Below are 108,911 nucleotides of genomic sequence, written 5' to 3'. Positions count from 1 at the left end.
TGATAAGGATATTTTTGTCTAATTCATGGGAAGTATTCCGCGGCCTGGACGGTTATATCAGCTGTTGTTGAGAGACTGAGTTCATGTCTGGGAATAGATCCGCTCGGCAACAAGGTTTCAATGACGAAGAGCTGTAACCTTTTATAAGATAACGTTGTTTTTTTACAACTCTGGTGAATCACTGACGTATGAAAACGTGCTAAAAAGACAAACAACATGAACAGATTTAAAAGGCTTTAAACACATTTTTGGAAAGAGAAAACAAAGTTGAGCATCAAAATTATCACGCAAAGTCTCCACTGCAAGTATCCAGCGAGGTCAAGCTAGCTGCACCGCTAGTGAGCTAATCTACCGGCACGATAATGGCTTATTATCACATTTCCATGTTTTCAGAACAAAACAGATGTCATATTTTGAGTTTGTAGTTTTGTTATTTCCTGTTTTATTTCTAAGACCTTGATTTCCTCCCATTTCCCGCCATTTTTTTTGTGTTCACCTGTGTCCTGATAGTCAATCAGCCCTGGTGTTTGCAGCCTGTGTGCTCCCGGCTGTGTTTGTCACTTTGTCTGTCGTTACGTTTCCCCAGAAGACAAAAACCCTGAAGAACAGCGATCGCAGGTCTGGAAACTAACAAGGCTCTGCACAAATCACAAAAGGGGTCAAAGCAAACTCGTCCCTCGGTGTCTAAAAGGTGGCGAGGGGAATAAAAAACCCACAGCAACCCACTGATTCAACAAAATGTATAGAAAACTGGAAAAAACAAAGAAATCTCAAACACTCTACAGGGCACAAAGATACTGAAATGGCCAACGCTGTGAAAATAACACCAAAGTTGTAATAAACTGGAATTATCCTTTAATATTACCACATACAAAAACAATTGGAACAGAGAGGGAGAAAGATGAACAATAATATTTATATAGATATATACAAATAATACTGTACAAGAGCACGAAGGAAGGAATACGTTCTGAATGTAGCAGTGTAATATGAGATGAATCAAAATACATAATCATAAACGCTGGAACGGCTGTTTGTTTTGAAAAGTGTACGTACATAAAAAACCTACAGAAAAGAGCTGGACTGAGTCTGGACTGTGCTCCTTACACACCGCTGCATTCAAACCACTCTCTCGCACACACACACACACACTGACACACACATTTGCAAAAACAGGCATAAACATTCACGTTCGGGGTAAAATCCCATTCACTCTGATTTCAACACAGGCACACCTGGACTGGCTAAGGTTTAACCACCTGTAGTGGCTTGTATGGCTTGTTCAGCGTCACTCTGGGTGCTCTGCAGCACATACACACACACACACACATACATACACACTGCTGCCTGTGTGTGTGTGTGTGTGTGTGGGTGTGTGTGTAGGGGAATGGACGTGCTCCATCCACAGCCCATGTCAGGCGGGTCATGTAGTGTGTGTGTGTTAAGTCTTCCTCTCTTTGTGTGTCCATATTCCCTCAGTCCATCTTAGGCTAAAGTGCTGCAGAGGAAGAGATTCTGTGTGTGTGTGTGTGTGTGTGTGTGCGTGTGTGTGTGTGAATGTACGTCAGTGGGTCCAGAGGGCATCACTCAGAATAGAAAAGCACTTGGCCACAGCGCTGAATTCCTCATTTCTTGCAGAAGAAATCCCACACAGGAGAATAAAATAACATCCCATGTGCTTTTTATCTGGCGGAGTCCGCCACAAATTCAGGGTTTTCTTTTTTTTCAGTCAGCTCAGTTCAGCCCCAAAAATCAGCTCCGAGGCGGCTGCGGATCAATATTCCACGACTGGAGGACAAGAAGACGCAAATCTACAGTCTCGTCTGTCCGTGTGTCCGTCTGTCCTCCAGCGCTCTGATGCTCCGTCTACCAGTTGCAGTCTTTCTTGAGTAGCGAGAGGACTTTGCGCCCCAAACTGGCTTTCCAGGGCTTGACGAAGCTCTTCATGTTGACCAGGAGGCGGCCCTGCTTACGGTCCGAGTGGCCCGCCACGATGTACTCCACCCCTGAGGAAGGACGGTAAAGGTGGGGGACGCTTAATGCTTCAACTGACAACATGATATCAATGTTTGAGGGTATTTATAATTCATTAGTCTGTAAAATTCTCCGTCCCTGACTGTATTGGAAGAGAAACTCATGGGAGAGTGTGAGTCTGACCTGGGTTGAGGATGGGGCAGGTGCAGCCCCGTGCGGTCCAGGACTCGGGGTAAAGCGTGACCCGACCCCGCTGTATCTTCACCTTTGTGTTCTGACTGAGCACCTTCTGAACTTTGACCTCCACCTCGGCGTGGGAGCCCTTATCGTGGGCCGACAGCACTTTCACTTTCAGCACTGCGTGACAGGCAGAGACAAAAGATGTAACAAGACTTTCAGTGTACATGTCTGTGTCTGGACATGTGGGATCAAGTGTTAGCAGACTTTTGTTGATGTTAAATTTTACAAATACAGTAAGCAGTAACCACTGTAGGCAGATTCTTTGTCACGGGTGGAGAAAGTCCCCAGACTCCCTTAGAAAAATGCTTAATTTAAGAGTTTCTGAGTCAGGAGAAACGTTAAAAGCTCCGTTAGACACTTTCAATGACACATTCTTAATTACTTGGAGTCTTTTTGTAAATTCGGCAATGAAATTTCACATGTTAGAGACCAAAAAGATCCTTTGATTGTCAAACAGGACAAATACAAACATCCAGCTGATGTGTATGTTTTCTTACCGTACGCATAATTCATGGTGCAGAAGAGTTTGCTGTTGGTCAGGGCTTGTTCTTTGCACTCACACTTCTCTGCAGGAGACACACACACACACACACACAGGCACAAATTAATATTTGTAACGTAACTGATGCTGTGTGTGTGTGTGTGTGTGTGTGTGTGTGTGTGTGTGTGTGTGCGTGTGGTCTGTGCATGGCGTCCTAAGAATGCAAGCACAGTGTGTGTGTGTCCAGTGAGGAATGTGCCTATGAAAGCTGCAGTTACATGGCGGTGGAGGTGGCGGCGGCGGTGGGGGGTCTCAAGAGAAAGGACACTTGGAAACTGTCCACCACACACACACACACACACACACACACACCACACACACACACACACACACACACACACACACACACACACACACACACACACACACCATCTTTGTTCCGTGTCCTTCTAAGGCCCTATCAAGACTTTCATTACTTAACCATTACTGCTTGGTCACTGGACTGTGGAAGAGGATGAATAACAGACACACACACACACACACACACGCACAAACACACACACACACACACACTGTCAGCCTCACCTGAGTAGTGGAGGGCGGAGAAGAGCTCGTCTGCTCTGAAGATCCTCACCGGCTCGCTGGAGTTTCCCTCCAAGTTGTACAGGTCCAGATCAGAGCTGCACACACACACACAAACACACACACACACACACACACACGGAAATGAAAAACTAGAATCTAATCTAATCAAATGTCAAATTGATCAGGTATTGGTAGTGGTACCCGGGCTGGAGAAGTGTTTGTACTCACCCAAACATGCAGTCTCCTGTAAAAGGATCGCAGTCTCCCGCGCAGTCACACGGACGGCAGCCGTATTCATGGAAGCCCCAGTATCCCACCATGCACCTGTCGCAGTGGGCTCCACCCACTCCAGGTTTACAGATGCAGTTCCCGTTGGAGGGGTCGCAGAGGGAGCCGTCAGCCAGGTGGAAGGGCATCGAGCCCAGAGGGTGGCAGCTGCACGCTAGGAGGGAAAGACGCAGAGAGTTTAGATGTAGTGTTAGCTACTGTTAACTCTGTGTTAGCGGAGCAGACGGAGGCACGGAGACTCTCAGCACAATCTCCTGAACCACAGCTATGATCTGACGTTCTGTGGAGGTGAGAGTGCAGGGAGAGTGGCCTCCGTATGTACAGTCAGTAGTTAAGAGTCATTTACTGCCAGTCGAGCTTCAAGCATCATTAAACAGCAGAGAAATGGCCCCAGACAACGCCCCCCCCGCTTTGTTCCCCTCTCCTCGTCTTCTGTCTCTCCCTTCACCACGAGCTCCCTCCCCGTCTGACCCCGAGATAGGGACAGATTTATGGGGGAGGCCTGACACCTCCTCCCGTAAGGCTCCCGGGTCTCAGCGGCGATAACGGCAGAGAGACGGCAGACAGTCGTTTTCTCAGACCGCCAGTGGAAACATGTGGGTGTGAGTGCGAGTATATTGTTTTTGGAGGTTGTTTAAAGAACACCCTATCAGCACACAATTAGAGGGGACGTGAGGGAGGGTGTGTGTGTGTGTGTGTGTGTGTGTGTGTGTGTGATAAGAAAAAGAGAGAAGCCTTTGTATTACAAACTCCTGCAACAATACCAGACAGACAAATGGAACAACTGATGAAGGATGACATACTTAAGTCTGGTAATAAATGAGACTTTACAGGTCGGTTTAAAAGACCTTTACACTGGATGGTCCGATGTGACTTTCTCTTAAATGGTTTGATTGTTTGTTTGTTTTTTTTTATCCCATACGAACTCTCACAAACACATTTTCTTTTAAAAGGTCACATATGTAGGCTCAGTTTTAGGGCCACGCTTTTATTTTGGGTGTTTAATAGAAAACATGTTATTTTCTCGTGCCGTCCGTTGCTGCAGCACCTCTATTCGCCCTCTGTCTGAACGATCCCGCCCCCTGGAAAGCAGCGTCTGCTCTGATTGGTCGGCTCTCACAAGCCTGAGCCAGCACCACCCAGCATCTGCTCTGCAGGTGTTTTTGCAACAGAGAACCGACGTTAATTTACGATCTTTACGACAAACATCAACTTTCAAATCTTAAAATGATGTAATTCAAGGCGCCGTAAAGAAAAACATTAATAGTTTGTTGCTACTCAAATATGAAGATTTGCTTCTTTTTGCTGTGTTATAACATGAATATCAAACATGAATGTTTTTAATAACAGATTAATCAACTGATTAAAATAAACACTGCAAAAAATGACAGTTAAAATTTTGTTAAAAAGACAATGACTACAAGTGTTTTCGCTTGTAGTCAGTCAAGAAATCGGCCTGAATTTCCGAAGATTTGCCTGTTAGGATTTATTGAAATAATATGAGATAAATGTGTCATTTGTTAGGTGAGTGTGTCTTATAGGGGCTTATAGGTTCCTCTGAAAAACTCTAAAAATATTTGAAAGAAGTGTTTCTTTGTGTGAATTTCGTCAGTAAAAAAGGGAGCAGGAATGACATTTCATGACGTTTCCGACATTCGACTTCTCAAACTGCGAATGATGCACATTCTTGTCCTCAGCCTGCGAGAACGACGCCTCAGAAAGACGTATCAACCGTCCTGAACTCAAAACCAGACGGTTTATTGGGTGAATCACCAGGTACAACAAAGATAAGATAAATCTTATCGCGAGACAAAACGGCGCAATATCAATAAAATAATAAAGATATCACATTTATAGGCTTTACAGATGCGAACATGAATGCGAGAAGACAAAAGAATCACACATACTTGACATATAAAACGGCTATTATGACACGAGACCTTGATACAGATGCGAAGAAGCATTGTGTGTATTGTGTGTGACTGTGTGTGTGTGTGTGTGTGTGTGTACACGCATCAACACTATTGTTTCGCGAGCAGCCTCCGCACGTTAATAATTAACGAGATTACAGCACCACCTCTGTTCCACGTAGAGCTGGAACATGTGTGACGATGTGTTTGGTGCGTGTGTGTGTGTGTTTACATATCTGCGTGAGAATTTATGAGCACTTGAAGGGGTCAACACACAAGGACTCCTGTGTGTAAATGTGTGTGTGTGTGTGTATCTAAGATAGCTGACAGCTGCAGCAGCGCAGACAATGAAAACTTCATGAGCTGAGACATGACAAGACACCTGCCCGAGCAACCTGTGCAGACAACAAACTACACACACACACACACACACACACACACACACACACACACACATACACACACACTGTAACTCCCCCCCCCCCCCCACGCTAAAGAGTTTAGTGTGTATGAGCTTGACAAGAGTGTTTTCTTTCCCGGGCCCCTCGGAGCTTGGTATGAAAAAAATGTTCCTCACGACGGAGGGAAATTCCTCCATTGTCAGCGAGGGCTACAGCGGGATTTCACAACCTGTACCTTCGTCTCAGGGGTTCTCCGAGCTTTCCATCGCTCCTTGTTTCTATCAATCAGCTGTCAGGGAGGATTCATTAGCCCTTCAGCCTCCACAGTTACCCAACAGGTGAGATTTTCACCTCGGGCGATCGCTGAAATCAGAGCCGCATAACGTCTGTTTTAAAAAAATCTGCTGCGTTGAATTTCTTTGCCCTTATCAGTGATGCCAGCACGCCTAAACCGTGAGGCATGTTGGCAAACCTTTGCTCCAAAAGAAGTCAAATTCATCATCGATGAGATCCTGATAAGATCGGTGCTGATGGAGCAGAATGGCTCGACTCCGAGAAAGTGATTTAGGCCTCTTACTGTCATAACAGTCTGGCGTACATGCTCAATGAGTGTGACAAGGTTATAGATTTATGGGGTAAAACAAGAACCCAAAGCAGAGGTCTTCTACATATTTCAGGCCAAGGACTCCTTAGCTGACAGAGAGACGGAGAAAGGACCACTGTTACAAATACTGTAGAGGAATTTCTGTCATAATTTTAAAAAACTGGGCCAACATGTGTAGGACAGGCCAGTGGTGCCATGTATAAACAAGTTGGCTAGTGTTAAGTGCGCTCGCCTCCTTCTGCATCTCAGTTTTCCTCTGAGGGGGTTTCTGAAGTGGAGGTGATGTCACGGTATCTTGCTCAATAACTCGCAAAACAATCAATTCATTGTGGCTCATGAGAACATCTGTGTGATATTAATACAGATAAGAGACCGATATGTTATGATACACAGAATGTGGAGCACAGTGTGTACAGTTGCGACCAAGCTAGTATTTCTTAGCTGTATGTTCAGCGGCTGTGCTTGTGGTTTTCTCGAGGGGGGATTTTTTTTTAAATCAGCCAGTGGTGGAGCTGATGCAGCTGTGGTTGCCCCAGTAAACACACCAACACAATGCAGTGTCTCTGGGCTCTTTAGGTAGAGCGGACAGGCTGGGTGGCAGCGCAGCGAGGAGGCAGCCTCTCGAAAAAATATTCAATCAACTGCCATGAAAATTGGTTCAAACATTCACTTCTTTCTGTTTCGTTTATGTCCAATATGTTGATTTATGACCGAGTAAAGGGAAAATACCTACACATCTAATCAGTCACAGCTGGACTTTGCTTAGTGCTTATTAGAAAATGTTAGCTAAGACGCTGAACTAAGATGATGGACATGGTAAATATAACACCTGCTAAACATTAGCATGTTAGCATGTTGTCACTGTGAGCACGTTAGCCTGCTGATGTTAGCATTTCGCTAATAGAACTGCCTCACAGAAACTGCTCGCATGGCTGTAGTAGTTTTATTCTTATTTATTTATTCTACCACTAGTTATTATAATGTTTGTATTGTCAATTCGTGTATGTTTTTGTTTCTTTATTTATCTAAAATTCTAGTTCTGCTGTAACAAATCTCTTAATATCATAATCAGATTACATTTCCAGGACACACTGAGCTATACAATTGGGCTGATAGCCAACACGTTCTCCCCTCCACATGTTTTTGAATGGTCTGGTACAATTTGACAGTTGTTTTGAATTCAATGCCTACGCGAACACAAACACACTCATACTGTAGGAATCATGTGCGAGTCCGACATACCTGCAGGACGGCGCTCACTGGGTCAAATCTGACAGATAATCTGAGGGAGAATGTAGCCACTGCTCTGCGGTTATGGATGACTATCGCGTGTTTACTTAAGACGCGTCTCAACGCCGGAGGGCAGAACGCTGCTTCTTAACCCACACACACACACAAACACACACATATAGAGGACCCTCACACATTTACAACAACTACCAATGATTACCCCGAAGCTACACGAGCTCTGAGTCACACGTGAAAAATGGCAAAACAAGCCGAGATGGACATGCAGGGGTTGTGTGTGGAGCTTTGAGTCAAGACGAAGGAATGTCCTCATCTGATGATTAACTATGGTGTAAACGGTGGATGTAGCGTCGGCCGTCTGCTGTCTCTCTCTCGCTCTCACACACACACACACACACAAAGCGAGCCAGGTGCCCATCAGAAATCAACGCTATCCAGCACGTCCCGGCTTGCGATCTCAGTCCTCAGCATTCCTCGAGGGAACGAGCGCGCCGTGCCAGTGTGGCGTGTGTGTGAGGTTAATGTTGTGATTCACGCCAGCAAGGTTTTGTCAACACTGGTATGATTAACGAGGCGTCATGTCATTTTACAATGTGTACTACATGTCGCGGTTGTGGGTTTTACTGGTGTCAGTTTGCCAAAAAAGTATACATGAAAAAGAAAAGCTTATATTTACAAGAGCGACGCCCGTTTCCTGAGGATATGTTATAGTGAAAATATCAGATATTAGTTGGAAGGTTTAACATACTCTTGTACGGGTACGACTACTAAACCTTTTTTCTCTATTCTAATACAAAAACAACGACATTCAAATATTTCTTGACATTAAATTATCACTGACAACGCTGGTGTATCATGAGGTGTTTTACTATGAAACAAAACCTTACTTGTTCACAGTCAGAATATGAAACAAAATAACTTTTGAAGTTTAAGGAGGACATGTTGTAAATTAGGTTGTTTGTTGTATTCACTCTTAAAATGTAAGAAAAAGACAGACTTCATGAGTAAAAAAGCCAGAAGTCTGCTTTTACATTATTCAACCTGGATTTAAGAGTTTTTTAAAGCTAAAACTATCACAAATTTCCAAAAAACTAACTTTTTTAATTAGCTTTTAGTAGTCTGGCACCTTTAAATTGACTCCTTATAACCAGATGATGCCAATAACAAACCATCACCACAGTTTACTAAGACATATTTGGTGTTTGTGAATCTTACGTTTGCAGGAGTCGGGGGCGGTCTGCGGTTGCTGAGGGTCTCTGTAGAAGCCGGCTTTACATTTCTGACACTGGCGTCCTTCGGTGTTGTGGAGACAGTCGCACACGCCTCCGCTGCGCTGGCCCGACTCGCGCCACGCCGTCCAATCAAAATGGCAGCTCTGAGCGTGTCCGTTACACTTGCACTCTGGAGCGAGAGGGAGGAAATGAACACATCAGCGACGAAGACGAGCAGAGTGGAGGAACTGTACAGATCATACTGGCATGACTTTAACTGAACTCTTTAAAGGAATATTCCACCAAACACTTTCTGAGTAGAGTCTGCCTGTGAGGTGGCTCTGAAGAGTTCACATTTCCACATTTTCTCCACAATATCTATAGGCTGTATTTTCACATCACATGATTCTTCACTCTCTTCTTCTTTCGGCCCTTCTGACACATTTTTATAGCTGCTGTCCTCCATGAAGTGACCACCTTTTTTTGGTTGAAAGATCTATGAAATGTTTATATCACACATGACCTGCGATACAAGTTTATTTAAGCCTCTTGTATATGTTTCAGGAACAACGTCATAAACAACTGACTGTTAGCTTTCTCTAACATCATAGCTGCTTTTTACAAACTTGACACAGGAAGTAGAAGCTTGTTGAGGGTCTGAGTCTTGTTACGACCTTATATTCTGTACTTAATCTTCCCATCTGCAGGTGTTTACCGTTTGTTGCACCCAAATTCTCCCCCAAATCCCCATCAGGGCTCAGATCTCATGATTTGTCCAACATGTGTTTTATAGCGGCTGTGTTTGCACTTGCAGTCATAAACAGTTGTTACTGTTTGGCTGTTTGTTCTCGTTGCTCTTGTTGCTATGTGACACGGCATCTGATTGACTTATCATCATCAACAGCACTGCTGGCACCACCTGAAACCATCTGGAACTTGATCCTGAGAAGGGCCAACATGTGTCTCAGGGAACTGTCGAGTGTTATGAAAGCAGGTCTGTACATTTCATTAACTGTTTAAGAGATAGTTCTTCTTTTTCTTTTTTAAAGTGTTGTAGTATTTGGTCTTGTCTCGATCTCAGACAAAGAGGACTCTGGAATGTGACTTGCACTCGTCTTTGTCTTGTCTCCATCTCGATACACTCTGGTCTAAGTCTTGACTGAGGTGGTTTTGACTACAACACTGGAGGTGGGGTTATAACATGTACCTGTCCATAGTCAGTGTGTTATTGACAGTAGGTGGTGGTCGGCACACCCCGAGCTTGGAGAAGAAGCCGGAGCGCTGTTGTAGGAAGCTAAGTAATAGAGCATCAAAACACATTAAAGCCACCGTCACCTAAAAAAGTAAATATTAGTTTAACTGTATGCTATATTTAGAATGTATTTGCCATTTATCGTGCAGTCAGGCAGCGTTTTCTGACTTGAAACTGAAGCTCCTAACTATTGCTCCTTCAAGCACCAGACTCCATTGACAGAAACAGTCATTTTGCCTCACAGAATTCTGGAGTTGCCGTTCTGCCTCTGACTGCTCGTTTAGTTTGTTTGCTTTATTGTCCGACTTTGGCGTTTTACAGAATTGGCTCAGATTCACCGAAGTCACACAAACGACACAAACAAACTAACCGATCGATGCAGCGGCAAACCAGCAACTCCTGCGTTGTGTTAAGTAAAATTTGTGGTTTTGTCAATGAAGTCTGATGGCTTTGGAGAAATGGCTGTTTGACATCAAGGTAAAGAAAGGGAAATATTCTAACTATAGCATACACTTAAACTGAGGTCGATCTTTAAGTTTTTTTTTGGTGTCATGATGGTGAATGATTATTCTGGCGTCTAGTGTGTCTGTCAGAATAAAACCAAACCATCCTTTGACAGAGAGAAACCTCATACAACCCCACCTCCAAAGGCCCAAACTTTCCCCTTCAGGCTCCTGTGGTGGAAAAAATGTGCGACTGCGTTTGTTCGACTCACTCCGACATTCGTGTGGAGCCCCCGTCAGTCCGTCAGCGGGCTGCCAGGGCCGGTCGTTGTACAGCGGAGCGCAGCGCTCGCAGTGATCACCTGCAGTGTTGTGTCTGCACACACACTTCCCATGAACCTGAGAGAGAGAGGAGGAGAGAAGGAGCTCATTAGCAACAAGAAGAGAAAGAGGTAGAGAAGGAAGGATGGGAGGAACAAAGAGGTCAGTGTGATGGAGAGGGAAGTTTCCACGTGAGGACGAGCCTGTTCTTTGGATTTATCTCCAGTTCTTCTTCTCTGGTTTCTTTCTTTCCTCCTCTGATATCCCAACTTCCTCTCACCCCATCACTCTCTCTCTCTCTCTCTCGTACTCCCTTGCCTGAAATTAGTGAATGGAGATTGATTGTTTGGCTTCATCACTGGAAACAAGAACGGGCCTCCGGTCTGAAAAGCCTGTGTGTGTGTGTGTGTGTGTGTGTGTGTTTACGGGTGTGTGTGTGTGTGAGAAGAGTGCAAGTATGCAGCGCTGAGAGCACAATAACAATCTCCTTGTCATTCCTGTGAGCTGGAATGCCATGCATGCTGGATAATGATTGAAGGAGGGGAGGGGAGGGGGGCAAGGCATCTGAGGAAGCTCTTTATTTGTTTGCGTTACACCGTGCAACTGTAATGTAGGACACACACACACACACACACACACACACACACACACACACACGATTATACAATGATTTCAGAGGTAGACACACACTGCCACAGAAACTGGAAAATACACACTCACTAATTCTTGCGTTTGTTTCCCACGGTGTCTGATGTGTCACTACCTCCCGATTGGCTCAGATTCTCACACGAACACACTGTACTGAGTTTACAGTTAAACACAGCCACATGCTATAGAATGGAGCCTGAAGCAACATGTTCCCCCCTGCCTGAACTGACCCCGGATCAGCCCGACAATGTGGAGGTGAACACACATGACTGATTTTACAGCAGCTCAATCACACTAATAAGGGGAGCAATTGCTTAAATGAGAGGTCCAGGCGAACAGGAGGCAGGAGACCTAATGACACATATCGAAAAATGAAGAAGAAGTTATTAATGAAGATGAGTGAGAGAGTGGAAACAGAGGACAGGCACAGGAAGAAAAGAAATGGACAGGAAGGAAGAAGAAGAAGAAGAAGATATAGTAGGAGAAGGAGAAGGAGAAAGAAGGAGAAATAGAAGGATTAGAAGAAGACTTTTTTTGACTTCCAAGTAACTTTATTTAGGAGAAGAAGAAGATGTAGTAGGAGCAAAAGCAGAGGAAGAAGAAGAAAGGGATATAGAAGAAGAAGATATAGTAGGAGAAGGAGAAGGAGAAGAAGAAGAGGATATAGAAGAAGAAGAAGATGAGGATATAGAAGAGGAAGAGGAAGAGGATATAGAAGAAGAAGAAGATGAGGATATAGAAGAGGAAGAGGAAGAGGATATAGAAGAAGAAGAAGTAGAAGAAGAAGAAGAAGAGGAAGAGGAAGAGGATATAGAAGAAGAAAGAAGAAGAAGAAGAAGAGGATATAGAAGAACGAGAAGAAGAGGATATAGAAGAACAAGAAGAAGAGGATATAGAAGAGGAAGAGGAAGAGGATATAGAAGAACAAGAAGAAGAGGATATAGAAGAACAAGAAGAAGAGGATATAGAAGAACAAGAAGAAGAGGATATAGAAGAGGAAGAGGAAGAGGATATAGAAGAAGAAGAAGGTGAAGAAGAGGAAGAGGATATAGAAGAAGAAGAAGAGGATATAGAAGAAGAAGAGGAACAGGAAGAGGATATAGAAGAGGAAGAGGATATAGAAGAACAAGAAGAAGAGGATATAGAAGAACAAGAAGAAGAGGATATAGAAGAACAAGAAGAAGAGGATATAGAAGAGGAAGAGGAAGAGGATATAGAAGAACAAGAAGAAGAGGATATAGAAGAACAAGAAGAAGAGGATATAGAAGAGGAAGAGGAAGAGGATATAGAAGAACAAGAAGAAGAAGAGGATATAGAAGAACAAAGAAGAAGAGGATATAGAAGAGGAAGAGGACGAGGATATAGAAGAAGAAGAAGGTGAAGAAGAGGAAGAGGATATAGAAGAAGAAGAAGAGGATATAGAAGAAGAAGAGGAACAGGAAGAGGATTTAGAAGAAGAAGAAGAAGAGGAAGAGGATAAAGAAGAAGAAGAAGAGGAACAGGAAGAGGATATAGAAGAAGAAGAAGAGGATATAGAAGAAGAAGAGGAAGAGGATATAGAAGAAGAAGAGGAAGAGGATATAGAAGAAGAAGAAGAAGAAGAAATGGCCAACAGCAGCAGCTGGCTCAGGTCCAGGCAGCTGGTATTTCATCCCATTTCACATGTTTACCATATCGTGATACGGGACAATTAACACATATACACACTGAGAGCTGCACACACGCAACCATGTAAGCTCAGCCATACAGAGGACACAGCAGAGGAGGACCGATACGCAACGCTGAGTGCTGATGGAAACACTTCTGGAAGCTGCCAACGGCTCTTTAAAAAGGAATGAAAATGCATATCTGTATCCATGGAGTTGCCAAGTTTTTGAGAGATGAGGCCGTAGAGATGTCTGCCTTTTATTCAGTGAAACAGAACTAGACGCCGCTCGGCTTGTGATGCTCAAAGCGCCAAAGAAATGTGTTTGAATAGCTCAACAGCAGCGTTTCTCCCAGAAACCATGAGCCGACTAACTAAGCTAACTAACCTATCGTTCATGAGTTTATGAATGCTTTCTTCTGCACACTGGTACAGGCTCAACGGACGCTGTGCGTAATCTGTAAGAGCTGAAACTATCCCGGTTCTTAGTTTTAGTTTTGGGATTTCCTGTTTTATGTTGAAAGCCTCTCTTTGTGTGTCATGTTTTACTTTTCACTTCCTGTCTTTGTCTCTTGTCTGCCCTTTTTCTGTGCACACCTGTGTTTCATTTCTTAGTGTCTTCAACCTGTATTCTTTCTAATGGTCAGCAGGGGGCAACTCCACTGGTTCCATAAAAAGTCAAATTGTATATAAGCTTATGAAAAAATTACCCTACATCTCACTTGATTGGTTACCTCAGTAAACAGTATCCTAACCAGTTTATGGCCTCAATCGCCAGTTTCAAGTCTTCTTCAACACGATGCCGTTATGCTAAATTTAATTTTCTTTTACAGAAAACCTCTTCCACATTGACCAACAAGTTACAGCAAATACCAATAATAAGGAGAGACAGCATGTTACACTATATGTACCATATCTTGTGACTGAAATAACGTAAAGATCTGATCACTCAAGTGTTGCACTATTGCACAAGAGACGGGTTTTTTCGAGAATCAATTCTTCTCAGACTCGAGAACGTTCTCCAGACCGCTCTAAAAACCTTACATAACAGTTTTAACACACAAAGTAGCATTTAGACTCCTCTTAACAGACATTTCTGTGTAAAATTGGAGGAGTGGCCCTTTAATTACTTAAATTCAAGTGAAAGAAATGAAAAGAAAGAGAGTAATAGAGCTACAGAATTATGGAAACGAGGCGCAAACCCAGACTGGACTAATTGCTGCTAACGCTCCAGTAGCTGTCACTGGATGTCATTATGTGAATGTGTGTGTGTGCGTGTGTGTGTGTTGGCTTTGTAGCTAACTAACAGACAGTGTAATCACCCTGAACCACAGAACCCTTATGTGGTTATGTGGGGGCAAAGGAGCACAAAACAACAACAACAACAAACAAACAAACTGGTCCTTGTCGTCTACACTCGGTGTCTGGGGTCAGTAATGACTTGACGTATCAGAACCACTTTCACCACCGACTACTGCCCACGCACACACACACACACACACACACATACCCACACACACACCCACACACACACACACACTTGAAGCAGACAAAACATTGCATGCTTAAGCACACACCCCTAACACACAGCAGACCAAACAAACAAGCCCCACTGTACTGAGAAGACAAAAATGCTACACTTTCTGTTGTTTTGGTGCAAAGGGTGGTCACACACATTTATGACGTAGCCCCAACATGCACACACACACACACACACGCAGAATGTAACTAAGTACATTTTCAAGTACTACATTTTTTTTTACATCTCTGAGGTAAATATTGTACTTTTTTCTCCACGACATCAGCCTGACAGCTTCAGTAACTTGTTTCTTTTCAGTTTTCTATGTTTCATGCCCTTTCTTTTCATTCAAAATCTCCAAGTTCGGTGACTTTGATTCTATTTTTCCTCAGATCAATCCGTGATTTCGTGGCTTCCTGAGATTTGGATTACATCAGACATGCTGTGTGGATTTATCTTTTTGGTTCATCCTTACTTTCTATCCGCATGGGAGTGAGCAGATCACGACTGAATACATTTTTTTTGGGTGAACTTATCCTTTAAGTACTGCTTTAAATGCATACCTCTACTTCTAGTGGAGTATTCCTACAGCGTGGCATTACTACTTTACCTTCCACCGCCGCACGCCCTTCCCTTCACGGAGTAATCTGTAATCTCTGCCCTCATCTTCCATGTTGAGCAGCCCTGCTTGTTTGGGTTTTGCCAGAAACAGAGGCTCTGGGTCGAAACAGACACCGAAAACAAACTGCTGATAGGAGGCAAAGGCACTTACATAACCTCCGTGTGTTTACCGAACGCTCCCGCATGGCACACACAGCAGAGCGACGCGCCTATGACCTGAGGTAATGTTGTGAGGACAGAAAGATTTACTGTTCAAACTTCAGGTCTTAGGACTCATATTTGCTGTGAGAAATGGACGTCAGCCGCACACGCGAGCATTAAAATGATCTATTATTATTATTACCCTGGCGTGCAGAGGAGGGTTTTACAGCTCTGTGATCTAAAGAGGCTTTTCGACCCTCATAATAAAGGAAATCCTGATGAAAACACTCGTCAGAGCTACTCGGAATTTCTTGGCATGAATATAATCAGATTTTAAGATTTAAAGACTGCGTCCAATAACTCGGCTATCAGCAGCTTCATTACAGAAAAGGCTGGTACCAGCAAAGAAAACACATGAACCGTTTTGTTCATCAATCACGCACCATACCAAACATTCTCTGCGTTTCATATCGCTGTAAAATGTGAGATTTTTTCAGCTGCTTGTCAGAAAGCAATTTTCATGGAGTGTTAAGTTACGTAGGCAACATGTCCTGTTATTGTTTCATACACTTTATGACTAACAGGACGTAAAATAGAGTAGAAAGTGAAAATATAGTTGTAGAAGTTAAAAAGATTTGACATATCAACACAGAGGCGCATTATTATGGATCCCAATTGTTTTCTTGCAAGACCCGCCCTACTCTACATCTTATTCTGCTTGTTTTTCTATGATGAAAGCCTTAAAATATTCATTGTCCTGGTACCCTGTGCTTAATACATCCATTTTTCGAGAGGAGAAGGTGAGGAAATGTGTCAGAGTTCCACTGATGGACGCCTTCTTTCGGTCAAAAAACAAGAAAAGAATCTGACAGAGATTTCTGTGGCCCTGGTGATCTGCAGGACAACATGAGGGACCCGAGGATCAGCTTTTGAGAAGAAAGAAGAAGAGCAGCAGCAGACCGGGACAGGGGGTTGGAAGAGGTTGGTGTGTTTACTGGGGCAACCTTAGCTCACGAATCACTGCATGAGGACTGCAGGAAAAATAGACAAAACCAGATGACAGCTACACTAAGAAATAAGAGTTTGATGAAAGCGTGGAGAACGCAACCGAAGACGGCAGCCAAGACCATCACCATCTTAGTTTAGCGTGTGAGCATGCAAACATTTGCAAACTAGCATGGCTTAAAGAAGTTTATTCCCCAAAATGTTAATCTGGAAAACAAAAGAATGCTATCACTATGTTGAGCCTACAAGCTTTCCAAATACTGTATATTCACATGTGTGTACTTCAAATATGATTTAGATATTAGAACCAAAACCGTTTAACAAAACCGTGGAACATTTTGTGACTGATACGAAACGTAACCTGTGACGGGCTTCGTTTCGTGTGTTCGATTCTTTAAAGGATCAAATAAACAAACAGGTATCCTGACTAAATATGCCAAATAAGGCCAATATTGTCCAATAGGACTGCAAAAGATATGTCTGCGGCATGCATATCATGGTAGAAAATCTTTAAAAACAAGAGATCCGTGTCAAAAACGCTTGTTTACGTAGATACACAAGTATCGGCTGAACACTTGCATCTGATTTTTCACTATCAGCCTCATCAGTCAAGCTTTACGACTGTATATATCGATGTAGCGCTATTGTTTATCTGTCTAAACGTCTTTGCTTGTATAAATCGTAAAGGAAACTCCGTGTTGACTCGCACTTTCCCTGCCGAGCCTCGCTGATTGCAGAACAGGCTTCAAAGTCAGCCAGCGTTTGTGTTTGTGGAGATGGCTGTGATAGGAGCCCGGCTCTGAAACGCTTACGGTTGATCTCCAGGAAAAACACTGAATCACACCTTCATCAACACACACACACGCACACACACACACACACACATCAACACCACCATTAACGCTCTGCTGAATCAATATCCACATCTCTGGGGTTTGTTATCAGCGGAAAGGCAGCTGTTTATCCGAGCAGACAGAAGAACGGAGGAAGCAGGAGAGAGAAAGGTGATCCCCCTCCACCCCTCCTTCAGTCTGTTATTAAGATGACTGCCAACACCAAGTGAACAAGTCATTTAGTCTGCAAGTATCAAGCCTTATAATCTTGATTTCCTCAGAACAAGTGTGCATGGGGAATGCAAAGACATGCCAGGATGTCAAAACAAGGCGGAGAGAGGAAGAGTGGTGCATGAGTGCCACGCCAAAGGACAAGGGTGAACTTTCATGTCAGAAAGAGTTCAAGAAAACGTGAAATACAATCTTTGATGCAGGACTCGTCTCTCACCACGTGGTTGGTCCGGTCTCTGATGGGCTGGTACCCCGGCGCAGGAACACACTGCTCGGCGTGTCCGTTACAGAAGCAGCTTCCCTTCACGATCAGGTCGTAGATGGCAAAGTGTCGGGTGGGAAGGTCTTCGTGTGCCGAGGCGAGGTCTTTGGCCTGGCACGGACACGCCTGGCGCTTCAGCAGCCGGATTCGGACGTTGGTCACCCTCAGCTGCTGCTGGCCCTCCGCCCCGAACGGATCCAGGGACTCCCATTTTGGGAGCGTACGGTAGATCACCTGTTAGTCAGAGAGGGAGATCTGCTGTCACACGTGTCGGCTACTTTCCAGGCAGCAAAAGACACAACAGTAACATGCAGTCTGATCAGAAAATCACATCAAGATTCAATTAAGTGGCCTAACAACAGACAGAAATACATTTTTGGGCCATACTTCAGTTTAAGTGAGTGGTGAGTGGTAAGTAGTCTTTACCTTTGACTTTCCAACTGAAAACTGTGTATGTTTCTTCCAAATAATCCCAGAAATTTAACCTACTAATCATTTCAAAGTAAGAAACTGGCAGAACAGTTGCAGAAACATGCTAGTTTAAAAGTAATCCATAAAGTTTGGGAGTTCTAAGAGGTAGCAAGTCCCCAGACTCGTCCACCTTGAAGCCGCGTAACACAAAAAAAAAGAAACAAATGATTTTTCTAGACAAATTAAATCTCTGGCCTCCAACTGAGTTTGTCTGTTCATTGGTTGGTTTGTCAGGAGATTACACAACTACAACTACAGAACAGATAGTAGTTAGTTTTTAGACATTTTTGTTAATATCTAAATGAAATGATGATGAAAAGTGGCTGGTGTATGAGTGTGTAAAATATGCTGCGGATCTAAAAAAGTAAATTAGCTTCCCTCCCATGTTTGTGGTGGTTCTATCCATTCGTAAACTAATTAATGTATCTGCGTTTAATATAACGACTATAAGATGCAAAACTGTGTGGGAACGAGGCGTAAGTATTGGATGCAGGTTTACTTTCATCCTTTTAAGGATGAACAAACAGCAAAAACTCATTAACTTGTTGGGCCCGGGTATTTATGGTTTCTCCCTCTTTGCTTTATGACTTTAATTACTGAAAAAGGTTAATAAAATTCTGAATGGTGCACGAGAAGACGCTGTTCTCTCTAGCGGCCCCCACTTCATGATTTAGAGGGATTAGACGGGTTTATTAAGTGACACAAGCCGTTTCATTGACGCCGCTCATGTCACCGCGTCTGTCATGTTAATGGGGGTTTGTTTTGGTTTTATCTGCGCTCCAAACTTTGACCTTGCGCTCCGCCGTCACCGACCACGTCCTCGCGTGACGACGAGGCTGCTGGGTGTCCTTAAATGAGTTCTCCCTCTGCCTCCCCCCCCCCAATCTCTCTCTCTCTCCCCTCTCTACTCTGTCTGGTCCCTGGACATCCTTCAAATCGAAGATCCCCTTTACGGGCTGCCATCGCCATGCCGACCGCTGCCACTGGCAACCAACACCGCTGCTGTTGCCGGGGTGAAAAAAGTTGCTGTCTGCTCCAACTCTCGCCGTGAAAGAAATGTGTGTGTTTGCAGTGTGTCCCTCCACAAAGTGTGTGTTGTTGTCACTGGCTGTCATTGATATCATGGGATGAGTAGTGTGTGTGTTTGTGTGTGCGAGTGTGTGTTTTCTTTAGCCGAAAGCTTTTGGTTGGAGACGCGAGTAAAAAGCCCCCATGCTGCTCCCTCATTGGCTGGATGGCTGGCCGAGAGTGCGATGGGAGGAGCACTATTAATTTCCCTGTTGTTGGAAAAGGTCGCGGGGTCACGGCATTGTGGTCCACAATTAAGAGAACACGACAAATAGGACGAGGGGGCGCCGGTCCGCGGGAGAGCACGGAGAGCAGGGCCAGACAAAGACGGGGACGGAGATGCAGCTTCACATAACTCAGGGCGGCACAAAGGGCCCGCGACAGCCCGGTGACACCACAGCAACACCGGCTCGCACACACAACCACGCTGGCATGCACACAAACATCAGCGTCGAGGGTTTCTTCACACAACATACATTCAGAAGGAGGCCATCTTGGAGCTTTTACAACACGGTCTTAGTTTCTCTTTTGGAAAAAAAGTTAGTATTCGCTGATATGCTGATGAGACCCACGTTTATGTTAATACGACGTAAGTAGCAGGTTTTAAAACACCAAGCAAATGAGTTTCGCTAAAAGAGGACACTGTCAGAGTTAATTTCTCATTTTGACATTAAAATAATACCTTTTAATTGTCTGTAAAACTTTTGTGGTTGGATGCAGCCTTACTTCAATTCTTCTGAGAACCTTAAATATACATTATGAAGGTATACATGCTAGTTAGTTAGTTAGTTCTGCCTTCAGAGAGTGTGAAGTTGTTTTATTGGGCTTGGATATTACTCCAATACTCTTGGATGCACCTGATGAAGTGCCCTCTCTTCACTATAAATATATAACCACTCTCTTTAAACTTTTGCTCCTCAAACATCCCGAGTCTGCTGCTGGTCGTAACCCAAACCAGAGCTGAAAACAAAGCAACATGTAAGCGGTGCTAAATCAGCATCCAGTCTGCTCAACCCACAGAGACTCTCCAACCGAAGTCTGACCGTCAATGTCGTGAGAACCAGCGGACAATAAGGACAGTGGTCTACCAAACTGTCCTCACCAGGAAATTTACTGCACAGCCTAGTTTCATTTATTGATTCATGGTTTTTATTTTACCCTGCAGAGTCTATTAAACGTGAAACGCTAAACCAGAAACCCCAAAGCGAAACAAAGGCCTTGATCAAACAAGCACAGGCATATAAACAAATGGAGATTTGTGTGACAACCGTTCGTGGAGATGCCAGAGAAAAAGTCACGTACGCCAGAACTGTTTTCTGTGTGCATTGTCCTTTAAAGGCACCCTGTGAAGTCGTTGACCACTAGCGGCGCTATGGAGCAACGTTTTGACAATCAACCCACGTTTACTTAAACATTACGAGCATTCAAATGGATGTGCGTGAGCTCGAACGAGCACGCGGCACATACTCCTGCGATTTTACACTTTTTAACGGACCTGCAACTTTTGGTGGCTGCACACAAAAAAACTTAAAAGAATACTTGCTGGACGGCAAACGATGACTCACGATCCCGGGTTTTAAAATATTGTTTTTTCAAAACACTTTGCAGATGTTTCATGAGACAGGAAATGCACTCATCGGGTCTGTTGGACCTCTGGGAGAAGACGAGAAGACGACACGCTGACTGTAAATGCTTACACCGATGTTTGTTTCCAGGAAAACTCAGCAGGGAACCTTTAACTGTACTCACAGTAGGAGAATGAAACACACCTGCTATTAGAAACCACCTCTGTTGGTTATTGAGGGGTCTTGGAGTGTACATACAGTAGATGAAAACGTTTTACACCTGCAGTCAATAACACGTAATGAATCACAGCCAGGTTTTTGTTTTGTCTCGGAGTCCTGTGGCAGTGGGTTCACTGTGGGCCATGAGTCCACTTCAGACTGCAAAATAAAGTAAGTCTGGCTTTAACAGGCAGTAATTCCATCAAAGCACAGTGGACTGTAATCTGGTAAACAGGCACAATGGGCATTGATGGAAGGAGAAAGACGGAGAGGGAAACAGAGAGGGGGGATGGGTGTCTAGCCAACGGTACCAACATCCATCAGAGCTACGGCACTTCCTTCCCAGCAGACAGACGGAGAGCCGACTGTATGAGTTTATCTGGAAGGGCACGGACAAGTGTGTGTGTGTGTGTGTGTGTGTGTGTGTGTGCGCGCTCGAGGAACAGTGGAAAAGAGAATGTGTGTGTGTGTGTGTGTGTGTAGGCCAGTCTGCCTCCCTCTCTTCCCTAAGGAGGTCAGTCTCTACAACAAACACTCACATTCTTCCAGCCCGGCTGACCTCATAAATAAGACAAGGAGCCCTGCATGCTCAACACACTCACACACACTCACACTCACACACACACACGCCACCTTTTCCCCACATTACAGGTGAACACCAAAAGCTTTCAGCGCATGAGACGACACGCTTTCATGTTAGCGGGGGGAAACAGGAGAGGCAGAAAGCTGAGAAGACCTGCTGTAATCGCTCCCAGCCACAGTTCAAGCCCCCGAAACCTTCAAATCTTTTTAACCGGAGCCAGCAGCGATCACACACGTGCACGCAGATAAACTTTAAGTCAAGTTATCGGTCAGGTGATACCTCTTATTTACCCTGCTTTAATACAGCAGTACATGTTGTCGCAGCAGTCGTGTTTTTGACTTACTCTGACGTAGTGGAAGGTAATACTTCTGAAGGCTTTAACGTAATTACTTCCTCCTGAGATTTTTTTATTCAGGATCCATGCATCATACTCTGAGGAAAAAAAACAAACTCCTTTATGTCAAACTTTTTATGTCATCCTGCTGACAAAACAACCAACACCAAAAGACACGGGTAAGAAAACATAACCTCCTCGGTGGATGTAATTAAAGCAACATTATGTAGAAACTGTGCGACACCACTGTCGCAAAAACAAACACCAGGTCTGCAACAATTTGTAAGGTGCTCACTACAGACAAACTCATTACATCATAACAATGTTCTGTGTTGAAAACTTGTACGTTAACCAACACTTATTGCGTTACCCAACTTTCTATTCATCCGCCATGACAGCTGAGCAAACTCCATCCATTGATGAACGCCACATGATGCGGGGAAGCGCCGGAAAGCAGCCAGTAATTAAACCTTTTGTCAGCAATGTTTGGTAAAAAAGATATTTCAAAAGGCACATAATCATTAAATTGACCTTGAAACTAAATTGCATGACAGATATACGTCTGGAGAACGTAATAATTGTTCCATTCTTTTCATATTTGTACAAGAAACAGAAGAAGCGAGACTCATCCGTACTGCACGGCTCAGCGCTTTGTTTTTATCACCTTGCAGCAGCCACAGGCACGCAACTGTCATTACAGGTGATGTGATACAATCATAACACAAACACACAGAGGCAGAAACGGTGTTAACAGCTGAGCGGCAGCAGCAGCTGGTCCGTCAGAGCGCTACTTGACCTCTTTTAACCTCCGGGTCAAACGGTTGAGGGGGTTAAAGGGCGAAGGTCGCGCTTCGAGCACAGGTGGCTGAGCTGCAGCGAGTACAGCACACGTTGAAGAGACACAGCGAGGAGAGGAATCATGGAATAAATCCACAAAGGGCCAATTTCTCAGCTTCTTTCTCGAAAACGCGAGCGTGCGAAGGAATCGCAGGAGCACATCCAGAAAGATTTACGATACGCGGAGGCAGAATCGGCTCGTAACACCTGGGAGGAGTACTCGGAGGGAGTCGTAGCAGTCAGTCAAAGAGGACGTAAACACACGTTACACATGAGAGTCACGCCAGGGGGTCCAGAAGCAGCACCACGCTCGGCATGCGCCTCCACACACACACACACATCTGCCGAGCAGCTCCCGACACACACTGCTTCAATTAAACATCAATGGACTTCAGGAAGCCCTCTCGTGCTACAGTCAAAGTACGCCTATTAAATCCTCACTCATGCACACACGCACACACACATTCTCAGAGCTTCCCCCCACCTGGCTCTTTCATTCTGCCCAGCGTGCTAACGACGCCATATGACTCTCGCATGTTGCGTGACTTCACAGCAGAGAGGGCTGAATTTGTTCCAGCAGGACGAGGGTGCGCTGTAGATAAACCGCTTGTTTGGAGCTGGATCTCACTGCGGCAGCGTCTACTTGTCATACATGATGTGTTTTATGTGGTATTGTTAGGAGTTCATTCACAGAGTAAGAAGAAGAAAAAAAAAAAAAGGCAGGAAACTTTCTGTCAGCCCCCCTCCGGCGTTTCACTGCAGGTGTGTGTCCGCCCTCGCTTCCACCTGCGTTAACCTGCTTTCTGACAGTGTTTGGACCGGGAGAAATGGTGGGAATTCAACCAAGACTTGATACAAATCTGATCGCCTCAGGCACTTCTGGCAAGAAGTCATGAATTGTAAAGAGTAAAAAAGGCAAAGTGATCCGAGCTCCGGGGGAGAGACAGTGATATGATTTCACCGTTTATGCCTGACAGTGAAACCCAAACTTACATTTCAGCCTCTTTTTTTTTCTTCTTTGCTGCTCCTGAGATTTCTCTAATTGTATTTTCCTGTTTGAATATATATTATTCAATTCAGATAGTTTGGCCTCTTGCACTTGAGGGCACCTGTGTGACCTTATAGTGGAAGAAGACGACTAAGATTTACTTCATACCAGCAAAAACACTTATCTATAACTATTACTTAAAGGGATATTCCGGTGTAAATTTAATCCATGGTCTAACACACTGTGAAACTGTGTTAGACTCCCTCTCGAGAGATCAAGTTAGCAGACCACTAATTTACGGAGTTTTATCAACCTCAGAAACGACCGCACGACAACAATACACTGCAGTAAATGGATCCAAATATAAACCGCCACCAAAAAGCCACAAATAATGCTCAAAACAGCACCAAACTTCAGCAACAGTACAAATAGGGTCTCAGCACATAGTCCGGGGCATCTACCCTCCGCTAGCTTAGCTGGATTTCTACTGAAAAGCTGACTAAATTTACCACTCTTCTGCAGCAGCTTCCTGTTGACGGGAAGTCCCGACGAGTCGATTACCGAGTGCAGTAGAGTTCCGCGGCTCATGGATGAAAATGTATGATTATGACTCCATGGAAAAGCAATCAAAGTTCATATGTGTCTTACCTGCCAGTTTATAACAGTTATTATCGAGAGCGGACAGTGAAAAGAACGGAATTGAGCATTTCTAACCGCACTCGGTAATCGTCGCGTCGGGACTTCCCCGACCCGGAAGCTGATGGAGGAGAGTTGAAATCTGTTTTTAGCTTCCCAATAGAAATCCAGCTAAGCTAGCGGAGGTTAGATGCCCAGGACTATGTGCTGAGATCCTATTTGTACTGCTGCTGAAGTTTGGTGCTGTTCTGAGCATTATTTGTGGCTTTTTGGTGGCGGTTTATATTTGGATCCATTTACTGCAGTGTATTGTTGTCGTGTGGTCGTTTCTGAGGTTGATAAAACTCCGTAAATTAGCAGTCTGCTAACTTGATCTCTCAAGAGGGAGTCTAACACAGTTTCACAGTGATTTAGACCATGGATTAAATTTACACCGGAATATCCCTTTAACATTTATCCATCTCATTAAGCTGGAGGCCATCAAGAGCAAGTTTGCGACAACCTGAACACAGAATCAGTACAGTCACATGTGTGAAATGGAAGAAAAATCAACTTGAAGCATAAAAATAGACTTAAAACACTAAATGCTCCCTCCTCACCTCTCCACGGTTGCAGGGATAAGCCCCCGAGTATTTGGAGGTGCAGGCGGCCCCGTCCCGCCCCGCTCCCGCCTTTCCCTCCTCCAGCCTGAAGGCGGCGCTGCAGTTGGAGGCGTAGTACTGCAACATCTTCCACGTTCTCCCGAAGTCCTGCGACCGCTCCAGCGTCATGGCGGCAGGCCTTGGCGAGCGGAACACCAAGATGAGATGCGTGAAGTAGAACTCGGCCTCGAGGTCCAGCTGCACCATCTCAGACTCCACCCCCTCGGCCGACTGCCACCAGGTGTTGGGGTGGCGGAAGGAGGAGTCGGACATGGCCCCGGCCAGGTGGGACAGGAGAGGGAGGCCGGCGTTGCATTTGGCGCACTTGGCGGCGCTGCAGGCCAGGTTGGCGTTGGGGTCCGAGTAGGAGCAGTAGAGCTCGGTGCCGTTGTTGCCGCAGACGGTCTGCGTCAGGACGCGGCGACCCAGGGCCAGGTTACCCATGCGAGGGTTGCAGGCTCGGCTCTCACAGCGAGGGGCCACACCTGCACGAAACACCTCCGCCGACACACCTGGTGCAGCACACAGGAGGAGAAGAACAGTTCACTGAGTCAATATGGTGACATAACAGCTTTCTAGAGAAAACTAGAAAAAAAGTGTGAAAGCATGTGTGTCAGGTGTGTGTGACAAGGTGTGGCACTCACTATACCTGAGATTAAAGGGTCAGTTCACCCAAACCACACTCCACTAGAGGCATCTGTCCACATTTGTTCAACTTAAACACAACATTGAACCATCTAAATAGCAAATTAAGCCATTTTCATTGTCGATTAATCGGTTGTTAATATTCTCGATTAATTATTTGGTTGATCTGTTTATAAAAAGGTCAGAATGCCTCAAAGAATTTCAATTAATGTGAGACGACATCCTCAAATGTCTTGTTTTGTTCACAACCCTAAAATATTCAGTTTAATGTCACACAGGAGGAAGGAAACCTAAAAAAAATTCACGCGCAAGAAGAATAACAGCCTCACCTGGACTATTTCTTTGGTAGGATGATGATGAAGAGGAATAAGCCTCAGTAAAAGGCAAAAACTGAACATTTTTTGTCAAAACAATCAACCTTTTTTTTTTAAAGTCCATATGCAAACAAAAAACACAACAGAAGAACACTACATAAAACTCTCCCCATCCAAACTGATCCTTTTGTAACATATGTCTAATAATTGACCATATAAAGCAATAAAAATGTCTTGTTAGTGACATAAAAAGCTAGACTTTGACCCTCGAAATAAAAAAAAATTGCTTCCTAAACACATTTGGAGGTTTTGTTGGGATTTTGCCCATTTTCCTGAATTCAGTGTTTTCCTGAGTGGGCGAGCTGAGATTTAGAGTGACTCAGTGTGAGTGAGTGTGTGTACACAAGTCAAGTGATTTACCTCGATCGGAAATGTTATGCAAAAAGGATAATAGAGGCATTGTGCACCTGCCTGCTGCAGACTGCAGCCAGCGTGGACTTATAGATAGATACATAGATAATGTTTGGCAGCTCGGGGAGGATGAGCAGCAGCTCAGACGCCTCCCAGACGCTCTGCAACCCTCCCGAGGGCCACAGTGTCATCTTCCAGGGTGGATTTATAATCTCAAACCTGGAACTTTCTGTTGTTTTTCCATGACAGACTGCACAGACAGACTCATATTAATCATTTAGATGCTGAGTTAATTAAGTTCAGCACTGGGGAACCTTTTCTGAAAGCACGTTTGGTGTTAGACTGGGGTTTATGTTGAATTACATAACTGCCTGTAGGTGGGAAGGTCAGACTTAAACCTTTAGATTGTATATTGTTCTCCCATGTTTCTGATTACTAGGATGTAAGATAAGAAATAATTGAGTAAATTATGTTAAATTGAACTATACTTGATTTTACAGGACCTTCAATAAACCTAATTATTAAACGTTTCATCTAAACGTAAATATAAGACAAAAATCTTCACTAGCATGTTTTCAATTCAAGACTTCCATCTAAATCTGCCTAATTTAACAACAATGGGGCTCAGACATGTCCCCTCCTGTTCTTTGTCTACCAGGGGTTAAAATGAATACAGTAGTTATATAATCTACTTTAAAAATCTGGATTAACTCCAAGCTTTTAATAAATGTGGGCTCATATGTCCGAAATCCACATCAGAATCGCTTTAAGACGAGAGATTAAATTGCCTAAAAATTAAGGCGAGTTCTGTATTGCTGCGCCTCCTCCCAGCACATTGTTGCCCCAGTGACAAGAACTCTGACAACAGGATGTTTCACGAATAAAAAACCAACACTAACCTGCATCTGACAGCACGGCCAGGCCGATGATCACAAGTAGAGCCAGCATATCTCCTTGTGGCAGGAATAATCCGAAATATATATGTGAGATGATGTTGATGATGATGATGAAGATGATGATGATGAAGAAAACGAAGCGTGCAGAGATCTCATCCACGGCGAGACAAGTGCGCAGGTTCAAATCCAGTGTGGACTTTCTCTTTCACTCAGCTGCGATCCAACAAGGCGATAATAACTCATGGAGAAACAACATGATCCCGGACGGTGCGTGATGTCCCGCTGAGAGAGGAGAGGAAGAGTAGAGGAGGTGGAGGAGGAGGAGGAGGAGGAGGGTCTGCTCAGCTCGTCTGCTCCTGCCGCTGCTGCTGCTCCTGCTGCTTCGGGACCCGCAGCGTGTTTCATTTCCCCGCACTGAGCCTGCTGCCCGCTCCGCTCTGCCCCGCACATCTATTTCTAAGGAGCCGGAGACACGGAGAGGTGGTGTAGTGACAGCAGCAGCTCCGCCTCTCCTCCACATTTTTCTCTGACTTAAAGGAACATTCCAGTTCAGTGCAGAGCTGCCAGGGAGGGAGGGAGACAAGTAACGAAGTACATTTACTCAGGCCCTGTGCTGAAGTACAGTTATGAGCTACTTTTTACTTTATTTGAGTCAATTCAGAGGAAGATTTTGTACTGTTTTGACAATATTACAAGTTACTTTGCAGATCAGATTATTGATGCAAAATATAAATCATGTGTTTTTATAGATTAAAATGTCCAGTTGTATGTAAAATCTAAAGTATTTCTGGTTTTAGCACTCAGTGTTGACCTTTGCTTGATTAAAAGTAAATATATGGTACTAAAATATTACTTTGCTACACATGAAAGTCCCCCACGCAAATAGTACTCGATAAAAAGTCTTAAAACATCTAAAGTAACAAGTAAAAAGTACATTATACATTTATCTACATCCAATATTTAAATTTTTCTCAAGGTAAAACTAATTGATTTAGGCAGAGTCGGATGCAAGGAGTATCAGCAAAATATATTCAAAGTATGAAAGTAAAAGAATGCATCAGTGTGTTCCCAGGATTTTAAAGGAACAGTTCACCCAAAACATGAAGATTCACTCGAGTGGAAGTCTGAAGGGAGAAAGCGAGTGTTCCCTTTTTTAGTTCCTCGTGTTCATTACTTGTGTAAATATTTCGGCACTTTCCACAGCTATGGTATTAAAACCATGACAGGACCGAGGTTAGGACCCCCTGAACGGACCACGTGGAGCCGGATGAAAAGCGGATATGGGGCGTAAACGAGCGCTCATATCCACATTTCTGACTAATTGGCTTTGGACGGAGAAAGTGACGGCGGACGAGCCGCTGACGCACTTCGGATTCGCGCCGATTGGCTGCTTGGCTGAAACCCGGCCGCGGCCTTTTGTTGACAACATTGTCGGTGTCCAAACAAAAACCGGTGAAATATGCGAGCCAATAAACTCCGAGCTTTTTGATTCCGCTGTGGCCGTCTACTCCAAACAATGGCCGCTTTAATAGACTATAAAAATAAAGGAGGGACGGGATGAAGGCGTTTATTTCTGAAAATGAACTCTTGGAAGAAGCAACTCCAGCTTGTGTGTTTCCAGCCTGCCTGATGCAGGGAGCGGTGATCAGGCTGCAGGCTGCCCCCCTGTGCTCACAAATGGTACAATACAAAAAAACAAAAAAAAAAGAACATTTGTGGAAACCGATGTTGGAAAACTGTTCTTTCCACTCCGGCCCATTTTGGGTCAAGCTCCAGTGAACACAGCATGGCTTTGGCTTCTCTGTCTGCTGTGTAATCGGACCATGACCTGCTTTCTGGGCGTCTGACCCGTGTCCAATAAGCACCGAGCCAAATGAGACTATCTCACCTGTTCACTTTGTTCTCTCTGTCCTGGATCAGTCACCGGTACCACCACTTGTGGAGATGAAAAAAAGTGCTGCCTTTCTCTGAGGTTTAAATGCTTTTGCGTCGATGTTTACAGTCCTAATGCTAAGCTAAGCTAACAGGCTGCCAACCAGAGCGGTCAGAGGTTATTACAATTCATCCCGAGGAGGGCCGAAGTTATTCTGATTCGTCCAATAGCTGTTGAGATGCTTCAGCCTGGAAAGATTTGGTGGATCAGTCTTTAAAACGATGTTAGAACCTCTTTCAGCTGTCAAACAGTGGACGCTTCCACACAGTCGGGGAGGTTTGATGAGTCTCATGCTTTACACTTCCTGCAGCTCATCCACTCCACAGGCTCATCCACTGTTAACTTAGCTGCACCAGGCGGCTCTCAGCTGCCTGCCGACTTCAAAGGGCCGTTTGGCATCAGACTGGAATGATCTGACTGGCCTCTTCAACAAAGCCGTCTTCCTCCGAATGATGATACCAACAAGTTAAAAGCTGCAGCAGACAGTTCTCAACCCGGGGATAGACAGACTCCTCTACAGATATTCTGTCTTTGTACGTCTCTTTGTAGTTATTTTACTGTCCCTTTGTGGTCATTTGCTATCTCTTTATGTGCGTTTGGCATCTATTTATAGTCCTTTTCTCTCTCTTTATGGGCGTTTGGCATCTAATTGTGTTCATTTTCTGTCTCTTGTGGTCATGTTTCATCCATTTGTAGTCGTTTAAGGCTTTGTTGAGATTATTTAGTCTCTCTTTGTGGTCCTTCTCCATCTTCGTCTGGAGTCTTTGTAGTCTTTTTCTGTTACTCTTTGTGCTGATTTCAGATCTTTTTATGGCCATTGTGTATATTTTTTTGCCTTTTTGTGGCAATGTTTGTCTCTCTTAAGTCAGCTTGCATCTCTTTCTGCTCATTTTGTGTGCATTTATAGTTTGTTTCTGCATTTTTGTGGTTGTTTTGCATCTCTGTGTTGTTGTTTGACGTCTCTTCATAGACATTTTGCATCTCTTTCTGGTCGTATTGAGTCTCTTTTTGGTCTTTTGACATATTTTTTGTAGTCACGTTGCTTCTTTTGCAGTAATTTCTGTCTCTTTGTGGTTGTTTGATGCCTCTTTGTTAGTCATTTTGCATCTCTTAGTGGTTGATTTGCACCTCTGTAGTCATTTGGCATCTCTTTGTGGTGTTTTTTGTGGTCAGTTTATGTCTCTTTGTAATTGGTTTGTTTCTCTTTAGGGTCATTTTTCCTCACATAGAGTTAATGTTTCATCTCTTTGTGGTCATCCTGTGTCTCTTCGTGATTATTTGACTGACTTTCCAGCAAGAAATGTTAACATATACACATATTGTCTTCTGGCGCGAGGGTCACCGGAGGTTCAGGTTCCAGGAGGGGCCAGCGCCACCCCTGGCCACCTCGCCGGCCCTGCCCTTGCTCCCGACATACACCGACACGCACACACCCACACTCACACATTGTTATCATGCCATTACTGACACTGTGACTGACTGACGGATTGGTTCATTACACGCAGGGCAGCTCAAAAGGAGAGGGAAGAAAAATAGGCTAAATGATGTAAGGACACGGGTATTTCAAACATGCAAATAGAGCGCTGCTGCAATTTCAGAGGTATTTTCTGACAGAACCCATCCCTTTACTGTAGGAAATCAGATGTTAGTTTTATTCAGAGTATCAGGTCTGAACTTGTCAGATGCTTTAGTAACAGTTGAACGCTTCAGCGCAGAGAAATGAGTGAAATATTCAGACTGTTTGTGCCTGGAGAGAAATAGCTGCCCAGACAGAGAGCCAGCACGACCCAGATATGACAGTCAGTTCGCTTCTTGCTCCAAAACAGGTCAAAGTTTTTAATTACTGAATAATTCTTTGGCAAGGGTCGCGTTAAAGTGAAATATTCTATGGAGAACAGTATAGTTCAAATCAGGGCACAGAGAGAGATTGACAGTGATGCTGGATAAACGTCAGAAGAAAAAATACGGGATTTATTTCGTCTTGGATGACAAATCTTGACAATATGTTCTTTCAAGCATGTTGTTATGCTGCAAGAGGGAACATTCAGGTCATAAAGTAATATGAGGTCACTTCAAACTCTCTGAGGATCACAGACTCTGTTGTTCTGCTAGAAACTAAATGATTTAATTACTTCACTTCAAAAGTAACGTCTAACTTTTACTCAACTACAATACAGCAGTAGGAATATTGTATCTTAACACCTTTAACTACTTTACAAATCAACAATTTGCATAAACTCATGATGCTTTTGCAGTATACATGCCGAGAGTTGAGTCGATTAAGTCAATTATTCGATCAGTTTATTGACAGAGAATTAATTGTTATCATTTAAGTTTTTTTTCTTTCTTCTTCAAGATTAGTTTGTGTCTCTTTATGGTCATTTTACATCTCTTTGTGCTATTCTATGTCTCTTATATCTATTAAGCAGTATACAGGCCTACAGTTGAGACGATTAAGTCAATTACTCAATCAGTTTATTGACAGAGAATTGACAAATTATTTTCTATAAGCATTAAAGTCATTTTTTATAAAGATTCCTGATTCCAGATTCCCGATTTTTGCTGCTTTTTCTTTAAATTATTGTAAAGTATTTTTCTGGGATTGGACTGGTTGAATTAAAAAAGCCTTGTGACTGTGTCGTTTTGGGCTCTGGTTGATATTTATGGTAATTCTCCCAATTTTCCTGATTTTTCTTATATAAAATCAACCAATCACTCTAATAATTAAGAAAATCAGCAGCTTGATCCACAATTAAAAAAGAGCTTTAGCTAATGTCCTGTATAGCCTAAATTATAATATGCAAACGACCAAATCCTTCTTTTATTTGAATGCATTAGTATCAATAATCTAATTTCACAGAGTCACAAGGGACATTTTTCTGCACTGAGCACTTTTAATGCTTTACTTACACTTTCCAGATTATATTACATGCTTTTAACTTTTGTGATGAAGTATTATATAAACACAATTGTCTGGAAATGAGGCACTTTCAGTAACTTCTCATTTTCAGTGACTTGCTTGCAGTACCCACGTCACGCCGTGAGGGGGCGCTGTGTGGAAACATGAAGACTCCTCTGAGGTCAAAGTGTTTCACTTCCTGCTCGGCGGTAAAGCGTGTGCTGCTGTGCGAAGTGCAAACGTTATTGTGACGAAAAGTTATCAAATTTCCTAATCCACAGGCAGGATTTAACAAAGCAGAGATGGTGAGTATACTTTGTTAATGTCTGCTGTCGACTCATCGGGTGTTTTGTCGGATTGTTTTCGTTATCACCGCGCCAAGATAGTAGCCGTTTATGCTAGTTAGCATTAGCTACGTTAGCTTTTCATTCATATGGTTTAGTGTAAGTAAATACATGAATCTCTCACATTTATGTCCACAGACAGAGTAATATGTGAAATGTATGTCCATGTTTGGTCATAAAGAGTGTTTAGCTTCCTCTTATTTATCGTTAAAATTATGCCCGATTAAGTTGCTCTTCGCCAAACTCCATTCAAAAATCCTCTAATTTAGCTACCTTAAGCTAATTGGTAATCAGCACGGTTTATACTCCACATAACTTGCTCATTAAAACCCCCTGGCTTCTTATCTCTACCTGAAAAGACATTTATTTGTTCTGACTGTCTGGTTTGTACACACGGAGTCTCATTGACCTAATTTTGCTGAAAACGATACAGTCAACAAAATAGTATTTAAAGGGTGTACAACTTCTAAAGAAGCATTACAGCTTGGGTAAGGGATGTTTTTAAATGCAGTTGACACCAAAAGCCACCTTTTAGCTGGGTATATATTCAATCACAACACTAAAGATAAAGAGAGACGTAAATATTGATTAAAAGTTGGTTTACTTAGGATTGCCTTAATGCACAGCCATCTGCTTGTTGGCATCATATATCAGAAAGGAAAACTAGAAACATGTTTTCATTTGATGGTTATTATTTTTTCAACTGGATTTTGGGATGCGCTTTGCACATGCAGTACAACATATGTTGTAGCTATTAGTAATCCCCTGGGATATGTTGGCAAATACTGTCACAATATGTGTAATTATCAAATGTTACCAAAGGTAAATATAGTCAAATGTGTATAATAACCTGCCTCATCTTTTCTCCACAGAGTTTACCTCTGAACCCGAAGCCCTTCCTGAATGGCCTGACAGGAAAGCCAGTGATGGTGAAGCTGAAGTGGGGTATGGAGTACAAGGGCTACCTGGTGTCTGTGGATGGGTACATGAATATGCAGGTGAGAATCACTTATTGTATTGTTTGCTATGTCCCAACATAAATGTCTAATATAAACCCCAACATTTGGTTTAAATATTGAAATATATATATATATTATACAGTATATTTAGCTTGAGAAAAGACAAAACATAGAAGAAAAGAGAAAACACTAATGGCTGTGTTAATAGCTGATGGCTAAAAACAACCACAGACACTATTTTTTTTTTCTTACTCTCCAGCATCTCTTGTTCTGCCTTGTAAAATGTGCAGAAAGCTTGTTTCTTTTTCACAATTTCCAATATTATCTATAATATTATCCCAACCTGAATCTCAAATATTTTTGACTTCAGTGCTAAACAGCCTTTATGTGTAGCCTCCTGACCTTTTATATTTTACATGTTTCCCCAACAGCTGGCAAACACAGAAGAGTATGTGGATGGAGCGTTGGCAGGTCATCTTGGTGAAGTGCTAATCAGGTATGTTGTGAACCTAAAACATCTCAACTAGTTCAGTAGAGACTTCTGTATATTATTATTTAGATGAGATTTACTGCTATTAAACAAGGTTAACTAAAATAAGATAATTATATATTTTTAGGGATTTTGCCAGGAAAGCATCACAGCACAATCTGCCTGAATGTGCAGAATCGGATTCATTTGAAGAAGACAAAGTTGAAAGATTCCTAACTACCTTAACTTACATGTGTTAATAATTAATGTCATTTTCAAAAGAAATCTGTGGGTGAAGCAGAGGAGCAGTGTGTGTTTTGTCTTTTCCCTGCAGCCAGTTGTGTCAGTAGTATCTGCTCTAACAGGTGTGTTTCCTACCCACAGGTGCAATAACGTTTTGTACATCAGAGGTGTAGAAGAAGAAGAAGAAGACGGCGAGATGAGGGAGTGATGTTGGTGAAGAGGGCCCGTCCTGTTGATCTGTCTGAGTGTGACTGTACCTCGTAGTTGAGTTGATGTGTGTTTGTGTTTTCACCATGTGAAACAAATGAACGCTTGAGGGTTTTTTTTTTGGTTATTTTTCAAGCTTTTTTTTTTTTTTACTGTATAAGACCATTTTTATGTTGTAACATTGTGATACAGACACAATAAATGATTATACCCTTTCTTAAACCTTCTTGTTGTTGTGTGTTTTTTGTTTTTTTTGCATCTAACAAAAGTAGCATAAATTCCTCTTAAATGACAGCAAAAGATTCACCAGTTAAATGTCCGTGACAGGAAGCACCGCCCCTCTCTGTGCACTTTAAACTCTGCTCTCCTGGTCAAATATTTGCCTTGTTTCCAAACTAGTTGGAAGCCAGTCAGTCAGAAGTGAGTGTCTCTGCTCTGGATGAATCAAAATGTCCAGTAATTACAGACTCCTGGTGAAGAATGCCAAACAGGTGGTTCTGATCTGCAGCAATGGAGAGAAGTACATGACCAAACATGCGATGCAAAACCTTTGTGTGATTGAAAATGGGAGCGTAGTGATTGGAAGGTAAGTGTTCAACGCCACAAATGAGTCTGAACATTAACAGTTACCAGTGATTACTTTATGATCAGGGTGACCAGCAGACCAGAGTCTTTAGACTGGTGAATAAATGTGACTCGTATCTTTAGCTCTGATGTATCTGCCTTTCACAACTGCAGCACTGTTCTGATCCTCTCATGTAAATGTACAGTGGTAACATCTACAGGCTGTAGTGGTGTATTACACCCTGCGGTACTGTAAAGGTACATCCAGTATTTCAAATTTGAGGTGTTTTCCATTTAATTCTACGTTATACTAACTATTCCATTAAACCTCAGAGGGAAATACTGCTCTTTTTACTCCACTACATCTGAAAACACTTTTCTAAATCCAGCGATGGGCTGATTAAAGCTGTGGGACCCGCTGAAACCATCCGAGCTCAGTATCCAGAAACATCCTTTGAGAAAGTGATTGATGCCACAGGAATGTGCGTCCTGCCTGGTGAGTATCAGCTGGAGTTTGTAATGTTTTTTTCCAAGTATGCGTTGATTTATCGGCCTGTAATTGCTTCATTGAATGCTGCCTTGTGTAACAGGCTGAAAAGGCATTTGAAGCAGATACTTTTCCAAAAATAAGAACAAGAAATAATAAAGTAAAATCCTTCCCTGGCACAAAAAGAGGGAATGAATAACAAAAACATTGGCTATCAACTGTTTTGTTTTTCAAAATGTATTTTACAATCAGTGTATCTCCAGTTTTTGCACATCAACTCAACAAAGGGCAACATGCAAACTGCACTTTTGGACTGTGTACACAGTAACACACTATCAGTGATTACCATCTCAAGAACCTTCGTGTTTCAGGGTTGGTTGATGCCCACACCCATCCAGTCTGGGCCGGTGACAGGGTGCATGAATTTGCAATGAAGGCAAGTATACTTTGATCCTCTCTTTCTTTTCCCTGCTTCTGCAACTGTAGCTAGATGTGCAATGAAATTTAAATTCTTTAGCTGGCAGGTGCCACCTACATGGACGTGCACCGGGCCGGCGGAGGGATCCACTTCACGGTGGAGCACACTCGAGCAGCCGGCTCCTCTGAGCTGCTGGCCTCCCTCAGCAGCAGGCTGACCCGGATGCAGCGAGCCGGTACCACCCTGGTGGAGTGTAAGAGCGGATACGGCCTGGAGCTGCAGACCGAGCTCAAGATGCTGGAGGTGATCGAGGAGGCCAGACGCAAGCTGCCCATCAACATCTCCTCCACCTACTGTGGAGCCCACGCAGTGCCCAAGTATGCACCATCCTCAGTGTGATCTTATCTCACATCACATCCTGAATATGAAACCTTACTGTCCTCCTCTGTCCTTTGTCCAGAGGGAAGACAGTTGCAGAGGCCACAAAGGACATCCTGCAGGTTCAGCTGCCCCGTCTGAAACAACAGATGTCTGCTGGGAGTCTGAGAGTCGACAACATCGACGTGTTCTGTGAGCAGGGAGTGTTTGACCTCAGCTCCACTCGCTCCATCCTGCAGGCCGGTAAAGACATGGGCCTCAACATCAACTTCCACGGAGACGAGCTTCATCCAATGAACTCTGCTCAGGTATCACTTCCTCCAGAGGCTGTGTTTACTGTTTTATGTCCACTTGGTGGAGCAGAGGAACTCCTTAATGAGCTGAAAAACAACTTCTGACATATTGTGTTTCTATTATGTTGTCCACTTTATTCATATGAGTGAGGGCAGACTACTACTGTTTTTGTTTTTGTCAGAAATGACGGAAAAATGACATTAACAATTATTTTTAATAACAGTTGATTTAGTTGATTAACGTATTAGTTGTTTCTCATATAAAGTGTCACAAACTATGAAAAAAAATCAGCACACTGAAGCAATTTTCAGTCCTTAATCATAATCTTGTTAACCCGTGTGTCAGTTGGGTGCAGAGCTCGGAGCTTTGGCCATCAGTCACCTGGAGGAGGTCACAGACGAGGGGATCGCTGCCATGGCAACAGCAAGAACGGCTGCCGTCCTTCTGCCAACCACAGCCTACATCCTACGGTACTGTAACACCAGTGGTGGAGTGTAACTAAGTACATTTACTTGTCGCTTATACTTCACTTGAGCAGTTTGTTTTCGTGCCACTTTATTCTTCTGCTTAAGTGAGATGGTGCATGCAGGACTTTTACTGTAATGGGGTATTTTCACACTGAGATATTATGCAAGTAAAGAGTCTGAATACTTCTTCCATGACTGTGCAACATACACATACATACTCATACACCCCTCACAGCTGCTAGCTGTCTGATAATGTGTGTGTGTGTTCAGGCTGCCGCAGCCTCGAGCCAGAGACATGTTGGATGCTGGGGTAATTGTTGCCCTCGGCAGCGACTTCAACCCCAACGCCTACTGCTGCTCCATGGTGAGTACAACACCAGACAGTTGACACAGAGGAGTGTTGCATGATGGTAACCACTCACCATGTCTCTGTGCTATCCACCTCCCTCAGCCTATCGTCATGCACCTGGCCTGTGTCAACATGAGGATGTCCATGCTGGAGGCTTTGGCCGCGGCCACCATCAACGCTGCCTACGCCCTCGGGCGCTCCCACACACACGGCTCCCTGGAGGTCAACAAACATGGAGACCTGCTCATTCTCAACACCACACGGTAAATCAGGACAGGAGCAGATGTTCAGATGTACACAGGGAAGAGAATATATCTGGATCTATAATTTCATATTTTTATTATGAGATGATCATTGATAAAAGTAAGCAGCACTTATCAATGTAAGATAAAGATGCAGTGAATGGAAAACGATACAAGGTTCAGCCACTGGTGACGTAATGTAACCAAGTACATTTACTTGGGTACAAGTCACTTGAGTACACTTTTTTGTACTTGTAGTTTTTTCCCCATTTTATGCTAATTTGGGCCTGTTATACATCAGGAAATGTTCAAAAAGAAAAGAGTTCATTCAAAAGTCAATATTGTACTGTTGACCTCTACATTTGGTCATTAGTTGCAGCTTTAAAAATGTTTACATGACTTTTAAACCCACATTCTTTCCATGAGTTTTGAGTAAGAGCACATTTTTAGTGATAGAAACAGTGAATTCCCCTGTTGACTCTGTCATGTTCGAGATACAACAGCATCATCTTATCTGGATGTTTTTTTTCTTTTCCCAAACTAGTATGATTCAAGCTTTAGTATTCATCTTGAGATAACCCTCTGTGTTTAAATAAATTACCTGTATGTTAAACAGACCCTCTCCTTCACCTTTGTACTGCAGGTGGGAGCACCTGATCTACCAGCTGGGAGGACATCAGGAGCTAATCCGCTACGTCGTCATAAAAGGAAACATCGTGTGTGATAATGAGAAAACTATGAATTTATAACCATAAAATAATTTCTTACCGATTCAGATTGGTCATGGTTATATTGACAAAACTGACAGCTAAAGCTTGTATTCAGATGAGAATTTATGCGTATATACATATACATTACTGGAAATTATTACAGTACCGGGACGATAGCTAACAGGTAGCTAGCATAGCCACAGACATTACGCTGGTTGCCTGGCAACCTGGAGTGTTCAACTAAGCTAAGCTAAACGGCTACTGCCTGTAGCTAATATTTTAATCATTAGCAACATTTTGAGACGCTTTATTGTCTTTCCATGAATGTCAAAATGTTTCTATACGTGAATATCAATTTGTAAATCTGCTGTTAAGTTGTAAATGACTCACTGTTTGTGCTGCTTGTTTAACTAAAATAAGCTAATGAAAAAAAAAATGCTTCAAGTTCATTTTATCAGGTAAAGCTAAGTACAGTTAAAGTACATTTCCCAAGTCTACTTTATGTAGTTAAGTACACTAATATAATTGTAGGTCTCTAGTAACGCTGGCATACTTTCAAGCATACTATTTAAATACTCATTGGGACTAAATTGGCCCACTTGTAGTTTATAAAACTATACTTCTGACTTAGAGTACAAAAATTGCCATCCCAGCTCAACACAAAAACCAACAAAGTTAACGATAAGTTTACTTTGGACTTTGTGTATGCTTGTCAGTATAATCCAAATGCACTTAAGTATAACTGATAGGAGTATAAAAATAAACTGAAAAGCATACTCTGTATTATCTGTAGTTTAAAAGAAGTATAGTTAAAGCACATCTGACTTTGTAAAAGGAATCTCAACAGTATCAACAACTCCTCTGTAAACCAGTGTTTTTAGATAAATGACACACCTGTTGATTAAATTCTGCCTATCTGTTTCTGTCACACAGCTCAAACATAACTACTCTTTTATCACTACGATTCAGTTAAAGTCAAGCTATCAGTCGTTGAGTGACTAGAGGCATTTCTTTATCACTTCTGAAAACAGGTTAAATACTTCACAACTCAAGTGATCAGTTCATTGATTTATCTGAGCCTCTGTTAAAGTTTGTAAAGACCTGCTGCTCACCCCGCTTTATCTATAGGCTATAACCAAAGAGCTGGTGTTTGACTGTCAGGGTGAAAAGACGTACAGAGGAGAGAGAACAAAAAGTAATGAGGTCAACGAGTTAGTAATTATCAGTACACCTAACATTTGTAAAGAGTGCTTTTATTGAACATGTTAGTACACAACGCTTGTTTTATCTAAATGTATCAATAGGTTTTTCCACAGGCATAGCTTTAGACGACTAAAACAACCCCATTCTCCTCCGCTCAGTCTTTGTTCTCAGTGCTGCTCGTCAGGCACCAATCCTCTACACACAATACTTAACAGGAAAACACACATTATAACGTGATTTTTTCAAAAGGTAACCATAAGAAAAACTAGTTCGAATACTATTCACAACAATAAATGGTTGTATAAATGAAGAAATGTGAGATAAAAGGCGGTAGTGGCACACAATAACTGTCTAGTTTGTCCTATAAACAAAAGGTGAGGGTAACAGATGTGACAGGCTGGAATTAACAGTATGACGTTGTTAATCCCTTCAGGCTTCATACTTCTTGCCTGCTCGGTGGATCTGTTGGTAAAGCGTCATCGAGAAGGCCATACCAAGGAGCTGGGAAAACAAAAACGTGTTAAAAGGAATTCAACTAATGCTACTTGAAACTCTGAATAAGTGTCTCACAGATAGCTGCTCACCTGTATGACCAGCACACACATGGCGATGGTTCCCAGAAGGTGTTTGTTGTCATCCAGCCACTCCTCCACCTTATCATAGCAACCCTGAAAACACACACCAACATTAGCTAGGAAGGGAGGAAAACAAGTAGTGCACAAACCCAGACTCCATGACTCTTGCTCCTGTTGTTTTGATGTCAAGTTAACCAAACAACAGACAAACATTTTCCTTGACGATGAGCTTGAGGTTTTTTGTTTTTCTGCCTTTGTTTAAAAAGGAAACATTTTGGGACTTATTGACTTTCTTTCGGGGTTGTAATGAGAGGGTTGATACCACTCTCATGTCTGCATAGTAAGTATTTACCTACAGCCAGCGGACAATTAGCTTAGCATAAAGACAGGAAACAGCTGCCCTAGCTTTGTCTTAAAGGAGAACTTCGGTCGATTTATACATGCAGCTTCATTGCTCAAGCTACCCTTGACTTGCCAGTACCGAAGACGCGAACAAATTTGGTCCAGCCATTACAGAGCTCCGTGAACGGAGACTTAGCATTGAACGCTAACAGCACGGGGTCAGAACTTTACACTGTGTTTTAAGCGTCTTAACATGCTCCACATCTCACACCAAAAGTTATGCAACATCAGCAGACACCTTAGCACACAGCACTGTAGCGTGTATGACTCAAAATGAATAAAAAAGTAGTTAAAATAGTCTGTTTGTGCAAGGAGCTACTTACCTGTTTGTTGACATCCGTGTGTTCCGGTAGCTAGACTAGTATATCCATCGAGTGTGCACTTAACAGGCTTAACAGGCTATTGTAAGGCTCATGGCTCATGACAGGCTGTAACATGGACATGTACATTATGAACATGAACACGAAAATGCTGGATTACGTTTCTGTCTCCGCCAGTGAGGGAGTAAGTGCACGCTCGACGGATTGACTAGTTTGGTCTAGCTACCGGAAGACACGGATATCAACAAACAGGCAAGTAGCTCCTTGCACAAACACACTGTTTTAACTACTTTTTTATTCAGTTTGAGTCATACACGCTACAGTGCTGTGTGCTAAGGTGTCTGCTGATGTTGCATAACTTTTGGTGTGAGATGTGGAGCATGTTAAGACGCTTAAAACACATTGTAAAGTTCTGACCCCATGCTGTTAGCGTTCAATGCCAAGTCTCCGTTCACAGAGCTCTGTAATGGTTGGACCAAATTTGTTCGCGTCTTCGGTACTGGCAAGTCAAGGGTAGCTTGAGCAATGAAGCTGCATGTTTAAATCGACCGAAGTTCTCCTTTAAGGTTTGTTTAACGCATTACTCTTGTTTACTTATTACAAAGTTTCAGTAGAAAGCTTTATTTGTTAATTTTTCCTTTGGACAGAATCTGGTTAGCTGTCCCTTTCCCTCTGCCTTCAGTTGTTATGCTAAGCTAGTCGGATGGCTGTAGCATCATAGAAAGTATAAAACATGTGAGTGGATTCACTCTTCTCATCCAACTCCTGGCAAGATGGCAATTAAGTGCATTTCCCAACATGCTGACATATTCAAGTTGACCTGCCATAAGATTCAATTTGGCCCACCAGGTGTTTCTAGGAGTGACGTTGAAATGTTTGATTTTTCTGAGCAAAGGTTTGAGAAGGAAGTCATTCATTTATGAGAACTTGGGATCCTTTTTGGACCAACATACATTTCCAGATTCAAGGGGAAAAGTTTGGGCACCCTTGCTTTAGATTTACAGTAATAGTGTACGTCACAGAGTACAACTTTCAAGACATCACACACACTGACCCGTGTCCAGAAGGTGTTGGAGGCGTTGCGACCACAGCCCTGGTAAAATTGCTGGCAGCAGCGGTCGGGAACCACGTTTTCATGCAGAGCAGCGTACCAGTCATTGTGACTCATCACTCCACAACAATGCCACTGGTGCACACAGACAGGAGAGAGTAACAATCATTTTATTTTTAAAAATGACACAACTTGCCTACAGCTGAGGTTACAGAGAGCATTGCAGGGTTGGAGCTGGATGAACAACAAAATCTCAAACAACAAAAGAAGAAGAATGGCTAGAAATATAGATTGTCAATGTGTTACGCTGTACTTTTAGAGGCCTAAATACAGTTTATTTTAATGTGAGATGTCTTTGTCTATGTGTGTGTGTGTGTGTGTGTAGTATTACCTCTCCCTGTATGGTGTTCCATGCATCGCTCAGACCTGCATTGTTATCTGTGTTGTACAGCACCAGCCCTTCCTTCAGGTCCCGTCTGGCATTTTCACTCACCTGGGAACAAAGAACAGAGCACAGAGGTGGATCATGGGACACTCACATACAGTAGGAGTAGGTGATTAAATATGAAAGATAATTATGACTTTTCCTGTGCGTGGTCTTACTTTGTCGGTGTAGACAAAGAACAGGATGAGGAGGATAAGTTCGGCCAAGAGGATGATCAACAGAACAATGAAAAACTGAAGAAAATCATACGAAAAAGACGATTAAGCATGAGCAGAGACATGAAGGATACTTAAATGTTGCATTTATGTAAATGAAAACATTGTTAATATGAGCTCCCGACTTAAAAATATGCTTAACTTTACCCATAAGATGTAAATTATGAAAAATTAACCGGGTTGTGGTCCTGACTTTTTCCATATTATGAGCACAATAATACATGTATTAAAGTTTAAATACGTAATGAAAAATATAAATGAAGTTTTAAACTTCACTATCAAGTTTCTCCATCATGTAAAATTCCAACACAACCTGAACACAACACTAAGCAGTACACTCTGGCTAAAACTGATATTTAAATGCACCAAGTGGTGGTGCATGATGGGTATTGTAGTACACTCACACTCAACAGCAGGCACTTGTTCTCCTTGATGGCACCCAGGCAACCCAGGAACCCCGTCACCATGACGACCGTGCCGAGGGTGATGATGAGGTTGGCGGCGGAGAGCGACGGGAAGGAGGGCGACAGGGTGGCGAAGCTGCCCTGAGACACCGACAACCACACGCCAACACCCAACAGTCCACACCCGCCCAGCTGAAACACACACAGGAAACTCAAACACTTCCTGCTGATTTGTTGATTATTGTTTTGCTGATTTCACAAATGTCAACATCTGAAGTTGTGTGAACTTTGTGTGTGTGGGACATTACCCAGAAGAGCAGGTTGAAGAGGAAGAGCATGTACTTGACGCAGCAGATGCAACCACGAGCCATGATTGAATCGACGGGCACTGCAAGAAATTAATTTTTTAAAAAAATTTAATAAAAGGTGTAGATTAACGATGCATTTAATTCATAGCTGATGATTCTCTTGTCAGACAAAGATAAGACGTGAATAAACAAACTTTTAGGACAAATGTGAACTTTAATGAACTGATTGGGGTTTTGCAGCATTTGTAATCTATTGTCGGCTGTTAGTTCACCAACCTCTCTGTTTCCTGTTACATCACACTAAGTGTAAACATTTCATTCTCTACGGAGTCATGCTGAAATCACATCACAACACGGAGGAGACAAACTCACCACTTCAGGAGGAGACGCAGGAGAACGGAGAAGGTCTAGTGGAGAACCTGTGACACAGAAGTGCACAGAAACTTTCAAACTTCACTGTATACTATATACAAGCAATAACTGAATATTTTGCAGGAAATCTAACCTAATGATTCATCAAAACAGTTCTCTGTTAGTGAGTTCATCGATGAATCAACTTGTGTTTTTGATCCCTTACTATTTTGTTGATGCTATTTTTCTAAAGAACTGTGGCTGAGATATGTAGTTGAAACATAAAGTTGTTAGCAGAGCTTGTCAGTACTTAAGATGCTGATACTGACATAAGTTAAATAGTCAAAACGACTGAAATAAAAACTTTTTTTTTTAATAATGATCCCTCAAATGTGGTTATTGAACACAAAGATGTGACAAAGATATGTAACAAGTAAGATATGTTACAGGTTTACAGTTAAAACTTAACTGATTTGTCCGATATTGGCTAATCACAGATGTATTGGTATCTGTGTATATGTTGTCCAATATGTGCTGATATTATTTTTTTTATTTTAATAAAGATAACATGTTCACTAATATGCATGTCTTTTAGTAAAAGTATTTTACCTTCAACATATTATTTTAAGGTGAACTATGTAGTTTTGTGGAAGAAATTTTAATCATAAGAGAAATATCTTGATTGACTTGATTTTTTTTTGTAACTAAATAAACAGAATAAACAAACTGACCTTAAATTAGACACAATTTCATACTGTTTTACTTTGTTTATAAGTGGCGGACCCTGCCATCTTTCTAGCTTCAAAGAGACTTTGCCCAAATTTAACAGTTCATTACATTTAGTCACGCAAAAAAATAAATAATAATAATAATAATAAAAAAATATATACAAACAAAAGAAAAATTCATTATTTTTCTAAGTATTACAATTCTTGGATTTCTTCTCCAAAACTACATATTGGCCCTTTAAAGTAAAGCTAACTGTTGTTTGATGTTAGCAGTTAGCTTAACTTCTTTCATGACGGTTGACTCATAAAGCCAACAGTTTAACTGTCTCACGTGGCCAGTCAAGGACTTCATTATAATTTACGTGTTTTATTCAAAACAGATTAACAGTCTAAATGAATTACATTGTTGTTAATGTCGCATAAACTCAATTTAAAACTGTATTTTTATCGTTTATCTGACTCAGAGCGAATCTTCTTTCTCGTCTCCACGTGACGTCACTGGACCAAACTTCAGTTTGCGGTTTGACGAAAGTTTGTGTTAAAAAACGGACAAAAGAAACGCGGGAGTCACTGCTAAAGACGCTAACTTTGTACTTTAGTGACAACAAAACATGTTGGTGTTTGCTACAGGCAGGTAAATCCCAACGCTGCGGGTCAGGCCGTGATTGTTTTCATGTCCATGCCCTCGGAAATGAGACGGGAACAAAAAAACAGAGGGATCGTTTCCTACCGTTGGCTACGAGCTGGAGCTCATGTTCCCGCTGACGTCTCGAGTTTGAGCCGCAGAGATCTTCACATACCGACTCCCGCTGCTTCACCTCACAGCAGCACTCGGTACGAAAACTAATCCGACGGCTGTTAACTGTAAAGTCGGCTCTGAAGTTTCGTCGATGGCTGGAGAGAAGAGGAGGAGGAGGATTCTCCAGAGAGGGCGGAGCACAGCGGAGGAAGGACCCGGGGTGGAGGCGTGACGGTCCCGGCTGGAGAGAGAAGGACCGTCCGGGCAAAGACCCTGCTGGCTGTGTGAGTATGACCGGCGGTAGGCACAGGCAGGGTAGGACAAAGTGCTCCTGTCATACTGGAGTAAAAGTTAAGATATCATGTTAAAATATTACTGTGGTAAAAGACAAAGTCACCCATACAAATAGTAAATAAATAAATAGTAAAAGTGTCTGATTAAATGTATTTCAGGTTCAAAAGTCCTTTTCTGGCAATAAATGTACTCACATGTCCAGACTACAAGTAAATATTTACATGTATCCAGCAAACAGGTAACCCTCAGGGAGCGTTCCCTAAAGGCTCTTTAAAGACATTCTTTTTGTAACCTAAAAAGAACCTTCGAGCAACATTATTTTAAGGTTTTTGTTTTCCTCACAAAATCATTTAGAGAACCATCAGATAATGTTCCCTAAAGGTTCTCTAAAGATGTTTTGTGTAACCCTCAGAGAACCATCAGAGAACATTCCTGGACCCCCAATGTGAGCGTTCCTTGATGATAAGTTTTTGTAATGTCTGAGCAGTACGGTGTTCTGCAAACTTTCCAAAATTAAGGTCTGGGAGAGAGTTCGCTGTGTGGGGGGGTCCATGGAACATTCCATAAAGGTTCTCAGAAGGTTACCTAAACATCCTTAAAGAACATTTAGGGAGCGCTCTCTGACGGTTCTCCGTAGAGATCATTCCATGAGAGTTACCTGTTTGCTGGTATATGTACATGTAAATATATACTGAAAATAATTCAATGTTCGGAGAATGTTCCTCAAAGGTTGCCTGAAGGGTAGGGGAACTTTTTTGCTTGGTATATCTATCCTATGAGTCAACTGATGATCTGATCTGATATTCAGCTCATTTATTTAGCAGTAGCATCGGTACTGTTTGTATGAAACCTGTTACAGAGACCCAACCAAGGACCCAGGTTCTGGGGGGGTCCAATAGTCCCTGGCTCACTCATTCAGATCCTTTTCTTGAGTAAAAATACTGATTCTACAGTGTCAAAATACTCCAGTATTGATAATTAGAGGCTACAGAGGTTAATGCTGAACACAGAGACTCATCTACTCACTACTCCGTCTTCACTTTAGTTTGAAACTATTTTAACTATTTTAATTTGACACCTTGATCAGTTAACAGAAAACGTGTATAGTGATTGTCGCTCACACCAGCAATGTCATTTCGATACAACAATAGCTGTAGTGTGCCCAAATTTCGTTTCATAAAATACAGTGTACTATCATGAGGCCGATAAAACTCAGGGTGTGTGAATTTATGAACTATAATTGCCTCACCTGAGCTTCTCTTTTAGGATAAGCCAATGGCAGGAGGAAATATTTTACTAGCTAACTGACATTAACTTATTGTAGACATTGTGTTCAGCGGACAGTTTTGACAGTAAAACATGAAAAAAACTGAAGACAGATCGAGACTTGTTAAATGTCACATAGGAGCAGCCTCCACCTCCAAACCGCCACACACACACACACACACACATACATCATTTTTATGAATCAGTCTTTGCTAATAAAGTGTTGGATTCATGCTTATTTAAATGTGTCTTTTCAAACATATTATAATTACGTCAAATAAATACTTTCAAAATATTTAACAACAATAATATGCTGTGTCAATAATATTGCCCCTGTTACTGTTATGTTATTATCAGATTATTATTACTCAAATCAATACACTTCAGGTGCTGTAGTTAACTATTTTGTATAGAACTGCAACATTTGATTATTTCTATTATGGATAAAGTACCAAAAGTAAAAGTACTACTCATAATGCCAACTGTTCAATTTCAGATTAAAATTTCAGATAAGAATATTATATTATTGGATTATTGTTATCAGTGCATTCATATGTAAAAGTCACTAATCAAAAGTGGAGCTTTTAATTACTTTATGTACTACCAGGTGGATTAAGCCATAACAATACACAATAATTGTCACACCGTGGTGAGGGTTGTCTCCTTCTGGGTTTTTGTCTTGTTACTTCCTGTTTTATTTTGAAAGGTAACTCTCCTCACGTTTCAGGTCACTTGCCCTTCTTCATGTGGCATCCGTCTGATCGCCTCCCCTGATTCCTGATTGTGTGCACCTGTTCCCCTTTACCCTCATGCGTCCTTTTTCTTGTGCCAGAGTGTTTCATTTCAGTTGTGTACCTAGTCTTGCAGTCCTCGTATTGTTCCAATCCACATTTGTATTTCTGAATCCTTTTTCCTCTTTGAAGAGTGATCTTTTGTTGGTAATTTTCTCAGCTCAGTTTTGTAGATGTGTTAAGGTTATAGCTATTCGGTTTGCCTCCGTTGGAGTGTTCTTTTGTTTCATCAATTTTGCAGCTCAGTCATGTAGCGTAGACTAAGTTTCTTGAGGTCTATTGCCTCCGTGTTTTTGTTTGTGAGTTTTGTTTCTTAGTAATCTCTTTGTATGTCTAGAATAGAAAGATATTTTCATAGCCTGTTTGTCACTCTGTTTAAGAGAAAAAGAGTTTTTCAGAATAAAAGCCTGCCTGAACTGCTCATACTCTGCATCTGAGTCCTCTTTAGAGCCCAGCCCTGACAATAATTTATTGGTTGGTTAAAATGTGTATTAAGAATCTGACTCTGCAAAGTAAGTAGTGTATAAGAATGAAGACAAAATAAATGTTCAGTAGTGGAGTAGAAGTACAAAGTAACATAAAACAGAAGTATTGGAGTAGAAATATGATGACCTGAAAATTATACATCAGCACAGTATTTAAGTAAATGTACTTTGATCTGACTCCCATAAAAGCATGATTTAGCTCAAGTAAAAGTCAAGCTTAAACAAATGAATGCAAAAGAAAATGTTATTTTTGTTATCTCTAATCATCTTGTGACCCTTTATTTAAAAACCACCGTGTCCTCCTCTCTTATCTTTCAGTGGAACAATGACTGACCTTCTTTGTGCCTTGTTTCTACTTTGTATATGCCTGAAAATTCACATGCATCTGTCTGTGTGTGTGCATACTGTTACTCATTAAACTTACCCCACCAGTAGAGAACAATACCTGAAATATTATGTGGAATTAGAAGTTGGTACAATTTCTTACAGTACATCAGTAACACCAATATAATACAAATAGTTCTGTGTTTCTTTTAAAGGACACAAAAAGATTCTTGTGTGCACCCTAGTCTACAAATACACTAAGATAGTGAGCTTTAATTGTCATTTGGATACAACATTTACACATTTACATTTAGGGAATTTAGCAGCTTTTGTCCAAAGCGACTTACAGTAATTCATACATTAATTTATATATTGATGGTAGTGGCTGCCATGCAAGGTGCCGACCAGCACATCAGGAGCAGTTTGGAGTTTAACAACAGTAGCCGTGTGCCAGAGTTTCGTTTATTAGAGTACACTGTACTATCATGAGGCCGATAAAAGGGTGTGTGACTTTTTGAATTATAATTGCCACACCTGAACTCCTCTTTTTGGATAAGCCAACGGTAAGAGGAAATATTTTACTAACTGACTGACATAAACTTATCGCAAACACTGTGTTTCATCTTTGGCCAACAGTTAGAGAGTAAAACATGAAAATACTCTGATCAACCAAGACAGAAAACACAGTGGAGCTTGACTTGGAGCTCCTTCTTTGGGCACAGAGAGACCACAGAGATCAACCCCCTCACAATATTTCAACACTGTAGACACCAAAAGATTAATTTCTTCCAAAGAAATTGATTATTTTGTGTTATTTACCCAAATTTAACAGCTTGAACATCCAGTCAAGCTTTGTTTATATAGTTGTGTTTACTTTCTAACAAGAAACTACATTTTTAATTTAATTAATTAAATTTTTACGAAGCAGATTCACAAAGGCCCATAAGCTTGAAATTATCGCTAAGATGGAAACATTTTCAATTCATTAGTGCCACTGTAGTCTGCTCTACATGCCAGAAACACAGTAGTGTCCCAGCACATGCAGCCGGTGTATTTTCTTTCCCTGCCCTTCTTTCAGCCTGAGTCTGGAAGGTTTTATTAAACGTAGCAGTTTGTCTTTGGAGGATGAGCCTGACAGGGCTCTGTTGATGTTTCTTGCATTGAACTGCTTGAAAATGCTACTTTTGTGAGCAACAATTTATGAACTTAAACAATATCTATGTACTTGAGTACATCATGATGTTGGCTTCATGCTTCTTCAATCTGTCTACTGAATAAAATGCAGCCAAGGTGACAAGTTTTTGTTCTATTTTTGTATTTTTACTGTTATCCTGTACATAAGACAGAAACACTCTTAGTGATCAGACATTTGCATAAGAGCAGACCTCTGCAGCCAATGAGGTTGTACTGATAAACCTTCGTGAGGTGATTGGTGGCTCGAGTGACAACTGGACAGTGTGAACATATTTAAAAAGTCGCCCCTGTTACACCAGGACAGCAGTCATCGAGAAAGATGGGTGGCATGACAGGAAGTCTTCTCCTTTTGCTGTGGGCCGGTGAGTTAACGATCCTTCTGCTGCTACTTTAACCCTTCAGTATGCCCTCAGATAGAATTATGTGTGTTTTTAAATGTGGTAGTTGGGATTATTCTAACTCTGATGGAGGCAGAAGTAATGTTTAACAGTGACAGACACTTCGGGCACATTGGCTGTCTTCTGTTTTACTAATTCCTAATTTAGTCGTCAGTTTCTTTTCTAGAGAAGACATTAAAGGTTTAAGTTTGTGGTATGATGCAGCTCTTAGTGACAAGCAGTTGTTTCAGGGGTTGAGACAACAGATAGTGGATGGCATTCAGGGTAGAGATGTCAGGTAAACTCAAGGTCTGGTAGTTTAGTCTGTTGGCACAAATACTGTCACTATTTACAATGTAGTATTTGTTTTTTTTCAAAGGCAAAGGAGAAAATGACACTAGCTAACTCTCATTTTAGAAAAGTATTAGAAGCCCCACAATGTCTAATCAGTGTATGGAAACACCATGAAGAAAAAATATGTAATACCAATTATAAAATAAAGTAGAAATAAAAAATGTACCAGGCTTCCATGAGGACCAACTTCTGTTGTTTTCTACAAAGAACACTGTTGTAACTTAAAGTCAACTCCACTTTCTCTTTCAGGTGTCTCGGTGAGCACCATGGTGGATCTGCAGAAGAGAATCATTGGTGGTCGTGACTGTGATAACGATGAGCGTCTGTACCATGTGCAATTGAACATGAGAACACAGACTGGTGGTAGACACTTCTGTGGTGGCTCTCTGATCAGTGGCTGGTGGATTCTGACTGCAGCTCACTGCTGGAAGCCTGACAGGTGAGATATTTTTATTTTGAAACTATTAACAATAGTCCTAAGTTCAAAAGTCCTAATGCACTCATAAGTAATTATTTGATTTAAAATTAAAGCATTTACCAAATAAAGATAACATTACTTAAAGTATGTTCATGTTCAGTACTGACATGCAATTGTAAAATATTATATATTACAGTGATGTTCCTCTTTGACCTCTTCTTAGTTTTACGGAAATCAAAGCAATTCTACGAGTGCATCCACGTGGTCAGGAAGTCCATGAGACAATCCAGAAGAATAACATTCTTCAGCACCCTACCGCTGACATCATGCTGCTGAAGCTGTCAAAACATAGACCTGGTTTTCCTCAAATAGCGCTTCCTGACTGTGCTAATCATCCTACTCCCAGGAAGTGAGTTGTGATCTTTCCCCTTCAATAAGTCTGGAAGCTCAAATCTTGAAAAACGCAAAATGAAAAACTTTGCTTTTTCTCCTTTTCATTGTGTTTCAGTGATATGGTTCAGATTGCAGGTCATGCAGCCATCAATGCAGGTCCTGGTGGAGCAAGAGGTGAGATTATTTTATTTATCTCATAATAACAGTTTATATATTTATTAAAGGAGAGACACTGTGTGAAACATAAGTAAAGCATGTCATAATTTGCTGGTCCTTTTTGAGACATCTTGAATTGCAAAGAGCACAAAGACAAAGACAATATATTAAATGTTTTACTTTTGTGAATATATGTTTATTCTGAGTTTGATGCCAGTTTCAAACGAGTTGGGAATGAAAGGGGCATCCTCGGAAGACTCAGTCGTTCACAAACAAGGACACACTTTGTGACACACAGAGTTGTTTAAAGATATTACTACATGACTCAACAACACTGTAAAACTGTGGTTGTTAAACACAGTTTGTTGCAATGATGTCTGTTTTTATTTCAGTTTTACACAGCGTCCACAACATGATCAGAATCATTTTGTGTTTGTTAACTTGTGAACATACATTGTCACTAAGTTTATTTTTTACTTTATCTTAAAAGTTTGTTTCTCATTAATTATGTTTATGTAAACACATTGTTAGATATACATCTGTCAGTACGCTTTGTTTTAAAGCTTAACTAAAGTGAATTGAGACTAATAATAAAGTAGATAAATAGCCTAATTTCAAGGTGCAGTTGGATTTTTAAAAAAATCTTCAAAGTTGTTTGAATGTAATAGTATAAGTATAAGTAAGTATTAATATTAAGATTCCAATGGTGAAATACGACAGTGTTCTTCATGTGTTGGTGAAATGTGTAAGTTAAAAAGATAATGTATTAAAAAACACCTTTTATATTCTCATCTAGATCCTACTGAAGTACGCCATCTCCAATGTGCAGACATCAGGGCTATTGATTGTCCGCCGGACCACCACATTAAAATTGACCAGATTTTTTGTGGTGCAACTACTGACATAAATAATCGAGTGGGTGCATGTTATGTGAGTATGAATGGCTTCTAACCTTATATATTTTCAACAGTCATTGCACAATTTAACTTTAGTATATAGTTAATAAGTATTAAAAAAGTCTGTAACAAACAATATAAATATGTCTTTCACAGGGCGACTCTGGTGGAGGAGTCGTGTACAATAACAGGATTTATGGTGTCATTAGTGGAGTTCATGAAACACACGTCTGCACTGGTCCAGATACATACATGGATGTCTGTGGATACATGGACTGGATCAAACTTAAAACAGCTATTAAACCACGAAATTAGCATTGCTGACAAACTAAAGGATTGTTTTGGATGTGGTTAATTGTGAACTATCACATCATTTAACAGAAATGTCACACTGTTGAGTTACTCTAAATATGAAGTTGATACTTTTACAGTTGATTGGTTTACATTAAATGTTCAACTATCATTAGTTGTGTCTGAGTTACAGAAGTTAAGTATTGAGATTCTTGCAGTTAAATTGTTGTTATGATTAAAACAAAACCAGATTCGCACAAACTTCCTGTAAGTAAATCAAATGGATTTGACCTGTTATTACACTCCTTAAATGGATAAACTACAAAGCTATAATAATGTCTGCTCTTCCTTTTGACCACACTGATAACAATGCTGAACACGACTGTCCTTACAGTGATGTCATGAGGTAATAATGATGTCAAATAAAGATGACTTGCAACCGTTATCTTGCTGATCATTGTCTCTATTCAGTGTCACATCTGCACATGAACCACATCTGATGTCTGTCAATTTAACAGATAATTTTCAAGTCAATAAAGTTATTATAAAGAGTCACAGCTCTGCCTCTGTCCTCTCCTCCAAAACATCCTGTGAATGCTGATTATTTTCTGTAATAATCGATTGATTGTTTGGTTTCTAAAACTGGTGATAAATATTGAAAAATACCTTCACAGTTACCCAGAGCGACACCTTCACAGTGCTTGTTTTATTGGACCAGCTGTTCAAATCTGAAAATGATTGAGTTTAAATGAAAACAATTGGAATGATTAAAAGAAAAAGCAGCAAATCGTCAAATTTCCAAAGTCAAATAATAAAGGTTCATCACTATGACATCAATATAAATACATGACTTTGAACAGAAAATACCAAATAAAAATACAAAACATACAAAAAACATTAAAGCAAGTTTTCTCTTTCTGTTAACTCTCTTCTTTCTCTCGGCTGGCGTCTGTTTATCCCAGCACCCATCGATCAGACTGGGAGGAGTTCAGCTGCACAGACTCGCTGCTGTCTCCATCCTCCTGCTGACAGAGACAGATATGAAACAAATCTGTTATCAAACTACAAAACTTACATGTTTGACAGTTGTGGTGCTGGAGAAATGAATCCTGATGACTCTGGTGATCTCCTGACTTTTCCTGTAGCGCCACCATGTGTGGTTTAGAGGGAATGTCTCAAAAACTTATCAGGATAAATTTAAGAACTTTATAACATATAGAGTTAAACTATAAACAATAACTGGTTGAGATAAAATGAAAAGGCTCAACTTGAGTTTTATCTTTTTCTTCTAACCCTAGTCTGATCGATGGGTCCTGGGATAAACAGACGCCAGCCGAGAGAAAGAAGAGAGTTAAATAAAGGAGGAGCAGTCAGTCAGTGACACTGTCTCTGCCCTCCTCCTCATGTGTCCTTTGCCTCCCTTCACTGTGGGGGCACCACTACAGATCCCAGTGTTAATTGGTTGCCACTCGGATGCTGGCAGAAACTGGACAATGGCTTTTACTCCTCGACTGTAGAACACACAGGAAACGCAGCGCTGCTTTAACGCCATGATGCTCCAGGGAGGCAACAGGAAGAGGAAACTTGCTTTTAATGTTTTTTGTATGTTTTGTATTTTTATTTGGTATTTCATTTTCAGAGTCGTGTATTTATATTGATGTTATAGTGATGAACCTTTATTAAAGTCCTATTTGACTTTGGAAATGTGACGATTTGCTGCTTTTTCTTTTAATCATTCTGATTATTTTAATTTATACTCAATCATTTTTAGATTTGAACAGTTGGTCCAATAAAACAAGCATTGTGAAGGTGTCGTTCTGGGTAACTGTGAAGGTATTTCTCAATATTTATCACCAGTTTTAGAAACCAAACAATCAATTATTAAAGAAAATAATCAGCATTCACAGGATGTTTTGGAGGAGAGGACAGAGACAGAGCTGTGACTCTTTATAATAACTCAACAAGATCATTGAAGCAACAGGACCTGCTGAACCTCTGCTAGTCAGCTGAGTTTAGAAATGGAGCTGATGACTTCTATATTTTAAACAAACTCCAGCTCAGTGCAGATCACACTGCTCTGCTGTCTGTAGGACTCACAGGTCACATGACTGCAGTTGTCAATATGAGCAGATTTATTGTGATTTTCATCTTCTTCAGCACCTTTTCTGTACCGAGCTGGCGACCATGTTGGTGTTGGTGATGTGTGCTGAGTGAGATGATGTAGTTCACCGAGAGGTTTAACACAAAACTAGATGATTCGTTACTATCTTTATGACAAACAGCGACTTTATTGAGTTGAAAAATGAGCTGTTAAACTGACAAACATCAGATGTGTTTCATGAGCACAGAGCAAGAGTTTCTGTGCAGATGTGACACTGAATAGAGACAATGATCAACAAGGTAACTGTTGCAAGTCATCTTTATTTGACATCATTATTACCTCATGACATCACTGTAAGGACAGTCGTGTTCAGCATTGTTATCAGTGTGGTTAAAAGGAAGAGCAGGCATTATTATAGCTTTGTAGTTTTTCCATGTAAGGAGTGTAATAACAGGTCAAATCCATTTGATTTACTTACAGAAAGTTTGTACAAGTCTGGTTTTGTTTTAATCATAACAACAGTTTAACAGCAAGAATCTCTATAATTAACTTCTGTAACTCAGACACGACTAATGATAGCTGAACATTTAATGTAAACCAATCAACTGTAAATACATCAACTTCATATTTAGAGTAACTCAACAGTGTGACATTTCTGATAATGATGTGATATTTCACAATTAACCACATCCAAAACAATCCCTTCCATAGTCAATTAAGCTTTTTGGTGGGACAATACCTGTGATATGTGTGATCCAGTCCAGACGTCCATGAATTCAACTTCTTCAGTACAGATTATTTCACCAGCAGTAACAATGACACCATAAATCTTGTCATTGTACACGACTCCTCCACCAGAGTCGCCCTGTGAAAGACATGTTTAAACACTTATTAACTCTACATTAAATTGTTAAAACTTGTAATGACTGTAGAAAAGATATAAGGTTGGAAGCCAGTCCTACTCACATAACATGCATCCACTGGCTTTTTACTGTCATCAGTTTTGCCACAGAACACATGTTGATATTGACCTGGGTTTTTGACCCACGGACAGTCCTCAACCTCGATGTCTGCACATTTGAGATGGTCTACTACAGTAGGATCTACATGAGAATATAAAAGGTGTTTTTTACTACAATCTCTATTTAACGTACACATTTTACAAACAAATGAAGAAAACTCTGCTGTGTCTGACAATTGGAGTCTTGATATTTATACTTACTTTTACTATTATAAAATACAATCAAACAGCTTGAAAGATTTTTTTTACAAATCAAACTATTGATCTACTTTATTAACAAAAAAGTCTCAGTTGTCTTTTGACTTTTGCAAAGTTAAGCTTAAAAAGAAAGTTTACTGACAGATTTATATTGAACAATGTACATAAATAAAATTAATGTGCAACAAACTTTTGAGATTAAATAAAAATGTACTTAATGAAAATATATGTTCGCAAGTTAACAAACACAAAATGATTCTGATCATGTTGTGGTCACTGTGTAAAACTGAAATAAAAACAGACATCACTTGCAAACAAACTGTGTTTACCAACCACAGTTTTACAGTGTTGTAAATCATGTAGTAATATCCTTTAAACAACTGTGAGTCGTCCTTGTTTGTGAACAACTGAGCCTTTCAAGGATTCCCCTTTCATACCCAACTTGTTTGAAACGTGTATCAAACTCAGAATAAGTTTCACACAAATCTATTGATAAATACTGGTAAAAGTTTAATAAAGTAAAACATTAAAAATATTGTCTTTGAGCTGTTTGCAGCTGAGAACACTCAGTGTGATAAACATATAAACTGTTATTTTAAAATGAACAAAATTAATCTCACTTCTTGTTCCATCAGAAGCTGCTTTGGTGGCTCCATGACCTGCAATCTGAACTTTGGTACCTCTGAAACACAGTGAAAAGAATAAAAAGGTCAATTTTTAATTTTGTGTTCCTCAAGATTTGAGCTTTCAGACTTATTGAAGAGGAAAGATCACAACTCACTTATTGGGAGTAGGATGATAAACACAGTAAGGAATCTTTATTTGATCAAAACCAGTTGCAGGTTTTTTTCAGCCTCAGCAGCATGATGTCATGTGTCCTGTCGTTGCCGATGATGTCTTTGTCTTTATAAGGTTCAAATCTGTCCAGCACGATTGTCTCAGAGTGACCTCCTTTATTATCACCTGGATGCTCACCTAAAATCGATTACCTTACCACTAAGAGGAGGTCAAAGAGGAGCATCACTGTAAAACATAATATTTTACAATTACATGTCAGTTCTGAACATGAACATACTTTAAGCAATGCTATCTTTATTTTGTGAATGCAATGACTTGAAAGCAGAAAATTACTTATGAGTGCATTTGGACTTTTAGATTGAATTTATAAGTGAGAAATATATTGTTGATAGTTTTAATATAAAAATGTCTCACCATCCCGGCTCCCAGCAGTGACCTGCAGTCAGAATCCACCAGTCACTGATCAGAGAGCCACCACAGAAGCCTGTACCAGTCTGTGTTTTTATGTACAATGCCACATGGTACAAACGCTCACTTTTGCGACAGTCCTGACCGTTAATGATTCTCTTCTGCAGATCCACCATGGTGCTCACCGAGAAACCTGAAACAGAAAGTGGAGCTGACTTTGAGTTACAACAGTGGTCTTTATAGAAAACAACAGAAGTTGGTCCTCATGGAAGCCTGGTGCATTTTCTATTTCTACCTTATTTTAAATTGGTATAACACATTTCTCTTTTCTGTGTTTCCACACTCAGCTTAGACATTGTGTGTCTCCTAGTAATTTTCTAATATGAGAGCTAGCTCGTCTCATTTTCTCCTCTGTCTTAGTAAAAAAACAAACACCACATTGTAAATAGTGACAGTATTTGTGGCAACAGACTAAACTACCAGACCTTGAGTTTGCCTAAAGGCCCTGACATCTCTACCCTGAATGCCATCCACTATCTGTTGTCTCAACCTCTGAAACAACTGCTTGTCACTCAGAGATGCATCATACCACATACTTAAACCTTTAATGTCTTCTCTAGAAAAGAACTGACGAGGAAATTAGGAATTAGTAAAAGAGAAGTATGGCAATGTGCCCGAAGTGTCTGTCAGTGTCAAACTTTACTTCTGCCTCTATCAGAGTCAGCATGTCAGAAGGATTCACTCAACATCAAACTACCAAGTTTAAAAACACACATAATTCTATCTGAAGACATATCGAAAGGTTAAAGTAGCAGCAGAAGGATCGTGAACTCACCGGCCCACAGCAAAAGGAGAAGACTTCCTGTCATGCCACCCATCTTTCTCGATGTCTGCTGTCCTGGTGCAACAGGGGCGACTTTTTAAATATGTTCACACTGTCCTGTTGGCTCTCGAGCCACCAATCACCTCATGAAGGTCTATCAGTTCAACCTCATTGGCTGCAGAGGTCTGCTCTTATGCATATTTCTGATCACTTATCAAGATCACATGCATATCACTTATGCATTAATCCAACTTCAGGGTATATTCAAGTACATGTTTTGATCAGGTTAATTAGGAAAATAATGTAAACATTGGCCTTACATTGACATTATGTGTGAAAGGAATTCATTTAAAGCAATAAACTAAAGTGTTACTTTAAGCCTACACTGAAATGTTGCTCACACAAACACCCCTTTAAAAAACATCTCCAGCTTTGTGCCAGAAACATCAACAGAGTCCTGTGAGGATCACTTTCCAACGTCAAGCCACTTCTTTTCACAACCCTCTAATCTACATAGAAGCTGACAGATATGCTGCACCCCAACAGTTCATCTGGAGTGCTGAAACATTAAACATTTGTTAATAAGTATTATAGTTAATAATTGGTTCAAGCTGGGCCTGGGTCTTTTAGAGATATTTTCTTCCTTTACAAAAAAAAGTTAAATATTCAATCACGAAAAACATTAGTTACTCACTTGGTATTATTTTTACTTAATCACTGAATAACAGAGCCGACTCGGGCTGACAGACAGGCAGGGGCAAATAAATTAAAACGACAAACACTGATGCAACGACTCATGAGCTGTGAATGTGTCAACTTGAGTGATGAATTAATCCTTGTCCTGCACATTTGTGAATCTGCTTCATATACACACAGTAGGTTCAAATTTACAAATTATAATATCAGCTCAAAATGAAAGATGTCCATGACAAAAAAAACAAGACTAAAACGAGGCTATAACATATTTCGATTTTACAAAAATGCCCACATAACTAAGAAGTCAACAGAAACACGCTTCACAAAGTTAAAAAGTTTCTCTCAACTCAACAACTCACAAAATTGAGAGATTTTCAGAGGGAGTCTGGGGAATTGTTCTCCCTCTTCCTCTCCTTGCTGTTGTTAACAGTAGTTGACAGTTTAGTTTGTCATCTGCTGTGTTGCAAAACATTCTCAAATAGTTCTAAAAGTTTGTTAATATCTATAAGTTACATTTTATTCTGGCGTTTCAAGGTTTGGAGGCTCTTCTCACAGCTCTCTGTGCCCAAAGTTTAGCTTACGTGCACAGAGTATTTTCATATCTGTCTAACTGTCCACTGACAGACAAAACAAAACGTTTTTGATAAGATTTTATCAGTTAGTTAGTAAAATATTTCCTCCTGCCATTGGCTTATCCTAAAAGAGGAGCTCAGGTGAGACGATAATAGTTCATAAATTCACACACTCTGAGTTTTATCGGCTTCATGATAGTACACTTTATTTTAATAAACGAAACTTGGACACGCTCCGGCTATTGTTGTATCCAAATGACATTGCTGGTGTGAGCGACAATCACTATGCATGTTTTCTATTAACTGATCAAGTTGTCAAATGAGAGTTAAAATAGTTTCAAACTAAAGTGAAGACGGACTAGTGAGTAGATGAGTCTCTGTGTTCAGCATTAACCTCTGTAGTCTGTAATTATCAATACTGGAGTATTTTGACACTGTGGAATTAGTATTTTTACTTGAGTAAAGGATCTGAACGAGTGAGCCAGGGACTATTGGACCCCCCAGAACCTGGTTACTAGGTCGGGTCTCTGTGATCCATGCAAACAGTACCGATGTTAAATAAATACGCTGAAAAAATCGATTCACATAAGAATCGTGATTCTAATCATCCACAATTCTGAATCGATTCATAAACATCAAAAATCATTTTTTTATTAACGTTCCCCCGTCTCTCTGTGCGCCCCCACAGGCTTCCGTACACAGCGCTGCAGCAAGCTTGGGGAAAGACAGACAATGAATTTGTCTTCAAAATAAGAGCTTTACATTGCACCCTATTGGAGTTTAGAACTGGGTTCTTAGCGGGGGGCTAAGTGGATGTTATGACCTGCACCTTATTTTTGTGCACTTCTGTTTGACATTGTGCCTGCAGTGCATGGCTGCCCTTGTTTGCATAGCAAGCTGCCAATTTGATCGTCCTTTTTACGGCTCGGTCCGCGGATTTAGACAGAAGCCGTTAAATTGGGGGTCTGTCCTGATCCGCCAATTTGCCACCTCGGAGGGTACACTTTTATCCAACTCCATTCCGATCTAAATCTGAGACGTCGTTATGCCATAAATTGCGTGAGATGGGAGGAGGTGTTAATGACCTGCACCGCTGTGCGACCCACAGCCGGGGAATTTTAAAACCAAGAAACAGCTGATCACAGCAGTCAGTCCATCACTTCATCCACGGACATTAAGATGAACAACTGGACAGCTGCTGAGATCCAGGAGATGCTGGCGTCTCCTCGGTCTCTGATGCTGTCTTCACTGTTAGCTTGTTGTTGTAGCAGCAAGCTAGGAAGGGTCGCTACTTTCAAATTAAAAGCCCCCCGCTAAAAACCCAGTTCTAAACTCCAATAGGGTGCAATGTAAAGCTCTTATTTTGAAGACAAATTCATTGTCTGTCTTTCCCCAAGCTTGCTGCAACGCTGTGTACGGAAGCCCGTGGGGGCGCACAGAGAGACGGGGGAACGTTAATAAAAAAATCGATTTTTGAAGTTTATGAATCGATTCAGAATTGTGGATGATTAGAATCACGATTCTTATGTGAATTGATTTTTTCCCCCACCCCTATTTTTTTGGTATATCCTGTGTCCTGTGGGTCAACTGCTGACTCATCTGATATTCAGCGTATTTATTTAACATCGGTACTGTTTGCATGGATCACAGAGACCCGACCTAGTACCCAGGTTCTGGGGGGTCCAATAGTCCCTGGCTCACTCGTTCAGATCCTTTACTCAAGTAAAAATACTAATTCTACAGTGTCAAAATACTCCAGTATTGATAATTACAGACTACAGAGGTTAATGCTGAACACAGAGACTCATCTACTCACTAGTCCGTCTTCACTTTAGTTTGAAACTATTCTAACTCTAATTTGACAGCTTGATCAGTTAACAGAAAACGTGTATAGTGATTGTTGCTCACACCAGCAATGTCATTTGGATACAACAATAGCTGTAGTGTGTCCAAGTTTGGTTTATTAAAATACAGTGTACTATCATGAAGCCGATAAAACTCAGTGTGTGAATTTATGAACTATAATCGTCTCACCTGAGCTCCTCTTTTAGGATAAGCCAACGGCAAGGGGAAATATTTTACTAACTAACTGAGATAAACTTATCTAAAACGTTTTGTTTTGTCTGTCAGTGGACAGTTAGACAGATATGAAAATACTCTGTGCACGCAAGCTAAACTTTTATCTTTGAGCCTCCAAACCTTGAATCGCCAGAATAAAATGTAAGTTATAGATATTAACAAACATTTAGAACTATTTGAGAATGTTTTGCAATACAGCAGATGGCAAACTAAACTGTCAACTAATGCCGACAACAGCAAGGAGAGGAAGAGGGAGAACAATTCCCCAGACTCCCTCTGAAAATCACTCAATTTTTGAGTTGTTGAGTTAAGAGAAACGGCTTGTTGGGGTGCAGCATATCTGTCAGCTACTATGTGGATTAGAAGGTTGTGAGAAGAAGCGGCTTGACTTTGGAAAGTGATCCTCACAGGACTCTGTTGATGTTTCTGGCACAAAGCTGGAGACATTTTAGTGTAGGCTTAAAGTAACACTTAAATGCCAACTTTAACATTATTTTCCTAATAAACTTGAACAAAACATGTACTTGAATATGCCCTGAAGCTGGATTCATGCATAAGTGATATGCATGTGATCTTGATAAGTGATCAGAAATTTGCATAAGAGCAAACCTCTGCAGCCAATGAGGTTGTACTGATAAACCTTCATGAGGTGATTGGTGGCTCGAGCGACAACAGGACAGTGTGAACATATTTAAAAGTCGCCCCTGTTGCACCAGGACAGCAGACATCGAGAAAGATGGGTGGCATGACAGGAAGTCTTCTCCTTTTGCTGTGGGCCGGTGAGTTAACGATCCTTCTGCTGCTACTTTAACCCTTCGATATGTCTTCAGATAGAATTATGTGTGTTTTTAAATGTGGTAGTTTGATGTTGAGTGAATCCATCAGACATTCTGACTCTGATAACAGAAGGCAGAAGTTATGTTTGACACTGACAGACACTTCAGGCACATTGGCTGTCTTCTGTTTTACTAATTCCTAATTTCCTAGTCAGTTCTTTTCTAGAGAAGACATTAAAAGTTTAAGTATGTGGTATGATGCAGCTCTCAGTGACAAGCAGTTGTTTCAGGGGTTGAGACAACAGATAGTGGATGGCATTCAGGGTAGAGATGTCAGGGCCTTTAGGCAAACTCAAGGTCTGGTAGTTTAGTCTGTTGCCACAAATACTGTCACTATTTACAATGTAGTATTTGATTTTTTGCAAAGGCAGAAGAGAAAATGGAATCACAGTAAAGAGAAATATGTAATATCAATTGTAAAATCAAGTGAACATAAAAAACGTATTAGGCTTCCATGAGGTCCAACTTCTGTTGTTTTCTACAAAAGACCACTGTTCTAACATAAAGTCAACTCCACTTTCTCTTTCAGGTGTCTCAGTGAGCACCATGGTGGATCTGCAGAAGAGAATCTTTAATGGTCAGAACTGTAAAGACTATGAGCGTCTGTACCATGCGAAAGTGCGTGCGCATAATACGACCCACTCTTCACGCTGTGGTGGCTCTCTGATCAGTGACCAGTGGATTCTGACTGCACGTCACTGCTGGAAACCTGAAAGGTGAGACATTTTTATTTAAAAAGTATTAACAATATATTTCTCACTTATAATTTCAATCTAAAAGTTCTAATGCACTCATAAGTAATTATCTGCTTTGAAATTATAGCATTCACGGGGCGCCGTTTAGCTCAGTTGGTAGAGCAGGCATCCCATAAACAGAGGCTTTGTCCTCACTGCTGCGGACCCGGGTTCAACTCCCTTTGCTGCGTGTCACTCCCCGTCTTTGTCATCCTGTTTCCTGTCACTTCTTCAGCTACTCTATCAATAAAGCCATAAAAAAGGCCCAAATTTTTTTGAAAAAGTATAGCATTCACAAACAAAAGATAGCATTGCTTAAAGTATTTTCATGTTCAGGACTGACATGTAATATTACAGTATTATGTATTCACAGTGATGTTCCTCTTTGAACTCTTGTTACTTGTAGGACAATCGAAGCAGAATTAGGTGCGCATCCAAGTGGTAATGGAATCACTGAGACAATCGAGGAGGAAAACATTCATAAGCACAATAGCGCTGACATCATGTTGCTGAAGCTGACTACACCTAGACCTGGTTTTCATCATATAGATCTTCCTGACTGTGTGAATCATCCTCTTCCCAAGAAGTGAGTTGTGATCTTTCCCCTTCAATAAATCTGAAAGCTCAAATCTTGAGCAACTCAAAATGAAAAACTGACCTTTGCTTTTTCTCCTTTTCACTGTGTTTTAGTGTGATGGTTCAGATTGCAGGTCATACATTCACCACTGCAGCTCCGGATAAAACAAGAAGTGAGATTAATTTATTTTATAATAACAGTTTATATGTTTATCACAGTGCAGGATGCTGGGAGGTTTTCCACTTTGTGACACACAGTTATATAAAGGATATAACTACATGCCTTTGCACCACTGTTTTTATTTCACTTTTACACAGCATGACCAGAAACATTTTGTGTTTGTTAACTTGTGAACATATATTGTCATTAAGCACATTTTTATTTTACCTTAAAAGTTTGTTTCTCATTAATTATATTTATGTTTACACATTAATAAATATTAATCTGTCACTCAGTACACTTTCTTTTCAAGCTTAACTTAGCAGAAATAAGTAAGTAATTAGTGCCTAATTAAGTTAAAATTGGCAGAATAAATCGGATGTGAGAATTCACTACGTATAAAAAAAACCTTCAAGAGTAGTGGCTGCTTCTTATCAAGACATGTCTTTCCCCAAGAAAGCAAAATCAGGGAGCCTTAAACAAAAGGAAAAGGCAGACAGGGAAAGAAAGCAAGGAGAGGGAAGACAACTCAAGCTAATGTCAGCAGTTCAGTAAAGAGTGAAGGCAGACATGAATCTAGCTCAGTTTCAGCATCAGCATGTTCCTAATCTTCATCTCATCCCTCATGAAAGTGAAACTCTCGCCGAAAAGCAACCAAGGCTTTATTTGTGATTGAATATGAATCAAACCTTCGTGTAAAAGCATAATTACGATGAAAGAGGCACTTTTGAGATTTACCGTAGATTTGTTTTCGGGCAAGCTAATGTTCAATGGGAGTGCTACGGGCACTTCTACAATAGCATCAAAATCTCTATTTTTAAAACAGTAAGAAGGCTCGACACAACATGAAACTTTGCTCGTAGTATCACCAGGGTCTCTACACATGAACACGAGCATTGAGAACATTGTTTGTGAACACAGAGTTTACTAAAAAGGTTTTTGGACAACTCATGTTAGCAGTAGCATCTCTGGCACGTCGCCGTCATGGCAGACAAAAAGTGTTGATCCCTGAGTGCGAACTAACATCCAGGAGAGTAATGGCGGACCACTCCTCAAGCATGCCTGTTAGGTCGCACTCGGTGATCAAGTAAACTCTGTGTACACAAACAATGTTCTCAATGCTCGTGTTCATGTGTAGAAACCCTGGTGATATTACGAGCAAAGTTTCATGTTGTGTCGAGCCTTCTTAGTGTTTTAAAAAATAGCCATTTTAATGCTAGCATAAGAGTGCCCCTGCACTCCATTGAAAATTAGCTTGCCCGAAAACGAAACTACGGAAAATCTTAAAAGTGCCTCTTTCGTCGTAATTATGCTTTTACAAGAAGGTTTGACTTATACACACCCACAAATAAAGCCTCGGTTACTTTTTGCCGAGAGTTTCACTAAGTGGTGACTAAAAGTTATTATTACAAGTAATCATTTCACATTGAGGCTGTGGACCTTGCGCTAAAAACAGTGAAAATTTGGAGTCATATTTAGCTCATTTCCGAGGCACGGATTTGCAAAATATCCATGTAGCAATGTTCCGCATGTAAAGCATGCACATTGAGTCTGGTGCGAAATGTTCGCATTCTTGTGCTCTAATTTCGTACCAAACGAAAAAAAGTTGCTGTTCATTATCTGACAGGAGTGCTCAAGCTCTTCAGCACCTACAGAGCGGGCTAATAACAATAGTAATTTGCTGGCTGGGTCCTTGATCAAGCATTTGTGTGTTGTTGTTTTTTTAATAACTGAAAATAATGACTGTATTTCAAGCTAGAAAACGTGCATCTCTCTCCTCCCTCCATTGTTGTGTGTGTTTGTGTCGCTGCGTGGTGTTACACGTGAGTTATCCTCATGCTGAAAACGTGACTTGTCGCAAACGTGACATCACTCCCCGAGACGCAAGAAGAAAGCGAAAATATATATAATTTTACTAAGGAAATTGACAAAAATGATAGTAACGCACAGGGACTTGAATAAGTAACTTTAATCTGTTTACTGGTTTGGAAATATTAACGAGTTAGATTATTCGTTTCTGCAAAAAGTGGTAAGATTAGAGTAACGCGTTACCGGCATCACTGATTGTGTAACTTAAGTGCAACATGGAGCTCGAAGATGTAAAGAAAAAAATAAAAACAGGAGAATTAACGTTGAGCAAGTTTGGAGGTAAGTCGGAGGTGTGGAACCATTTTAAACAAATCATGGGCAGTGATAATAACGTGTCGGCTTTGTCGAGTGCATTAAGTGCGGCACTTGTTGCATTATTAAAAAATAAATTGGACTCGGGCTCATAATTACAGTTAATGGGCCGGGCCGGGCTCGGACACAACGTGCACAGGCTCGGGTCGGGTCAGGCTTGATTTTTTGGGCCCAATCTAAGCTCTAGCTGGGACACCAGAATGATTAAACTTTCACTCATTTTATCAGATAAATCGTTTGCGTTGTATGATGTCACTTCCCGTCTACAAAGCAAGCGATTTCATTGGTCAAGCGTGTAGTTTCGCAGACGGAATTCCGCAGACGATAAAGTGATTCCGGATTTTTTTTTTGCCGCACGAAAGTTCCGCCCCGGTGTGCAAGCTCCCATTATAACCCATGAAATCATTATTTATAAAATTCGCACTTGGTGTGAAACGGCTTTAAGCTAGCATGACATGTTTGGTATCAGTGGATTCATTTCAATTTCAAGATTTCTATGATGCTTATGGCTCAAAAATCTTATAAACTGAGGCCGTGGCGGCCTTCAGAAGACAGTAATGTTAATGCCACATGATCCACCATAATTTTCAGAGGGTTAAAATAGGCCAAGACAGCCAAGAACTGAGGTGGAAAATAATTCCAACTTTAAGTTAAGTTAACTTTAACTCTCAATACAACCAGAGAAATGTTTATATTTTCTGGAAATCAGAAGATTAAATTGCAACGACCATATAGCCTCATATGTATTTTTTCACCCCAATTCCGATGCCACACCTGTGAGTCTACAGTTGTGGAGATAAATTAGACCTGCATGCTGGACTACAAGGGAGACAGTGAGCAGTGACCAAGTAACTGCCATGTTGTTCTTTTCACAAATATGGGAATGATAGTCAAAAATATCATTAAAATGCATAACATTTTTTCGCTGGCCTATACAAGGGCCCAATTAAATTTCTTTGCTTGGGGCCCAAAATCCCTGGCTGCACTCCTGGGTTAGATAAAGCAGAGTTTTCTTCATTTGTTGGTAACAATGTGTAAGTTATGTAGATAATGTGGAAAAAAAACACATTTTATATTCTCATGTAGGTCGTGTTAAAATACAGCATCTGCAATGTGCAGACATCAAGGCTATTGAATGTCTGCTGCGCAACCAAAATCAGTATGACGAGTTGTTCTGTGGCGAAACTACTGACATAAATAATCCAGTGGGTGCATGTAAGGTGAGTAGGAATGGCTTCTAACCTTATATCTTTTCAACAGTTATTACAATTTTTAACTTTAGTATAAAGTTAATAAGTGTTTCAAAAGTCTGTAACAAACAATATAAACATGTCTTTCACAGGGCGACTCTGGTGGAGGAGTCGTGTATGATGGCAAGATTTATGGTGTCATTAGTAGAGGTAATGGCACACACGTCTGTTCTGATCCAGATGAATTCGTTGGGGTCTGTGGACACATTGAGTGGATCATAAAGACCATTAACCCACCAAGCCTTTTTGACAAAATAAAGAGTTGTATTGGATGTGGTTAATTGTGAAATATCCCATAATTTAACAGAAATGTCATATTGTTGAGTTACTCTAAATATGAAGTTGATACATTTACAATTTAATGGTTGACATTAAATATTCAGCTATAATTAGTCGTGTCTGAGTCACAGAAGTTAATTATAGAGATTATTTCTGTTATGTTGTTATGATAAAAAGAAAACCATACTTGTACAAACTTCTTGTAAGTAAATCAAATGGATTTTGACAGTTATTGGTCCTTAAATGGAAAAACTACAAAGCTATAATAATGTCTGCTCTTCCTTTTAACCACACTGATAACAATGCTTAACACGACTGTCCTTACAGTGATGTCATGAGGTAATAATGATGCCAAATAAAGACAACTTGCAAACGTTATCTTACTGATCATTGTCTCTATTCACTGTCACATCTGCCCAGAAACTCTTGCTCTGTGCTCATTATCCAAACATCTGATGTTTGTCAATTTAACAGCTCATCTTTCGAGTCATTAAAGTCGCTGTTTGTCATAAAGAAAGTAGTAAATCATGTTTGTGTAATTTTGTATTAAACCGCTCAGAGAACTACAGCGTCTCACTCGACACACATCACCAGCACCAACATGGTCGCCAGCTCGGTACAGAAAATGTACTGAAGAAGATGAAAATCACAATAAATCTGCTCATATTGACAACTGCACACTGTAAAAAAAATTCTGTAGAATTTACGGTAAAATGCTGGCAGCTGTGGTTGCCAGAACTTTACCGTAGAAAATACGGTCACAATGTAACTGTAAATTTCATAGTAGAGAACTGTTATTTGTTTACGGTAATTTGCTGTAAAAATAACAGTTATCATATAAACCTGTTTACGGTAAATTCTTTTAAAAATAACATATATACTGTAAACCTAATTACAGTCCATCAGTGAAAAAACACGGTAAAACTGTAAGATATATTACGGTATTTTATTGCAAAGTTCAACTTTACGGTAAAATACTGGCAGCTGTGGTTGCCAGAATTTCACCGTAACAAATATGGTACAACACACATGGAATTACAGTTTGTTGGCGTAGATTTTACAGTCAGCAAATGCAAATGGTAAATTATAAAGGAAATAGCCAATTAAGCCCATTGTAAACCAAAGTACAGACTATAATTGATAAACTTAAAGAACCTCTCTTTGCATATACACATTCTCTTTGGAAAACATAACTTGTCCAGTATACTCACAAGGCAGTGTTGACATCTTCAAAAGACAGTGTGTGTCCATACATATGAAGGATAGTCCATGGTAGAAGAAATAAACGTCATGAAAAAAGGAGCCACTTGCCCTGTGTTGATCAACACTAATGAGTCACTGAGTCCAGACTTGGCTGAAGAGGGCTCTTAACATGGAGATGGTGTTCAAGAAACTGGAACTTAAAGCATTCAGCAGTCACCAGTTCTGCTTGAAGACTCATGTGTTGTCCATCTGGTGTCCACTGTAGACTGGCATGATCCTCTCTGCAGCCAGAAAAAAGAAACAAAGCAAAGGTTAGATTGATGCAGTGCCTGAGCATGATGCCTACAGAGATAAAGTCAGCCTTCTGCTGTTAAACTGAGCTCCAATGAGCTATACATAGAATGAAACCAGCACTCTGGAATATAGTTTTGCAGGTCATCAGGAGTATTTCATTTATTTTATTGTATTAGTGTGAAAAGTAGAAACAGTCACTTTTCAGGACTAAGTGATCATCAGTATTTGTTTCACCCTTGTCGAATTGCAGCCTAAATCCTGAATCCTGTCCATAATACTGATTTTTTTTTCTACTGTATGTTTGTATGAAGCTGTTGGCACCGTTCACTTGAGGGAGATCGATTGAGTGTAGTTTGAGTGCTTGCATCTACTCATTTGCTACACTGACATGAACCATAGCTTACCTCTAATTAGCCTTGACAAGACTGGTGTTTGAGTCATTGGGTCCAGACTTGACTGAAGACAGGTGGGACAGAGTCTCATACAGACATGTTACAATGTTAAGGAAACTGGAACTTTGTGCAGGTGTTGTCATCATTCCTGCTTGAAAATTCACCAGCAGTCTTCAATCAGGTGTTTACTGTGGACTGGCATGAATCTCACTGCAACCAGACAAAGAAAGACAACAAAGAAAACATTGTTAATGATAATAATGATAATTATTATTATATAGCACTTACACTGTTGCAAAGTGCTTCCCGCAACAACAACAACAAAAAACAAAACATTAATTAAAGAAGTTGGAACAGAAAAAAAATTAAATGGTGAATGAAGTGGTCCGTGGACGATATGAACATATGTTCTGTGGCAAAATTGATGACAGGAAAAAGCCAGTGGATGCATGTTTGGTGAGTAGGACTGGCTTCTAACCTTATATCATTTCAACAGTCATTACAAGTTTTTATACTTTATTAAACAGCTAATAATTATTTCAAAAGTCTGTAACAAACAATATAAACATGTCTTTCACAGGGCGACTCTGGTGGAGGAGTCGTTTACAAAGACAGGCTTTATGGTGTCATTGCTAGAGGTGGTAACTTAACCTGTACTGAAGAAGTTGAATTCATGGACGTCTGTGGATACATGCCGTGGATCACACGTATCACACATATTAAACCACCAAAAAGCACTGTTGACAAAATAAAGGATTGTTTTGAATGTGATTAATTGTGAGCTATCACATCATTTAACAGAAATGTCATACTGTTGAGTTACTCTAAATATGAAGTTGATGCATTTACAATTGATTGGTTTACATTAAATGTTCAACTATCATTAGTCGTGTCCGAGTCACAGAAGTTAATTACTGAGATTCTTGCTGTTAAAAAAAAGACTTGTACAAACGTCTTGTATGTAAATCAAATGGATTTGACCTTTTATTACAGTCCTTAAATGGAAAAACTACAAAGCTATAATAATGTCTGCTCTTCCTTTTAACCACACTGATAACAATGCGTAACACGACTGTCCTTACAGTGATGTCATGAGGTAACAATGATGTCAAATAAAGATGACTTGCAACCGTTACCTTGTTGATCATTGTCTCTGTTCAGTGTCACATCTGCACAGAAACTCTTGCTCTGTGCTCATGAAACACATCTGATGTCTGTCAATTTAACAGATCATTTCTCAACTCAATAAAGTTGCTGTTTGTTATAAAGAAAGTAACGAATCATCTAGTTTTGTGTTAAACCTCTCGGTGAACTACATCATCTCACTCAGCACACATCACCAACACCAACATGGTCGCCAACTCGGTACAGAAAAGGTGCTGAAGAAGATGAAAATCACAATAAATCTGCTCATATTGACAATTGCAGTCATGTGACCTGTGAGTCCTACAGACAGCAGAGCAGTGTGATCTGCACTGAGCTGGAGTTTGTTTAAAATATAGAAGTCATCAGCTCTATTTCTAAACTCAGCTGACTAGCAGAGGTTCAGCAGGTCCTGTTGCTTCAATAATCTTGTTGAGTTATTATAAAGAGTCACAGCTCTGCCTCTGTCCTCTCCTCCAAAACATCCTGTGAATGCTGATTATTTTCTGTAATAACTGATTGTTTGGTTTCTAGTGAAAAATATTGAGAAATACCTTCACAGTTACCCAGAGCGACACCTTCACAATGCTTGTTTTATTGGACCAACTGTTCAAATCTAAAAATTATTGAGTATAAATGAAAATAATCAGAATGGTTCAAAGAAAAAGTCAAATAGGACTTTAATAAAGGTTCATCATTATGACATCAATATAAATACATGACTCTGAACAGAAAATACCAAATAAAAATACAAAACATACAAAAAACATTAAAAGCAAGTTTTCTCTTCCTGTTGCCTCCCTGGAGCATCATGGCGTTAAAGCAGCGCTGCGTTTCCTGTGTGTTCTACAGTCGAGGAGTAAAAGCCATTGTCCAGTTTCTGCCAGCATCCGAGTGGCAACCAGTTAACACTGGGATCTGTAGTGGTGCCCCCACAGTGAAGGGAGGCAAAGGACACATGAGGAGGAGGGCAGTGACAGTGTCACTGACTGACTGCTCCTCCTTTATTTAACTCTCTTCTTTCTCTCCGCTGGCGTCTGTTTATCCCAGCACCCATCGATCAGACTGGGAGGAGTTCAGCTGCACAGACTCGCTGCTGTCTCCATCCTCCTGCTGACAGAGACAGATATGAAACAAATCTGTTATCAAACTACAAAACTTACATGTTTGACAGTTGTGGTGCTGGAGAAATGAATCCTGATGACTCTGGTGATCTCCTGACTTTTCCTGTAGCGCCACCATGTGTGGTTTTGAGGGAATGTCTCAAAAACTTATCAGGATACATTTAGGAACTGTGTAATATAAAGAGTTAAACTATAAACAATAACTGGTTGAGATAAAATAAAAAAAGCTCAACTTGTGTTTTATCTTTTTCTTCTTCTGTTTTCAAGTATCTTTAGAAATCTAAAGGTTTGAAGCTCTGAGACTAACAGACTTCAATCATTAAATCATTTGGGTTTTGTTTGCAGTGTACTGACTGACTGAATCAACAGACACTGCAAGAAATTAATTACGTTTAATAAAAGGTGTAGATTAATGATGCATTTAATTCATAGCTGATGATTCTCTTGTCAGTCAACTGAAGCATTGTGCTGCAGGGATAAAACAGTGAATAAACACAAACTTTTAGGACAAATATGAACTTTAATCCTGACATACATCATAGCTGATTGGGGTTTTGCAGCATTTTTCATCTATTGTTGGCTGTTAGTTCACCAACCTCTCTGTTTCCTGTTACATCACACTAAGTGTAAACATTTCATTCTACAAGGAGTCATACTGAAATATTGTGCTGATATTAAACCTTTTTCTATTTTAATAAAAATAAAATGTTCACTAATATGCAAAGTATTTTACCCTCAACATATTATTTTGTAAAGGTGAACTATGTAGTTTTGTGAAAGAAATTCTGATCGAAAGAGAAATATCTTGATTAACTTGATTTTTTTATGACTAAATAAACAGAATAAACAAACTGACATCAAAGGACGACACGGTTTCGTACTGTATTACTTTGTTTATAAGTGGTGGACCCTGCCACCTTTATAGCTTCAAACAGTGTTTTCCCAAATTTAACAGCTCATTAAAATTTAGTCATGGAAAAAACAAACAAACAAAAGAAAAACTCATTATTTTTGTAAATTTTACAATTCTTGGATTTCATCTCCAAAACTACATAGTGGTTAAAAATGAAAAACAGAAAAGAGAAGAGAAGAGAAGAGGAGGAGGAGGATTCTCCAGAGAGGGCGGAGCACAGCGGAGGAAGGACCCGGGGTGGAGGCTGTCGGTCCCGGCTGGAGAGAGAAGGACCGTCCGGGCAAAGACCCTGCTGGCTGGGTGAGTATGACCGGCGGTAGGCACAGGCAGAGTGGGACAAAGTGCTCCTGTCATACTGGAGTAAAACTTAAGATATATGTTAAAATATTACTGTGGTTAAAGACAAAGTCACGCATACAAATAGTACCTGAGTAAAAGTGTCTGATTAAATGTATTTCAGGTTCAAAAGTTCCTCAAAGGGTTTTGCTTTTCTTACAAAAACATTTAAAGAACCACCAGAGGGCGTTCCTAAAGTTTATTCCCTTTTTAACTGTAAAAGAACCTTCTGGAAGCTTTTTGTAGAGATTTTAATTTATTTATTTATTCATTTATTATTTTCTTATAACTTTTATAAAACTGTCAGAGAACTTCTCCTAAAGGTTCTCTAAAGATATTTTGAGTAACCCTCAGAGAACGTTCCCTTGATGGTAAATCAAATGTTCATATTCATGTTCTGCAAATTAAATTCACTACAGCACTCAACGTGTGTTTTGATGTAAATTCATGAGGTATAATAATCAAATAATAATTTAAAATTTGAACTAAGTTCAAATATGAGTTTTTAATATTTTATCCCGCTCTCAAAAGTGATTTTTTTAAAGCCAATTATTGTTTGGTGTTATTTATCAAAATTTGACAGGTGACCATCCAGTTCAACTGTGTTTATTAACCTACAGACTTTGTGTTTTTACTGAGAAATTAATTTTCCCTTCAATTTCTTTATTTTCATTAAGCAGAGTCACAAAGGCTCATAAGTGTGACTTTATTGCTGAAACATTTTTAATTCATTAGTCATCAGTTTATTGTAGGCTGCTCTAGATGTCGCACAAAATAGTCTGTAGGTGTCATTACTCCATGTGAGACAAAGACAGGAACGTTCGATGAGAAATTTGCATAAGAGCAAACCTCTGCAGCCAATGAGGTTGTACTGTGAAGTGATTGGTGGCTCGAGTGACAGCAGGACAGTGTGAACAGATTTAGTGTGAAAGTCGCCCCTGTTGCACCAGGACAGCAGGTATCGAGAAAGATGGGTGGCATGACAGGAAGTCTTCTTCTTTTGCTGTTGGCCGGTGAGTTCACGATCCTTCTGCTGCTACTTTGATATGCCTTCAGATAGAATTATGTGTGTTTTTTAAACGTGGTTGTGTGATGTTGAGCGAATCCTTCAGACATGCTGACATAAGTGGTTCAGATATCTATAATATTCTGGTGTGAAAATGTAAATGAAGCCAAATGCATTATGAATGAATTGTGTGTGTTTTTTAAACGTGGTAGTTTGATGTTGAGTGAATCTTTCAGAGATATTGACACATGTGGTTCAGAAATCTGTTATATTCTGGTGTGAAAAAGTACCCAAATATAGGACGAGTTTTTTTTCGATGAAAATGATGTGGAAAAAGTGGGGTCGTCTTATAATAGGGGTCTAATTGACACATGCTGATAGTTGTCTGGGTCGTTACGCGACCGCAACGGCAGAGGGCGCCAGCTTATTGTAGAGACGTGGATGGGTTATCTGTCAATCACAGCGGAGAAGAAGAGACAGGAGATGAAAAATGGAGAGACGCGGTGATTTTACGGAGCAAAGTGGATCAAAAGTGGGGCAAGTTAACAGACATCTGAGGCGGAGCTATGATGCTGATTTTAAGATAATGGTGAACAATGAAGCGGTGGCGCCAAACAACTGTCAGCCAGCCAAGAAATATGGAGTTACGGAGTGTAACGTCCGAAGATGGCGGGTCCAAAAAGACCGTCTGAAAACGCTAACAGTAAGAGAAAAGCTTATCGTGGTCCTCTAAGCGGCCGCTTCCAAGAGATTGACAGGAGGGTATGTGAGTTTGTTACTGAGAAACACATTGTGGTTATCAGAGTATTTTTCTGAAGATTAGTCTTGAAAAGAGGGGTTGCCTTATAATCAGGGTCGTCCTATATTCGGGTCAATACGGTATTGAGAGTGAGGAGTTGTCGTCATGGTACAAAGCCCCTCCCTCGATCTCGCGGGATCTTCCCCCTCTCCGCCATGATGGCAGGATGCCGGCGGCAAAACACGATTGTTTACGTGTGTTCTTAACTCTGTAGTAGTGGAGGTTTTTACAATTCCGCACTGTTTTACCATGCCTGGAAGTCACTGCTGCGTTAAAAACTGATTCAGTACCTCACACGATTCATATGGAAAACATAGGAACAATGGGATACAGTTTAGGTTGCCGAAATGGACACAGCATAAGGAAAGCAAGTCTCTGACCTGACGAGTAGACGCCGGATTGCTTGGTTGGCTGCAATAAGAAGAAAGGACCTTACTTTCGATCGCAACCCCCAGTCGATGAGAGTGTGTTCTCTACATTTTCACACAGGTACATTCTCTAAAAATGTCTTTTTGCCGGTACAACGCTGTTTTCACCACCCCGGGGCTTGTAGATGGCCAAATCCTGCACCCAGCCGCAGCAGAAAGTCTCGTAACTTTCCAAAGACTTGTGGCTTTTAAACTCCTGCATTGTGTAGTAACTTACACCAAAAACAAGGTAACTGACGATGTCCATGTATGTGCATGGAGGTAAATGATCCAGGTCTCTGTGCCATCACGCTGCAGGGAGCTCGTATGGGTCGATATTTTGGATGTCCGAGAGCTACTCCAAATACCGCTGTTATGCGCTTGGTGTGAGCTTGTTCCTGTAAGGTCCCTTTTCTTTCGCCTTATCTTTTTGCATTGCTTTACTTTCTTCCTTTTCTTTCTCATATTCGTAGATCCGTCTCTGTCCCGCCGAAATAATAAATGCGCAGAAATTAAAGAGCTCTGGACTGTTTAGTCGCGCCTCTGTGAAGTTCTGCAGGCGTTGCCCCTGACAACCGATAGCGTCTCCTACCATCATGGCCGACCGGCTCAGACCCCGCCCAGATCAACCCAAATCAGCACGTGACTCCTCAATCTCAATATGAAGCCAATGCAGTGACACTGTAGCCGTGTCTCAATTCAGGGTCTGCACACTTCAGGGACCCGCCCTTTGCGGTCTCACCAAGCGAGTTTACTTAGGTGCGCCCTGCAGGCCGCCTCAGCCTGTTGTGTAGCCTGACGGTCTACCCTTTGCAGCATTTCCTGGTTGCGTCACCAGGTGTTCCCGCCTCTACTCGTACGTCACTATTTCTGCAGCCCAGGTCCTCGAAAGTGACAAGAAGAGTAAAGTTTGACTGTCAGATCTGTTTGAGCTTCAGGAATTCCTGATTTCCTTTTTAATCCTTCTGCTTGTGGAGGAAGAGGAGAAGCGGCTCTGGTTTATCTCCAGCTGAGAGGACCTTGGAGAGGTAAACCTGTTATTGAACCCACAGTAATGTTGTCAATATTATCATTATTAGCTAGCTAACAGTTTGGGCTCATTAACATACCGATACATTACATTAATGCTTTATTTAAATTTTAAAGGTGTTATTCCTATTTAAAGTGTTTGGTAGATAGTTTTGTTTGTTGTAGTGATTTATCATTATTATTATAATTGAAATTGCCTCTTTCTTAAAACATTCTTAATGACCTGGCAGCCGTGGATCGAGTCAGAACTGCAGACCCAGTTGACGGACGATGTGGTGGACAGAGGAGACTGGACCCCCAAACACCCTGAGTACCGACCCAGATGATGTCCCACTGACACCATCCAGCCCAGCAGCACTGCAGGGACTCCTGCTCAGCCTGTTACTGTACATCATCTGTTACTGTTTTAATATTGTTTTCAATAATAATTCTTTTTGTTAATAGTTAATAATAATCTGTAAATAGTTATTTATTCTGTAATTTTGTAAATAGTTGTAAATGTTAAGACCTTCATAATAAAAGAAAACATTCAATCCCTTGTTGTCCCTGAAAAGTAGCACTTGATGCCGTTTGCTGTTATAAATTGTACTTAAGCTGTAAATACTGAATGGAATAGACAACGTGTAACAATAGAACATTACAACAATATTTTATTTAATGAATTATATAAAATGAACAATTATGAACAAATAATATAAAAAGAACCCATACATTAACTAAATAACAACAGCTATAATGTAAGGATTGTCCTCTGGAGCAGAGAAGAGCCTCTCCATCGTCTCTGCAGCCTCGTGTCCTCCTTCATCCTCCCTCCTCCTCTTCCTCCTCTCTGTTTGCTCCCTAAACAGAATGAAATGTAAAACACGTTTTGTGTTACGTCAACAGACAAAAGAGATCTAATACAGCAAAAAATATATAATCATCATCGAGGATAATAATATCCTAATTATCGAGGATAATCCTAAACTTAGCTCTTTATTCAATTCTAATGTTCAACTAGACTTTACAGTGTTACGGTCTGAAATAAAGCAGCCTGATCTAAATCTGTTCATCTTGGTCCATTTATGTACATGAAGTAAAGATAGTCGTTACGTTTGAAAGTGAAGGCTTTTAAGGCTTTACTTCCAAAGGGATCAAGCTGAGCATTACCAACGTATTTTAACTGAAATGTGGAGGTTTTAATGTCCCTTTAAGTTTAACGTATCTGGCGTTAGATGTTCAAAGGAGTAAAAACCGAGTATAAACCCAATACTTACATTTAAATACGAGATCTGCGCCACTTGAGGTCGCCATTATGTATTTATTTATTTCTTCTCTTCGGTCGCGCGATGAATTTTGAGATATGTGAGACCACGAAGTGTAGTAGCGGTGCACACTCAAAAAACAGGTAAAAGGAGTGTGCATTTGTTGTGTGCATTATGAGAACACTTTGAATTGGGTCACCCTTCGCTGCGGAATAGTGACGTAATCGCACTTCAAATGCGCACTCGAAGTGTGCAGACCCTGAATTGAGACACAGCTTGTGACTGTGGTTTCTTCCTCTGATGTCGATTTATATCCTGGCAGCTGAATTCCAGATCAGTTGGGGAAGTCAATCTGATAGATGCAGAAGTAATGTCTGACAGTGACAAACACTCCTCTGTTTTGTACTTTGGGCACATTGCCAGTCTTTCTGTTTTCCTAATCACTAATTTCATTTCACATAATCACATTCATCATTAGTTTATTTTCCAGAGAAGCCATTTAATGTCGACTTTCTCTCTCAGGTGTCTTTTTTGCACCATGCTGGTTCTGCAGAAGTGAACAATTTATGGTCATAACTGTAGAAACACTGAGTGTTTGTACCATGTGAAACTTATCTGGGATAATACTACCCACACTTCATTGTGTGGTGGCTCTCTGATCAGTGACCAGTGGATTCTGACTGCAGCTCACTGCTGGGAGCCCAGAGGGAGACATTTTTATTTTAAAACTATTAACAATATATTTCTCACTTATAAACTCACTTATAAATTTAATCTGAAGGTTATTAAGTAATTATTTGATTCAAAATTATAGCATTCACAAGTGAACATTCATGTTCAGTACTGACATGTAGCTAATATTACAATCTCATGTTGTGAAAGGGCGACCGGTGAGCGGCTGGATGATGCCGAAGAAAAGTCGAGGAGATGGTCAGGTTTTCCAATTTTACATTTTCTTTATTCACTGCACTCAGATATCAGGCAACAGACGAAAGTATGGTGAGCGTCATAGGTTTAACCAGCAACACCGACAGATGGTAAAATGGCGCCTTATATACTGTGCTACCAATTAACCATGACTGGACTCTTCCACTACTGAGGTAAATTTACATCTGCCCAAATGGCTATTCAACCAAGTGACACTTTCCCCTTTTACCTTTAGCACAAACGCTTCACCCCTCTTCTGTTCCTGATGTGCCCCTGCCAATAAATCTATAAAATACATTTACAATAAATAACAGAACCACCAAACATTTGAAATCCCCCCCCCCCCCCCCTTCCTATCCGGCCACTTGGTCTCTCCCGGAACGTTTATCACGGTGCCTGTGCCCCCGGGGGAATCTTTTGGCCGCGCACCCTGGAGCAGACACAGGACCGGACAGGTAAGTGTTAACACAAACAACTTCGTACTCGTACAGCATTCACACTTATACCACCCGCTATTGCACCACACATATTTACCAATAAACTCTGCACATGCTTCACACTGTTATCCTCTCAATTACACACAGTCTTTCCGTCGGAGCTCAACTTCGCTCTACTCTCTTGCAGGCGGAGTCGATTGCCGAGTGCCGCACCTGCCCGAAGACATGCAATCACCTGCGGTCACAAGGTCTAATAAATAACTCAACTATTCAATAAAAGAGTACTGTAAATATCTGTATGAACTGTGCAAATACGCAATGTGCAAAATGTACTGTGCAAACTTGGCAAATAAAGTGCTATCGTGACTAAAGTGCAAAGTGCCGTCATTACTGTACCTTCCGAGTTATTGTGCAAAAGAACATAATTACCCACATGTGCAAAATGTACAAGTAACGAAATGCACTTCGTTACATTTCCTCCCCCCTCTCCCGAAGGAGAACAGTACCTCAGTCCTCAGACATTCTCGACAGACAGTCTGCCACCACATTGGACTTCCCTGACCTATAATGAACAGTGAAGTCGTACGGCTGCAGGGCCAGGTACCACCCAGCAATACGCATGTTGGCATCCCTCATGCGATGCAGCCACTGCAAAGCTCGGTGGTCAGTCTCCAAGAAAAAATGTCTTCCCAGCAGATAGTATCTGAGGGTGTCGATTGCCCACTTCATCGCCAAGCACTCCTTCTCCACCGTCGAGTATCTTCTCTCCCTGTCCAGCAGTTTCCGACTCAAGAACACCACAGGTCTGTTCTCTCCCTCCACCTCCTGCAGCAGCACCGCTCCCAGGCCCACTCCAGAAGCATCTGTCTGCAGGGTGAATGGCTTGTCGAAGTCTGGACTGTGGAGCACCGATTGAGTGCAGACGGCATCTTTGAGGTCTTGGAAGGCTCTGTCACACTCCTCTGTCCATCGCACTTTGTTGGGTGCTGAGGCTTTGGTCAGGTCATTCAATGCCACCGACCTGTCTGCAAAGTGAGGCACAAACTTCCTGTACCAACCCACCAGGCCCAGGAAACTTTTAACCTTTCTCTTAGTGGTGGGGACTGGGAAAGAATGGATGGCCTCCACCTTCCCCAGTTGTGGCTTAATCTTCCCGAAACCAATGATGTAACCCAGGTACGCTACTTCTCTTTGGGCCACAGCACACTTGTGAGGGTTGATTGTCAGGCCAGCTGCTTGGATTCTCTGTAGAACTTGTTGTAGGTGGAACCTGTGCTCCTCCCAAGACTGGCTGAAAACAACCACGTCATCCAAATATGCTGCCGAAAAGTCACCAACATCCCTCAGCACGTGGTCCATCAGTCTTTGGAATGTGGCTGGCGCCCCCTGGAGCCCGAATGGCATGACCTTGAACTGATACATCCCAAAAGGGGTCTTGAAAGCAGTCAGTTCCCTAACCTCTGGTGCCAAGGCTAACTGCCAGTAGCCTTTGCTCAGGTCCAGCGTTGTGATGTACTGAGCTCTGCCCACTCTCTCCACCAGATCGTCTATTCGGGGCATGGGGTAGGGGTCAAAACTGGAAACTGCATTCAGGTATCTGAAGTCAATGCAGAATCTAAGAGATCCATCTTTCTTTGGCACCAGCACAATAGGACTACACCACTCACTGCAGGAGACCTCGATTATCCCCAGCTCCAACATCAGCTTGATCTCCTTCTGCAGAACAGGAATCAATCGCTCAGGGATCCTGTAGCTCTTTTGGCGGACTGGAACATTTTCCATCAGCCGAATCTTATGCTGGACCAAAGAGGTGAATCCTGGTGTTTCTTTGAAAAGTTCTGGGTCAAGTAGGGGCTTGACCTCTGCCTGCTGTGTGGGAGACAGATGTGACACATCAACCTCAAGGGGTTCTGCCGCAGCAGTGTTTGTTGGAAAAAATTTCTCATTTGTGTCCTCATCCTGAACAGCCCGCACAAACAACTGTTGGACCACAGGCTCCGGCCGAACCTGGAACTCTTTAAGCAGATTGACATGGAAGTTCTGGTACTTTTTCCGCTTTTCTGGCATATACAGTTCATAAGTCACATTACCCACTTTTTTGGAGACTTCATATGGCCCATGCCATTTTGTCAGCAACTTGCTGTCACTGGTTGGCAGCAGTAACAGCACCTTTTGGCCAGGATTGAAGACCCTCTCCCTGGCCTTCCGATCATACCAGGCCTTCTGGTTTTGCTGAGCCGACCTCATGTTCTCCTGTACCAGTGCTGTCATTTCCTCCAGTTTCTCTCTCATTTTGACAACATATGCCACCACATTGTCTCTTTCTGGCTTTGGGCTTTCCCAGTAGTCTTTTAGCAGGTCCAACGGCCCCCTCACTTGGCGGCCATACAACAGTTCAAAAGGTGAAAATCCTGTTGATGCTTGGGGAACTTCCCGGTAGGCAAACAACAGGTATGGCAGCCACTGGTCCCAATCAGCACCTGTATGTGAGACAAACTTGCGTAGCATGCTTTTCAGTGTTTGGTTGTAGCGTTCAACCAGACCGTCCGTCTGGGGGTGGTAAGGGGTGGTCTTAATGCCCTTCACTCCTAACACTTGATACACCTGCCGCAATAGTTTTGACAAAAAATTTGTCCCACAATCTGTGAGGACCTCCTTAGGGATGCCGACCCTGGAAAACAACTGTAAGAGGCAGTTTGCTACCTGTCTGGCCTTGATGGATTTGAGAGGAAAAGCTTCAGGGTACCGGGTTGCATAGTCACACATGACTAATATGTAGCAATGACCTGAGGAGCTTCTCTCTAAGGGTCCCACAATGTCCATGCCTATTCTCTCAAAAGGGGTGTCTATGATTGGTAAAGACTGCAGCTGGGCACGTGCTACTCCTTTAGCCGAGGTGAGCTGGCATGTTTCACAAGAACTGCAGAACTGGGAAACTTGGCTATACATCCCTGGCCAAACAAACCGACCTCCAATTCTATTCAGGGTCTTCTGGAAAGCCATGTGACCGGCCCATGGGATAGAATGACCAAGCTCCATGACTTTATGCCTGAACTGTTGTGGAAGTGCTAAAACCTCAGTCTTTCCCTTCCGCTGATACAGCAGTCCCTGTTTAATCACATAGGTAGCCTCATGTAGCCAGCTTGAGTTACCCTGCTTAACCCCTTCAACCTCAGTCACCTTGTCGAACCACTGTTTCAGTGTGGAGTCCTGTTTTTGCAACATCCCTAAATCTGGGGGAAAGTCAAATTCTGGCATACCAGGGGGTTCGGTTGGGCCTTCAGATTCTTTCCTAGGGGCACCGAGCAACTTTTCCCTCCTTCTTTGTGCTTTTGGCTTTGATGGTTTTACCTGGCCTGCCTCCCAGTCTTCCCCAAAAAAAGGCAACTCCCTGAGGTCTCCCTTTATCCTCTGTGCTCTTGTGGTGACATTACAGGGTTTGACTGTGTCTGAACTCTCAGCCTCATCTCCACACCTGTCAGACTCATACTCTGCCTGTGACCTCTGAACCTCATCAGCCCTCATGTCCCTCTCACAATCTGCCTGCTGCACCAGATCATAGAGAGTGGGCACGTCGTTGCCTAGAACAACTGGATATGGCAGTGTTGGCGCTAAAGCTACAGACAGAAGAAACGTCTGGCCTCCTGCTGTCAGATAGACCTCAGCTGTGGGGTAAACATGTTCATCTCCATGAATGCATCCTATCCTTGACCTGTCCTCACTCCACTTTTCTCTGGGCACCAAACTGGACACAACCACTGTCTGATAGCATGCTGTATCCAGCAAGGCTATCTCCCGCTGACCATTTATCAGGACTGGTGCTGTTCTGCCTGCCTTACTCACAGTGTCTACTCTCACTGGCCTTGGAACTGAACACAGGAGAGCTGGCTTAGTGTGATTAATGGTTGGGCAAAATTGTTTAGTGTGGCCTAAGCCATTACAGTGGTAGCACCTGACTTCCTGTTTGACAGATCTGGGTGGGGGCTTTTTAACATTGCTTGGGGCTTGAGGAGTAAACTGCCTACTACTAGGGAAACCCCTACTTTGTGGCTGACCAGACCCCTGTTCACCCCCATAGGACTTACTTGGATAGGTCTGGTGGTTCTCCCAGCCGAACGTGGCCTTCCGGCTCCCTCTTCTGGCCGACATGAAGACCTCTGCTAGGCGAGCTGCATCCTCTGCTGTCTTGGCGTCATGTTCTTTTATCCATATCTCCAGCTCTGGATGGACCATCCTCAGGAACTGTTCCAGGATAATAGTCTCTGATATTTCCTTTACAGTTGATTTTTCTGGCTTCACCCATTTGGAGAACAAATCTTTCAGCCGAACATACAGTTCTCGTGGAGTCTCACCTGGATCAATCTTCAGGGACCGGAATCGTCTTCGGTAGGTATCTGGAGTTATCTCGTATTTTGTCAGAATCGCCCCTTTAACTTTATCGTAGTTTTCAGAGTCTTTAATGTCCATCAGAACATAGGCACTACGAGCTTTGCCAGTGAGTAAGGGAACAAGGCGCACGGCCCATCCATCTTTGGGCCAGCGACAAACATAGGCCATTCTTTCAAATGTAGTCAGAAAATGTTCAATGTCATCCTCTGCGGACAACGGAAGCAGTTTGGGCTCCCTGTGGGCTAGGAATGCTCTCCCTGGCCTGAAATTTTGGCTGGTCATCTCACCTAGCACTTCATCATCATCGTCATAATCGTCGTCACCATCACCATCATCATCAGCTTGGTTTCCATACTCATATCTATTTTCTTCTCCCATCAGGTTTACTTGCTGCTGTATTTGTGAAAATTGATGTTGCATGCTTTTCCATCGCTGTTCTTGCCGAGCAGACTCTTTCTCCATCTTTTGTTCTTTTACAGCCTGAGATCGAACAAGATTTTTCAGCAGATCTGTCAGTTCTTCCAGCTTCTCTTCTGCTGTAGACTCTGGCCCAGGACCTGTGTCAGCTGATGTGCACGCTCCATCATCTGGTTCCTGCTGTCCATCCGTCTTTCCTTTTCTTGTCATCATGGTTTTTTTTTTTTTTTTTGGTGTGGGCCCCCACTTCTGACACCACTTGTGAAAGGGCGACCGGTGAGCGGCTGGATGATGCCGAAGAAAAGTCGAGGAGATGGTCAGGTTTTCCAATTTTACATTTTCTTTATTCACTGCACTCAGATATCAGGCAACAGACGAAAGTATGGTGAGCGTCATAGGTTTAACCAGCAACACCGACAGATGGTAAAATGGCGCCTTATATACTGTGCTACCAATTAACCATGACTGGACTCTTCCACTACTGAGGTAAATTTACATCTGCCCAAATGGCTATTCAACCAAGTGACACTTTCCCCTTTTACCTTTAGCACAAACGCTTCACCCCTCTTCTGTTCCTGATGTGCCCCTGCCAATAAATCTATAAAATACATTTACAATAAATAACAGAACCACCAAACATTTGAAATCCCCCCCCCCCCCCCCCCTTCCTATCCGGCCACTTGGTCTCTCCCGGAACGTTTATCACGGTGCCTGTGCCCCCGGGGGAATCTTTTGGCCGCGCACCCTGGAGCAGACACAGGACCGGACAGGTAAGTGTTAACACAAACAACTTCGTACTCGTACAGCATTCACACTTATACCACCCGCTATTGCACCACACATATTTACCAATAAACTCTGCACATGCTTCACACTGTTATCTTCTCAATTACACACAGTCTTTCCGTCGGAGCTCAACTTCGCTCTACTCTCTTGCAGGCGGAGTCGATTGCCGAGTGCCGCACCTGCCCGAAGACATGCAATCACCTGCGGTCACAAGGTCTAATAAATAACTCAACTATTCAATAAAAGAGTACTGTAAATATCTGTATGAACTGTGCAAATACGCAATGTGCAAAATGTACTGTGCAAACTTGGCAAATAAAGTGCTATCGTGACTAAAGTGCAAAGTGCCGTCATTACTGTACCTTCCGAGTTATTGTGCAAAAGAACATAATTACCCACATGTGCAAAATGTACAAGTAACGAAATGCACTTCGTTACACATGTATTTACAGTGATGTTCCTCTTTGACCTCTTCTTACTTGTAGGACAATCAAAGCAATTTTACGTGTGCATCCAGGTGGTAACGAAACAACAACCTGGTTTTAATCAAGTGAAGGTTCCTGACAGTAAAAAGGATCCTACTCCAAAGAAGTGAGTTCTTGTGATCTTTCCCATTAATACGTCTGAAAGCTCAAATCTTGAAGAACTCAAAATGAAAAATTGGCCATTGATTTGTGTTTCAGTGTTATGGTTCAAATTACAGGCCATGGAGCCACCACTGCATATCCTAATAACAGAAGAAGTGAGATTAATCTTGTTTATTTTATAATAGGCTAACAGTTTAGGCCTATATGTTTATCACACTGAGTGTTCTCAATTGCAAACAGCACAAAGACAATATATTTGTTTTACTTCATCAACTTCATTGATTTTTGTGATTGTGATTTTTTTTATTCTGAGTTTGATGCACATTTTAAACAAGTTGGGTATGAAAGGGGCATCCTCGAAAGGCTCAGCTGTTCCCAAACAAGAATGGTTACAACTCTGTAAAACTGTGGTTGGTAAACACAGTTTGTTTGCCAGGGATGTCTGTTTTTATTTCAGTTTTACACAGCGTCCACAAAATGATCAGAATCATTTTGTGTTCGGTAACTTGCGAACATACATTTTTCTTTTATCTTTATATAGTTTGTTTCTCATTAATTATATTTATGTATACACATTATTGAATATACATCTGTCAGTATACTTTCTTTTCAAGCTTCACTTTTTGAGACATTTTTAAGAATAAAGTAGATAAATCGCCTAATTTAAAGATGTTGTTTGATTTCCCCCAAAATCTTGTATTTTATAAAAGTATAAGTAAGTATAAATATATATATTTCTGAATTTGTTGGAAGGACGTACAAGTCAAGTAGATAATGTGGGGAAAAAACAACACCTTTTCTATTCTCATCTAGATCTGATGAAGTTGCAGATCTCAAATGTGCGGACATCAAGGCTATTGACTGTCCGTGGATCAGTGATCCAAAACATTATGAAATGGTGTTTTGTGGCAAAACTGATGACATAACTAAACCAGTGCTTGTTTTTTGTTTTTTTGTACACCTGGGGTAGCACCTTCCATCCTTTTCTGAGTGGACAGTTAATAAATATGAACTGACCAAAATCCATTGGCCAAATCTATACTGGATTTTTCCACTTCTTATTTGGAAGTGTCCTGGGGTTCCGCAGTGAGCAGGTGTCCAAAAGGATTTTTTATTAAGCTCAGTCAAGCTGTGGACCATTCTCTATCTGGCTTAGGCACTCCCATTATTGGTATGTTTGTGGTGGCTGTGTCAATGGAGTCAACAGGCCCAAATTGAGTATCTCTGATTGTTTAGGCGAGTTCCCAAATACATTTCTAATCCACTTTATGTTTGTGTCATCTCGGGGGAACTGGTTGGCCAGCAGGGGAGCCTATCCCTCCAGATGGTCTTGGACTGGGATTCTTCCCATGCTTGTAGACACATCTAGAATGGTCATTTCAGTTGGTATGTCTACCCCCCGATGACTGTTAAATTGGACTGTACTCCGGGGGTCTCCCAGGATATATTGGTCCAAGCCAGAACTCATTACTCTTGCCACATATTCTCCGGGTGGGTCCTTCACCGGTATAGATGGCACTAGTACTGTCAGAGTTTTGTAAAATGTCAGGGGGTCAATACCGCTTAATGAGCCAGTCCTTGAGATCAGGGCTCAGTCCTTGACCAAGTTCTGCCCCTCATCAGAGGCTCTGGGTACACAGATTACTCATTCTGGGTCGTGGATTCCCATTAAAGGTCACACTCAGGCTACGGGGATGACGCTCCTCTGGAGTGGACCTGAATCTCTTTGGGGAGGATTCTCTGGCTGGGGATGTGGCCTAAATCCTTGACTAGCTCACGCACCTAATTGGGGGTTTCAAATCCGTAGATGACTCATTCTGGTTAGTGGACTCTTGTTAAAGATCACATTCCAGCTTCGCCGATGACCTTCCCCCAGAGTGTACCTGAATCTTTCTAGGGAAGTTTTTCTGGCCGGGGGTGCGTCCCTTTTTCTGACATCCCTGTCTGCCTCCTTGTGGATCCCCGACAGGGCGACTGCTTTTTTGTCTCTGGCTTTTACTCCTTTAGATTATCATAGCCTGCTGTTAGGTAGGCTTCTTTCCAGGGTCCGGTTGTGTCATGTACTCCCAACACTTCCCAGGTGCCCTGGTTAAATGGGCAGCATCTTCCCAGGAGACAGGATAGTATGGTGTTATCCTGTCTTTCGGGCTTATTTGTTTTTTCTAGGTGAGGTCCCTCATGACTCAACCCAATTACCAGCGGACCCCATAGTTTCCCTGCTTCAGTAAAGAAGTGAGGTTCTTCTAGTGGGTATTTTGGTGGCATTTCCTTCCAGAATATTGTGGGTGCTCCCCTTCTGGTGGGCATAATTTCGCCACTACGCCAGTTTGCTCTGGGAGTGGGGTTTAGAGGGTTAGGGCATAGGCAGTAAATATACTACTATAATTACTCAGTAAATGTCCTGTAAGTGGTGGGCATCGATGAACACTAATGTCCCTTTTTGTAATACTCCAGATCCCTGGCATTTGTACTGGTGCTTTTGGATCATTAGTCCCAGGCCCACAGCTCCTCTGAGCTTGCCCTCATGGGCGAAAGCCACAGTCGGGTCCTGTGAGGTATAGGAGGGGTCCATGAGTTTGCATGGGCAGCTTATCTAGTGCATATGTGAACAAACACAATGACCTTCCTTCTACGTTCACTATAGGTCCCTTCTTGACTATCCTCCCATGCCTCCTCTTCCCCGGAGTGTGGGCTCAGGTTTGCTGTCTCATTTTTGTCCAGATGTAATTCTGACAACTCACTCTGGTTCCCTGCTACCTGACATCAAGGTTTTGGCAGACGCTTGACCTCGGAACAGACCCTGAGGTTCTCATGGCTAAGGCCATTTCCACTCCATTAGACATACTAGAGTTTGCTGGGTTTACTAATAGAGATTCTTTGGGGGCTACATGTTCTCCTAAAGTTTCTTGCTATATTATAATCTGTCCCATGAACAGGTCATTGTGAGCATCTTGTCCGTTCATATCGGATTTAGGCTCATTCTGGACAGATCTGTCAGAATGTCTGTTTCTCTATAGGGCGAGAGCCAAGTTCCTCCCAGCCCCACGTCCGCTTTTGTCCAAAGGGGAATGGGGAATGAACAGCCCATCGCCATACTCTCCTTCTGAGAGTCATTTGGTTCGGATGTCTGTCATGTAGTAGACGATTCAGAGACTGCGTCTTCCTCGGTATTCCTGGCCCACTAATTTGGTTTTGAGGCCTGTCTCTTGGGGTGGGACTCAGCCCTCTTTGCTTTGTCCTTGATCTGCGCACGCCTCTTTTAGATCCACCAAAGGACTCGAGATGCCTCTATGGGGCTCCTCTGGGTCCTTCCTTTGTCCTTTAAAAGTTGGTGCGTTACCCCTTTTATAATTCTACTTGAGAATGCCCACCAGGGGACGCCATGTTCAGAATCCAGTAATACCGACTTATTACTGAGTTCCCTTTACTTAAACAGACTGGAGAATCACCGATCACTGATACACCAGTTTGTATCCCACAGTTCTCAGATACACTTATTTGTCCTCACATTAAGATCTGGAGTTAGTCCAGCACCATGTATATATGGGTGTTTTGTATGAGAGCGATCTCGGGTTACATTTACCAAGGAGACACGAGAGTCAGAAGTGTAGTAAAACTGCTCTAGGTGGGCGGAATCAAACACAACTTTTCAAATACAGTTCACCTTGCCCGTGTGAGCGACAGAATACCGTAACAAGCAAGCACTAAGTTCCTCTTCGAAAAACGCTGAGAGCTTGGAGCCGTTCGGCTGAGCTGCATCTTCTTTTTATAGGGAGGTCCGTCGCGTCACCAGTCATGTTTTCATTGGTGGATGCTGAGATGGTGCGATCGAAAAGTACCCCCCTCCCCTGTGCACCAGTAATCGGGCGACCTCCTTTTTCTGCAAAGGCTGTTGCTGACTTCCTCTTTCTGGAAAAACTGCTGCTGCTGACTTCCTCTTCCTGCAAACATCCGCTGCTGACTTCCTCTTTCTGCAGTGGCTGCTGCTGACTTCCTCTTTCTGCAACAGCTGCTGCTGACTTCCTTTATTCTGCAACAGCTGCTGCTGACTTCCTCTTTCTGGAAAAAACTGCTGCTGCTGATCATAAACATGCTGAACATGACCTGGTCTCTCAACAGATATTTACACCCTTTGTTCTACAACATAAAATAAACCATTAAATGTCCCACAATTTAATCATAGATTGTTTATCTGTCTTAAAATGGCAGTTGCTAACAAGTGGCTAAATGAGACTACAGAGGTTGATGCTGAACACAGACTCAGCTTCTCACTTGTCCATCTTGACCGGCCGACTTTAGTTACAAACTATTCTAACTCTAACTTTACAACTTAAACAGTGTACAGGAAATGTGTATTGTGATTGTGTAGAAAGACATTCACACGAGCAATATACTTTGGATACAACAATAGCCATAGTGTGCAAAAATTTTGTTTGTTGAAATACTATCAACGTACTATCATGAGGCTGCTAAATTTAAGAACTATTCCTTTTCACCCTCTACACATCGGACCTCAGTCACAACACTGTGAACTGTCACCTCCAAAAGTTCTCTGATGATACAGCCAATGTTGGATGTGTGTCTCAGGGGAATGAACAGGAATATAGGGGTCATCAACAACTTTGTTAATTAGTGTGAATGCAACCACCTGCATATAAATACCAGTAAAACAACTGGTCAGCTTTCAGAGGAAGACACCACAGATCACACTAGTGAACATCCAGGGTTTAATCATAGAAAATACAAATACCTGGGTGTTGGTCTGGTCTTGCGCTTTTCTAGTGTACTGACCACTCAAAGCGCTTTACAATACTTGCCACATTCACACATTCATACACTGATGGCTGAGGAGATGCCATGCAAGGTGCTAACTGCTCATCAGTTCAGTGCTCAAAGACACTTCGACATGCAGCTGAGGGGAGCTAGGATTTCAACCAGTGATCTTCCCATTACTAGACAACCCGCTCTACCTACTGAGCTATGGCCACCCCATGTTCACCTTAACAATAAACTGGACTGGACTGACAATACAGATTGCCTGTACAAGAAGGGCCAAAGACGCCTCCATCTGCTGAGGAGACTGAGGTCCTTTGGGGTGAAGAGGACATTACTTTGAACTTATTATGACACTGTGGTGGCATCAGCGCTCCTTTATGCAGTGCTCTGCTGGGGAGATAGCAGCACGGACAGAGACAGAAAGAGATGAAACAAACTGGTCAGGAGGGCCAGCTCTGTCTGGGACTGTCCTGGATTTTATAGAGGTGGTGGGTGAGTGGAGGATGTTAGCTAAGCTGACGTCAATCAGGGACAACACCTGTCACCCCCTGCACCAGACTGTGGAAGCCTTGAGCAGGTCTTTCAGCAGCAGACTCTTACAACCACTGTGTAAGAAGGAGCGCTACCGCAGATCAATCATCCCCACAGCCATCAGACTTTTTACCTGAACAATCACTTTGCCCAGCACATCCCACAGATGGTTGATTGGATTGAGATCTGAGGAATTTGGAGGCCAAGTCATCACCTCAATCTCATTGTCATGCTCTTCAAACCATTCCTGAACCACTTGTGCGGCACTGCGTATTATCCTGCTGAAAGAGGCCACAGCCATCAGGGAATACTGTTTCATGAAAGGAAAGGGTGTACATGGTCTGCACCAATGTTCAGGTAGGTGGTACATGTCAAAGTACCATCCACATGGATGGCAGGACCCAAGGATTCCCAGCAGAATGTTGCGCAAAGCATCACACTGCCTCCGCCGGCTTTCCTTCTTCCCATAGTGCATCCTGGTGTCATGTGTTCTCCAGGTAAGTGACGCACACGCACCTGGACATCCATGTTATGTAAGAGAAAACGTGATTTATAAGACCAGGCCACCTGGTGGTGGACAGGGGTCAGCATGGGCACCCTGACTGGTCTGCAGCTATGCAGCCCCATACGCAACAAACGGCGATGCACTGTGTATTCTGACACTTTTCTATCAGAATCAGCATTAACTTCAGCAATTTTAGCAACAGTAGCTCGTCTGTTGGATCGGACCACACTGGGCAGGTGCATCAATGACCCTTGGCTGCTCATGACCCTGTCGCCGGTTCACCACTGTTCCTTCCTTGGACCACTTTCGATAAATACTGACCACTGCAGACCGGGAAAACCCCAAAAGAGCTGCAGTTTTGGAGATGCTCTGACCCGGTCGTCTAGCCATCACTATTTGGCCCTTGTCAAACTCGCTCAAATCCTTACGTTTGCCCATTTTTCCTGCTTCACCACATCAACGTTGAGGACGACATGTTCACTTGCTGCCTAGTATATCCCACCCACTAACAGGTGCCTTGATGAAGAGATCAGTGTTATTCACTTTACCTGTCAGTGGCCATGATGTTATGCTTGATGAGTGTTGAGGTGTATTATCGACGAACTTTAGCTCCTCTTTTAGGAAAAGCCAACAGCAGGAGAAAATATTTGACCTTCGGCCGATAGTTAGTCAGCAAAACATGAAAATACTCTGCTCACTGTGTTTATTAACCCACAGACATTGTGTTCACTTTCTACCCAAAAACTTAATTTTCTCTCTCATCTCTTTATTTTTATAAAGCAGATTCACGAAGGCCCATAAGTGTGACTTTATTTCTTTATTTCTTTATTTTTAATACATTAGTGCCATGTTGGCTGCTCTACATGCCAGAAAAAAACAGTCTATAACTATCATTACTTCATGTGAGACAAAAACAGGAACACTTGATTGATGACCAGAAATGTGATCTTTGATCTGATCTGCAGCCAATGGGGTTGTATTGATAAACCTTTGTGAGGTGATTGGTGGCTCAAGTGACAACACAGGACAGTGTGAAAGTCGCCCCTGTTGCACCAGGACAGCAGTCATTGAGAAAGATGGGTGGCATGACAGGAAGTCTTCTCCTTTTGCTGTTGGCCGGTGAGTTAACGATACTTCTGCTGCTACTTTCACTCTTTGATATGCCTTCAGATAGTATTATGTGTGTTTTTAAATGTAGTAGTTTGATGTTGAGTGATTCTTTCAGACAGACTGACCCTGATAGAGGCAGAAGTAAGGTTTGACAGTGACAGACTCTTCTGACACATTGCCATACTTCTGTTTAACTAATTCCTAATTTCCTCGTCAGTTCCTTTTCTAGAGAAGGCATTAAAAGTTTAAGTATGTGCAGCATGATGTATGATGCAGCTCTTAGTGACAAGCTGTTGTTTCAGGGTTTGAGATAACACATAGTGGATGGCATTCAGGGTAGAGATGTCAGGCCCTTTAAGCAAACTCAAGGTCCTGTAGTTTAGTCTGTTGGCGCAAATACTGTCACTTTTTACAATGTATTGTTTGCTTTTTTTTAAAGGCAGAGGAGAAAACAAAACTAGCTAGCTCTCATTAGAAAATTACTAGCAGGCCACAATGTCTACGCAGTGTATGGAAATGCAATAAATAGAATATGCAAAACCAGTTGTAAAATAAAGTAAAATAAAATATGTACTAGGATTCCGTAAGGACCAACTTCCAACACTGTTCTAAAAGTCAACTCCGTTTTCTCTTTCAGGTGTCTCAGTGAGCACCATGGTGGATCTGCAGAAGAGAATCATTCATGGTCATGACTGTAATAACAATGAGCGTCAGTACCATGTGCAATTGAACATAAAAACACAGACTGGTAGAGCTCTCTGTGGTGCCTCTCTGATCAGTGACCAGTGGATTCTGACTGCACGTCACTGCTGGGAGCCCGGAGAGTGAGACATTTTCATTTTAAAACGATCAACAATATATTTCTCATTTATAAATTCAATCTGAAAGTTTATCTGTTTGTATAGCATTCACAAAAAAAAGATAGTATTGCTTAAGATATGTTCATATGATATTATAATATGTATTTACAGTGATGTTCCTCTTTGATCTCTTCTTACTTGTAGGACAATCAGTGCAATTCTACGTGTGCATCCACATGGAAATGAAATCACTGAGACAATCAACTTGAATAACATTCATCAGTACGATAAAGCTGACATCATGCTGCTGAAGCTGACTACACCTAGACCTGGTTTTATTCAAATAGCCCTTCCTGACTGTGTGAATCATCCTACTCCCAAGAAGTGAGTTGTGATCTTTAACCTTCAATAAGTCTGAAAGCTCAAATCTTGAGCAACTCAAAATGAAATTGATTTTGTTTTTTTCTTCTATTCACTGTGTTTCAGTGTGATGGTTCAGATTGCAGGTCACGGAGCCATCACTGCAGCTCCGGATAAAACAAGAAGTGAGATTATTTTGTTTATTTTACAATATCAATTGTTATATATGTTTGTCACAATAAGTTTTCTCAGTTTTGTTTCTATAAAAAGTTGGGACGTTGTGTGAAACACAAATAAAGCACTTCATAATTTGCTGATCCTTTTTGACAATTCCTCAATTGCAGATAGCACAAAGACAAGTTGTGTATGAAAGATGCACCCCTTTGTTCCCAAACAAGAATGGTGCGAGGTTCACCACTTTGTGACACACACAGTTGTTTAAAGGATATTACTACATGACTTACGACACTGTAAAACTGTGGTTGTTAAACACAGTGTGTTTGCAAGTGATGTCTGTTTTTATTTCAGTTTTACACAGCGTCCACAACATGACCAGAATTATTTCGTGTTCGGAAACTTGTGAACATATATTTTTATTTTATTTTAAAAGTTTGTTGCTCACTAATTATATTTATGTATACACATTGTTAAACATACATCTGTCAGTACATTTTCTTTTCAAGCTTAATTTAGCAGTATTCAAAAGCCAACTGAGACTTTTTTAATAATAAAGTAGATAAATGTAATACTTTAAAGATGCGGTTGGATTTAAAAAAAAAATCTTCTGAATTGTTTGATTGTATTTTATAATAGTATAAGTTAGTTTGAATTCTATGGCTCCAATGGTAAGATAAAGCAGAGTTTTCTTCATTTGTTGATGAAATGTGTAAGTTAAATAGATAATGTAGTAAAAAATTACCTTTTTATTTTCTCATCTAGCTCCTTATCGTGTACCGGATCTCAAATGTGCAGACATCAAGGTTAACAACTGTCCAGGGGTCAAAAAATATGATGAGTTGTTCTGTGGCAAAACTACTGACAAAACTAGTCCAGTGGATTCATGTTTGGTGAGTATGAATGTCTTCTAACCTTATATCTTTTCAATAGTCATTACAAGTTTTAACTAGTATATAGTTAATAAGCATTACAAAAGTCTGTAACAAACAATATAAACATGTCTTTCACAGGGCGACTCTGGTGGAGGAGTCGTGTACAAAGAATGGATTTATGGTGTCATTTCTAGAGGTCATCAAAAAGCCTGTACTGGTCCAGATAAATATGTGGGGGTCTGTGGATACATGTCGTGGATCACCAGTATCACCGGTATTACAACCAGTAAACCACCAAAAAACATTCTTAACAGAGTGAGGAATGTTTTTAAAAGTGGTTAATTGTGTAATATTCCAGTATCTAAAAAAATGTCATCCTCTTGAGTTACTCTACATATGCGGTTGATACATTTAGAATTGATTGGTTCACATTAAATATTCAATTATCATTAGTCATGTCTGTGTCACAGAAGTTTATTATAGAGATTATTTCTGTTATAATGTTGTTATGATTAAAAGAAAACCAGACTTGTACAATTGCACATTTTCCTGTAAGTAAATTGAATGGATTTGACCTGTTATCACAGTCCTTAAATTGAAAAACTACAAAGCTATAATAATGTCTGCTCTTCCTTTTAACCACACTGATAACAATGCTTAACACGACTGTCCTTACAGTGATGTTATGAGGTAATAATGATGTCAAATAAAGATGACTTGCAAACATTACCTTGCTGATCATTGTCTCTATTCAGTGTCACATCTGCACAGAAAACCTTCCTCTGTGCTCATGAAACACACAGTGAATACAGTTGCTGTTTGTCATAAAGATAGTAATGAATCATCTAGTTTGTGTGAAATCTCTCGGTGAACTACATAGTCTCACTCAACACACATCACCAACACCAACATGGTCGCCAACTCAGTACAGAAAAGGTGCTGAAGAAGATGAAAACCACAATAAATCTGCTCATATTGACAACTGCAGTCATGTGACCTGTGAGTCCTACAGACAGCAGAGCAGTGTGATCTGCACTGAGCTGGAGTTTGCTGATTATTTTCTTGAATAATTGACTTTTTGTTTCTAAAACTGGTGAAAAATATTGAGAAATACCTTCACAGTTACCCAGAGCGTCACCTTCACAATGCTTGTTTTATTGGACAAACTGTTCAAACCTTAAAATTATTGAGTATAAATGAAAATAATCAGAATGGTTCAAAGAAAAAGCAGCAAATCGTCACATTTTCAAAGTCAAATAGGACTTTAATAAAGGTTTATCTTTATAACATAAATATAAATACATGACTCTGAACAGAAAATACCAAATAAAAATACAAAACATACAAAAAACATTAAAAGCAAGTTTCCTCTTCCTGTTGCCTCCCTGGAGCATCATGGCGTTAAAGCAGCGCTGCGTTTCCTGTGTGTTCTACAGTCGAGGAGTAAAAGCCATTGTCCAGTTTCTGCCGGCATCCGAGTGGCAACCAGTTAACACTGGGATCTGTAGTGGTGCCCCCACAGTGAAAGGAGGCAAAGGACACATGAGGAGGAGGGCAGTGACAGTGTCACTGACTGACTGCTCCTCCTTTATTTAACTCTCTTCTTTCTCTCGGCTGGCGTCTGTTTATCCCAGCACCCATCGATCAGACTGGGAGGAGTTCAGCTGCACAGACTCGCTGCTGTCTCCATCCTCCTGCTGACAGAGACAGATATGAAACAAATCTGTTATCAAACTACAAAACTTACATGTTTGACAGTTGTGGTGCTTGAGAAATGAATCCTGATGACTCTGGTGATCTCTTGACTTTTCCTGTAGCGCCATATTCTGTGGTTTAGAGGGAAATGTCTCAAAAACTTATCAGGATAAATTTAAGAACTTTTTAATATAAAGAGTTAAACTATAAACAATAACTGGCTGAGATAAAATAAAAAAGGCTCAACTTGTGTGTTATCTTTTTCTTCTTCTGTTTCAAGTATCATTAGAAATCTAAAGGTTTGAAGCTCTGAGACTAACAGACTTCAATCATTAACAACAAGCTGATCTTAAAGGATGACACGATTTCAAACTGTTTTACTTTGTGGCGGACCCTGCCACCTTTCTAACTTCAAACTGTTTTTTTTCCAAATTTGACAGCTCAATAAATTTAGTTACGGATAACAACAAACAAACAAAATAAAAATTAATTACTTTTGTAAATATGACAATTCTTGGATTTCTTCTCCAAAACTACATGATGGCCCTTTAAAGAAAAGAGAAGAGAAGAGGAGGAGGAGGAGGATTCTCCAGAGAGGGCGGAGCACAGCGGAGGAAGGATCTGGGTGGAGGCCTGACAGTCCGGGCTGTAAGGAGAAGGACTCTCCAGGCAAAGACCCTGCTGGCTGTGGGAGTGTGACCGGCTGTAGGCACTCTTTACAAACTCACCCATACGAATAGTACCTGAGTAAAAGTATCTGATTAAATGTATTTTAGGTTCAAAAGTCTTTAAAGGGTTTTGTTTTTCTTACAAAACATTTAAAGAGCCACCAGTGAACATTCCCTAAAGTTTATTCATTTTTTAACCGTAAAAGAACCTTCTAGGAACTTTCTGTAGCGATTTTTATTTATTTATATATTATTTTACAAAAAACTTTTAGAAAACTGTCAGAGAACGTTCCTTAAAGATTCTCTAAAGATATTTTGAGTAACCCTCAGACAACATTCCTTGACGGTAAATCAGATGTTCACAGAACAGTACAGTGTTCTGCAAATTAAACGTACTTCAGCATTTAATGTGTGTTTTTCTATGAATTCATGAGGAGTAATAATCAAATAATAATTTACGATTTGAACTAAGTTAAAATATGAGTTTTTAAGATTTTATCCCGCTCTGACCTATTATATATTTTCAACCCCCTCAAAGATTAATTTCTTGAATCTTCTTGAAGTTTTCCCTTTTTTTTTTTTAAAGCCAATTGTTAAAGTAGTGTTAACAAGTGTTGTTCATCAAAATTTGACAGCTTGACCATCCAGTCAAGCTGTGTTTATTAACCCACAGACTTTGTGTTCACTTTCTACTGAGAAATTAATTTTCCCTTTAATTTCTCTATTTTCATAAAGCAGATTCACGAAGGCTCATAATGTGACTTTATTGCTGAAACATTTTTAATTCATTAGTGCCATTGTAGGCTGCTCTACATGTCAGAAAAAAACAGTCTGTAGTTGTCATTACTCCATGTGGGACAAAAACAGGAACACTCGGTAAGTCATCAGAAATTTGCATAAGAGCAAACCTCTGCAGCCAATGGGGTTGTACTGACAAATCTCGTGAAGTGATTGGTGGCTCGAGTGACAGCAGGACAGTGTGAACAGATTTAAAAGTCGCCCCTGTTGCACCAGGACAGCAGTCATCGGGAAAGATGGGTGGCATGACAGGAAGTCTTCTTCTTTTGCTGTGGGCCGGTGAGTTAACAATCCTTCTGCTGTTACTTTAACCCTCCGATATGTCTTCAGATAGTATTATGTGTGTTTTGTAAACGTGGTTGTGTGATGTTGAGTGAATTCTTCAGACATGTTGACACAAGTGGTTTAGATATCTATTATATTCTGGTGTGAAAATGTATATGAAGCCAATGCAGTGACACTGTGACTGGTTTCTTCTTGTGCCGATTTATATCCTGGCAGCTGAATTCTAAATCAGGTGGAGGAGTCAATCTGATAGATGCAGAAGTAATGTCTGACAGTGACAGGCAGTTTTCTGTTTGGTACTTTGGGCACATTGCCAGTCCTCTGTTTTCCTAATAACTAATTTCATCATTGTTTCTTTTCCAGAAAAGCCATTTAATGCCGACTTTCTCTTTCAGGTGTCTCCTTTAGCACCATGCTGGATCTGCAGAAGAGAACAATTTAATGGTCATAACTGTAGAAACACTGAGTGTTTGTACCATGTGAAACTTATCTGGGATAATATGACCCACACTTCATTCTGTGGTGGATCTCTGATCAGTGACCAGTGGATTCTGACTGCAGCTCACTGCTGGCAGCCCGGAGGGAGACATTTTTATTTAAAAACTATTAACAATATATTTTTCACTTATACATTTTATCTGAAGGTAAGTAAGTAATTATTTGATTTAAAATTATAGCATTCACAAAAAAAAGATAGCATGGCTTATGTTCATGTTCAGAACTGACATGTAATATTAAAATATTATGTATTTACAGTGATGTTCCTCTTTGACCTCTTCTTACTTGTAGGACAAACAAAGCAATTTTACGTGTGCATCCACGTGGTAACGAAACCACAAACCTGGTTTTAATCAAGTGAAGGTTACTGACAGTAAAAAGGATCCTACTCCCAAGAAGTGAACTGTGGTCTTTCCCCTTTAATAAGTCTGAAAGCTCAAATCTTGAGGAACTCAAAATGAGAAATTGGCCGTCGCTTTATGTTTCAGTGTTATGATTCAGATTGCAGGTCATGGAGCCACCACTGCATATCCTAATAAAACAAGAAGTGAGATTAATCTTGTTTATTTTATAATAACAGTTTATGTTTATCACACTGAGTGTTCTCAATCGCAGACAGCACAAAGACAACATATTCACTGTTTTACTTCATCAACTTCATTGATTTTTGTGAACATATCTTTATTCTGAGGTTGATACACGTTTCAAACAAGTTGGGTATGAAAGGAGCATCCTCGAAAGGCTCAGTTGTTCCCAAACAAGAATGGTCTGAGGTTCACCACTTTGTGACAAACATAGTTGTATAAGGGATATTACTACATGACTTACTACACTGTAAGTTTGTTTGCAAGTGATGTCTGTTTTTATTTCGGTTTTACACAGTGACCACAACATGATCAGAATCATTTCTTGTTCGGTAACTTGCGAACATATATTTTCATTAAGTACATTTTTGTTTTGTCTTAAAGGTTTGTTGCTTGTTAATTATATTTATATATACACATTGTTAAATGTACATTTGTCAGTACACTTTCTTTTCAAGCTTAACTTTTTGAGACATTTTTAATAATAAAGTAGATAAATAGCCTAATTTAAAGATGCTGTTTGATTCCCCCAAAAATCATGTATTTTATAAAAGTAAGTTTACAAATATTGAGTCTCCAATGGTCAGACACTGCAGAGTTTGTTGGTGGGATGTGTACAAGTTAAGTAGATAATGTAGTGAAAAAACACCTTTTATTTTCTCATCTAGATCCTGATGAAGTTGCAGATCTCTACTGCAGCTGCAGTATGTCTACCCCATGATGACTGTTAAAGTAGACTGTACTCCGGGGGTCTCCCAGGATATATTGGTCCAAGCCAGAACTCGATATTTGCCACATATTCTGTGGTTGGGTCCTTCTCCTGTATAGATGGTACTAGTACTGTCAGAGTTTTGTAAAATGTCAGGGGGTCGATACCGCTTAATGAGCCAAAACTCTGAGATCAGGGCTCAGTCCTTGACCAAGTTCTGCCCCTCATCAGAGGCTTCGGGTCCACAGATTACTCATTCTGGGTCGTGGATTCCCATTAAAGGTCACACTCAGGCTATGGGGATGACGCTCCTCTGGAGTGGACCTGAATCTCTCTGGGGAGGATTCTCTGGCCGGGGATGCGGCCTAAATCCTTGACTAGCTCCCGCGCCTAGTCGGGGGTTTCAAGTCCATAGATGACTCATTCTGGTTAGTGGACTCTTGTCAACGGTCACATTCCAGCTTCGCCGATGACCTTCCACCAGAGTGTACCTGAATCTTTCTGAGAAAGTTTTTCTGGCCGGGGGTACGTCCCTTTTTCTGACGTCCCTGTCTGCCTCCTTGTGAATCCCAGATAGGGCGACTGCTTTTTTGTCTCTGGCTTTTACTCCTTTAGATTATCATAGCCTGCTGTTAGGTAGGCTTCTTTCCAGGGTCCGGTTGTGTCATGTACTGCTAACACTTCCCAGGCACCCTGGTTAAATGGGCAGCATCTTCCCAGGAGACAGGATAGTATGGCGTTATCCTGTCTTTCGGGCTTATTAGTTTTTTTCTAGGTGAGGTCCCTCATGACTCAACCCAATTACCAGCGGACCCCATAGTTTCCCTGCTTCAGTAAAGAAGTAGGGTTCTTCTAGTGGGTATTTTGGTGGCATTTCCTTCCAGAATATTGGGGGGCGCTCCCCTTCTGGTGGGCATAACTTTGCCACTCCGCCAGTTTGCCCTGGGAGTGGGGTTTAGAGGGTTAGGGCATTGATGAACACTAGTGTCCCTTTTTGTAATTCTACAGAAGCCTGGCATTTGTACTGGTGCTTTTGGATCATTAGTCCCAGGCCCACGGCTCCTCTGAGCTTGCCCTCATGGGCAAAAGCCACAGTCGGGTCCCGTGAGGTATAGGAGGGGTCCATGAGTTTGCATGGGCAGCTTATCTAGTGCATATGTGAACAAACACAATGACCTTCCTTCTACATTAACTATAGGTCCCTTCTTGACTATCCTCCCATGCCTCCTCTTCCCCGGAGTGTTGGCTCAGGTTTGCTGTCCCATTTTTGTCCAGATGTAATTCTGCAAACTCTCACTCTGGTTCCCTGCTACCTGACATCAAGGTTTTGGCAGACGCTTGACCTCGGAACAGACCCTGAGATTCTCATGGCTAAGGCCATTTCCACTCCATTAGACATGCTAGAGTTTGCTGGGTTCACTAATAGAGATTTTTTGGGGGCTACATGTTCTTCTAAATTTTCTTGCTACATTACAATCTGTCCCATGAACAGGCCATTGTGAGCATCTTGTCCGTCCATATCTCTCCGGCTTCCAGTATGGATGCCTCCCGTAATGATCGGATTTAGGCTAATCCTGGACAGATCTGTCAGAATGTCTGTTTCTCTATAGGGCGAGAGCCAAGTTCTTCCCAGCCCCACGTCCGCTGATGTCCAAAGGGGAATGGGAATGAACAGCCCATCGCCATATTCTCCTTCTGAGAGTTTGTCATTTGGTTTGGATGTCTGTCATGTAGTAGACGATTCAGAGACTGCGTCTTCCTCGGTATTCCTGGCCCACTAATTTGGTTTTGAGGCCTGTCTCTTGGGGTGGGACTCAGCCTTTTTGCTTTGTCCTTGATCTGCGCACGCTTCTTTTAGATCCACCAAAGGACTCGAGATGCCTCTATGGGGCTCCTCTGGGTCCTTCCTTTGTCCTTTAAAAGGTGGTGCGTTACCCCTTTTATAATTCTACTTGAGAATGCCCATCAGGGGACGCCATGTTCAGAATCCAGTAATACCGACTTATTACTGAGTTCCCTTTACTTAAACAGACTGGAGAATCACCGATCACTGATACACCAGTTTGTATCCCACAGTTCTCGGATACACTTATTTGTCCTCACATTAAGATCTGGAGTTAGTCCAGCACCATGTATATATGGGTGTTTTGTATGAGAGCGATCTCGGGTTACATTTACCAAGGAGACACGAGAGTCAGAAGTGTAGTAAAACTGCTCTAGGTGGGCGGAATCAAACACAACTTTTCAAATACAGTTTACCTTGCTCGTGTGAGCGACAGAATACCGTATCAAGCAAGCACTAAGTTCCTCTTCGAAAAGAGCTGAGAGCTTGGAGCCCTTCGGCTGAGCTGCATCTTCTTTTTATAGGGAGGTCCGTCGCGTCACCAGTCATGTTTTCATTGGTGGATGCTGAGATGGTGCGATCGAAAAGTACCCCCCTCCCCTGTGCACCAGTAATCGGGCGACCTCCTTTTTCTGCAAAGGCTGTTGCTGACTTCCTCTTTCTGGAAAAACTGCTGCTGCTGACTTCCTCTTTCTGCAAACATCCGCTGCTGACTTCCTCTTTCTGCAGTGGCTGCTGCTGACTTCCTCTTTCTGCAACAGCTGCTGCTGACTTCCTTTATTCTGCAACAGCTGCTGCTGACTTCCTCTTTCTGGAAAAAACTGCTGCTGCTGATCATAAACATGCTGAACATGACCTGGTCTCTCAACAGATATTTACACCCTTTGTTCTACAACATAAAATAAACCATTAAATGTCCCACAATTTAATCATAGATTGTTTATCTGTCTTAAAATGGCAGTTGCTAACAAGTGGCTAAATGAGACTGCAGAGGTTGATGCCGAACACAAACTCAGCTTCTCACTTGTCCATCTTTACTGGCCGACTTTAGTTACAAACTATTCTAACTCTAACTTTACAACTTGATCAGTGTATAGAAAACGTGTATAGCGATTGTGTAGAAAGACATTCACACAAGCAATATACTTTGGATACAACAATAGCCGTAGTGTGCAAAAATGTTGTTTGTTGAAATACTATCAACGTACTATCATGAGGCTGCTAAATTTAAGAACTATTCCTTTTCACCCTCTACACATCGGACCTCAGTCACAACACTGTGAACTGTCACCTCCAAAAGTTCTCTGATGATACAGCCAATGTTGGATGTGTGTCTCAGGGGAATGAACAGGAATATAGAGGGGTCATCAACAACTTTGTTAATTAGTGTGAATGCAACCACCTGCATAGAAACACCAGTAAAACAACTTGTCAGCTTTCAGAGGAAGACACCATCATAGAAATCATAGAAAATACAAATACCTTGGTGTTGGTCTGGTCTTGCGCTTTTCTAGTGTACTGACCACTCAAAACGCTTTACAATACTTGCCACATTCACACATTCATACACTGATGGCAGAGGAGATGCCATGCAAGGTGCTAACTGCTCATCAGTTCAGTGCTCAAAGACACTTCGACATGCAACTGAGGGGAGCTGGGATTTGAACCAGTGATCTTCCCATTACTAGACAACCCACTCTACCTACTGAGCTATGGCCACCCAATGTTCACCTTAACAATAAACTGGACTGGACTGACAATACAGATGGCCTGTACAAGAAGGGCCAAAGTCGCCTCCAACTGCTGAGGAGACTGAGGTCCTTTGGGGTGAAGAGGACATTACTTTGAACTTATTATGACACTGTGGTGGCATCAGCGCTCCTTTATGCAGTGGTCTGCTGGGGAGGTAGCAGCACGGACAGAGACAGAAAAAGATGAAATAAACTGGTCAGGAGAGCCAGCTCTGTCCTGGACTGTCCTGGATTTTATAGAGGTGGTGGGTGAGTGGAGGATGTTAGCCAAGCTGACGTCAATCATGGACAACACCTGTCACCCCCTGCACCAGACTGTGGAAGCCTTGAGCAGTTCTTTCAGCAGCAGACTCTTAGATCCACTGTGTAAGAAGGAGCGCTACCGCAGATCATTCATCAGAAAGCCATCAGACTGTTTACCTGAACAATCACTTTGCCCAGCACATCCCACAGATGGTTGATTGGATTGAGATCTGGGGAATTTGGAGGCCAAGTCAACACCTCAATCTCATTGTCATGCTCTTCAAACCATTCCTGAACCACTTGTGCGGCACTGCGTATTATCCTGCTGAAAGAGGCCACAGCCATCAGGGAATACTGTTTCATGAAAGGAAAGGGTGTCAAACTCGCTCAAATCCTTACGTTTGCCCATTTTTCCTGCTTCACCACATCAACGTTGAGGACAACATGTTCACTTGCTGCCTAGTATATCCCACCCACTAACAGGTGCCTTGATGAAGAGATCAGTGTTATTCACATTACCTGTCAGTGGCCATGATGTTATGCTTGATGAGTGTTGAGGTGTATTATCGCAAACTTTAGCTCCTCTTTTAGGAAAAGCCAACAGCAGGAGAAAATATTTGATCTTCGGCCGACAGATAGTCAGCAAAACATGAAAATACTCTGCTCACTGTGTTTATTAACCCACAGACGTTGTGTTCACTTTCTACCCAAAAACTTAATTTTCTCTCTCATCTCTTTATTTTTATAAAGCAGATTCACGAAGGCCCATAAGTGTGACTTTATTTCTTTATTTCTTTATTTTTAATACATTAGTGCCATTTTGGCTGCTCTACATGCCAGAAAAAAACAGTCTATAACTCATAACTTCATGTGAGACAAAAACAGGAACACTTGATTGATGATCAGAAATGTGATCTTTGATCTGATCTGCAGCCAATGGGGTTGTATTGATAAACCTTTGTGAGGTGATTGGTGGCTCGAGTGACAACAGGACAGTGTGAAAGTCGCCCCTGTTGCACCAGGACAGCAGTCATCCAGAAAGATGGGTGGCATGACAGGAAGTCTTCTCCTTTTGCTGTTGGCCGGTGAGTTAATGATCCTTCTGCTGCTACTTTAACACTTCGATATGTCTTCAGATAGAATTATGTGTGTTTTTAAATGTGGTAGTTTGATGTTGAGTGAGTCCTTCAGACATTCTGACTCTGATAGAGGCAGAAGTAATGTTTGACAGTGACGGACTCCTCAGGCACATTGTCTTACTTCTGTTTTACTTATTCCTAATTTCCTCGTCAGTTTCTTTTCTAGAGAAGGCATTAAAAGTTTAAGTATTTGGTATGATGCAGCTCTCAGTGACAAGCAGTTGTTTCAGAGGTTGAGACAACAGATATTGGATGGCATTCAGGGTAGAGATGTCAGGGCCTTTAGGCAAACTCAAGGTCTGGTAGTTTAGTCTGTTGCCACAAATACTGTCACTATTTATATTTAGTGTTTGCTTTTTTTGAATGGCAGAGGAGAAAATGAGACGAGCTAGCTCTCATATTAGAAAATTACTAGGAGCCCCAAAAATTCTAAGCAGTGTATGGAAATGCAATGAAGAGAAATATGTAATACCAATTGTAAAATTAAATCTGCATGCAGCGATTAATGGGCCCTTGCAGTCCACGCACGTCGGGGCATGCTGCTGTCGGGCCGTACATGGGGTGTACATGGGAAAATGTAGGCTGAAGTTATAAGGACTTGATGCTTTATGGCGAAGCATGAAAATGGACCGCACCATGACACCCACCATGTTTGACATAGGCAAAAGCTTTTGATAAGTTTTTATATTCAAGGTTTGAGGATGATAGTGAGTGAATTGGAAGTCTGTGGTGTTCAATCTGTAGGAGGAGTTCATTAAAGTACGAGGCATGAAAATGGTTGAAAATTGGGGTAAAATGGGAACTTTGAATAAAAATGGCCGACTTCCTGTTGGAGTGACAGTTTGGTACCCCCAATGTTTTTTTGTGCATGTGGTATTGATACATATGAATAACGGATGTCATTCATGTATGTACATGTAGGAGGCTGGGCTTGGATTTTTAATATTCCAGGGGGCGCTATAGAGTTCGATGGTAACACATTTCGTCAGCTATTGTCAGGAGGGCATTGACAATAATTTTACCAATTTTCGCGTTAATCCAACCTACCAATCGGGAGATGTAAAATACTTGAATTTAAAGAGCGCCACCTAGTGGTAATTGACCAATATTTTGCACAGACCCTAAGGGGCTCATGGGGAAGTAGTAACCTGTGTTTCATGTCATTCGGACAGACCAATGTGGAGATATGCAAGACTTCCTGTTTGGAACGAAATCTGCAGGAAGTTGTTATTCAATAACTTCAGTATTGTTCCAAATTATTTTAATAACTTTTTGTCAGGAGGGTCCACAGATGCTGTGCGCAAAATTTTGTGGCAATGGAGGTGAATGAAATGGCCTGAGAGGAGGAAAAAGTAGGTTTGAGAAAAAAACGGGAGGTGGAAATGGCTCATATCACGAGATCCAGCAGAATTCACTGAAAGTGGATATAAGGTTTTTGTATGTGCGACAAAGTATATTGGAGTTATAAGCCAGAACACACTTTGCTTGATTATAGCACCACCTAGTGGTGGAAATTGAGGACGACAATAGATTATAAACATTTTCGCCAGGTGTGCCATGCACATGTTCAGGCAGTGAACAATGCAATAATTTGAGACAAAAAATTGTCACCACAAAAACAATAGAGACCTCGCAGGTTGAGACCTGCTCGGGCGCTAATAAAGTAAAAATAGAAAATGTACCAGGCTTCCATAAGGACCAACTTCTGTTGTTTTCTACAAAAACCACTGTTCTAACTTAAAATCAACTCCACTTTCCATTTCAGGTGTCTCGGTGAGCACCATGGTGGATCTGCAGAAGAGAATCATTAATGGTCAGAACTGTAGAAACAATGAGCGTCAGTACCATGTGAAATTGATAATGAAATCACAGACTGATACAAGCTTCTGTGGTGGCTCTCTGATCAGTGACGAGTGGATTCTGACTGCAGCTCACTGCTGGGAGCCTGGAGAGTGAGACATTTTTATTTTGAAACTATCAACAATATATTTCTCATTTATAAATTCAATCTAAAAGTCCTAATGCACTCATAAGTAATTATTTGATTTAAAAATAAAGCATTTACCAAATAAAGATAGCAGTGCTTAAAGTATGTTCATGTTCAGTTCTGACATGTAATATAACATATTATGTATTTACAGTGATTTTCTTCTTTGACCTCTTCTTATTGTAGGACAATCGAGGCAGTTTTTCGTGTGCATCCAGGTGTTAACAAAATCACTGAGCCAATTCAGGTGAAAAACATTAAGATTTTTAAGGACAAAGACATCAACGGCAATGACAGGACACATGACATCATGCTGCTGAGGCTGACTACACCTAGACCTGGTTTTAAGCAAATAAAGCTTCCTTACTGTGCTAATCATCCTACTCCCAGGAAGTGAGTTGTGATCTTTCCCCTTCAATAAGTCTGAAAGCTCAAAACTTGAGGAACTTAAAATGAAAAACTGATCTTGGCTTTTTCTCCTTTTCATTGTGTTTCAGTGTGATGGTTCAGATTGCAGGTCATGGAGCCACCACTGCAGGTCCTGGTGGAAAAAGAAGTGAGATTATTTTGTTTATTTTACACTAACAGTTTATGTTTATCACACTGAGTGTTCTCAATCGCAAACAGCACAAAGACAATCCTCAAAAGGCTTTGTGGCACACATAGTTTGTGGTTGTTAAACACAGTTTGTTTGCAAGTGATGTCTGTTTATATTTTTATTTTACACAGCTTCCACAACATGATCAGAATCATTTACTTGCAAACATATATTGTCATTAAGCAGATATATATTTCATCTCAAAAGTTTGTTGCTCATTAATTATATTTATGTAAACACATTATTAAACATACATCTGTCAGTACACTTTGTTTTTAAGCTTAATTTAGCAGAATTCAAAAGACAACTGAACATTTTTTAAAATGATAAAGCAGATAAATAGCCTCAGTTCAAGACTTTGATTTAAAAAAAAAATAATCAAAAATTGGTTGAATGTATTTTATAATAGTATAAGTAAGTATTAACATAAAGGCCCCAATGATAAGATACAGCAGAGTTTTCTTCATTAGTTGGTAAACATTTGTATAAGTTAAGTAGATAATGTAGTAAAAAGCACCTTTTATATTCTCATATAGATCCTGGTGAAGTACAACATCTGCAATGTGCAGACGTCAAGGCTATTGATTGTCCGTGGGCCAAAACCCCAAATCAATATCAAAAGGTATTCTGTGGCCAAACTGATGACAAAACTAAACCAGTGGATGCATGTCATGTGAGTAGGACTGGCTTCTAACCTTATATCTTTTCTACAGTCATTACAAGTTTTTTAACAATTTAATATACAGTTTATAAGTGTTTCAGAAGTCTGTAACAAACAATATAAACATGTCTTTCACAGGGCGACTCTGGTGGAGGAGTCGTGTACAAAGACAGGATTTATGGTGTCATTGTTACTGTAGATAAAAAAGCCTGTACTGCACCAGTTGAATTCATGGACGTGTGTGGATACATGCCGTGGATCACACAGATCACAGCTATTAAACCACCAAAAAGTGCTGTTGACAAAATAAAGGATTGTTTTGGATGTGGTTAATTGTGAAATATCACATCATTTAACAGAAATGTCACACTGTTGAGTTACTCTAAATATGAAGTTGATGCATTTACAGTTGATTGGTTTACATTAAATGTTCAGCTCTCATTAGTCGTGTCAGAAGTTAGAAGTTAATTATAGAGATTCTTGATGTTAAGCTGTTGTTATGATTAAAACAAAACCAGATTTGACACTTCTTGTAAGTAAATTGAATGGATTTGACCTGTTATTACAGTCCTTAAATGGAAAAACTACAAAGCTATAATAATGTCTGCTCTTCCTTTTAACCACACTGATAACAATGCTTAACACGACTGTCCTTACAGTGATGTCATGAGGTAATAATGATGTCAAATGAAGAAGACTTGCAACCGTTACCTTGTTGATCATTGTCTCTGTTCAGTGTCACATCTGCACAGAAACTCTTGCTCTGTGCTCATGAACCACATCTGATGTCTGTCAATTTAACATCATTTTTCAAGTCAATAAAGTTATTATAAAGAGTCACAGCTCTGCCTCTGTCCTCTCCTCCAAAACATCCTGTGAATGCTGATTATTTTCTTGAATGATTGACTGATTGTTTGGTTTCTAAAACTGGTGAAAAATATTGGGAAATACCTTCACAGTTACCCACAGCGACACCTTCACAATGCTTGTTTTATCGGACCAACTGTTCAAACCTAAAAATTATGGGGAATAAATGAAAATAATCAGAATGATTCAAAGAAAAAGCAGCAAATCGTCACATTTCCAAAGTCAAATAGGACTTTAATAAAGGTTCATCATTATAACATCAATATAAATACATGACTCTGAACAGAAAATACCAAATAAAAATACAAACATACAAAAAACATTAAAAGCAAGTTTTCTCTTTCTGTTGCCTCCCTGGAGCATCATGGCGTTAAAGCAGCGCTGCGTTTCCTGTGTGTTCTACAGTCGAGGAGTAAAAGCCATTGTCCAGTTTCTGCCAGCATCCGAGTGGCAACCAGTTAACACTGGGATCTGTAGTGGTGCCCCCACAGTGAAGGGAGGCAAAGGACACATGAGGAGGAGGGCAGTGACAGTGTCACTGACTGACTGCTCCTCCTTTATTTAACTCTCTTCTTTCTCTCGGCTGGCGTCTGTTTATCCCAGCACCCATCGATCAGACTGGGAGGAGTTCAGCTGCACAGACTCGCTGCTGTCTCCATCCTCCTGCTGACAGAGACAGATATGAAACAAATCTGTTATCAAACTAGAAAACTTACCTGTTTGACAGTTGTGGTGCTGGAGAAATGAATCCTGATGACTCTGGTGATCTCCTGACTTTTCCTGTAGCGCCACCATGTGTGGTTTAGAGTGAATGTCTCAAAAACTTATCAGGATAAATTAAAGAACTTTGTAATATAAAGAGTTAAACTATAAACAATAACTGGCTGAGATAAAA

At 41.3% G+C, this 108,911-nt stretch overlaps 6 protein-coding genes and 2 long non-coding RNA genes across 10 annotated transcripts; 6 read left to right on the top strand and 2 right to left on the bottom strand.

Moving 5' to 3' along the window:
* Positions 1-832: 832 nt before the first annotated feature.
* On the bottom strand, positions 833-28,008 carry ntn4 (netrin 4). The gene is made up of 10 exons (XM_030439420.1): positions 27,475-28,008; positions 25,164-25,717; positions 17,819-18,097; positions 10,910-11,036; positions 8,947-9,132; positions 3,509-3,722; positions 3,281-3,375; positions 2,712-2,780; positions 2,158-2,331; positions 833-2,006 (listed from the first exon to the last, which is right to left on the bottom strand). The coding sequence occupies exons 1-10, from the start codon at positions 27,521-27,523 to the stop codon at positions 1,867-1,869; spliced, it is 1,887 nt and encodes a 628-aa protein (XP_030295280.1). The 5' UTR covers positions 27,524-28,008; the 3' UTR covers positions 833-1,866.
* A 4,450-nt stretch (positions 28,009-32,458) lies between these two features.
* On the top strand, positions 32,459-34,747 carry snrpf (small nuclear ribonucleoprotein polypeptide F). The gene is made up of 4 exons (XM_030439435.1): positions 32,459-32,608; positions 33,520-33,645; positions 34,038-34,102; positions 34,460-34,747. The coding sequence occupies exons 1-4, from the start codon at positions 32,606-32,608 to the stop codon at positions 34,524-34,526; spliced, it is 261 nt and encodes an 86-aa protein (XP_030295295.1). The 5' UTR covers positions 32,459-32,605; the 3' UTR covers positions 34,527-34,747.
* A 172-nt stretch (positions 34,748-34,919) lies between these two features.
* On the top strand, positions 34,920-39,340 carry amdhd1 (amidohydrolase domain containing 1). Its single transcript, XM_030439424.1, has 9 exons — positions 34,920-35,111; positions 35,479-35,585; positions 35,948-36,012; positions 36,094-36,371; positions 36,455-36,680; positions 37,012-37,136; positions 37,404-37,497; positions 37,585-37,745; positions 38,368-39,340. Exons 1-9 carry the CDS (start codon positions 34,975-34,977, stop codon positions 38,471-38,473), a joined length of 1,299 nt encoding a protein of 432 aa, XP_030295284.1. The 5' UTR covers positions 34,920-34,974; the 3' UTR covers positions 38,474-39,340.
* Positions 39,341-39,670: 330 nt separating this feature from the next.
* On the bottom strand, positions 39,671-45,362 carry LOC115595232 (tetraspanin-9). The gene is made up of 9 exons (XM_030439433.1): positions 45,167-45,362; positions 43,730-43,776; positions 43,358-43,437; positions 43,050-43,241; positions 42,589-42,663; positions 42,377-42,478; positions 41,989-42,120; positions 40,222-40,305; positions 39,671-40,138 (listed from the first exon to the last, which is right to left on the bottom strand). Exons 3-9 carry the CDS (start codon positions 43,418-43,420, stop codon positions 40,067-40,069), a joined length of 720 nt encoding a protein of 239 aa, XP_030295293.1. The 5' UTR covers positions 43,421-43,437; positions 43,730-43,776; positions 45,167-45,362; the 3' UTR covers positions 39,671-40,066.
* Positions 45,323-47,956, top strand: LOC115595235 (uncharacterized). Its single transcript, XR_003986664.1, has 2 exons — positions 45,323-45,459; positions 47,463-47,956. It is a non-coding gene; the product is annotated as an uncharacterized LOC115595235 (long non-coding RNA).
* A 13,854-nt stretch (positions 47,957-61,810) lies between these two features.
* Positions 61,811-107,989, top strand: LOC115595229 (anionic trypsin-2-like). Of its 3 annotated transcripts, XM_030439426.1 has the most exons (8): positions 96,936-97,130; positions 97,532-97,780; positions 103,698-103,849; positions 105,669-105,855; positions 106,077-106,283; positions 106,388-106,446; positions 107,025-107,161; positions 107,288-107,989. In XM_030439426.1, the coding sequence occupies exons 3-8, from the start codon at positions 103,807-103,809 to the stop codon at positions 107,480-107,482; spliced, it is 828 nt and encodes a 275-aa protein (XP_030295286.1). In that variant the 5' UTR covers positions 96,936-97,130; positions 97,532-97,780; positions 103,698-103,806; the 3' UTR covers positions 107,483-107,989. The 3 variants fall into 3 exon arrangements, with proteins under 3 accessions (XP_030295289.1, XP_030295286.1, XP_030295287.1); XM_030439429.1 differs by lacking the exons at positions 96,936-97,130; positions 97,532-97,780; positions 103,698-103,849 and adding an exon at positions 61,811-61,889; XM_030439427.1 differs by lacking the exons at positions 96,936-97,130; positions 97,532-97,780 and having other exon boundaries at positions 99,760-103,849.
* Positions 83,893-84,309, top strand: LOC115595237 (uncharacterized). Its single transcript, XR_003986665.1, has 2 exons — positions 83,893-83,956; positions 84,126-84,309. It is a non-coding gene; the product is annotated as an uncharacterized LOC115595237 (long non-coding RNA).
* LOC115595230 (anionic trypsin-2-like) lies at positions 91,286-94,419 on the top strand. The gene is made up of 6 exons (XM_030439430.1): positions 91,286-91,490; positions 92,119-92,305; positions 92,486-92,665; positions 92,768-92,826; positions 93,581-93,708; positions 93,829-94,419. The coding sequence occupies exons 1-6, from the start codon at positions 91,448-91,450 to the stop codon at positions 94,030-94,032; spliced, it is 801 nt and encodes a 266-aa protein (XP_030295290.1). The 5' UTR covers positions 91,286-91,447; the 3' UTR covers positions 94,033-94,419.
* Positions 107,990-108,911: the final 922 nt, after the last annotated feature.

This window comes from Sparus aurata, chromosome 14 (assembly GCF_900880675.1).
Source record: "Sparus aurata chromosome 14, fSpaAur1.1, whole genome shotgun sequence".
NCBI classification, from domain to species: domain Eukaryota; kingdom Metazoa; phylum Chordata; class Actinopteri; order Spariformes; family Sparidae; genus Sparus; species Sparus aurata.
This window is presented reverse-complemented; position numbering and strand designations above follow the sequence as displayed.

Excerpts from the sequence above, each read along its gene's own strand:
- LOC115595229 (XM_030439429.1), top strand. The coding sequence starts at position 61,847 with ATGGGTGGCATGACAGGAAGTCTTCTCCTTTTGCTGTGGGCCG. Across the intron at positions 105,856-106,076 it reads CACTGCTGGGAGCCTGGAGA|GACAATCGAGGCAGTTTTTC; the intron begins GTGAGACATTTT and ends TTCTTATTGTAG. Across the intron at positions 106,284-106,387 it reads AATCATCCTACTCCCAGGAA|TGTGATGGTTCAGATTGCAG; the intron begins GTGAGTTGTGAT and ends ATTGTGTTTCAG.
- snrpf (XM_030439435.1), top strand. Across the intron at positions 33,646-34,037 it reads ATGGGTACATGAATATGCAG|CTGGCAAACACAGAAGAGTA; the intron begins GTGAGAATCACT and ends TTTCCCCAACAG. Across the intron at positions 34,103-34,459 it reads CTTGGTGAAGTGCTAATCAG|GTGCAATAACGTTTTGTACA; the intron begins GTATGTTGTGAA and ends TCCTACCCACAG.
- LOC115595230 (XM_030439430.1), top strand. The coding sequence starts at position 91,448 with ATGGGTGGCATGACAGGAAGTCTTCTCCTTTTGCTGTTGGCCG. Across the intron at positions 91,491-92,118 it reads TCTCCTTTTGCTGTTGGCCG|GTGTCTCAGTGAGCACCATG; the intron begins GTGAGTTAACGA and ends TTTCTCTTTCAG. Across the intron at positions 92,306-92,485 it reads CACTGCTGGGAGCCCGGAGA|GACAATCAGTGCAATTCTAC; the intron begins GTGAGACATTTT and ends TCTTACTTGTAG.
- amdhd1 (XM_030439424.1), top strand. The coding sequence starts at position 34,975 with ATGTCCAGTAATTACAGACTCCTGGTGAAGAATGCCAAACAGGTGGTT. Across the intron at positions 35,586-35,947 it reads AGGAATGTGCGTCCTGCCTG|GGTTGGTTGATGCCCACACC; the intron begins GTGAGTATCAGC and ends TTCGTGTTTCAG. Across the intron at positions 37,137-37,403 it reads ACCACAGCCTACATCCTACG|GCTGCCGCAGCCTCGAGCCA; the intron begins GTACTGTAACAC and ends GTGTGTGTTCAG.
- ntn4 (XM_030439420.1), bottom strand. The coding sequence starts at position 27,523 with ATGCTGGCTCTACTTGTGATCATCGGCCTGGCCGTGCTGTCAGATGCA. Across the intron at positions 25,718-27,474 it reads GGCCGTGCTGTCAGATGCAG|GTGTGTCGGCGGAGGTGTTT; the intron begins GTTAGTGTTGGT and ends GTGCTGCACCAG. Across the intron at positions 9,133-10,909 it reads GGCTCCACACGAATGTCGGA|AGTGCAAGTGTAACGGACAC; the intron begins GTGAGTCGAACA and ends CTCTCGCTCCAG.
- LOC115595232 (XM_030439433.1), bottom strand. The coding sequence starts at position 43,420 with ATGGCTCGTGGTTGCATCTGCTGCGTCAAGTACATGCTCTTCCTCTTC. Across the intron at positions 40,306-41,988 it reads CCAACACCTTCTGGACACGG|GGTTGCTATGATAAGGTGGA; the intron begins GTCAGTGTGTGT and ends GTGTGTTTTCAG. Across the intron at positions 40,139-40,221 it reads TGTGTGTGCTGGTCATACAG|CTCCTTGGTATGGCCTTCTC; the intron begins GTGAGCAGCTAT and ends TTGTTTTCCCAG.